Source organism: Ixodes scapularis, unplaced genomic scaffold, assembly GCF_016920785.2.
Source record: "Ixodes scapularis isolate PalLabHiFi unplaced genomic scaffold, ASM1692078v2 PGA_scaffold10__122_contigs__length_95168666, whole genome shotgun sequence".
In the NCBI taxonomy this organism is placed as follows: domain Eukaryota; kingdom Metazoa; phylum Arthropoda; class Arachnida; order Ixodida; family Ixodidae; genus Ixodes; species Ixodes scapularis.
In genome coordinates this window covers 58,315,058-58,438,056 of record NW_024609836.1, presented here as the reverse complement: position 1 = coordinate 58,438,056, position 122,999 = coordinate 58,315,058, and the positions used below count along the sequence as shown (strand labels likewise).

The 122,999-nt window shown below is 46.3% G+C and overlaps 3 protein-coding genes and 2 pseudogenes across 12 annotated transcripts; 1 reads left to right on the top strand and 4 right to left on the bottom strand.

Annotated features, from left to right (window-relative positions):
- Positions 1-19,184: 19,184 nt before the first annotated feature.
- LOC120838922 (coiled-coil domain-containing protein 71-like) lies at positions 19,185-41,789 on the bottom strand. Its single transcript, XM_040209072.1, has 5 exons — positions 41,761-41,789; positions 31,741-31,786; positions 31,232-31,306; positions 27,414-27,828; positions 19,185-19,521 (listed from the first exon to the last, which is right to left on the bottom strand). The coding sequence occupies exons 2-5, from the start codon at positions 31,783-31,785 to the stop codon at positions 19,415-19,417; spliced, it is 642 nt and encodes a 213-aa protein (XP_040065006.1). The 5' UTR covers position 31,786; positions 41,761-41,789; the 3' UTR covers positions 19,185-19,414.
- A 1,258-nt stretch (positions 41,790-43,047) lies between these two features.
- On the bottom strand, positions 43,048-45,104 carry LOC120838924 (annotated as a pseudogene).
- LOC121834786 lies at positions 45,105-46,276 on the bottom strand (annotated as a pseudogene).
- Positions 46,277-47,347: 1,071 nt separating this feature from the next.
- Positions 47,348-66,597, top strand: LOC8044018 (translation initiation factor IF-2, mitochondrial). Of its 2 annotated transcripts, XM_029993802.4 has the most exons (17): positions 47,348-47,416; positions 47,754-47,916; positions 48,841-48,934; positions 49,008-49,070; positions 49,666-49,783; positions 51,434-51,594; positions 52,156-52,332; positions 53,099-53,148; positions 53,245-53,334; positions 54,614-54,738; positions 55,477-55,555; positions 56,463-56,588; positions 57,353-57,581; positions 59,355-59,495; positions 61,587-61,751; positions 65,309-65,449; positions 66,276-66,597. In XM_029993802.4, exons 1-17 carry the CDS (start codon positions 47,367-47,369, stop codon positions 66,446-66,448), a joined length of 2,145 nt encoding a protein of 714 aa, XP_029849662.2. In that variant the 5' UTR covers positions 47,348-47,366; the 3' UTR covers positions 66,449-66,597. The 2 variants fall into 2 exon arrangements, with proteins under 2 accessions (XP_029849662.2, XP_040356448.1); XM_040500514.2 differs by having other exon boundaries at positions 53,099-53,334.
- A 786-nt stretch (positions 66,598-67,383) lies between these two features.
- LOC8044019 (symplekin) lies at positions 67,384-107,156 on the bottom strand. Of its 9 annotated transcripts, none has more exons than XM_029993795.4 (35): positions 106,764-107,156; positions 105,732-105,860; positions 105,241-105,314; positions 103,311-103,544; positions 102,774-102,831; positions 102,537-102,688; positions 102,266-102,363; positions 99,888-99,946; positions 99,000-99,095; positions 97,361-97,477; positions 95,659-95,820; positions 94,457-94,621; positions 91,378-91,447; positions 91,118-91,185; positions 90,454-90,574; positions 90,335-90,360; positions 90,141-90,198; positions 88,580-88,790; positions 86,441-86,522; positions 85,870-86,052; positions 85,010-85,082; positions 84,214-84,292; positions 82,395-82,464; positions 80,947-81,055; positions 80,352-80,452; positions 80,065-80,152; positions 79,662-79,766; positions 78,323-78,510; positions 76,396-76,572; positions 73,981-74,055; positions 73,607-73,633; positions 72,498-72,515; positions 72,373-72,390; positions 69,188-69,410; positions 67,384-67,555 (listed from the first exon to the last, which is right to left on the bottom strand). In XM_029993795.4, exons 1-34 carry the CDS (start codon positions 106,866-106,868, stop codon positions 69,222-69,224), a joined length of 3,585 nt encoding a protein of 1,194 aa, XP_029849655.1. In that variant the 5' UTR covers positions 106,869-107,156; the 3' UTR covers positions 67,384-67,555; positions 69,188-69,221. The 9 variants fall into 9 exon arrangements, with proteins under 9 accessions (XP_029849655.1, XP_029849656.1, XP_029849657.1 ...); XM_029993796.4 differs by having other exon boundaries at positions 69,222-69,410; positions 106,764-107,041; XM_029993797.4 differs by lacking the exon at positions 72,498-72,515 and having other exon boundaries at positions 106,764-107,041.
- Positions 107,157-122,999: the final 15,843 nt, after the last annotated feature.

Genomic DNA, 122,999 nt, shown 5'->3' with positions numbered 1-122,999 from the left:
TAATAGATGAATTTCTTTTCCCTTTTCTAATTATATTCTCCTCATGTTCTTCTAGATATTTCTTTCCCTCATTGAACCAGACTCCCAGATATTTGTATTTTTCTACATGGTCTATTAAAATGTCTTGTATCCGCAGGGGTCCCCTCTTTTCATCATTAAACACCATTACTCCAGATTTGTCGCTACTAAAGCTCATGCCCAAGATGTCCCCTTCCTCTCCACACATGCCGGCTAGTTCCTGTAACATATCCTGGTTGTCTGCCATAAGTAATATGTCGTCCACATATATCAGTCCTGGTATTACCTGTCTTACCGTTCTCCCTCCTTCCATATAACTCACATCAAAACCTAAGTTGCTCTGCTCTAATTTCTTTTCCATTTCCCTGAGATATATCATGAAGAGCAGAGGCGACAGTGGACAACCCTGCCGGAGCCCTCTTTTTATTGCTGCGGGTTGTGTAATTTCTGCTTCCCATGTTATAACTACCTTATTGTCTGTGTACACCTGCTGCAGAAACCTAACCAAATTTGCATCCAAATTATACTCTTTCAGCCGACCCCAAAGTATTTCCTGGCTCACATTATCGTATGCTCCCTTGATGTCCAAATAAGCTAACCACAACGGAGTTTGGTTCTTGATTGCTATTTCTATACATTGAGTGGTGACGAATAAGTTATCTTCCAGTCTTCTATCTCTTCGGAATCCATTTTGAAGCTCACCCAGTATTTGCGTATCTTCTGCCCATTCCTGCATTTTCTGCTTTACAATCTGCATAGCTAATCTGTAAAGAACTGAGGTTACCGTTATCGGGCGATATGACTTAATGCTGTCTTTGTTTCCTTTGCCTTTATATATTAGTCTCATTCTACTTAGTTTCCAATCATTGGGTACTTCTCCTTTCATAATTGCTTGATTAATCACCTGCCGTAACCTCAATTTGCTTGTTTTTCCTAGTGTCTTTATGAGTTCCATGGGTATGTTGTCGGGGCCTGTTGCTGTACCTGCTGGAACCTTACTTTCTGCCTTATCCCATTCTCTTGTGTTTGTCTCCATTGTTATACAATTCTGCTCCTCCTCTACAGTGCTGCTGACAGTGCTATCCACCGTCCCCCTCTGCTCAAGCTGGGAGAAAGCCTTTTCGATTGTCTGTCTAATATTCCTGTGCCTCTTCCCCCTGCACTCTTCTCCCCTCCTGTGTGGTCAGCGAGTGTTGGAAATCCTCTGTTTTTCTCCCCTGTGCTTTAATGTGCTCCCAAAACCTTTTTGCCGCATTCTTATCTTTTTTATTTATTTCCATCATCCACTGCACTCCTGCCCTCCCAATTTTGGCCTGTATTAAAGCTGATGCCTCCCTTTTCCGCTCTTGGAATCTCTCCCATTTTGATGTTACCTCAGCTGGCAGAGCTCCCCTTTTTTTTGCCCACCTGTGCTCCCTAGATGCCTCTTGGCGCCACAATATGGCTGCTTTAACCTCCTTATCCCACCAGCTTTTTGGTTTGTGTCTTTGGTTTTGCTTTCCTCTTTGTTTAATTCGATGCTTCTCTAATTCTCTCTTAAAGATTCCTATTAAATCCTCATATGTCCACTCTTTTTCTGGTTGTTTCGATACTACGTCCTCAATACTTTTAGATACTTTTTGAATTTGTGCTTCACTTAGTTTTTGTTTACCCGCTCGTTCCTGGGCTTGTTCAGGTTCAGATGTACCGAATTTAATCTTAATTCTTTTGTGGTCACTCCCTAAGCTTTTTGTACCTTCCTCATCTATTTCCATACTTCCTAGCCTGTCATACAGTTTGTGGGACATGAGGCAATAGTCTATCGTTGAGTGTGAGTTGTTTCGTTCCCACGTTATTTTCCCTTCGCATTTTACTTGTGCATTAACTAACACTAGGTCCAGGGCATCACAGAAATCTTCTAACATTTTTCCGGTTGTATCTGTGAATCCATCAAACTCTTCTACGTGGGCATTCATGTCTCCCATGATAATTATTTCCTGATTAAGGCCAATTTCCCTAATGTCCTTCGAAATACATGCAAAGTGTTGTGAATTTTCCTCCCTTGAGTCACTTCCTGTTTTTAAGTATGCAAACCCCAGAAGAGTGTTCAGACCTGTTACCCTACCCTTCAGCCATAAATGTTCCCTGCAGTCTTCTCTCTCCCTTTCCCAGTCCTGTCCTTTTACCAACGCTCCTAGGCCTCCGCCTTTCCTTTCCCCTGCCCTCCGGTTGCAACTCACCCAAGAATAACCTGGTATGTGGGGCGGTTCCTCCTCATCCCTAAGATGTGTTTCTGCGACACCATAGACTGTAGAACTTTCTGTCCCTAATTGTTCCACAATCTCTTCCCATTTTAGCCTGTTTCTACCCCCCTGCATGTTGATAAAGCTTATATTTAGCTGTTTTCTTTTCTTTTTCCTACGAGGCTTCCTCCTGCCCCCCCCTCCCACCCCCCTTACCAAAGTTTTGCCCGAGTTCTCATCTACCTTCGGGCCCTCGGTGGGTCCAAAAAAACCCTTGCCCTGTCTCCCATCTTAGCCCCGATACGCCACCCCGTGTGCTGTCCATAGTGTATCCCATCTTTTTCGAATCGGGGTGATGGCCCTCTTTGGTACACTCCCTTGTTCACCTCCAGCACCTCATAGCCCAGCTTCTCTCCCTGTTGCCTGATAGTTCGGTTGGCTGCTACAACATTTTTCTCGGTTGCTACCGACTGTTTCTCTACCTCCGGGATCGTGCACATTAAGATGTGCACCCACTCAGAGACAGCCCTAAGCTTCCTCACCCCAGCCTCTATCTGCCTTCCCAAGTTGTGGCCCCTCCCATTGAGGACATCGTTTAGTCCAGCGTGTACGATCACCAGGTTTTTCCCCTGCTCATTTTCCCACACTATGTCCTTTGCGCTCTCCATCACTTCGCTCATGCACTTTCCAGGGTGGGCTAACACCTTCACCCTATCGTCTCCACTCACCCTGCTCGCTACCCCTGTGGCACACCTGGAGACATTAGAGCTACCAATAACTAGTACTCTCCGAGTCCCTGCCCCTGCATGCTGCTGCTCCCCTTCTGCCGGCTCCTGATTTCCCACACCTTTGGGTGCGGACGCATTGACTTGCACACGCAACCCCGATCTGGGTGCGGGAATGGGGAGCTCTGTGCCCTTGTTTTCTTCTACTGTGGGGTTCGTCCCGGTTGTCCCCTGTACGTTATTCTCCACCTTCCTTTTCAGTTCTTCAAATTCGATCTGTGCCACCTCTCTTTGTTCTGCCTCGCTTCTCCATCTCCCCTCCATTTCTCCCCTCCATTCGTTTATTGGTGTCGTGAACAATGTTGCCCGCCGAGCCTGGCGGCCGCAGACGGGCGGACTGGAGGGGGGCGCTACATACTTGTTACAGTGAAGACAGACTGAACCGAGAGCCGCGATGCAGTGATGCCAACTATTTTTTTTGCATGGAAAAACCCTACACAGGCCCTCAATAATCCCTACATCGGACGGACAAAGTCCCTGCACTTGTCCCTACGCAAAGACCTGTGTGGCGCAAGTGAGACGATACAGCACGTCTTCGTCGAGTGCTCAAACGCCTACCTCTTCTGGGACGAACTCAGGGTGGCATTTGGGCAGCATTTTGAAATCGAGTGGCTAACCTTTAAGTATTTGAACCTCGGAGGTGCCGACAATTCGGAAGTACCCACGTAGCATCCAATGTCGTGCGAACATTCCCTGGGTGTTCTGAATGTTGAAGGAACGTTAAAACACCATTCAGAACGTTCTAGGAACGTTCGAATGCGAACATTCCTTACAAGGTAAGCTGCTCAACATTCTAGAAACGTTTGTTGGCGAACATTCGTATGCACAATATTCTCGGAACGTTCCCCATTTGAACATTCATATGTGCAACATTCTTGGAACGTTCGCTTGCGAACATTCCTAGAATTTTCGCAGGTGAAGCCAACTTTACGGAGCTTTCAAGCAACCTGTGTTTCGAAACACCATCCACTATATGCCACCTTGTGCCAAAAATATGCAAATTAAGTTGAGGTTTTGGAAACTTAGCATAAGGGATCAGTTTTATCTTATACGGGTCTACCGAGGAATGTGAGGTAAGGCGTAGGAGAAAAGCAATGGTCTTCAAACTTTGATAATGAGCTTGGCACTCACTGCGTACGTGGAGGGGCAGTTTTGAATAGACCCGATTTTTAGCATCTCCAATTCAATACCTTGAAGAAGGTATGTGTCCCGCTTGAGTGTGGGATGTTGTAGGTATCTGTTCTTGTGCTCGGAGTGAGTAATCGGTTATGTATGCAGCACGTTTTGATAAGTAGGAGTAAACTGCCGTTATAGTACAGGCTCTGGCTAATGCGATGGAAAAGGGTCTAGATTGTGCTAGGCCTGGAAAAATATATTTTAATTAGAAAATATTGAACCCTCTGTGAGGAGATGTATTATATCTAAGGCTCCCTAATTATATATGTAGTACGGCTCAGTGGGGCTGTAAGCTAAGCAAGCCATAATTTGGAACCTTTGTAAACATTCCTCAGAGAATGCTCTTTGGATGTTTTGAAAACGTTCTTGAAACGTTGTTAGAATGCTGATTAAATGTTCTGTCGCGCCCAGAACGTTCTAAAAATATCCCCCAGAAAACATTCCCCGAATGTAGCGATAAGCGTCTCCGCCACATTCTGACAACGTCGATAGAATGTTCTTACGTAAATTTGCAACATTCAGATAATGTTGCAGAAGTTCTTTGGATGTGCTGAGAACTTTCTTAGAACCTTGTGAGGATGTTTCAATGTTGATTGAATGACATGGTAAGGTTTGTGGGATTTGCGGCCCATCATCGGGCAAAAGAACCTGTGCTCCGCGCCCGGCCAGCAACGTGCGCGCGAGCCACGCTCGAGGCTCGGGGGGCTGGGCAGTCGGTTGGCTGCCGCCAGACAGTAAAGGTGTGTTCTATGATATCTGCCTCGTTGGTCCTTCTTGCGGGTGAGCAGTAGCACCGAACCCTACATTATTTGGCGCTCCACGCGAGGCCTACTGCTCGCCCGTGGGTTGGACCGCAGGCTTTTTTAGCCTGTTTTAGGCGTGTTCGCCCGGTTTTCTCGCTTTCGCCATCCCCGATAGGCCTACGTGGTCGTTCGACTAGGCTTCGGCCACCGGACGCCATCTTTGCCATCGGGGCTTGGCCGTTGTGAATAGTCTGCATATTGTAGTATATTGCGTGTTTTTCCGTTCTTTTGTGTTTTGTTTTGTTCTGTTTTTTTCTGTTTGCCTGTTTTTCTGCGGTTGCTACTGCGATGCAGACCCGCCATAGAGCCGCAGCAGACCAAGGCGAGACCGGAGAAGGGCCTGACCCGACGTCCATGGACCTGATGGCTCGGTTGGCCAACCTGTGCGACACCGTCGCGCAACGCCTGGTCCTGGCTGACCACGGACACCAAGGGCAAGGGCCACGACCCCAAGTGCCGGTTCCGTTGTACACGGGCTACGACGACCGGAAGTCCGTGGCCGACTTCCTGGCCGAGCTGGCGGCCTATAAGCTCGCCACGGGAGCCTCGGACGAGTACGTCCTTGCGCGGGTGCTGCCCGTGGCGTTCCAGGCTAGCGCCGCCCGCTGGTGGCGCATCCTGGCCCCCTTCCTCACCTGGGAAGACTTTCGGCGGAAGTTTCAAGATGAGTTTCTTCCACCTGGGTACCAGTCTCGAGTCCAGCGAGAACTGGAGCGCCGGACCCAGCACCCGGACGAGACCCTCGTCGAATATGTACGGGTGATGCAGGAGCTCTATGAAAGAGCCTGCCCAACGACGTCGGAGTCTGACAGGGTTGCTCGGGTGATGCAGCAGAGCCACCCAAGATTCCGGCCCTACCTGCATGGCCGCACGTATTCCACCCTGGAGCAACTGGCCCGGGACGCTCACGGCATACAAGAGACGCTCCTGGCCGAGCTGCAGTATCGGCCTCCGCCACCGCCTGAAGAAGCTCTTGAGCCGTCCTGTGCCTGGCGAGCTCCCGGGCCCAGAAGAGGTCCGACTCAGCGCCAAACCCTGGATGGCGCGGTCTGTCCCCCCCGTGCGCTGGACTCCTACGCCTTCGGGCAATGGGAGCGCGGGAGACCACTCGATGGTTCGGACCCCCGGCTACGTGCCCGGCCGGCTGGATCGAGACTACGGCAGGGTGAAAGCCGTTTAAGGTCCTTCCCCCGCAATGCCAACCGGGGCGCCGATCGCTGGTCCAACGAGGGACACCAAGAAGGGCCGCAACGACAAGCGCAGGCAAGCCAGACGCACGGCCCTGACCGGCGCAACTCGGTGCGGTGCTTCGGCTGCGGTCGCCATGGCCACTTCCGGCGTGACTGCCCCGACCTACTGCGCAACAGCAATGCAGCCTCGGGAAACGAGTACGGCCGGTGGCGTTGACCCCTGAACGCCTGCCGGCCGCGATGACCATGGACAACTCGGCAAAACTTCCATCGGTATGTCGAATTCAGCCTGACCTTGAGCTAATTGAGCCTCGTATGACAGTTACAGTGCTCGGAGTAGCTGTGGCAGCGCTGATTGATACCGGTGCGAGTCTGTCGCTTATTGGGGACTACCTGATTGAACGCTGCAAAGAGCAGAAAGCTAACCTGCGCGAGACTAACGTGCGCTTACAGCTAGCGTCAGGACCAGAAATGCTCGCGAGTCAAGCCGTGAGGTTACAGATCGGGTTCAACGAGAAAAAACGGCGTCAGCGCTTCGTTTGCTTACCTGGTCTCACGGTACCGATTATTTTGGGGCGAGATTTCATTTTCGGGGAGAACCTGGTTCTGGACTTTCCGAACAAAGGCTACCGGTTGGGTAGTGACGCGCAACTGATCCCATTTACTAGACGAGAGGATTGTGTCGTCAGTGTCGATAACGTTGGCGTTAGAACGCCTGCTCTGCGGCTCCCATGTGCGGTAAGCGATTCTTTGCAGAAGTGTCCTGCTACGGACCAGCAAAAGCGGCGTCTCCAAAGACTCCTGGAAGAGTTTTCGCCGATGTTCACGGAGAACCCCGGCAGAACCGGTGTCCTAAAGCATTCAATTGACACCGGGAATACACGGCCTCTACGCTGCAACCCTCGACCTCTCAGCGTACACAAGCGAGCCCTGCTGGACAAGGCGCTCCAAGAGATTATCGACACGGGTGCAGTACGTGAGTCACAGAGCCCTTGGACCTTTCCGATCGTCCTTGCCCCCAAGAAGGATGGAACGGCTCGGCTTTGCGTCGACTATCGACGCCTGAATGCGGTAACCGTTCGTGACGCGTACCCGTACCCGTCGATTGAGTCAATCATGTACAACTTGGAAAACGCGAGCTTTTTCACGACTCTTGACTGCAGTCGCGGTTTCCTCCAGATAGAGGTCGAGCCCGCTGACATTGAGAAAACAGCATTCACATGCTACAGAGGGTTGTACGAGTTTGTGCGCATGCCTTTCGGCTTGAGCAACTCTCCTGCCACATTCCAGCGTCTTATGGACATTGTGCTTGGAGACGCACGGCACAACTACGCCATGGCATATATGGATGACGTAGTAGTCTTTTCACGCACGTTTGAAGAACATCTTGTGCACCTTCGGACTATACTTGAGCGCATGCAGAATGCTGGTTTGACAGTTCACCCGGGAAAAATGCAACTGGCAACATCTAAGATTAACCTGCTCGGTTTTGTAATCGACGATGGATCGCTTCGCCCTAATGAGGACAAGCTGGGGCCATAACTGAGTTTCCTCCCCCCCATGATGCAAAGAGTTTGCAGAGATTTCTTGGCATGGTTGGATTTTACCGCCAGTTTATTCCCCACTGTGCAGAGATAACGCGGCCTCTGAACGAACTGCTGCGCAAAGGCGTCAAATGGCGTTGGACGGAGGCACAGCAAAATGCTTTCCTTCAACTGTCCAGAGCTATTGCTGAGACAGCATCTTTGAAGCTCCCAGACCTCAACCGTCCGTTTGTGCTGCAAACCGATGCGAGCGGCTACGGTTTAGGCGCTGTGCTGCTTCAAGACTTTGATGGTGTCTTACGACCCGTAGCGTTTGCTAGCCATACGTTGACAGCAGCTCAGCGGAATTACAACGTTTGCGAGCTTGAGTGCCTAGCCATCATATTCGCCCTGCAGAAATTCAACATATATCTTGATGGCGCGCGCTTTGTGATCCAGTCGGATAATGCCGCCTTGTCTTGGCTTCAGCGGCTGGAAAATCCGGCAGGACGATTAGCACGCTGGGCACTAACGCTTCAGAAATATGACTACACTATTGTGCACAAGCCAGGCTCACAAAACAAAGTTGCAGACGCTTTATCGTGCGCCCCGCTCGGCGAAGAGCACGTGCTTGAGGATGCCAATGTTGTGGCTGCGATAGATGCTGGCTCGCGCTGGGGTACTTCGATTAGCCGAGATGAGCTTCGTGCTGCACAGCAGAACGATGGACTTTGTCGCAGGGTCTCTGAGTGGTTATCTTCACGAGACCGACGTGGCAACAGAGACGCTGACATGGGTTTTGACTCGTACTTGCTGGCCGAAGATGGTCTGCTGCTCCGGTACATACCTCAGATCGACGACGAGGAGGGTGGCTCCACAGACACTCCATTTCGAGCCGTGATACCTCGCCGACTTCGCACGTCCTTCATTAGATACTACCATGACTCTGCTTTGGCTGGTCACAGTAGCGGCTGCAAGACTTTTGAAAAGTTAAGCCGTACTGCAACTTGGCCAGGAATTCGTCAGGACGTGCTGAGGTACGCTCGTTCATGCCCGGTTTGTCAGAAAGCCAAACCGCGCGGTGGTCAGCCCCCTGGTCTCATGCAGCCAGTCGTGAGTCGATCCCCATGGGAATGCGTTGCTGTCGACGTCATGGGCCCTTTCCCACGCAGTCCGCGTGGCAACCAGTACTTGTTGGTTGTCACGGATCACTTTAGCAAGTGGGTGGAGCTATTTGCATTACGGTCGCTGACGTCCAAAAGAATCTGGTCGTGTCTGATGGAGACGTTCACACGCTTCGGATTTCCAGCGAAATTGATTAGCGACAACGCTACTTACTTTGCCAGCAAAGTGTTCCGAGACTCATGTGCCGCATTGGGCATACAACACAAGCGGACGTCTCCCTATCACCCACAGGCAAACATCACAGAGCGGGTGAACCAAAACCTAAAATCGATGTTAATAGCTCACACCGAGCGTCACCCTGACTGGGACGCAAAGCTCCCAGAGCTCGCGTTCGCAACACGCACAACCGTTAACCGGTCTACAGGTTTAACGCCAGCCTGCCTTAATTTCGGAAAAGAGCTGACTTTCCCGCTGGAAAACACTTGCACGACCAACAACCGTGGCGCTGCTCGCTCATACGGTCAGTTTGCAGGAAGCCTACGATGCAGACTGAGGGACATCGTTCGTGATGCCCGGGAGAGCTTGGACGCCGCACGGCTTCAGCAGGCTGAGCAGTACAATCGTGGCCACCGGGACGTGCAATTAGAAGTTGGAGATCTTGTACTCCGGCGGACACACCCACTTAGTGACGCCTCCAGAGGTTTCACAGCTTCCCTGGCAAACAGGTGGGATGGTCCGTATCGAGTGCGAGACAAGGTCTCACGCCTCACGTACACGCTCGTTCATTGTGAGTCCGGACGACTCGCTGGACCCGTTCATGTCACCAACCTCAAACGGTATTATGAATCGGATGACGAAGTTCTCTCGCAGGTGGAGAGTGATTTACTAACTTCACTGTCGTGAAGTTAGTAAATCACTAAACATTTTATCAAAGTTTAAATAATATCGGATGCGTGTGCAAATTTTGAGAAGGCAATTTCCAAGGCAACGGCGTTTGAAGCAGACGATTTTTGCTCGCAGCGGAGATGAGCTTTTCGGTTGGCCGGAGCGGGTCACGTGAATGGTGTGACGTCGCCGTGTCGTCTGCTGCATGATGCCGCTCAGGCAATTTTTTTAAAAAAGTCAAGTCCTTGTGTGGCACAAAACTTAGCGCAAATTATTCTAAAATGTTCCATTATTATAGCAAAAACGACTCCCATTCCGTACATCCCCACAATAGTGAAGAAACAGCGATTTTCTCACGTTCTCCATGCATTTCTGACCGCAGTTGGAACCTCCGGGCGTTCGCCACTAGTCGCCGAGAGACGGCGTTCTAGATTGCGCTACTCTGCTCCGCAGGAGCTATATAGTGCTCTATAAAAAAAAAAAAAAAAGTTTCTAGGGGTGTCGCGAACTTTTGTCGAACCGGATTTTTAGGTCGAACTTTCGGGGTTCGGCTAAGTCGGGCAAGAGCTCTCCGCGTAGTTTCTAGGGGTGTCGCAAACTTTTGTCGAACCGGATTTCTAGGTCGACCTTTCGGGGTTCGACTAAGTCGAACCGGTTCGACGAACCTTCGAAACTTTTTACCAGATTCGACCGGTTCGACTTTGCGGACAGTGTGGCCAGACCTTGATAGACGCATGTCTAGGTTTGGAGAATTTATTTTTATGCAAATGGTTATTTTATTTTATGAACAGTTGGAATTAAAAGAAACCACTTCTAATCACTAAAGACATTAATAACTTAATTTTGTTTGTACTGTATTAACTGAAATAACCAACCAGCGGTGCCCTTAATTCATCCATTAGCCATTACCATCCAATCCGAAGCCAACTGGCCAGCCTGTCGCGCATGCGCACACGAGTCGAACCTCAATACAAGGTTCGTCGAAAATTTCCACGAAAAGTTCGAAAAAGTCGAACTCGAACCTCGGACGGTTCACGACAGCCCCTAGTAGTTTCCGTCCGAAGTGCACTCCGGAGTGCGTATAGCTTAAGAAAAACTGCAATAAAACGCGTGAAAACAAGTTAGTGTACGCATGTTTAGCATGACACAAATTATGGGTCAAATAATACACAGCAAATGTACATCCCCACCCCCCCCTTATCCGCTTCCACCCTTTCGGAGTTCCACCGGTTCCACGGCTTCTACACCGAAGCCACCTTTGTATCGTCATGACTTGACGAACTCGACGGCGGAAATAACGTCAAAATGACAAGTTTCGAGTTTCCGTTCCTCAATTAAGTTCCGAAAAGGGCGAAAAGGGTGACCCCCTGGCCGCCCTGGCGCCAAGGATGACACAAAATCCGTCGGGGATGGGTTAGCTGAAGAAGAGGCCGAAGAGGATTGTTGCCGTATGTGACGAAAAACTTGAAAAAAAAAAAGAAAAACTTTAGCGGCAGTCAGGGCCGTACCCAGAAAAAAATTTCGGGGGTTTTCGGGGACAACGGCGGCCATTTTGAAAGTGTCTATTGTCTTATTTTCGCCTATGAGCAAACCGGAGAACCGGTCCCGGTTTGGTACCTGGTAGCCGACCGGCGCCACTGCGCGTGCGCAGAGGTGGAGATTAAAATCGACTGGCTGCCAGTGAACCGACCAGGGCCGTACCCAGAAAAAAATTTCGGGTGGGAAGTCAGAACCCTCTAACCCCCCCCCCCGGTTACGGCCCTGGCGGCAGTAAACACGGCGGCAAAAACGCACACACTCGAAGGAACAAAAAGTCTCTACGCCGCCATGAAACCTAGACACTTTGTGGCTCTGTGGGGACCGGTGAGGACGTCTTTACCCCCACAAAGCGCACTAGAACACCAAAAGTCCCTACGCGTCGCATCGGAGAGATGAGGGATGAGGTCGGTGGTGCCTGTAGTGCCTGTAGCGCGTACCGTGACGTAACTTCGCCGTGCTGTGATTGGAGGATGGCTCCAGGCGGGAACTCGTGGACTGACGTGACGAGTAGTGATTGATGGGACGAATCACTGGAGACTCGGATTCCGACAGATTCGGAAATTTCCGAACTTCCTGCGACGAATATTCGGCAGATTCGGAGATTCGTCGGATGGTTGCAACTTGCAGGCGGTCAGTTGTTTTTCTTTTTTAGGTACTGTTACTGCATATAACCACATTTCGTCTAGTTTATTTCAACGTATAGTATCTACTGTACTGTCATTCTAAACCCTGGCCTGTTTTTAAACAGGGCCTGTTTTAAAACAGGTGTGGTTAACGTAGGCCTAACCAATGCACGGCCTCGGTTTCTGTGCAAGGGAAGAATTCTCCTCCTTCTCTGGAGCTGCGCATGTCTACCTGTAAGGCGCGAGAGCGAGATGAATGTTGCTCGTCACAACTTTGACCGTGCACCGGCACCGGTGGCAAAGGCGCTAAAGAATTTACCCTGGGAGCATATGCGTGCCGGTCTCCGGCGGTCGTACGTGAGCCCCTCCAACGTCACCACGGTAATGTGCGACGCGAGTGAGCCTTTCTACTTCTTGACAGAGACCCCTTTTCGCTAGCAAGTGTCTCGGTGAAGCATCGAACTGTAGCTACAGCCCTCTCCGGCGAGCTGAGCGGGCTGCCGAGCTTTCGAAGGCCGATCTCCCGCAGCACTGGCACCCGGAGAACCGCGCCGTGGCGCTCGCTGGGGTGAGTTACGTCGTCTTAGAACGTGTACATGTATCATTCACAAACAGTTGCACGTGCAAAGGAACATAGCAAAGTAAAACAGGGCATACGGAAAAAAACAGCGGATTAGGCGATCGGTGCGGTACGACACAGCCGAGTGCGCAGTCTGTTTTTCGTTTCTGGGTTTTTGCAGCCCCTTAAGCTGAAAGAAAAAAAAGAAAAGAAAAATGCCTGGCTACATGTGTTACGTGCGTGATCAAGCACCGTACTAAGGTGTTAAATTTAAGACGACACTGTTATTCAGACGTATGTTCTATCAGTCGCTTGCCCCCGATTTGTTTCACCATGTCGGTGAAGTAAACGCTGCGGGGGCGAGCAGCATGTTTTCGTAGCTGCCTAATAGTTTTCTTAGGTCCGTTAATATGCAAGTGCTTGAACTCCCCTACTCCATCATTCCAACAGAATCCACCGGCTGCTGGGTTACTGAAAGGGCCCTCTGCTCAGAGGACATGCTGCAGGCCCCCTGTAATGCCCTCGGTGCCCGTGCGACTTCCAGAGAGCCTGCATTTCATGGCCCCGTCACTAGCTCGGAAGTTCTCCATGGAGCTAAGATTATGAAAGAAAATTGCGGTGGCTTAGCTCGGCTTTGCCAGGATATACATAGCGTGAGCTTATGCGCACAAAATGAGAGGCGCTATCAAGCGGCTCCGGTGCAGCGTCAGACTTGGCTACTGTGCAACGGAGGCGCACAGCACGGAGGCGTCTGCCGCGGCTATGACGTCACTCCACTGGAATGCGCAGACCGGCGCGGCGGGCGTGGCGGCTCCAGCCAGTGTCTCCTATATGAGTTACACAATGCCTGTCAGCTCCGAGCACTGGCAAGCGGAAGGAAGAGGGCAAATAGTATGTGTGGATGAATGGATGGATGGATGAATCCGGCTGAGCCCTTTGGACCGGGCGGTAGCTTACGCCACCTAGCCATTTTGTTTTACCATTTAAGATTAGAATATTTAAATGTGAAATCTATATTCGCTCCACAGTGCGAAGAAAGTGAGGCTATGAAACCCCCTTGCATCAGTGAATAAGAAAATACCTAGTTTTCTCTCGCTTTCTGCCACCATTCACTTAATCTTTGCTTGGTAATCTCTACAGTCTTGAAATCCACTCTCCCTTCGCTGTCTCTAAAACCCAATGACTTTATTAAATCTATGTTGTCTTCGGTAGGCATAGGGTGAAGCCCTTTACAGTAGAGTATCAAGTGCTCAGCCGTCTCGTCCTCCTCTCCACAAGCAGTGCACACTGTATCCATTTCCTGGTACTTCACTCTGTATGATCTAGTTCGCAGAACACCCGTCCTCGCCTCAAACAGCAATGAGCTTCCCGTAGAGTTGTCATAAATGCTTTCTTTGGCAATAACTGGTTTGTTTAATCTATAGCTTTCCAGAGCCGTCTTTGTCTGCATTCCGTCTAGCCACCGATCTCTTTCTGTGGCCTTAAGTTTCTTCTTAACTGAGACCTACTCTTCCGTATCTCCACTATAGCCTAAAATCTTTCCTCTTAATTTCCTAGTGCGCTGTCTCCACCTTGTGTCGATACCCCTCATGCATAAATAGCTGAAAACCTTTCGTGCCCATTGGTCCCCATCCATTTGCCTCGACCGATCCTCAAATTATATCTTGCTCACCGCTTCCCTGCTCTCAAATGACGCCCATCCCATGTCTCCTTGTACTCCCTGGTTTGGCGTTTTGCAATGTGCCCCCAAAGCCAGTCTACCTACTCCGTGCTGTTTTATTTCTAGTCTTGCATGCACTTTGGATTTCATGCATAGCACTGCGTTTCCAAAAGTCAAGCCAGGCACCATGACCCCTTTTTAAATCTCTCTCGCCACCTCATACCTGTTGTAATTCCAAAGTGCTCTATTTTTCATTACAGCTGCATTTCTATTGCCCTTACCTATTATATACTTTTCGGTTGCCGTGCGGTGGAGCCACCTAGGCGTACAAACCTGCTGTGTAGTGAAGCCAACCATCTCTTCTGTAGGAGGTTCAATGCACCCCAGCAGCACCGACAGCAAGAAATCTAAATGTTTTTGACTGACAGCTCGGGACCAGCTTGCCGTTTTCAACAGAATATTACTTCTTATTTTCCTACCTTTTCACCCGCACACGACCCGGCGCAAACTATTTCTATGCGCGCGATTCAAGGTGACCGCCAAAACCCCAAACTGCCGCCAAAAGCAGACGGTCAAGCGGCCAAGCTTTCTCCGCGTCCGCGCTGCAAAAGCGAAGCCTGGCCGTGCTTGTTTCGTATTTTGTCTCAGCGAAACTCGTTTGAATCAGGGTAATCACACCCAGAACAGTGTTCAACATGTTAAAAAAACATATATATGATATATCTTTAATAATAATAATGTAAATACAACTTTCTAGAAAAATAGAAAAAACGAACGTCCGCCAGGCAGTGCTACCTAGCCGAATGTGCGTGTTGTGAGGTGAAGCATCGGGCCTGGACACCTCCTGGAGAGAAGCTGACAGGAACGTATATAGGAGGCACTGCTCCGGCGCACCAGCTGTGCGCCGTGTGACGTAACTGCTCTTCAGAATGCGCAGCACGGAGCACGGCTCATTATGCGAGCCATGCGAAACTGCTCAACCTCGGCCAGTGTAGCTCACGCTGCAAAACCACTCTACGCATTCAAAGACAGCTTTCTAAAGTTGTGGAAGCCGATTACAGATGCTGATATCTAAAGTAAAAAGTCAAATGATTAGTTTTTTTTTACTTATGCATCTACATTTTGCAAGCCACATATGGCAGTAAAGTGTCATGTGATCTCAACCAGGTTGCTCAAGGCACTGAAAAGCTACCTGTTGCAGACCACTGTAACATTGCTTATTATGCGTTATTTCTTGGCATGCTGCAGGTATTGCTGTGCTGACCTTTAGACCTCCTTTTCTTGGTCGTTGACGGGATGACTGATTATTGGGTTACATAGCTCTGTCAATTATCTCCTCACCCGCAGTGTTGTTCGCTTGTTACTCACTCTCCTCTGGTTAATGTGGCTCAGATCACTGTTGTGCAGTCAGCCCGGTTGAAGTTCTCTCTTGATGCTTCAAAGTAACAGTATGAGCTTTCTCCAGCATCTACCAGCAACCAAGCAATGACAAAAATCAAAGCTAAAACTCCCAAGACTAAAAACCCAGGAGCTGTTGTAGTGTTTGAGTGGGTTGAGTTTAAGGAGTCCAAAGAATGCAAAGGTACTTTTACAAATTTGTGTCCCTTGGATGTTGGCAGATGTTCAGTACAAAGGGAATGAAATAAACATGTTAATTTATGTATTCTATTGCGTAAAAATATAGGCTTGCACTAATTTTCAGTTGGTCATGGCATTGGAGGACAAATCTACTGCTCAAGGGTGTAAATGGATTGTTTGACTAGTGGGACGACTTTTACAGGAGGCAACATCCTGTCCAGCACCAGCTTCACTATCTGGGACCAAGTGCACGAGGGGGTCGCACTGCAAGCACATGGAGGGAGGGCACTGTGACCTTACGGTCAAGCTTGTACATCTATCGGTACGGAGTCCTGAATGGATGCCCTGACCTGCTAATTGGTACTGATGACCTTATGAAGGTGAAATGTCCCTGGATCTAAAAGGATAGCCTGACTGAAGGTGAACTAAAGTTGTTTCCAACTTCATCCTTTTATGACTTGAAACTAATCCGCATACTTTATGACGCTTGAAAACGCAGAATTAGTTTCCATATTTGTCCCACTTCAACATAATGTGTGCATTGGAACATGTTCCTTTTTTTTTTCTGCTCTCCAGCAAGGAAGGAAAGCCTACAAATCTTCCTTTTTCTTGTCGCAATGGAGAAAAGATGTGCAAGACTGGTTGCATATTTTATATATGCAATCAGTTTCATAAGTGAAAGCAAAATACATATTCACAAAATTGCACTAAAGCTGGATCTGACTTCATATTTGCATGACTCAAACATAAACTACCCACTTCACCAAGTCTAATGATTCACAAATTTGTGAATCCTTAGACTTGGTGAAGTGCGGCACTCCAAGTCAAAAGCTCGAGAGAGCACCACTAAAGCATGCTCCGCATAGGATGTATGAAGCGGGCAGCCAGGGCGACTCTCATTGCATTTGCTGCACAACTAAACACTAATTCGGCATGACACCTCATTTGCCACAAACGTCAGAAGACACGAGGTAAAGATCAATTCAGAACGGGAGCCACTTCACGCCGCCATACCGCCAAACCGCAAGCCAAACCTGCTCGCCGAAGGCCTTGGGAAGGCTCGGAAACGGTCGGATCCTCGAGTCCGCGGACGACCACTGCGCCGCCGCGTACATCCGGGACGTTTCTACACTTGCCGCTTGTCGGTGCCTGATCCCACTACCCCTTCCTAGTATGCACTGCCTTTTCCATCGCTTGGTATGTCGGCGGGTCATTTCTTGTTTTCATACTTTATAAACTGCATTTGTTTCTTCTCTGATCTAAAATACTGAACAAAAACTAATTTCATAAATAATTAAAACGGTTTGCGACACTTATATTTTGTATTTTGACTAAAAAGAAGCTTTTAGCGGCTTTGCCCAGTAGTAAGGCTAGGACCAAAGACTTCACATATCACGCGCTTTCGGCACTGCGGGTCGCCCCCGTAGGTGGAGGAGGTTTCCGCGTCGTCTGTTTAAAATATGACGCACTGATATTTAGTTACTCTCTCCGTGCCCACTGGCTTGCCCGAACCCCGAGAGGCATGGAAACCGCAAAAAAGTTAGATGCTTAAATATGATAACAGGGCCCCTTTAATTAAAGGGGTACGGAAACAAAAATTGAAATATTCAGATTTCGTTCGGAAATGAGTCAAGCATGACGTATAATAACCGTAAATGATAATCGCGCGTTTGTATTTTGAACGATTGGCCATATTTTTCGTTCCAAACGGTGCACTCGAGCAAGCGCTCGAAGAGAAGCGAACGGGCAGCGCGATGCGTCAAGGGATATCCGGCGCAAACAAAAACAGAAAGAAAAGATTTCCCGCGTTTGTGGAGTAGCAAGGCAGGCGTGGTTATGAGCTTTGCCCTTGGTGGCGTTGTCAGCGTTGTGATGGTGTCAATAGCGTCAGCGCGTTACAACCGAGCCGCTCGAAGTGCCCGTGGGGTGACGAGCATGTGGCTGGCCCAAGGAGCACGTAGCTTCCACAACACTGTCAGCTTAGGGCTGAACGAGGTGGGGAAAGCAACTTTTGTTAGAGTTTTAAGCGACGTGCTAATCTTCTAGGGGGAGAATGACTATGTCCGGTTGCACGAACGAGGGTCCGAGAAAGAGGAGAGTCCTTCCTTTACGTCTTCTTGAACCGTTTGGTACAATGCGCGACTTGTGAGTTGAGGAGGAAAGCTAAGAAGGAAAATGTTGAAATACCAAAGAGCGGCGCTGCTCCGAAGGAAACTGCTACGTCACGACTACGTAGCAGTTTCCACAACGTTGCTAGACTACCTCCCAAATAGGCTCCGCATGCATCCACCAGGTGCACTTTGAAAGATCGTTTCTTTAGCTTTAAAATTAGTTTTCTTGTGCTTTTCAATGGAAGACTGGTGTTTTTGAGGTTAGGGTGCAACATGCAACACATTAAAGCCAGAAAACGAGCGCTGAAATTTCGTTTCCCTACCCCTTTAAAGGGCAACTCCGCTTCATTTTTGATATTTAGAATACGATGTAGCCCTCTTCAGTATCACATAGGAAGACCCCAGGTCAAATATTACGATCTAATTCCGTCTATATATTTAATAAACTGGCCAGCAAACCTTCAAGTGAGCCAAGTCGCCGAAATCTGCCAACTCTAGCGTGCGACGTGAGGCACAATCGTCAGCGCAGGCAATACGACGGAGTTGGAGCGGCCAACGTTGAGCCACTACGTCAGAGGCATGACTGCGTCGTTCTCACGTTTTGTTTGTTTTTACTTCTCAGAGCGAAATTGAACGGTGACTTCATGAGTTTCTCCTCCCGGTGTTGGCTGAACGGCGTCCACGTGATCACCGTAACGCGGATGCGCTAGTTCGCACTGCCCTGCGTGCTTATCGGTCTGCTTCAAGCAGGCGTACATTAGTACGCCTGCTTGAAGAGGCAGTACGTTAGTAGGTACGGTAGCCTGTTTTCAAACCGAAGCTCGCGGAATGCGTCTACGACGAAGATGATGGACGGCCTTCTCAACAGCCGGAGACGCTCGAACCAAGATCAATCCATACCGCCGTGATAGTGACGGCGGAAGCGCAATACGGCATCCAGGATCCCTCGCAGACGTAGGAGTGAACACGGCAGCCGAAGATCGAGCGTGAGGGACAACCAGAGCAAGCAAGCACTACCGAAATTAACGAAAGAACTGTGCCACTGTGCGAGCAAGCTGTCAGCTGTAGTGGCACTGGCAAAGTGCGGGAGGCTCGGCTTACGACGACGTTAGGTTGGCTAATGGATTTCGCCCCACGCTTCGCTTTATTTTTTCATCAGAAACTAGTGAGCGCAACTTTCTATCCCAGTTTTTTGTTATATTTTCTTGTCCCAGCAGACAACACACACAAAAACAAGTGTTTTGCCGTGTTAAAATTGTTTATTGACGAAAACGTGTTCTATGTGCACGAGACGAATTTGTGATCGCAATCGTAATAGACATCACTTAAATGTCATTTTAGTTGTCGTCTGGCAGGTCCCATCTTGAATGTCATTTGAAAACCTGAATGTCATTTGGCGTAAATGCCATTTTAGCTGCCGTCTGACAGGGGTGTAAGTAACCTGTCGCGCAACCACAGTAATGCAATAATCATTAAAAAAATGAAAGCCAATTTTGACTGCGCCTAAGCACAGCTGCTCAAAAGCGTTTGTAGTTGCTGGAAAGTGTGACCCGAAAAACTTTAAAGCAGGGGTCTCCAAATTTTTAGGCTGAGGGGCCGAATTAGGGATATCATATGTCAGCGTCTCGAGAGCCAGGAAAAAAATAGTATTACTAAAATTAAAAAAACAAAATAATAAAAAAGGTGGCTCCAATCTCCGATGGCCTCCAAGGCTCTGGTAAGACCTGCAACGATTGCAAAAAAAAAAAAAAAAAGTAAATGCACTGTATCAAAACCTTTTTGTATATATGAACGACTCTGTACGCCGCCCCGCTAAATTTAGCGGAAAAATTTCTCGCTAAATCTAGCGGAAAAATTCCCCGCTAAATCTATTGAAAAAAATTCCCCGCTAAATCTAGCGGAAAAATTTTCCCGCTAAATCTAGCGGTCGTTTTGGTCATTGGCCAGGGGCCTACTTAGGAAAATTCAAATTAAAGTTCGGGATAGTTAAAGTGTTAATTATTTTCGCGTAATTAATTTTTCTTTTTAGAGTGCAGCTCTCTTAGACGCCCGTTTCCGGCTTCAGCGGCGTCGGCGTCGCCGTAACCGCGCGGTGCATTATGGGTAATTTTCCCCACTAAATCTAGCGGAAAAAATTCCCCGCTAAATCTAGCGGAAAAATTTCCCCGCTAAATCTAGCAGAAAAATTTCCCTGCTAAATCTAGCGGAAAAATTTCCCCGCCAAATCTAGCGGAATATTCCCTAAATCTAGCGGAAAAATTTTCCCCGCTAAATCTAGCGGAAACATTTCCCCGCTAAATCTGGCAGAAAAATTTCCCCGCTAAATCTAGCGGAAATATTTTCCCGCTAAATCTAGCGGAAATATTTTCCCGCTAAATCTAGCGGAAAAATTTCCCCGCTATATCTAGCGGAAAAATTTCCCCACTAAATCTAGCGGAAAAATTTCTCCGCTAGATCTAGCGGAAAAAGTTCTTCCGCTAAATTTAGCAAAACATTTCCCCGCTAAATCTAGCGGAAAATTTCCCCGCTAGATTTAGCGGAAAATTTCCCTGCTAAATCTAGACGAAAAATTTCTCTGGGGAGTCATGTGACCCCCGAGGTCACGTGACCCCCACGAGATATTGGGGAGGGGGTCACGTGACCCCATCAAGGTCACGTGACCTTTGTGGCCTTGTCTCCTCCACCTCAAGAGCTGCGCTCTAATTCGGCGTTACAGGGAGTTGTAAACGGCTTTCATTTTTTAAATAACGAGTTTAAGGGAATGGTTTCATTTGGAAACTTTCTGAGCATCATCGAAAAACATTAAATAAACAAAATTGGAGTGCGATAGAAGGCACGCGTTGCATTTTACAGTTTTCTGAAAAACCGCACAACTTCGGAGGATTTTTAAGTTTCGGTTTCGTTTGCCATCGGAGCGCTTCTCGGCGTCGACGGCACCGCGCCCCGTGGAGAAATAGTGCAACCTGCCTCTACTGCGTTGCGTGAGATGTTGGTCGCACTATTTCTCCACAGGGCGCGGTACCGTCGATGCCAAGAAGCGCTCCGATGGCAAACCGAAACTTAAAAACCTGTCAATGTTGTGCGGCATTTCATAAGCTGTAAAATGCAGCGCGTGCCTTCTATAGCACTCCCATTTTTTATTTAGTGTTTTTCGATGATGCTCATCAAGTTTACAAATAAAACTATGCCCTTAAACTCAACATTTAAAAAAATAATCACGCGAAAATAATTAACAACTTAATTATCCCGAACTTTTAATAATTTTCCTAAATAGGCCCTTGGCCTACGACCAAGACAAAACAAGCTCTTTTTTTTTTTTTGTGCGATGCATAGTTTTTGCAATATCGAATTTGTCCATCTTTTGTGAAACACCCAAACCGGAGCGCCCCTAGCGGACGCCACCGGCGTCGCGCATGTGCGATGGGCAAGAAGCTGGCCGTCGCCCATTAACCAACCATTGAAATTAGGGGTGTGCGAATACCGAATAGTAGCTTTCGAATTGAATACCGAATCGAATCAAGGAAAAAAAACCGAATATCGAATAGTGATTTTATTCGTAGGAATCTTTCAAAGTGTGCTGCGAATGCGATTATAATATGTGCAGAATATACGCCTGGTGCAGAATATATGTCTTGTACAAAACAAAAGCCAAAATGTAAAAAAGTTCCGGTGAAAAAAAAAAAGCAGTTGCTGTTGAACGTTGGGCACTAAAGATCCAATTTTATGGTGCAGAGATAATCTATTTACCCTAAACGTCACAAAAAAAGTTACAGCCACGCGTGCCTTTTTTTCTCTTTAAAAACACAACCTAATACCGCAACTTTTTTTGTAAATATTTGTATATCTCAGAAAAGGGGCATTTTGCGATGGTTGGTCTCCATTTTAAGGAAAAAAATGGCACCTGGGATTTGATTGCACATAAATAAATAGACGGGTGTTAAATCTGAGCAAACAGCAACGAGATAAACCAACTTAAACAATATAAAGTAAAAAAAAACAAACGTGGTTAGGTGGCGCAAGTTACCCTCCAACTGCCGCTACGCATCCATTTTTCCGTTTATCTATCCTGTTTTAGAGAGCCTTGATTTAAAAGAGGGAGCAACCGAAACTGAAACCACAGAGACTGCTCCATCGCAGATTGATCGTGAATGCGCATGTGTTGTGTTGTCGCGTGGAAAGAAGGCGAACAAACAGAAGAGCGATGACGCCTGCCCTGCCTGCCCGAACCCGACCGACGCTTTCGCCTTTTCGGCGCCTTCTCGCAGTTCGTAATTCAAACGCGGCTATCGAGCTGTTGGAAATCCTCTCAAATCTAGGCACACTATTTTTCCGTTCCGTTTCTTCTGTGCCAAGCCTAATTCTTTTCACGACGCCGAAGTAAAACACATTTGCCGCATTCGCAGAAATCGGCTACTGCACCACTGCACGATCACAGAAAGAAAACCAACGTTACCAGGTCGGCGAAACCAACCGAGTTGTCGTTCTGATTCGGAATCAGAATTTGCGGTTCCAAAAGAACGACGACGAAAACTCGGTTGGTTTCGCCGGCATGGTAACGTTGGTTTTCTTTCTGTGATCGTGCAGTGGTGCAGTAGCCGATTTCTGCGAGTGCGGCAAGTGTGTTTTACATCGGCGCTTCAATTTGAAACGAGGAGTTTTACTCGTGAAAAGAATTAGGCTTGGCGCGGAATTCCGGCTTCCCAACAATTCCTCTCTGGAAGCGGCGCAAGCGGGATGTTTCAGCTGTGATTCAAGGGTAGATTGTGTCATGATCGTGAGTAAATCTTCGTGCTATAAAGTTTGTGGCGTTCGTTACTTTTCTGTTTTCTAACCTGTGCGTTAGATTTTTGTGGAATGGTAGGACCAAGAGCTGTTTCTCGCATGGTCTGTCTAACATCACGGCGCTTACATCGGGAGAAAAAAATGCTTTTTCGTTTGCTCCGCGCCCACCGCGCGTCTTTGGCCGAATATATCGAATATTCGAGTAATCGAATACTAGGAATTCGATTCGCGAATCGAATTATTCGGGAACTTTCTATTCGATTCGAATTCGTATATTCGAGTATTCGCACACCCCTAATTGAAATGCGATGTTGTCGGCGGCGGTGCGAGTTCCCGTGCTCTTTTTCGCGTTAGAACTGTTGATTCTACGTCCTCCTAACATTGTCCGACTACTTGAGCGGCTTTAGCAAAATTAACGAAGCTCGATACTCTGCAAAACTTCGCGTGAATAATGTGACGTGCGGCGATTCATTTCACATGGACGCCGCAGAATGGGCGCAAAAGCCTAGCTCCCGTGATGAGATTCTGCTCGCTATTTTCAGTCGCGACGTCGCGCGGGTTGCAAAAGCGTGGACCGTAGCTGAGATGGTGGACGTCGATACTGAAAACCGCAAGTAAAATCGGACAAGTCGGTGATGGCCACTGGTAACAATGATCAACATCTCCTTGTATCTACTGTTTACACTAAGCCAACTTAACCGAACCGACCTTCAAATTTTGAGGCCTGTACTAACTTCTTATTGGAATTACCTCGTCAACGTTTGGTTTGCGGGCCGCTGTCGTTTGAACGAGCAGTCGACAAAAAGCAGACAGGTTTGAAAGAGCAGACGACAGTTCGAGCGTATGCGCAATGGAGTGTGGGCAAGAAGCACCGCGTCCCGCGTCAACAGACCATTGGAATGTCACGTTGTCGGCGTCTGTGTGAGTCTGCGTACTCTTTTTCGAGTTGGAATTGTCGATTATACGTCCTCATAGCAATGCAAAAACTAAGCATCCCACAGAAAAAAAGGTTGATGCCGTGTTGGTGTCTGTCCAAGAGCCCATTTAAAAAAAAAAAAAAAAAATATCAACGTTTAGAAAAGAAAAAAAAGCCTTTTCGAAGTTTTTTTTAAAAATTAACTCTTTATTTGTTCATTTTAAGGCCATAGTTTCAATTAGAAACTTACTGGGCATCATCAATAACCCATATATCAATCCTTTTTAGACAAGTATAAATCATGCCGAGCATTTTACCATGTTTTGAAAAACGCTTCAATTCTGACGCGTATTCTGGTCTCGGATTCTTATCCAAGCGCATCTTGGCGGCAGCTGTTTTGCCCTCCGACGGCTAAAGAGCGGGACCAAGGTCAGCCCAAACTTCAAAGCTTAATCTAGCAATGCCATGCTCTTTCGAACTGCGAGGCGTCCCTTATCGCCTGGCCACGCGCTCGCGCTACACTTTTGTTTTTTACGAGAGGAGGAAGGGAGGCGGGCAGGACTTTAGGTCCGAGCGTGGCCGATGTTGTGGGCCAAAGGGCCAATCCAACAGCGTAAAAAGCGCAACGTCATGGCGTGCTCTCTGCGCTTGACTAGCCGGCGGAGGAGCAGTGCACAGAGAGATGGCGAATACCGGCTGGTGCCATCAGCTACAGAGAGCACGCCACGACGTTGTGCCTCTTTCGCTGTTTGATTGGCCCTTCGGCTCGTAACATTGGCCGCGCTCGGAGCGAAGCTGAAATGAAGTATAGCGAATTGTCTGGCTTTGGTTCTGCGCTTTGGCCGTCGTAGGGCAGGACAGCTACCGCCAAGATGCGCTTGGATAAGAATTTGAAACCAGAGTAGTCATCAGAATTGAAGGGTTTTTCAAAACATGGTAAAATGCTTGGCATGCTTTATACTTGTCTAAAAAGGGTTGATATAGGGGTTACTGATGATGCCCAGTAAGTTTCTAATTGAAACAATGGCCTTGATATGAACAAATGAAAAGTTACCTTCTAAAAAACAAAACACTTTTTTCCAAACATTATTTTTCTAAATAGGCTCTTGGACAGACACCAACATGGCATGAACCTTTTTCCTGTGCGATGTTTAGTTTTCGCAGGAGCGATTTGGCCTGCGTTTTCTGAAACACCCGATATATATATATATATATAGATCCATCCGAGGAGAATAAGAACGAACATATGCAGATGAATGAACCGTACTTAATCCAATGAATCAAAGTTTTCCTCTACACTTTTAAGTTTGAAGGTAGTGTAAACAGTATTCTGTTTCTACGAGCGAACTTAAACTTTCGTACTTGAAGCGATACGAATTTCTCAGTCATTAGGCAGGGACGCTAGGCACTTCCTGTCCCCATGGAGCTGGTCACGAGACAAAAAAATTCCTCCTGGCCGCAACCACGGCCGCGGCCGCGAGATGAGCAAACCGCCCCTGGTCTAGGCGAAATTCAATTTATTTTGTAATTACGTTCCTTTAGTTTCATCTACGTTCGTAAACTTTGACTCGTTGTCCGGAATCACTCGTTGTCCAGAAGGGGCGACAAAAAGGTTCATGACCAAAGTCGCTGCTCATTGGTCGCACAACCAGCGATTTTCGCATCCAAAAGAAAAGCGGCCCTTTCTGGGGCTTGCAACTAGGAGGGCTTCGCCGCATTATACGTGTGCATGCGGAGAAGCCTACCACTGGAAACGTCGGGCAACAGTGCGTTTTCCAAAGGGTGCTCCATTTCACTTTGTGACGAACTCCGGGGAGGTACCACAACCCATCGAAGCCAATCTAGTGACTCGTTACAGTCGGTGACAGCTCAATATACGCAGCGCCATTGATTGCGAGCGCTAAGCCGTCAAATCAATTGCTGCACTCCATTGGTACTATCCCCATAGTAATAATAATAACAACAATGCTTTGCGTTACAGTACCCACAAACAACCTAGCAGACTACTGTGTGGTGCACAAGACAAAAATAAAAATCATAAAAGAACTGACCACGAACACAAGCAAAAAAATAGGGTCAGTCCTGACTTGGCCTGTTTAAGGCAAAGGCATCTATTCGCGTAATTGTCGCATAAAAGCCTGATGTGCCATAAAAATATCAAAGTTCCATTATTGAAATCAATTTGAACCCTCAAAAGAGATGACACAGATGATGTACAGGAGGGGTAAAAAGTTGAATTGTTCCTGATGATTCAGGGTGGAACATGGAAGTCAATAGACTGCAACAAGCCCGTCAAGTTTACCCCACTATGGACAACTTTGTCTAAAAACATAAAATCCCGGTACTGTCTTCTCACAGTCAGCTCATGCAATAAATAGAAACCTGTGAAGCAATGATTCATAGTGGTAAATTCACCCCCTTCCAATATACCTGTCATAAACAATTCTAATCATTCACTTCTGTACATTTTAAATCGCGATAGCTTGCTAAATAGTCAGGGAATTCCAGATCACAGAGCCAAACACTAACCGTGATTCCAGCTTTCCTCAGCAGAGGAAAGCCGAAATTGCCAATGAAAGGCCAGCAAATCGTCAGGGAAATTGTAAAAAAGCTGGCCAAGCCTGAGAACATTGAACAGTAAACATAATGCAGCAGTGCGCAGCCATGCCGAATGGCGCATCGGAAAAGCTGTGATTGCTAACTCCGCCCCAAATGTTGCTAGGCGGCACAGGTCACAACCTAAATAAACGAAAAGAGCTGCCGTAGCTGAGCACGATGAGCATAAGCGGCAATCGATTCATCAAGATCAGACTTTCTGGTTTAAGTGCTTTAAAACGGGACTGAATCAACCTGTATATTTCTGAAAAAGGAAGTTGTATTAGGCCTGTGCGAACAGCTGAAATTGCACCATGCTAAAGAATTTCCTATGTAGCCAGAAAAACAATTTCAATAACTGGTTTTAAATTATCGAAACATCAGGGGCACAGCATGTGCTCTTTGTGTTAATCCCAGCTTGTGGATTAAAGATCAGCAGCCTACTACTGGCATCAAATCTTATGGTTGTTTATTCTGCTTGAAAGTTACGGTGGCATTCACTTATTAATGCAAAAGCATTAACTGCCCCATGGAGCGAACCGACATCATCAGCTTTAAAACTACACCAGACGTTGGCCCTATGGCACCTAAAATTCCCTTTTCCCAAGTGAACACGATTTCTGATGAATCATTCTCCTGTTGGCTGGCGCCCGTCAAGGAATGAGGCTCCCATTGGCTCTCATGCGGCGTAATTTCCCCCAAAAAAAGCCACCAGAGACACCCTCTCCATGGCGGCACAGCACACGCAGCGGCGCGCCTGCCAGTAAAAGAGGAGGGAGCGATGGTGGCAGAGCCCGTCCGGGTAAGCTCTGAGGATGATGCACGGCTGAGTTCAGCATGGCGTGGTCACTTCACGAAAGCGCGTGCTCAGCCGTCTGCTGGCCAAACGTGGCTGTCTGCGCCACTACGCCGCAGACAAACTCAGGGAGCAGAAGACCATTCATGCTTTCATATTCACAACTCATAAGAAGTGCTTAGGTGTCCTTGGACTTTTCTGCAAATTGCTAATCCACCAAGAGACAAACTAATGCATGTCACATACTTTCAGTACCTGGGCCTTATTTGAAGAAGAGGTCAGAGAGCCAGAAAACCATTTCATGGCACACTTTAAACATGGAAATGCATAGTGCACGCTTGAAATTTAGAACTGCTCCACCAATTCAGTTCCTTCGACTGAATTGATAAGGCCCTATATCTGTAAAAAGACAACTGGGCACTTGAAACAGGACAGGGCAAGGCACAGTCTCCTGGACACTGCACTGTCAATTGAAAGAGGAAGGGGCCAGTTTTTTACCTCTATCCTACACTTATGCTGATTCATACCTGCAAGTAGATAGCACGAGTGGTCGAACACAAGCAGCACCCTTGCCTCCGCGTCGGCCGTCTTTTTCTTGGCCTCGGCCAGCTCGGTCTTGACCTCGGCCACCTTGGCCTCGGCCTCGGCCACCTTGGCCTCGGCCTCAGTCTGCATGTTCCTGGCCTCGGCCACCATGCACCTGGCCCTGGCCTCGGCCTCAGCCGCCCTGGCCTCGGCCTCAGCCACCCTGGCCTCGGCTATGGCAGCCCTGGCTTCGGCCATGGCTGCCTTAGTCTCGGCCTCAGTTGCCCTGGCCTCGGCTTTGGCAGCCCTGGCTTCGGCTGCCTTGGTTTCTGCCTTGGCTACAATGGCTTCAGTCTGGGTGCCCGAGGGGTCAGCAGCGACAGAGGACGGACCCTGTGTGAGCGGTGCAAGGGACCCCTGGATAGCAGAGATTGTTTTAATAAGCATTCAAGACACGAAAAACCCTACTAAGTCTTTCTTGAACTATGCTGGTAAAAGGATCATACAGATTGTTTTACCAACACCTTCTTTTGACCTATCAGCCTCTCAGCAAACAAAACCTAAAGGTGAATTCCACTGGTAGATTTGGAGCGCTTTCCAAAATCTATGAGGAAGGCAAAATTCCGCTCCATGGGACCTGCTCTGAATCAACGAGCGGAAGATGGATTCGCATTTTTGAAGCGACCCACCAACACGCCCGAGACAATCGACCATTCAAAATGGTCGCTGCTCGAACTTGACAAGCCAACAAACGCCTCAGCCGACTGATCTTTCCGACGACCAGTCACAATTGTCACTATTTGGCTGCAGAAATAACATGTGACACTGGCCAGGCGAAAATATCCGTACAATGGAGCCTGTGTCACAAATAACGAGGAAGACGTCCACATTCGCCACCGTCCCATACCAGTCGGCTGCCACAAAGCAGCGGGGCGCACACAGCGATCGCCATTGGTGGAGATCAGTTGCTGGTAAGACTTTATTAAACACGAAGAGGTAACAAATCATCACTTGCAGCACGGTCGTTGCCTAATCTGTTCTTGCAAAAAAACGCCGGTGGCATGCAGTGTAAAAAGATAAACAATCACTGGCTGCAGAATGAATAGGCCTAACCTTGCATCTGCCTCCGGATTTTCTGTTGTTCTTTTCTCACTCTTCCTCTCACGATCACAGATGTCAGCATTTACGATAACCTCCGCCCCAGTCCCGGCTTTGTATCCCTGATCTATGCGATATAGAAGCGTCCGAACCGTCACAATCCCGCGTAAACAACTGACACATCCGAACAGATTCAACTCCCGTCCAACGCTCGCCAACCTCGTTGCGCATGCGCACCACCGACTTAAAGGAAATGAAGTGCGCATTTCTGTCAACTTCTGCCAAGATCTGTAGGGTTCCATAGAGTGTGTACTACTCGGAATTCACCATTGCCTTTTTGTTCCCCGTCTGGTTACTTTGAAGGCGAGTCCACATACCCGACAGAAGAAAAGGTTAGTGAATTGTAGAGGTCACAGTTTGTACCCGGAATTCACTATTGTCCTCCGCCCTTGAGATAAGACCTGCGCGCCTGAAGGTGGTCGTTTTTTTTTTTGTTTCTTGTCTTTCAAGCTTAAACGTATGCCATCTCCTTCCGGGTTGGCATACGTGATGAATCACATTCGTTGTGCATAAGAGGCAAGAGGCAAGGCTGGACGCTTCTCCGGTCATTTCGGAGGTGGAGACGATGACAGGTGTTAAGCGTAAACGGAAAGAGCTTTCTGCTCAGCTGAAAAAGGAAATATGCAAATTCAAAATTGAAACGCCTTCAGCATCTGTCCAGTACGTGAGAGAGTGGAGTATAAAAAACCTTGGCGTTGATCTCGGAAAATTGACAGTCCACGCAATTCTAAAAGAATCAGAGAAATGGATGAGCGTTCCCACAGCCAGCTCCAGTTCCTGCCGGCAGCGACCCCCAAAGTTTGAGAAGTTGGAGGAGGCCGTCAACATCTGGTTTGCGGAAACGCGCTCCAGAGGGGCCGCCGTCAGCAACGAGATGCTGCAAGAAAAGGCGAAGGAGTTCGGCACAACGATGGGTAAGTGAGTTCTGAGCGTATCTTTTTAAGCACTGAGTTTGAAAATGTTTTCTCAAAATGTTACGCATTCCTCCCCAAAAATGTTGTTTCTTCTAATGATTTTTCTAGTTGCTCGTTCTTGTGCAATTACGCATCTCCGTTAAAATAACTGTTCTCTCTTCAGTGGTTTTATTTTAATGTCTGCAATCTTCACGCCTTTATGCAGACATTCATGACCTGAACTACTCAAGGGGTTGGCTCAGCAGGTTTAAGAGAAGGCATGGAATTGCAAGCCACCGTATTCATGGAGAGAGTGGAAGCGTGGATACAGCCGCCGTTGCCAGTGCTCGGAAACAGCTTGCGGAATTTCTTGCTCAGTATTCTCCAGATGATATTTACAACTTCGACGAGACTGGCTTTTTTTACAAGTTGGGCCCATCTTCGACTCTGGCATCCGAACCTGTGGCTGGAAACAAGCGAAGCAAAGAGAGAATCACGGTGGGATTCTTGTGCAACGCGAGCGGCACCCACAAGTGGAAGCCCATTGTCGTGGCAAAAGCGGAGCGACCACAATGTTTTGGAAAGACATTTGACCCGAACATGTATTGCTCTTACAATTGCAACAAGAAAGCATGGATGACAGGAAAGATATTTGAAATCATTTTGGCAAAATTCGACCGCTTCTTGAAGGCTGAGAAGAGAAGGGCTGTTTTGTTGGTTGATAACGCATCATGCCATTCTGTTCGTGCGGACTATGAAAACCTTACCTTGAAGTTCTTTCCACCCAACATGACTGCCAAAATACAGCCCTTGGACGCAGGAATTATTCGCGCGGTTAAGGCACACTACTGAGGTGAACTTGTGCGGCACTACATCGCTTGCGCGGAAGACGACGAACCGCAAACTGTTGACTTGAGGTGGTGCCTTCAAAAGCTGAAGAGCGCGTGGGACGCGGTGAGGCCTCAAACCAGTGTGAACTGCTGGCGTCACGCAGGTATTCTTGTTAACAGCTCTGCTATGGAGGTGGAGGATCCGATGGATGAACTTCCGCTCGCGGCCCTTCGTGAAGCTCTTCGACAACTCGGGGAGAAAAACCCAGATGAAGAGGCATCGGCATTCTTGGATATAGACGAAGAGACTAACAGCTGGGAGCCTATGAGCGACGAGCAGATCATGGAGCTTGTCAGTGAATCCGCTCAACAGGGCCATCAACTTGTCGAAAACTTTGCGCCGACAGAAACAGCCGATGAGGAAGAGAGACCAACCGTTACTCGATGTGAAGCTCGCCGTGGCTTGGAGACAGCGATCGCCTACCTTGAGCAGGAGGGGGACGGAGAACGTGCACTTCAAGTGGCCGAAGTGTTGCGCTTTTTGGACACTAAAGTGGGATCGAAAGCGTCAGTGCAAACTCATATCCCCTCGTTCTTTGGAGAAATAAACAATGCTTTTTTTTAACAATTATTACCTAATGTTTGTGTTTTTGACCTTGATTCGTTATTATGGACGATTTTTCTGGGGAACGGAGGCGTCCATATTAACGAGACATGACTGTAGCATGATTTGGGGCGCTCCACGGGGTCGGCGCTGCCAGATCTACGAGCGGAAGATGACCAACTTGAGCCAGATCTGAGCGTGGAATATGTGCGCTCCAAATGGAGCACTCGAGATCTGCGAGTGGAATTCACCATATTAACCTCAGCCATGCACAGTTAGCTCATGCAACTACTCCAATAGAACTTAGTCAAATTCCGGTAAAAGTGGTCTATTACCTCTTGGACAAGCTCCAACCTGAGTCGCTGCCCGGTCCGGTCTTCAATTGTTGGTGCCTTCCGTTTATCAGCTTTCTAAGGTGCAAAGAGAAATACAGTAAGAACTTTATTTTATGAAAACCCATTTCAAAAACTGCTTAATTTAACAAATTTTGATTTCACACAGATCACCACAGCATTGAATGCATTTATGAAGTCAGAATAACTAAATCTATATGAACATCATATCGGTCCCTGAAGTGTATTTTGAGTAAAATGTCTCGTCAGTGCATTCTAGTTTGTTATCAACAGAACTAGGTAGTATACAGAACGACATATTCAGTAAGTTTATTCTCTGGACATGATGGTGCATGACGCATTGGCCTTCTAGAGCCTTAAGGAAGCACTAGATTGTGTGCATAAGAGGAGGCAGATGGCACTTTGGGCACAGCATAAAATAAAAGGCACATAAAAGAGGACCCTTATACACCTTTAAAGCACCTGTTGAGAAAAAAAAAAAAAAAAATTACCTTGACAGGCTTTGCTGCACCGCGACCCTCCATTTCGTCAGACATCCTATCCGGGAGGACACAGTAAACACATATTACAGTAAACACATATTAAGGGCTACTCCCCCTCTCCAAAAAACCTATTCCTATCTACAGATGGCATCGACACATCCTTCAGATTACCATTTATATACAATGGTTCAACAGTTCCCACTGTGTGCTCGAGGGATAAATCCCTCTTGTGCTCGTTGCGCCGCTCCGCAGTTTAGGCTGTCTACTACCCAAAACGTGGGACTGGGGGACCACCTTCACGATGCATGGGGGTGCCATGCAGTCCTATGTTCATAGGATGCTATTCTATGGTTGCATTGTCAGATCAGTTGCTTTACTTGCACCTCACAAAAGCAGCAGGTTTTAAATGCATTGTCATGTGTCGAAAAAAATGTTTTAATAAATAAAAACCTGTGGGTTAGCCTAACGTTGCTAAGCAAACAGCGGAACAATTTGTTTTCTCTAGTGCATTCTACAACGACCACGTAAAACCATAGAGTTATTATAATGTACGCTTGAGGTTCAACTGGCGCTAGTGTCTATGCGACTTCCGCGAGGCAAATTGAAGCAGACAACAACCAATCTACTTTTGGGGTGCTCCTGTGCATTCCTGTGGGAAAACGCGCGTGAAATTTGTCTCTTCGCCGAAAAATAACATGAATAACTTTTATTATTTCGGTTGTACCAGACAGTATCTACATTTATTAATATTGTGAAAGTGTAATTGCCGTAACCAGTTCTCCGATTTAAAATGCGTTCCATTTCCCCTCTTGGCGAAGTGCTCGTGTGACCGCGGGGGAGGTGGGAAAGTGTGTGTGTGTGTGTGTGTGTGTGTGTGTGTGTGTGTGTGTGTGTGGGGGGGGGGGGGGGGGGGGGGGGGGGGGGAATGTTAGGGGAGGGAGTTGCGAGCCGCACTATAACACGCAAAGAACCGCATGCGGCTCGCGAGCCGCAACTTGGCCACCTCTGCTTTAGAGCCTCAGTCAGGGCCGGATTAAGAGATTTCGGGGGCCCTGGGCTAATGGTGGCTAGGGGTGTCGCGAACCGGCCGAGGTTCGAGTTCGACCAGGTTCGACTTTTTCGAACCTTTTGCGGGAATTTCGACGAACCTTGTATTGAGGTTCGACTCGTGTGCGCATGCGCGACAGGCTGGACAGTTGGCTTCGGATTGGATGGTAATGGCTAAGGGAAGAATTAAAAGCACCGCTGATTGGTTATTTCAGTTAATACAGTACAAAACAATTAAGTTATTAACGTCTTCAGTGACTAAAATTGGTTTCTTTTAATTGCAGCTGTTCATAAAATAAAATAACTCTTTGCATAAAAATAAATTCTCCAAACCTAGACATGCGTGTATCAAGGTCTGGCCACACTGTCCGCAAAGTCGAACCGGTCGAATTTGGTGAAAAGTTTCGAAGGTTCGTCGAACCGGTTCGACACAGTCGAACCCCGAAAGTTCGACCTAAAAATCCGGTTCGACAAAAGTTTGCGACACCCCTAATGGTGGCCAGGGCCCTGAAATTTGAGATCATGATGATGATGATGATGATAAGGTTGGTCAAAAATGAAAAGTTTCAGTAAAAAGAAAAAAACGTCCCCGCTTCGAATGCCTAGAAATGTACTAAGTTAGTGCAATATCTTTGAACAATATTTACAATGAAATTTCCGACCATACAATATATACAATCAGTATCATACAAAATACAGTCTTATGTATTTGCCTTTGCACGTGAATGACACTAAGGCTGAAAATGAGCTAGTCCAATCAAATCTAAAAAAAATTGGCGCTCCAATCCACGCTGTGTAGGTGGTTAGTCAGCAAAGCTGTGGCATCACCTGCAACAATTGCCTACTGCACTATATGAAATGCCGCCGCCGGTCGCAGCACGCCGCCGCTGGTCGTATTGCCATTTCTTTTCCCGCTCCTAGTATTCATGCTGCTCCTCGGGAGTCCTAACTATGCGTGGCCTATTCATCGCGGTGCTGCAGCAACAATGAAATCAGTTCAGTTCAGTTTGTTATACCTCAAAGGCATTTCAGATGAAATGCATTACATGGGGGGGATCAAATGACATATACAGATAGCAGAAGACTGACGTCAAGGTAAATAATAGAAAAACGCAAAAAACTACAAACTAATGGGACAGATATCAAAACATAACATGTAGAAAAAGTAATTAACAGATAAACATGTTAAAGATCAACACTTTTCAGGTGTGCCTTGCAGAGGTCACGGAATGTCTTGGGGTTAGATTCACATACAATGGTTTCAGGAAGGGAATTCCAGTTAGCAGGGGTTGAACTCGTGAAATGCACTTTGGAGCAGCCACGGGAGCAGCTGAAACAGCTGTTATGGAGCAGGTTGGGAGCAGATAAAACTACATTCTGGAGCAGGCTGGGAGCAGCTCAGATAAGTTTTCACTGCACTTCAGATTGTGTCTTAGACAAGCATGGGAGCAATTTCAATTGTGCTTAGCATCACAGATGAACATGATGCTTAGGGACCTAGGTAGATGGGATAACAGTGTAACAGACGCGAAAACTTGAAACTTTGTGAGCCTTAATGAGAATGAAAAGGCAAGTACCATATGTTTCTGAAGCTAGTATCCTTGATATTGTCTGAGTGGCTTACAGCTGCTCAAAATGCAAACAAGCACTGCTTATCGCACAACCCACACGTGCTCAACATAGTAATTATATGCGCGAACCATGTGACGTGCGCAAACAACGGACGTGCAGTTGCGTGGAGGAACCGGGCAACAAATTTTGAGTTTATCCTTTTGTGCAACTCAATATTGAAGCAGCAGACTATGATTAATGGAGTTATCATATTCGAAGCAATAAGCAGGAGCAAGCGGATCAAGCCGAGCGGATCTACCGCTCGCGTGAGAGCTGCTGGCCGGCAAGGTTCCAGATCGGACCACGTTTTAGTTCTATCAAATCACGATTTATCTTGCGGGAATGCGGTTCCAACTTCTAACGATGAAGTACTAAAAGGAATCTTTTTACTAATTTATTTTCAACTGGCTGACTTCTGGATCCTGGGCCGCAGAGCCTCAGGCAATCTGACGCTGAACGACTTGACCTCACCTCTGCAGACTTGCTGAACCACTGATGGTTGAAGAATAACAATCCAGCCGCAGGTGCTGTAGCGCTAGGAATCCGACCCCCAAATTTTTTCGCACGCTTCCGACTCGAGATACACAGGGAGAATAAACAGAACAAATGATTGCAATGCTGACCAAGCTATACGCACTCATTCTTGCCAATCGAGTCGATAGAAACCTAAACGAAGACAAAATACAATTTTTTTTGGCGCACGTTTTGCGATTTGGTGCATGATGGCGCAGGGTATTGGCTGTGGCGCAGTTTCCGCAACATGGCGCAGGATGGCGCAGACGAATGCGTCTGGTGCAAATGGCACAGCCGTTCCACCTTTGAGTTAGTAATAGCGAGAGAAAGTGGGGAATTTTGGAATTTATTATTTCTGGCGAATAGAGGCTTAACTTTTAGGCTGTGGTCATGATGCAAGATGTGAGGTGATGGGTGACAGTTGGTGTTTCGAAAATCAGAAGAGGAATAGTAAGCTTTGCGAAAAAGGACAAGACGAGCAAGTTGAGTTCTTTGAGATAGAGGGCATAGGCCGAGGTTGAATTTTAGTGCAGTTACACTTGACGTTCGTGAGCAGTCATGTGTGATGCCTTGTTTTGCACCGATTAGAGTTTAGTAATGAGATATGATTGATGAGGCCACCAAACAAAGTTTCTGCAGTCCAATTTTGATTGGACGAAAGTCTTGTAGGCAGTTAGTTTAACACACCGGGGAGTGGGATATAGGTTATGTTTTATATATCCTAGAGATCTGCATGCACTAGCCACTATATTGTCAATATGAGTATTCCAGGTTAGGTCTTCAGAAAATGTTATGCCTAAATATTTGTAAGTTGATACTTTTTCGAGAGGCAGTGCTAGTAAAGTGTAGTTACGTACAATAGGAAATCGCTGACCAGTGAATGTGAAAAGTTTGCTCTTGGTTATATTGACCTTCATCTGCCACGTGTTACACCAATGAGACAGAACATTTAGATCCTGCTGTAGTAGTATTGAATCTTCAGGGTTAGTGATGCGACGGTAAATTACGCAATCATCCGCGAAAATCCTAATAGATGATGTTATCTGGTGAGGAAGATTGTTAATATATATAAGAAATAAAAGCGGACCGAGAACGCTGCCCTGGGGGACTCCCGACAGCACAGGCAGGCTTGGTGATCTGGCATGCCCAAGGTGAACAGCTTGCTTACGGTTAGTTAAGAATTCAGCTACCCACAGTATAATAGATGGATGGATGTTAAGTTCAGAACGTTTGTACAGAAGTCACTGGTGAGGAACCGTGTCAAATGCTTTAGAGAAGTCGATGAAGATGGCATCAGTGGGTTTAGAGGAATGAAAATTGTTATGCAAATCAGTCACAAACTGACGCAAGCCCCCGCAAGGACGCGGGGGCCTGCGTCCTCGTGGGCCCCGCCGAGGGTGAGGAAGGACACCGGCGACTGTCTGACTTCTTTATTCCAAATCTCAGGGTCAACTGTTCTAAAGCAATACTAGCATGAGCTGAGCACGCGCTTCTCTGGTTCAGAATTCATGCCGTACGACCACTCAACTCGGAATACTACACTGATTTAAGGTTTGTTAATACTTCATTGAGATTGCTGCTCAGCTTAGGGAGAGAGTCATTTTTCTTTGGACATATTGTTTTCCAAAATTTCCGAGGGTTGGTTAACAATAAATTTAGCAGGTTGCTATATTAATCAGTTGCTATACTCCGTTTCATCTTACGCTTAAGCGCATCGGATGTTACGAGCCATCAGAGACCCTGTGAGTGTCACGTGACCTTAGAGAAGGGGCAAGAGACATGCGGAAAGCGTATCACGTCCACAGAACGGGATTGGCTAAGATAGCTGGTAGCATCCACTGCGTCTGGACGTAAAATGAAACGGGGTATAGGCGGGTTCTTCTTTTATATATGAAAGGCTAGCGACGTCACTCCCCACGTCGCAAGCTGCCGTCGACGCGGCAGCTTGGGAAACAGTAATCTTCACCGAGAACGTATGCAATGAGCTTCACACGAGGGCTTCGAATGACGTCAACCCCTTTCGAAGCAGTTGCAAACCTAATCTTTACCGGAACGCATGGGAGGGTGTTCCTATTCTTCACACGCGCCTTATCATCCATCATGTGGTTTTGATGCTTGCTTTGTGGTTTTCTTTATTGAAACGGATACTGAGTTGTATGCTGTATGCAGGCACATAGCCAGGGGGTGGGAGGGGGAAGGGGGGCATGGGGCCCGGAGCCCCCCCCCCCCCCCCCCCCCCCACGAAATCTTCAATTTTGCTGTGACCTCCTCTCCCCCGTCCCCCTCATACAGCATTTTGTCATGGGCGGGCCCCTCCCTTGAAACAAAATCCTGGCTATGTGCCTGGCTGTATGCCTGATTTCAAAGGAGATATGCTGCTCTGCCTTCAGTTGTTCGCAGGGAGTTTTTTGCTCACAGCAACGACACAAAAATTTCCTTGGCTAGTAGAGGTATACAGCTTCGCTGTAAAAAAAAAAACCTCTACGTCACTGCGTCACCCGCGCGAATGTGCACGCCTTCAACCCAGCAGAACCAATCAAGAGGCACTGCGCAGAATCCCTGTCTTTGTGGCTCCTCCCACCATAGACGTTCCACGCAGCAAGTGTCTTCTGTTTTGAGAATAATTGCCACATGTGTTCTCTCTAGGCAGGGCCATGTTCTGGGGTAGGCTGCATACAATGCTTTCTCGAAATAGACAATGAACCTTTTTCGAGAAGCGTTCTGCGCACGCGCGAGCGCCCGATGCCAAGCGGTGGAAGTCGGCACGAAAAATCGAGGAAATTCGGAATGAGGCTGTAGATCGACGAGTAGAACACGTAATTGCAGCATATATATAATTGTGTTACACAAAAAAAGAAAGTGGACGGAAAGAAAAACACGACGTTTGGGTGGACGCTACGGATCTCCCTCTTTAAAGTCGCGTTGGGCACGCGACGCAGCTCGGAGAGCGAAGCAACTAGTAGCGTAGCTCCCAATATCGATTGGTAGCGCAGGTAGGTCACTTCCTCGATCTTTAGTTCATGCAGCCACCGCCTGGTGCCGTCGATACTTGGAAAAGGTCCATTTTAAGCGAAACAAACGATGCATGCACGTGCGCCAAGCGGGACACACATTTTGGCAGTCGCAAATCGAAAGGTTGGAAGGTCAGTGACTAATTGTAATTGAAAAAAAAAAAAGAAAAAAAAAAGTGAATTACGCGACTGTCAACATGCCGCTATCCGAAAATCGAAGTTACAAGCAGAAAGAGAGAGAGAGAGAGAGAGAGAGAAAAAACAGTGCTTACAGACGCGCAAACAAAAAGAGAGCCCTTAAAAAACCTCTGACACGTCAAAAAAAAAAATTTTTTTTTTCATGCTAGGCGTTAAAACGGCATGTCAGGATATTACAAAAAAATTGTTTCACTAAAGAGTTGCGTAGTTTTTTTTATAAAAATATAAATAGGAGGCCGAATTCAAAGTTCTCGCCAGTGCACTGTGACGTAACAGTGTACCGCAATGTGTCAGGGCGGTCAGAAGGGAGGCATTGACCTACGTCACTAAAAGTGGGTTCGCAGGAAGTCACCCGAGTTTTACTCCTCGTGCTCTCCGCGACCGTTCCTAAGACTTTTTTTTTTCTTCTGCTCTTTGTACGAGCGATTGTAGAAAACAAAGTTTCAGTTCCACTAGCTCTTTATCGCTGCACCGTTGATTAGTTTGCGTGCTGTAAAAGTTGAGAACGAAGAGCCAGTAACGTCAATGATGAAAGCGTTGCGAGTACAAGCCAGTGTATGAGTGCATGCGATGTCTCTGATGATACAGAGCTATACTGGGTGCAAAAGAAGCTATCAAGTCTTGAAAAAAATATTTTAGAACGCTCACAGAAATTAGGATTGCTTGCGTACGACACGCCCAATTGCATTGCTGAAGGTTCGGACACTGAGGTCGTCGAATCATTGGATACTCTCCAGGCTTAAGATGCCTGCCGTCTCTCGGAAATGCACGCAGTGCGATCTCTTCAGTTGCTGAAATACCAGGACAGCCCCTCACACAGCACCTTCTAGGCATTGTAGTTGATTACGTCAATTCACTAACTACTCTTTTTTTACCTTTACAGCAACATTAAGCGATGAAAAGCAGATAAAGGAAACCTTGTCTGCTTGGATCGCTCGTGGAGGTGCAGAGAACAACAAAAAATATTTTTAAAAATATTACACGCGCTCGCGGTAAGCACGATGGGGATACAACTCATGTGACTTCCGCCAATGCCTCCCTTCTGACCGCCCCGACACCTTGTGGTACACTGTTACTGTTGAAAAACAGCGTGACTGGGACGAGGACACACAGAGACGGAGAGAGCACAAGACAAAGCGCTGACTAGCAACTGGATCGTAATTAAAACATAAGAAAGGATGACAATGAAATGAAAAACATGGAGTCAAATGTTAGCGCGCTTGCTTGGCGCCTCGTGGAATATGCCCCTTTCTTCTTTTTCACCTGATTGTTGACTGGTGTTCCTCTTTCCTCATGAGGTTGGGTTACCCTGAATCCAAAAACTTCATCTCGCTGGGAGTCATAGTAACCGAAGGTTGGCTCGCACACGAACTGTTGCTCTTCATGATGCACTGGCGGGAACTTTGAATTTGGCCTCGTATTTCTATTTTTATAAAAAAAAAAAAAAAAAACCTACGCATTTCTATAGTGAAACAATTTTTCTTTGGTAATGTCTAGGGTGACCATCTTTCTCAAGGTAGAAAACGGGACATCCCAACGGGGGGGGGAGGGAGTAACAAAGATTGAGTTTGGGAGAAAACATTTAATGAAATAACTGCTCACAGTTAAGTTGCATGCACTCATTTGGAAGGTCCTGCTTCGGGTCATTCGTTGGTGTGGGCATATTTTGCCGACGGCTGAAGTTTCCTAAGCAGGACTTCATCCTGCAAGACTCGGTTATAAAAGTCTGCGCACTTATATGGGAAGTTCAACCGCACAAGTAGCATTGCTCGCAACGTTGAGACAAGACGAGACTTCTCGCTTGTCCACATGGAGTTCATAATTGAAAAGACGCGCTCCACTGGAGCCGTCGTTCCAGGGAAGCACAGAGCCAGTTCCACAACCCGAGTAATCTCGGCGCAGCATACATTCTCTGTTTTCATCTCTTTAAAGCCACCCATCTCTCAGAGACTGTAATACCTGAAGAGTTCCAATCTTCTAGTTTCTTTTCACTGCTTTTCTTGACAATGGTCCACTGGTGAAATAGTGCCTCTTCAAAGTCTTTTTTTGTTGTAGGCTCAAGGAATGACAGCAATTCTTCGAGCGCTTTCTGCTGTTTTAAGCCAAATGTTGAGGCTTCAAAACAGCCCAATGCCACCGAGAAACTACAGACTTCTCGTACTGAACGTCTGTAGACGTTCAGCCGCTCGAAATGTCCGAGATTTTTTTTCATATTTCGCCATTTCTACTAAATATGGAATAGTATTACCACGACCGCTGCATTACTAAAAAGGAGATACACTATCACACGTCACACCCGGTTGTTACAACTAGAGCACTATATAGCTCCTACGGAGCAGAGTAGCGCAATCCTTTGAACCCCGTGTTTTGCCGACAACATGGCCGACAGAGCGGCTCGGCGCGAGTCACGTGGTACTCAGGGTTCCAGGAGGCGGCCCGCCCTATGGGAGAATACATGGAGATCGATACAACACGGCTAATTAAAAAATGAACGGCGAGTTCACACTTTTCAAAACTAGTCTGCCGTGAAGTTAGTAAAGCACTAAACACTTTATCAAAGTTTTAAAAATATCGGATGCGTGTGCAAATTTCGAGAAGGCAATTTCCAAGGCAATGGCGTTTGAAGCAGACGATTTTTGCTCGCAGCGGAGATGGGCTTTTCGGGTTGGCCGGAGCGGGTCACGTGATTGGTGTGACGTCGCCGTGTCGTCTGCTGCATGATGCCGCTCAAGCAATTTTTAAAAAAAAGTCAGGTCCTTGCGGGGCACAAAACTTAGCGCAAATTATTCTAAAATGTTCCATTATTATGTCAAAAACAATTGCCACTCCGTACACCACCACAATACTGAAGAAACAGCGATTGTCTCACGTTCTCCATGCATTTCTGACCGCAGTTGGAACCTCTGGGCGTTCGCCGCTAGTCGCCGAGAGGTGGCGTTCTAGATTGCGTTACTCTGCTCCGAAGGAGCTATATAGTGCTCTAGTTACAACTAGTTAAAACTAGGGGTGTCGCGAACCGGCCGCGGTTCGAGTTCGACTTTTTCGAACTTTTGGTGGAAATTTCGACGAACCTTCTATTGAGGTTCGACTCGTCTGCGCATGCGCGACAGGCTGGCCAGTTGGCTTCGGATTGGATGATAATGGCTAAGAGATGAATTAAGTGCAGCGCTGATTGGTTATTTCAGTTAATACAGCACAAAACAATTAAGTTATTAACTTCTTCAGTGATTAGAATTGGTTTCTTTAATTGCAACTGTTCTTAAATTTAAAAATAACCCTTCGCATAAAAAAATTTCTCCAAACTTAGACATGCTTCTATAAAGGTCTGGCCACACTGTCCACAAAGTCGAACCGGTCGAATCTGGTTAAAAGTTCGGAGGTTCGTCGAACCGGTTCGACCCAGTCGAACCCCGAAAGTTCGACCAAAAAATCTGGTTCGACAAAAGTTCGCGACACCCCTAGTTAAAACCAACCGCTTTGTTCATCCCAATTTTTTTTCTCCCGCCAAAAGTAGAAACGCAAGTAGCCGCGCTTAACCGCCACTTCGGAACCGTTCGGAAATATATTACTGATTACAATTAACACTAGAAGTAAAATAATGCTATATACTATTGCTATTTAAAAAAAAAAAAAGGAAGCTTTTGCTTACTTCTGAACGTCGCTGCACTCCTTGAGAACGGTGAATGTCACGATCTTTCTCGAACGTGGACGAAGGGGCCGAAGTACCCGCCGAGGAGAGACGACACGCAGCCTGGTCGCCTGGTCGCCTGGTTGTGAGGCAGTGTCGGCAGTGTTCCCAACTATTTTTTGCGGAAGTCCCTACAAACGTCTCTGAAAAACCCTACATGTCCCTACATCAGCACCGAAAGTCCCTATGCCCGTCCCTACGCAAAAAAAAGAAGAAAAAAAAAAAAAAGAAAACAGCTGCATACACGGCCTATGCACAACAGTAGGGCCCTTGACGCTGTAGTCTTCCTTGAAATTTAATTAATTAGAAATGGGGAATATTCTTTTCTTCCTGTTTTAGTGAGTAAATTAAGCTTCGTTTACCTAGCCCTTTCATTCTCTTCCAAATTCGTTTTGTGGCGGTAAACGTAACGAAAGCAGACATCTCACGTGAACTGCACGCCCTGTGCCTTTCAGTTTGCATTTTAGGATATCCATTGCTACCGTTTCCTTTTCCTGACTTCGTCTCGATCATGCCTGCATTCTCGAAGTTTCAAGCGGCGCTTTGTGCAGTCTTGGACGAATGGCCGCTTTTGCGGGCTTCTAATAGTGATTTTCCTATGCGAGAGTTGTGTGTAGGCCACTGGTGTAAATAATTTAGCGCAGAAGAGAGGACACTCGTGCCAATCCCAACGGCCCGTTGCTCTTTTAATAATAATAATAATTTATTATCACTTCAAGCAGCAAACATGCAAATCCGCCTCACGTAAGCACCTTCGTGCTTGTTTGTGATAGCGGGCAGTTCCAAAGAGTAGGCCGCACGGGCTGTGCATTTGTTAACAATGCTATGGGGATCTACCGTGGTGGGATAGTGTATGAAACTGAATTCTGATCCGAATGGAGCCCCTGTCAATGTCATTACGCGAGCGTTCAGTAACGTCATGATTACGATTGTCTAGAGGTACCGATGTCGTGCCGAGACCGAAATAAATCTAAAAATTAGGATGCGTAAGCTACGACACTCTAGCCTACCACATAAGTTCGGCTAGGTGGTGGATTTAATTTGTAGATTTATTAAAAAAATAATACTTGCCTCAGTCAAAAGTTACAATGGAAAACAGGAAAATTGCCATGTATTGCAATGCTTGCTATCGTCCCCCGCTTATATGCCTATTAAAACGCTCTGGTGGCCCAAAATAACGTTCCAGTGACCAAAAGTAACGATTAAAAAACATGTGTGTACAGATGTTGAAAAGGAAAAAAAACCTTCTTAGTTGTACATTTCCTTGTTAAAGAGCTTCATGTGTCCTTCTTTCACATTCAAGTTGACACACGTCTCTCCCCGGGTAGCCATGGCTGACTTGACCAAGAGCAGGGCGTTGACACTCTCCGGCCCAAGCCTGTTTCTTTTACGGGTCTTCATGTCACTCAACATTGAAACGATGCGCTCTGTTTCTGCATTGGAGTGAGGAAGGGTGAGGACCAGCTTTGCCAGGGTAGCAATGTTAGGAAGTACTAATTTGTCATCGAACGTCTTAGTCTTGCTAAGTCTTGCTCATCTAACCCCAGAACGCGTCTGGCGACTTGGTTTGCAGCTCAATCTTCTCACTCTCTGTGAAGAACGAGGGAAGCATTCGCCACTCTTGCTCAACATCGCCGACACTGGGTAGGAGGTGCTTGTAGCGATCTTGGAGCACGGGCAACGATGGCAGACGTTTCCGGGCCTCTGTACAAACCGCACTTCGTGGAACGTGGAAGAAAGGTCCGGAGCAGTGTTGCCAGATGGAGAAAAACAAAGTCAGCAGATTGATCCCCAAAAAGTCAGTAGATTTGCACTAAAATCAGTAGATTCCACGAAATATGTGTTTTGCCATGTTTTGCTATCGCCATTAATACACACTTCAAAGAAATAGTATAGAGTAACAAATAACATGGTAATACCACACAAATAAAAATGAAAGAAAAAACAAGACCAGTTCTCAAGTAACTTTATATGAAAGACAAATTAAAATGACACCATAAATGTTTTTGTTTTAGTCATTATTGACTGTTTCGAGGATTATTCTTTAGAATCGAGACTGAGGCACTTTTGGGATCACAGATGAAGGCGACAGTGCGACGTTCACCTGTCGCTATTATTGAAACAAAACCGAAACAAGACGCTCCGGCAAGTGCGCGCGAACATGTCCAATGGAAGTCCTCTGCATGCTGCCATCTTTCCTCACTGGGCTGTGGAAGGTTTTTGAAGCAACGCTGTTGGTCCGGAGCACTGTTGACGCGTTGTCTGCTGCGGACTTATTTCTTTTTCGCCTGACCCAAAGTTTGCGTTCAAACGTGGCGAAACTTCATTCGTTAGCTTTTTAAGCCACCGAGGAATAGGATTATATCATTTTCTTGCCACAGCCTGCCAAATTAAAAAAAATAACTGAAATTTGGATGTCGATCCCATGCATTCCGCCGAACGAATGAATGAAAATTGCGGCTCTCTCCGCTCAACTCGAAGCTATTCTAGTATTGTATAGGAGCAGCCAAGAGTTCAGGCGCATGCGCAAACACCTCTCGCTCTGCGCCGCGGGCTGATTGGCTCACTCGGGAGAGGGACGTTATGGCGAGATCATAGACTAGCCAAACTCTCTGCATACATGGCTCTGGCCCGGATGTCACCGTCGAACCTGCCGAACCTGCTCTGGGGGAATAGATAGATGAATATACGACTACGTCACTCGAATAGGGCGGGCTTCTGGGCCATCTAGCCAGTGCTTCGTTTTTAATTCTGGGACATTATGAGTTTCCTTTGATGGGCGGCACTGGGAACTGAAGGGGCCATATAATACATTTTTAATATGTTTACTAAAAAAAGAGTCAGTAGATTTTCTTGTTTTTCAGTGAATCCGTAGACCCGGAACGGAATCAGTAGATCTACTGATAAATCAGTAGACCTGGCAACACTGGTCCGGAGATCGGAAGCCTTTTCTGGACTTCGAGCACTGCGGTTTGATAAAAAGACATACAGCGCAGCTTGAAGTCACGAACTTCGGATGATCCTCCTTCCATGGTGATCTAGTCCAGGATTCCCTGGCAGCCTGCTCAGACGTACAGCTCCTCCAAGGCCAGCAGATTTCTGGGGTCGACTGGATTGAGTTTAGCAGGGTCCCCAATAGAAGACGGCTTCATGAAATTCTGGCATAGGCACCTCAGTAGTCTTTGGCTTTCCTCTTGAATGACTGCGATTAGGCTGTCCTTGCTCTGAAACATTGCGTTAAGCTTGTTGAAGAAGCCAAGTGCATATTGCATGAACTTGAGATACGCCTCCGTGATGGGGTTCATGTCCTTCAAGATCAGCTCAGCGGCCACAATGCGGTCCTCTGTAGCTGCCTGTAAGAAGAGCAATTTTAAGGTCTCCCATTCCTGGAGGACGCGCTCTACACACTGGTGCAGCACAAGCCATCGCGTCTCACTTGGTCTCAGTATCTTGTTCTTCTCTTTGTGGAGGTCTTCTTGGAGTTCAGCGAGCTGAGCCTGACGCTTACAGCTATGGCTGAAGTAGTTGGCGACGTTTCTCAAGAGGTCCTCAACGTTCCTGGGAAGCTTTAGTGCTGCCTTGCTTGCTGCTATATGCAGCGAATGAAAGATGCAGCGGATGGTTATAAAACTGTCATCCGCCTTTTCTCGCAGCCTTGTCATCAGGGAGTTGCGCTCCCCCACCATCACACTAGCGTTGTCGCATGCGAGCGCGATTATGTTGGTTAGCGGGACTTTCTTCTCAGACAGGCATTTCTCCACAGCTGAGGCAAGCGACTCTGATGAGCACGACCTGGCATCAAGTGGGATGACTTCCAACAGCTGTGTGATTACTTGGTCTTGCTCTTCTGAAAAATAGCGGACGACACAGCAGAGGAGTTTGGTGTTCGTTATGTCCGTGCCCTCATCTACAAATATCAAAAACTTCGAAGCTCCCAGCTTGTGCGCGAGAACTTCAGTCTCCACTTTTGCCAACACGTTTTTTACGATAGATTCACACTTCGCTCTGTGAAGACTCACACCTTTAGCAATGGCTGAGTCATGAAAGACCACCTTAGCGAGCTCGCCCAGATGATCCATTGCCTTGAAGGATAAGACGTACTCAGCCACAAAAGCCGACATTTTGATCTCAGCAGTCTTCACGTTCTGTTCGTGAGGGTTTGACTTCTGTACGAATGCTGTCATCAAGTTCTGCTTTCTCAGCCTCGCGGTTGCCTTTATGTGGGCATCTCTTTTCAATGTTTGGTCAACTCACTGTGTCCGGCGACCAGGCTTGCGTTGCAGGCCTTACATGATGCACGAAATGGGTTTCTTGGGTCCGGTGCGAGCCATCCCTTGAACTCCGGATGCTCCAACCATGCCTCGCGGAAGCGCTGCTTCCTCGAAGGTTCGGCTTCATCCTTTGCCAGTTCCCCTCGGACTTTTCGTTTCTTTTTCGGTGTCGTCACTGACGAGGGTTCAGCGTGTTGGTCTGCCATCGTTTTGTTCTATAAGGGGCTGATCAAACTGTATACTAGGCACCGGTCGGAATCGGTATGGTTTTGGAAATGAAAGGAGAAAGGGCGAAGGGAGGGAGGACTATTGAAGGGAGCACTAAACAAGCGAAACCACGAGGAAAAAGACCGCGGTCGTGCGTGTAGTCTGCTACTTCCGTTAAAGCAGGTGGTCATGTGCCTCGGTGCGGCCGATCAGAAACCCACAATTGCTCGACGCTTCAGGATCGAGGTGCGCAAAAGAAACGATGTTACATCTTTATCAAAAAGTGCGCCGCGGTGTGTTTATGTGTTGTCGATCTGTGGCGCCACCTGGTGTTTCCAGAAGTAACTTTGTTGAAGCAAGAAATATACAAAAATGCCTAAAGTACAGACAACACAATTGAGTTTTGACATGAACATAAAAAATTTCCGTAAATTAAAAAAAAAAAAAAAGATGGCAGCGATTGTGGAAGTCCCCATGTTTTCCTGTAAAAGTGGCAAGGCGTCCCTACGTCCCTAGTTGACCAAAAAATCGTCAAAAGTCCCTAGGTTTAGGGACATGTCCCTACAGTTGGTAACACTGGCCGCGGCTCTCCTGAGCAAATAAAAATAAAATAAAATAAATAAAGGCGGCAGCGGGTGTTGATATCGGAGTCATCGGAACAATCTACTCAAACACGCGCAAAACGGCATCGTCGCTGCTCCCCGGGTGATGAGGGCCCAGTGTGTTTTAATGAGCTGCTTGCTGACGCCGAAAATTTCAGGAACGAACTTTGTTAAAGCAGGATAGTATCAAATCACCGGTAAAACGCAGCCCGAACGGCAAACCGAAACCGCAAGCAGGAGGGCTGGCTGGATGGCTCCTGGCTTGTGTTGGATTGAAACTAAACTTCGCACACGTGACATAACAATTGGAACCTATGCTTTTATTTTGAAATAAATCAAATATAGCTATAAGACTTAAATTTTTTGGTTACAATACCAATACACGTGTTTTTTGTTCGCAGTGTGTTTATTAAATTGATTAGAAATGTATGTCTCGTGCCTTTCGGACTTTCAAGCAAGCCTAGGCAAGCCTGGCCAAGCGTTAAACATGGCGGCCTCCATCGGTGTTGCGGTGGTGAGAAATCTTCGGAGGTTTCGGTAATATTTTATTGCTGTTTCCACCGGTTTTTATCGATTCTCGCGTTTAGTTGGTGTCGCAGAATAAACGTGCACTTCCCATGAATGCATTAAAATTGTATTTGAGCATCGCAATCTCTTAAATGGCACTACTTTGACCGGCGAATTCCGAGCTGTGGAGTAGTAATGAATGAAGCACCACTCGAGTTTTGGCTGGCGGTGATGGCTGAAGGTGCTACACCGACCGAACGCAGACGGCGGTGATTTTCTGTCGCAAATAGCGTGGTTTTGTCTTATTTTCTTATCGTAAACGTCACTGCTTTATTTATATTTATACTTTTTCTGCGAACTCTTGCAGATTGGTCCTGGGAAGTTTCAACGCCGGTAGCCGCGTCGTATCCTGCGATCCTTCGCTGCATTTCCTCGCATATGAAAGAACTTCGGCAAGATGCTCGCTGTGTGGGTCTCGTGCCTTCAGCACCTCCCGATGTCTTGCCGCCAAGAAAATGCAAAAGCCCTTCGTAAGTCCCGTGATACGTGAGTTTTGTAGCAGTTTCCCGTGTTTATCGCACCGCGTGAAACGCGAATCTGCTGCATCCGCAACATACAGTATCAGTACCCGCCTCACAACTTTTTTTTACAGCGGAGACGTTAAGGGCTAGTTTCCCCAGGATCGTGTCCGTCCGCAAAGAAATGTCGACACAACACTCTGGTTGCCGTCGTCGCTCATAGATGGCGGTAGCTGTCCAAAGTGTTGTGCTTTCCGGTTGTCTGCTCGCCGCCGTCGCTCATGGATGGCTGCAACCTTTCCAGCCTTTCCACTCTGGCTTGCCAACTTGCGGCCGGCCGTTACTTCATTCCCACCGTAGTAACTTAAGTTGGAGCGAAGTTCAATGAAGGAAGTCCAAACTTGCAGCAAAAGCACTGCCAAAACAATGGTCTGCGAATCGCGAGCACCGGCGCGAAGCAGCGCGAAGGGACTCTTCCAAGTGGGGTGGGGTGGGGTGGTAGTGCTTCACGCGGCACGCAAATGTACTACGTTACATGAAAATAAAGAATGCCATTGACTCCCGGGTGAAGAAGAAGGTCGTAAGAGGAGAGCAGAAGACTGCTCCAGTCTGGCCATTCCGCAGTATGGCATTACGGCCACGGAGAAAATATGCGGAGAAAAAGCCAGGATTCATAATGATTAAGAAAGCTACACCAACTTGACTTAACAATATTAACAATTTAATCAAATGCTTCGTCTCCTATATGGGAAACAAAACGTTTGATTAAATTGTTAATATTGTTAAGTCAAGTCAGTGTAGTTTTCTTGATCAAAGGGAAATTAAACAGTTACTATATATAAGCAGAGAAGTGATTATGGTTATTAGTATGCTCAAAGAAAGAGCTTCAACTGCGACATTTAAGAAACCGAACTTTCCTTCTTGTTTGCTGGTCAGATTCCGTCCAAAACAAAGCCCAAAAGTCCGGTCGTGAAGATATGGAAGAACATTACCGTCACCGAACTGGCCAGTGTGGTGGACAGGCCGCTAGGTACGTTCGGTGAAGGTCGAGTATGAACAAAGGTTGCACGCAGTCATGTGCCACGTTTCTCCCGTTCTTACAGATGACATTTACGAAGCCATGCTGTACGTCGAGAACACTGCGCAGTACGACCATGATCAAAGCGGTCAGTACCGTCTTGGTTGGGGAAGCTCTTTTGGAGTTAACGAGGGATCATATATATTCTTGGTGAAAATTCATTTAGCAATGGCAATACTTGAAGCTCATACATTATTTGCGGTCATTTTCAGTTAGTAGTTGCCTTTTCTCATTCTCTGAAGGAAATAGCATTTAAAACCACGCCCGTGACGAAAGCATTCGATTAACAAGTTTTTTTTCTATTAACCACCCGAGTACAATAAAAAAAACGGAAGTTCATCGGCATTAAATTGTTTCGTCGTAGGTATGGGTTCCACTACCAGAACAAACATTCTTTGGGATGAACCATAGGTTGCAGAAGCTCCTACAACAGGTTAAGAATTGAAGGGCATGCTCCCCCTACGAAACCCTCTACTCTTTCTGCCTTAGCAAAGCGAAGAATGCTGGAGAGGAGGAAGGCAGAGAGCTTTGTGGAAGGGTCTTGTCCCGCTAGTCTTAACCTTCAACGGACCGCGTTGTAAATGACGATCTGCCACTCAGTATGTCCGTCGCGCTCCTTCCTCCTTTGCCGAGGGGGTTCGTACGGCGATCGCCATCTTACGTTGGGGCAAAAACCTTTGCAGCCATCGACGATGTTGAGACAATCTTCAAGATCGTCAGAAAGCTCGGATACCGAGCGGAGGTCCGGGCGCCGCCCGAGAGGGAGGCCCCCAAGAGGCAGTTCCAAGACGCAGTTCGGAGGTATGCGGTCCTGCTTCGACGTGTGGACAGAACACGACTTGGGTGCCGCTCAATATTGTTCTTGGGTTATTACTTTGCTAATGTGGATTGCTGAACTTTGCTGAGGTGGATAGTCGGTGACAGGCTAAGAACTCGGTAAATTAAGAAAGGCGGGGCAGACCCCCTTCCACCAAAGCTTTCATGCTTGCCATGACTTCGCGGTCGCCCTGCTAAAGTGCAGTTATGAAATTACTGCACCATCTACCCCAAACTGCGCCAGAGTGCTTGCCCTACTACGTACCGCCGGATTTCTACAAAATGCGACAAATTTGCGCCACTGTTGCGCCATAATGTAATTTTACTTCGCTATTGCTGAAAATCTGGTAGCCAAGGACCCACCACATGGCCGGATCATTACAGTAGGTTTGTCCAAATTTTCTAATCTTTCAATTATTGTTTTAAATAATGTGTTACTCGATTCAATCTCTGTATCAAACACTGAGAGTACTCGGAAGTCGCGCAATATTTTCACGTCCGTGGTCTGTTCTGTTGGGTTAAGCAGCTTCGTTAAGTGCACTTCTCACCACGCTCTTGTACACTAGTGCATCGCAAAAATAACAATTCGCAGCAGTTCGTACAGTCCTTCATCAGCATATTGTTGTCGTGCTTGGTACTTCTACACGCAGCCGCAAGTTATTGTGTTTGAGGGAATCAAACCTGCCATGCAGTTGATGCTAACAAAAAGCGGCGCAGAAGTGGGAAGGCAAAGTAGACATTGTCTTCTCATGGAATGGCCAGCACCTTAATCCTAACATACAATATTTGCAGTGGTAGCAATGAAAATGAAGTGTAAACATGTGCGCCAAAAGTTCCCTTTGCCACTCCTAAATGGACTTTTAGCTGCTCCTAAATGGACTTTCTCCGCATCTGAACTCTAAGCCTGTCGCCGACTGTGGTGCGTTTTCGCACTCACATTGTCAAATGGGCGTGTGACTGGGATGTTGAAGGCACGCCGACCTCTGACTCGACTATACCGCCTGCCTGTGCCGATGTTTTGTGGTCCAAACAAATCGCCATGGTAGTTGAGGACGGTAGCTAGGACCCGAGAAGTGGCTTCGGAACGGCAGCCAGCATTTTGCCGAGAGAGTTAACTACTTCAGTGAAGAACATCAGCAAGATTGACAAAACTTGCAGCCGGTAAAGCAAAAAGATTATGCTTCGAGATACTGTGCGACGATAGGCAGACCCCAGTTTTGGGTGACCGGATGCTCACAGTAAGTTCACTTTAACTGTTGCACACTATGCCAGCTTACTTCGAGTAATCCATCTCTTTCTGGCTTTGACATGGTTGCCAACAACAGGTTAAGAAGCTCCCCTTTGAACTCTTGTAACTAGAATGAAAATAAAAAAAAATTAAAAAAAATGTTGAGGACACTGAAAGACAAACTGTTGCCGGCGTTCTTCATCAGTCCTTCTCTCCAACCCTAGTGTTTTCGCATGTTTTTTTTTTACTACAGTTGTGTTTCGTTTGTTTGCGGTGGACGTGGTAAAGGACGTAAGACTGGGAAAGTTTTCTTGCTCGTGACCTCGTAAGCGCAAAGTCAATTTACGAACGTCTGTTCGGTTAATTTCGCACGTTTGTAACGATTCTTCCGACCTTCTCGTTCGCAGGCCACCTCCCGAACCGAGCCTGCTCAAACCGCGCCCTCCCATCGTCACCATCATGGGCCACGTCGACCATGGCAAGACGACCCTCCTCGACTCGCTCCGGAACACCAACGTGGTGGATCAGGAGTTTGGCGGCATCACCCAGCACATCGGTGCCTTCACAGGCGAGCCTCAGTTTTGGCCAGGATTCGCTTCGGCCAAAGATTTTTGGCCGATGCTTGCTTCAATCCAAAGATCTTAGGCCAATGCTTGCTTCAAATCAAAGAGCTTTGGTTGATGCTTGCTTCGGCCAAAGAGCTTTGGCCGAGACTGTCCAGTCATAAACGTGGATCTTTTGAGTGACCTTCTGAATGTGCATCTGAGTTGGGTGTGACTACACATATTTAGTCAATTTGAATTAGGTAGTACTCAACCAGTACAGCATGAGATGCCTTCAACACGCATGATAACCCCGAAAATAAATGCGAGAGATCGCCTCAGCATCTCTCTAAAAACACCACACTCTTTTGTTCGGCAGGCTTCTTTTTGACGCATTATCGTTTGACAGGGAAGCGGACTTAAAAGAGCCCATTGAAGACGTCCAGTACCAGAAAATACACCTTGAACATTTGCCAGCACGACCATCGAGTGCATTATATAAAAATCTGAACCAGATTTAGCAGGGTGTTGTTCATATACTTTTGGGCTATACGGCGTTTGTAAACTCTGCGACGATTTTATTTCAGTGACGCTACCTGGGAACGAGCGCATCACGTTTTTGGACACGCCCGGCCATGCCGCGTTTTCTGCGATGAGAGCCAGGGGTGCCCTGGCGACCGACATCGTGGTCCTGGTCGTCGCAGCAGACGATGGAGTCATGGAGCAGACGGTAGAATCCATTCGATACGCCCGTGAGGCCGATGGTATGTCTGCTTCTGTGAACGCAGTTTGTCTCGGTGGTCTAGACACAGCATCTAGCACCTTATAATTGTATAGTTAATTTGATCTAAAGTGTATGTTATGGGCATACAGGGGCTGGTATTGATGGAAGAGTCCTCAATATCAAAAGGGTTCCCTCCCTTGAAATTTCACGAGGTGACGTGTACCACTTAATTAGACCTTTGATGAAAAATTTGCCCGCTACATGCTGGCACTAATATTACCGGCTCATTCTACAGCCGGCATGACTATTTCTGTCACCCTATAGTATATAGTGTACTTGCATCAGCCTGTAGGCTGCCCAGTTCATCAATAATTTTCTTCAGGGACATTGCACCTTTTGTGAAAATACCCCGACACAAAGGAGAATGCTGGGAACATAGGTACACATGCTCCACGCGTTTGTGCTTTATCAGTATCAAAGATTCAAAGTAAATACTAATCAACATAGGGCTGTGAGGAATACATTTGGAAAGTTTCATTTGTCTTAGGTTTTTGCTTTGGAACAGTTATCACTGCAGACGCCTGCAAGCACAGCGTGTGTAAGCTACACTGGCATCGTCCTCCTTAGTGCTCGAGTAATTTATCAAAAATCCTTTTCAGTTTTAACGTATGTGTTGTAGCTGGTTAGCAAGAAGGCTCTTATTGCGTAGTGAATTTTTGGTCCTCTAAATTTCTGCAAGGTCCAGCAGTCGAAAAAAGATTCTGTTTGTGGCAATTGCCTGTGACACTGATCCCTTGACCTTGCAGTTCCAATCATTGTGGCCATCAACAAGGTTGACAAGCCCAACACAGACATTGTGAGTTCTTGCGGTGGCTTCACAAGGGTCATTCACACTCTTGGCTGCAAGATGGATGCTTTGAGAATCACAACATGCTCTGATGGCGGGTTGCAGGAGCACGCGAAGAGGGGCCTGATGGTGCACGGCATACAGATGGACGACGAAGGCGGGGACGTGCAGTACGTCTGCATCTCTGCCCTCAAGGCAAGAGACAAATCCAAACTGGTTATGCGGTAAAAAGTCTAGAGACACGGAGGCTCTTGTCAACACTGAAGCCACTGGATACTGGGAAAGTGGCGCCATTGCCTTCCCTGCTTGCTAGCCGAACATTAACAAATACTAACATGCAGACAGCCAAAACCTCGTAAGGCGATTGGCTAATCAGTCTCCGTTTTTATGGCAATTGCCATTTCGGCCCCTTCAAGTCTTCGAAGCTTTTAGAGGGTCGTAATCCAGTGCTTGCACCAAGATCACCATGGAGCATCATCGTACTGAAGGCGTTCCTTGCCAATATCTTTGGCACAGTGTATGTGATCAACTTATCAATCATGCCTATCCCCATGGATCTCTTATTACAATTATATTGTTCTTTTTGTGTATTCCAAGACAGGAAAACTATTTTTGAATGCTTCCAAGCACCGACACCGCGTGTGGTGGTGGTATCATGATGAACACTTGTTTCGCCAATTTGTGGATAGCAAACTCTCGTAATACAAGAAACGCCTCGATAAAGCTACCCGTCACCAGCGAATTCAGAATGGCTCACCAAGAATGAAAAGGTCAAGGAGAAATTGCTCATTTCATGAGCGAAAATGGCAACTATATGGGAAGCTTGGCACCACTTTCCTACGATCCAGTTAGTACTTTAGCCGACACTACACATTCAATGATTAACGGTCATGGTTGGGTGGTGTCCAAGTTCTGAAAAAGGCTAGTTGTGGTTCTGTTGCCCAGCGACAAGCTTAGTTTGTTGTGGGACACTGTCCTTCCATTGCAATTCTAACAAAAAGAAAAAAAATGGAAACTGTTTTTTCTTAATTTTAGCAAGATTAAATTGATATTTTTAAGCACAATTTGGTCACTGTTTGTGCTAGGTAAGTCTTACATTAATTATGTAAAAAAACATTATTTTCAGTGACCCTTTATCGCCAGCCTCGCAGATACCAGCAGGCATTATTTAATGTTTTCAGAACATTGCAAGTGCCTTGCGGCAGCCAGATCCCACGACTTGCATTTCTGACCATCAAAATTGTCACTCTAAAACAACACTGAACTGCTTTTGCCTACATGCCGGGCAACTGACCAGATGTGTATATATTTTATGCTGAAAATAGATGGCGGCATTGTCTTGGGAGCGAGGCATTGTCACCACCTTTTCATTTTGCCCTCCGTTAGATTTGAGTCGTTGAGAAGTCCCGTCGACACGAGTTCGCTTGAAAGCACGGTGCTATTCTCCTTTCTGTCTGTTTCGTCGCGTCCCCAGGGCACAAATCTGGACAAGCTGACGGAGACCATCTTGACCCAGGCCGAACTCATGGAGATTCGGGCCGACCCCAAAGGCATGGTCGAAGGAGTCGTCATCGAGTCAACCACCGACAAGCATCGAGGGTCAGCGGCTCATATTGCTTCGTAACATATTTCACTGTAGAACTGGTATTAAAAGAGAGAGCCACCTTCACCCATTACATTGGGTGAAGGTGGTTATCGCAACGAGGGGGTCGCTTTAATAGTGTAAAAAAATTCTGTTGCAAAACTGATGTTTCCAAGAGCCAATTTGTTTCTAAAACGGCATTGGGTTGAAGATTGCTAGATTTTGTGGTTAGCATTGCACCTAATTTTGTTTAATTCGGATTGGACCTTGCAATGTTCCTGCTCTTTTTGTAATTTTGCGTTAGAACGGCATTCCAGTTGTTATGAAAGGTGTTGTGTAATTCAAAATGTTTTCCGGTACAATTGTGATTTTTGTATTTCTATGCGGAGCGCAAGGTCGTCTGCATCTTGCACAAAGGTTGCGATGATGTCAAAACGCCGAGCTCTTATTGGCCGACCGAAAGAAATAGTGGGTAGACCTAGAGGCACTATCCTTTCAACCAAAGCCAATCAGCTCGGCGTCGTTCTGACGTCACCGCAACCCATGCGCAAAAAGCAGACGATTTGCTCTCCGCATCTGTAACTATTTCTACTTCAGCTTCAAGTGTTTTCCCCCCTACTGTGTTACCTCATGGTTCTGTAGGTATCCAAAAAAATGAGTAAATATTGTCTTCCATACTGGCACGCCGGATTGAGCCGAGATCTTACTAGTATTGGGGAGTCGTTTTGATTGTTACCCTGGCTCACTTCCTGCAGGAAACTGTCCACGGCACTCATACAGCGGGGGACACTGAAGAAGGGGGCCTTCTTGGTCGCTGGAAAAGCCTGGGCTAAGGTCTGGCTGAGACTTCCATTCATCTCTTATGCGCATACTATTTGCTTCTTGAGCTCAGAACAAAATCTGTCTTGAGCGTTACCCTCACAATGGCCTCCTAGGTTTCTTTTGTAAATCCATGCATAATAGCATTTCTGAAGCGCAAAATTCTGAGCATGCACCCACTCTAGTACAAATGCCCATTTTCTTTTTTTTTAAATTAGCGTATGTAAATTTGAATCGAGCAAGTAACTGGGCTAAATGTTGTTGTACTTTATAGTTGAATGTCTCACGATTTTGGTAGGGGCTATTTCGGTATTTTATCGCAGTAAGCCCTCTCGTAGTAAAGGTGTGTTGTGGTACGATTTTGTTCAGAGTATATATACTTAAAAGGAACTACCATTGAATACTAAACTTGCTTAAAATCGTCAAATTAGGACAGGATTTGGGGGTGGGTGCTATTGAAGACGAAAAACCGGGTGGTGCTTACAGTAATATGGTAACGTGTCGAATCAGTAAAGGTTGAAAACAACTTTATGAAGAGGAATTTTCAGCAAAATATTCGAAACCCGTATACTGGTGGAAACCGCAGCAAAGTCTAGCAGACTGACTGGTGCAAGTGGGCTCCTCTGTCTGCTGCTTACCCTTGGTGTAGCGGGGCATGTGAGAAAGCCTACACGGACTTGCAGTGGCTGGCGTCCATCTCTTGTGCACGATTTCGTTAGGAAGGTAGGGAGTGCTATCTCTTCTTTCTCACAGCAAAACACTGGAGAATTAATCATGTGAAATATAATCGGATGGATGGATGGATGGGTATTGCTGGATCCTTCGAATCAGGTGAAGACTTGCGCCACCTGGCGGGGAAGTTTGTAAAGCAGCGCCACCGTGTCTTGTAGCAAAGAAACATTGCGGGCTGCTTGCTGTCCAGGTCCGCGGCATGTTCGACGAGTGGGGAAAGCCACTACTGGTGGCGCCACCTGGAGTTCCGGCACAAGTCATTGGCTGGAAGGAGCTTCCGTCTGCTGGAGACGACATCATCGAGGTGGAGTCGGAGGTGAGAAGTTCGAAAAATTATTGTCCAGTGGAATGGAAATTTTTTTGTTCTTAAATAAAGGAAAAGAATGTGTCATTTTATAGTTATTGTCTCTATTGTGCGCTCCATGGTGCAATATGCTGGGGATCCAAGTCCAAAGCGTTCCTCCTTCTGTCAGTAACAAAAAGTTGCAGATTTGATTTTTTTTTTTTCAAAGAAATCTGTTTTTAAAGTAGGAAAAAGCCAAGAAGAGCGTGAATTGGTAACAGTTACTCAGTTTCCCTCTTTTCATGAACATACCAGTGCTCAAACGCGTCTCCCACTCGCATAAGTTTCCACACTTGCTCCTTGTTCCTGCTATTGATATTAACAGCCAGCATCAGCATTGCGGTTCTTATTTGAACAGCAAGGAGTTAATGCTAATAATATACAGTTGAGGCCACTTAGCATACCCAAAATCCATGTTGGACAAGATCCTTGTTACACCAGTAGCAGTGAGATATAGGTCAGAACTCTCGCATGACTCATGATTTGTAAGGAAGTTTGTTAGAACTAATACTGTAACAGCTATTGTCAGACGTTGGTAGTTTACTATGACAAAGCACTATTGCTCTATAGGTTTCTGTACCAAGACAAGAGAGAGGTATTCTTCGAGATAGGAAAGTGTGAGATCCCACAGTGTAGACCATGATCCGACGGTGTCATCGCCGCTGCGCACGATACGCAGATGTCCGCATATTGTGAAGGGCGGGCACTGAGCCGCCTCTTGTCGTCGTCTGCTCCAGAAACGGGCGCGCGAGGTGGTGGACTGGAGGCAGGCACAGCAGAGGTCGGCCCAGGATGATGCGGAGTGGGAGGCGATCCAGCACAAGCTGCAGGAGCACCTGGAGAAGTACAAGGCCGAGCTGGAACAGCGCCGCGCCCTGGGACAGCGCCGGAAGCGGAAACGCTTCTCCAACCGGGAGAAGGAGTACATCGTCGACGACACGCCGCGCCTTCCCATCATCGTCAAGGGCAAGTTTCTGGCGTTTTCTGCTTTCGGTTGTAGTATGGAGCGTTGAAGGTTAGTCTCCAACTCGGTGGTTCGCGGACCCCTTGTAGATTGGCGGAGGTGATGGCGGACCCCATTCGTGGTGAGGGGAAGAGAAAGGAGTAGGTTAATTATGATAATGATTTAATAAATGAATATAAGTAAGGGCTAGTGCGAAGTAGACCTCTCCGATTGACGTACACGTGAGAAGACTTGCCCGAAAATTGGAACATCTCTTTTCAGTCTGACAAAAGACAACTTTTACTGCGGGGCTAGACTGATGAGGCAGGGCTTTTGCGGATCCCTCGAATATGTTTTTGCTGACCCCCGTTCGAGAACTACTGCTTTGACTGATCGTGGTCAACACCCAAGTGTCAAACGTGTACTTCTGAGCCAAATCATCCTCAAAGAGCTTAGTCCTCTTCCCTCAAAGGGGCACTAAACCACTTTCTGTGATAGTTTATTTATGCTCGTGACTCAATCTATGGGCTCTAAGCATTATAAGAAAACCTAACATTACATTCATGCATGGCCAATTTCTCTATTAAAATAGGTATCAACGTTGATTACTTTGGGACTATCGCCGACACCAGAGGGTGCCGTCGGACAAGGAGAAGCCCTTCTCACCCAGCGGCACACTCGTGTCTGCAACGATTCGGAGGCAATTAATCTTTGATACCGATTTTTTAAAAAAAAGGAGGTGGTCACGCACAAATGTAATGTTGTTTCTTAGGATACTTAGAGCCCATAGATAGTTATGACCATGACTAGAGTATTACAAAAAGTGGTTTAGTGCCCCTTTAAATCTCTTTGTAGGAGGGTTTGCAACGCGTCTCTGACCGGTCGCTACGCAGATCCTCGACAGAATGCGTCGTCATTTAGCGCGGAAGTTCCGACTCGGCGAAGGACGGGAATTCCAAACTCGTGACAGTCCGTACACCGTTGTCTTCGGAGAGCCGGTCAGTTCTCCCGGGCATAGCCAGTTTCGGATGCAGCCACCACAGCTTCCCTCTCCCGCGTCGTTGAAAGCGTATCAAAAGACTCTTTCCCTCTTGCCTAAAGGAAAGTGGACGTCACGAGCGAACTAAGTGAAAGAGCACGGCGCGAACCGTGCCACAGCCTCATGAAACCAATCACGACTGTCCAGACGAAAGACGGCCGTGTGCACCGGAGCAATAGATGCGGACGCATTTAAAAGCAAAGCGAAGACCATACATATAGCCTCGGGTTGAACGGAGGTGCCAGTACGGCATTTGGAACTCGTCTCCGGCCGATGTGCATGGCGTACCATTTTTCCCACACATCGAAAGTGGTCCTGAAGTGGTGGCAGACAACGTCGCAAAAGCCGGAGCGTCTCGCCGTCGGACGTCGCAATCCCGGCGCTCGGATGTAGAAGTTCCGAAAAAAAGCACGAAGGAATGCGAACACCACCGTCGCCGTGGCGTCCCAGCTCCCGGCTGCGGAAGCTTCCGCGAACCATCGAGCCAGAGAGTGACCTGCGGCGAAACAGACATCTTCCGCATTCACCGCCACCGGAGCGACACCGCCAGGTCACGACTGACGACCATACGATGCTTCTACGACGACGCATCTGGCAGAAATCGAGGGACGACTTTTCTGGGACGCTGTAAACAGAACCGTCGGAGACGCGTTATTTAAATGTTCCTTTACAGATAAAAATAAAGTTTCGTGCCAGTTTTAAGAAAAAAATAACATCCTAAAACACCATACCCTAATTATGCCTCGCCGTGTTGCAGGCGACGTCGACGGCTCGGTGGAAGCCGTGCTGGACATCCTAGACACGTACCACTCCCACCGGAGCTGCCGCCTGGACCTGATGCACTACGGCGTGGGGGCCGTGACAGAGTCCGACGTGGAACTCGCTCAGCCTTTCAACGGTGGCAATTCTCATTCTCAAACGTTCAATATTTTACACAATTGCCCGTTCAGACTCTTAGAATGGGCGAAGCAAAGGTCAGGGGTGCCACTGCTCTGGCATTGTGTCCGTCAGTAGTATTATAATAGTACTACCGGGAGTTTGGGATAAGAGAGATCGGTGTTTGTCTCGGCGTAGAAGTAAACGATTCGTCTCCAAACGTTTTGTCCGTGTCCGTTAGTAGTTGGGACCCGACGCCAAAGTTCTTTATTTATTTAGTTTATTTATTTATCAATACTGCCAGCCGAATATAGGGCCAAGGCAGGAGTGGGGTGATACAGTGTCACACATGCACGTTATAAACACAACAGTTCTAAACAAAAAGCAATCTTAGCACCGAAAAATAATATCTACGACATATTCGAAAGAAGAGAAACAATACAGTAACCAAATGTAATACTAGTAATAACAATAACAGTATAGCAGTAAATGTAACAGCAGTAATAAAAAATAAAGACAGTAAAAATAATTTCATAAGAGCAATAAAAGCAATCTTAGCACTGAAAAATATTATCTACGGCTTTTTCGAAAGAACAGAGTGAATCAATATCGACAACATCACCGGGAAGGCTGTTCCACAAATCAATTGTATGCACAAAAAAAGATTGTTTATAGCTATTTATTCGAGCTTTAATAGGGGCTACGGTCTTTGAGTGATGCAAGCGTTCCGAGTAAAAACTTTTTGGTTTTAAGTAAACGGAGCCATCAATTTTTATACAGTTCTTGAAAATCTGAAAGAACAGCTTCAACCGTTGGCTCTTTCTTCTGTTTGACAGAGGGCTTATATTGGCTCTCCTTTTAAGTTCGGTCACAGACGTAGTTCGTCTGAAATCTGAAAAAACTATACGCACAGCTAGCGATTGAATATCTTCGAGTTCTCTGACCAGAGAGCTCTGCCATGGGCTCCACACTGCAGACGCGTATTCTAACACAGGTCTAATAATTGTCTTATACGCAAGAATTTTAACGGAAGGGGGAGTTTTACCCAGCGTTCTCTTCAGGTACCACAATTTGTTAGTTGCCCGCTTTTTAACATACTCCACATGCTTTTTCCATCCGAGGTCAGAAGACAAAATCACTCCTAAATATTTGCAACTGTCTACTTCAGTCAATACTACGCCAGCAACCTCATAGCTAAAGTTTAAGACAGTTCTTTTTGTTGTTATATGCATGTACTGAGTTTTGCTAATATTAATCTTCATGTTATTTGCACGACACCAAGACGCAATGTTAGCCAGCGCTTCACTCACTTTTATCTGGTCTTGTATTTCAACAACGGGACTGTAAATAACGCAGTCGTCGGCAAACATTCTTAGCTTAATTGGGACATCTTCATTGGATGGGAACAAACTGTTAACGTAAGTTAAAAAAAAGTAGGGGCCCTAAGACAGAACCTTGGGGCACCCCAGAATGAACATCTAACAGCCCTGAGTAAGTACCATTTATATCCACAAATTGTTGACGGTTTGAAAGATATGCATTGATCCACTTAGTCAAAGAAAAGGGAACTTCGAGGTCTATTAATGCCTTAATCAGTCTGCGGTGAGGTACCCGGTCGAGTGCCTGCGACAGGTCGATGAAAACTGCATCAACCTGCGTACGGTTGTTAACGTAAGTGGCAAATTCATGGTAAAATTCAATCAACTGGGTTACCGTTGACAGGCCACTGCGGAAACCATGTTGGTTGGGGTTTAGAACATTATGCATTTCTTAGAGCTTACTATTACGAAAAGACGACGCTTGTTCTCGGTAGCTTAAGCCGTTCGTTTCTGCATGTTCGCAGGCTTCATTGACCGCCGTTTCCTCATTGAGATGTCCAAAAATCGTTTGTAGCTTTTAAATCGGACAACGGTAAGCTAGGAAACTTCGGCACTTAACCCCGACCGCTTGCGCTACATTAGCGCATTCGGCGCCGATTAGTTTATCTTTAGAGCAAGAAGAAAGCGGCTCTCTTTTCTTCGAAACACCCGGTATGACCTGTGTACAATGAAACTAGCTTCTAACATTTACCATATCGGTAAGCCCGGCAAGTTGAACGACGCAAATTCCGCAGCCGTCGTCTACGCCTTCCACGTTCCCGTGCTTGAGACTGCCAGGAAGCTGGCGGAGGAAGGCGGCGTGGAGATCCGCGACTTCAAGGTCATCTACCACCTGGTCGAGGACATCAGGAAGGAGCTGGGGAAGCGGCTGCCCCTCGCCGACACGGAAGAAGTTCACGGTGGGTGGCCCGCAACGCGCGATCGATTCGGGAAAAACGGTGGTCAAAGCGGGGCGCCAGGGAACGAGCGCGTCCAGTTGAAGGGCTGTCCAAACGGGACACAGCAGATGCCACACGCAACAAGAAAAACGCGCGCGCTTCATAAAAAAACGTAAAAGTTGCGGCGCGCGCGTTTGTTTTTAATGGACGTCGACCGCGCAAGCAGCACGGCTCTCCTCCTCTCCGTCGTCTCTTCCCCTTTCCGTCGTCTCTTCCCCTTTCTCGTTTTTGGGAGATTGGGGACAGACAACAACAGCGGAGGTACGCTCCCCGTCTAGTGATGCAAGGAAAGGGAAGGTTTTACGCCCGGCAAGAAAAGATGCGCCAAAGCAGACCGGAACCAGAGGGAAACCTTTACCTTCGATATGGGAAATGCCACGATTTCAAAAAACGTGTCCCGTTTGGACGGCCCTTTGTGGGGAGTTCTGCAGGTGCTCTTGGAGTGATCCAAAGGTGCCACGGTTTTTAGCCTTAAGTTGTACACAGAATATTAATGGTTAAATTGAAAAAACAACTAAATTCCATTTTTTATTCGCCCCTTAGGTATGTTCAGATTTCCCAAAGTCTTTGTGGCCCTTGCAGATTTAAGTGCCCCTTTTTGAATGGACTTCTTCCAAAACTGACGCGCCCCATCGCGGCGAAATACCACGCAGTGCACTCTGGGAACTAGTTGGCCACTCAGTTTCGGTTTCGATTGAGCAGCTGCATCTCATGCTATCACGCCGCAACCGAACACGCTGCTTGCGTTTTCGATTATCTGACTTTTCACGAACGTACAATATACTCATTCTCGAGCGATACAAAACAAAGACCGGGGCACTTTCCTTGGTTCCCGAAACACCGGATATTGTGCGTGCGTATGCAAACGTAGTAAGTCGTGGCTTAGTCACCTCACCCCACGAGTGCATGTTTGAGCTCAATTTCAATATTCCCGTCTAGTACTAGTGAACTACAACTGAAATTTGTTCATCTGGAGCCTTACACGTATTTTGTTTGCCGAACGGCCGGTTCTTCTTACTTCATTGGGCGAAAAGCAAGCCGCAACCTCACCGGGTATCAAAGCTGAGCCCAGCGTTTACGCATGAACTTTTAAGGAAACGCAATAAATTCGACCTCACTGCTGCACAAAAGTTACTATGATGTCGTCCTCGTGTCATCATATATCTCCCACTCAAATTTTATGCCTGATAGAAGATTAACTTTTCGCAAACGCTGAGATCGGCTAGCTACGACGGAGGCCCCCAAAGCGTCCCCTACTCTTCGCTAAGCCTTTTTGGACGAGCTTTTACTGACGCCCAAGATCTGTGCCTGAACGGTGTGTCTGAAATTATCTCGGCATACTCAGGCAGGAAGAAAGCTAACACATAACTAATATTATGGCCATTAGCAACCGTCAAACGCGCTTTGAATTCGTTCGTTTGGCGCACGGCGCACTTCCGGCGCACGGTGCGACATTCTTCACACAAGTGCTCGACTTTTGCTTTCGTAAGACGGTCTGTATGTGCGAATGTGCCTATATGATTGCAGGATAACTTTATGCGCATACGCGATGTTGAATATTAGTGGAATGCAAGCGGGCGGGGACTTCACATCGTGCAGTGCTGCGGGTCAGTACAGATAAGAGATGAGAAGTGCGTTAAAATTGAGCTTTTTAATGGCGCCTCCGAGTTTTACCTTGCATACTTAGGCATATAAAGAAAAACAGTAATTGCAAGGAGTAATATTTCGTCTATGGACGCACGAAACAAACAAACTTCTTGATCAACAACTCTAATGTAAAGGCGCGAGCTCGATGTATGCATACTTATTGGTTGCTACAGCTTGTTGATTCGTACTCAAGCAAGATCCCCGAGCTTCGCAGCGTCGAGATTCCCAGCACTGCAGCACTTGATTGGAACGCTAACAGGAAGGGTCAAGTACAAAAATACAACAAGCATGTGTTAAGACAAGCTATACGTCTCAGGCTTGTGCTAAAACTTCGAGGTCTGGCCATTTAGGTTAGTTTAGAGACCACAAATGACGCTCTCGGAACCAGAAAACATGAGATAACGGCCGTAATGGTCTACGCTCTGGGTATAATCTCTTGTCGACGTGTCGACCGAAACCGAAACCATGCCACTCTCCTCCCTGGCCAACTAGTTCCCAGAGTGCAACGCGCGCCGTGTTGCATGCAGGGCTTTATGGAAATAGTCTATTGTGGAAGTCGCTGTGGAAGCCGCGGCCCCCGCGACCCAATAAGACTGCCGGAACAAGGCACGTGATAATACTGCGTAATCGAGGCCACGGGGGCCTCGTTACCGCCACAACAGCGCCGTTTGCGACAAAAAGTAGTTCTAGACTTCTTTTGCAGCGGAGCTGTTAAGGGCTAGGTTCCCCAGGACCGTGTCCGGTATGTCGACACAAACCTACCTGGACAGCTACCGCCATCTATAAGCGACGGCGGCAAGCACACAACCAGTATGGTTTTTGCTGTCGCTCGTAGATGGCGCCAACCTTTCCAGCTATCACCAACTGAAAAATTGGGGGCGTGACCAAGATGACCAAGGTGACCAAGATGGCCAATGCTTTACTTTTGGCTGGAGGGGTAAACACTCACTTAAAACGACGGAGTCATGTGAACTGATTAACTTGGACTTTGCGAAAGTGACGGTTGGCGAACTTTGGACACACGTGCTAACCACTTCTCTTTCATTGTTGTCCTTCTTTATTTTGTTTTTCTTTTTTGCTTATAACGAGTCTTACAAGACTCTCGTTACAAAGAGATTGTGCTGCAAATATACATACATACATCATAGAAGAATTGATAGTTGGGCGCGTTGGTGGGAATTCATTGTAGGAAACAGCGCGAAAAACAAACGACGACGAAGAAGAAGCACACAGTGTATCGAGTACAGCTTCGCTGGTCTTCCTTCTTGACGAGAGTGGAAAGGCTGAACGTTTTTTCTTTTAACGGCAATTGAACTCACGCGGTTCGATCTCTAACGAGAAGATATAAATAATAAATAATCACAAATTTATGAGTTTCAATTATATTTAAACCCAAAAAGCGACGTCACATCCGTATCCAATCCCAATGTTTTTCTCTTTGTAGCATCGTGGCAGTTGGTGATCGCCAATGATCGCAGCCATATAGTGGGCCGTTTCTGCTCAAAACATCGCACTGAACCCTGATATCAGTACCCGTCACAGATTCGCGGTTAAATTGAGCGTATGGTTGTCTTATGAACTGTTCCCGAAATGCTTACTATTCTAGTGAACGGAAATGTTGCTGTGGTGGACGTTCATCCAAAGTTGGTTGGTTTCGGAGCAGACGACTCTTAGCTAGCAGACGACAGCCGGTTCCTCTGGGCCTTGCATCTCACATTTAGCGTGGCGACACAAATGATCCGGGAATGTCGGGTCACGTGTCTCGCTCGGACGCCCTTATTGGGTCGCGGGGCCCTTGCCTCCACAGTTTGCCAAGCAGATGTGCGTCTTTAAACTACTGACCAAATGCCACGGTAATCTTGGCGACGCAGGAGAAGCGTTGGTGCTGCAAGAGTTCCTCGTGAATGAGGGGAGGAAGAAGATACCCGTAGCCGGGTGCCGATGCACCAAGGGAGCCCTGCGCAAGGATGCACTCTTCAAGGTCTGCAGGAACTCCGAGACCATACACACAGGTGGGCCACCAACTGTCTCCACCCCAAATTCACGACTAACTCGTCATTCAAGACGCAGTGTGGTCGTCCTTAATTTGCTGGTTTGCGTGTCACCCTCGACAAAGATGCACTAGAACAAACTCCACTGGAAGTCCTTACTGGGGACTTCCAGTGAACTTCCAGAGTTGATGTGGTTGTATTTCCATCGAAAACATTCATACCGAGTGGCGAGTCTGTTGTTTCTCCATCACACCCGTTTCTATAGTTTTTTTTAAATGTATAGTACAGGTGGGTTCCACAGAAACATCTTGGTAATTAATGAATTCGAATCTCTTTAGTAAGACCTCAAATGGCTAGTATTAAATTATAAGCCTACGAGAAAGTTTACTCTTCAGAAAGTTGTAGTGAGCATGCAATGATGCCATAAGGACTCATTTATTCTCATTCACCAACACTAAAGGTATTCATGGCTGTACCAATGTTTTTTAAACTGACTCGACTATCACACGATAAAAATATACTTCACTAGAGTGAAGTTGTTTTGTCGTAGTAATAAAGATTTAAATTTTTTTTTTTTTTTTTTTTTTAGAAACGCATTGCATTGTGCAGAACGAAAAAATAAAATTTGACTTTGCTAATGTTTATACAACAAGAGGCCATTCTTCCTTTGAGAAGTTGCAATGCTGGCTCAATGCTGTAGAAGGGAAGTGATCACACGATTGCAGGCTGGTGCAGTGCTTGCCTATATCAGTACCAGCACGGTGAACGGGAAGGAAAGGACCGGCTCCAGACTGACCCTCGTTAACACACCTTCTTTGTCGCTTTCTCTTCCCCAAATGCCGTCAAGGTTCGCTGTCGTCCATGAGGCATCTCAAGAACGAAGTGGACAGCATCAAGAAGGATGTGGAGTGCGGTCTGATGTTGCAGGACAGTGGCGTGCGGTTTCAACACGGCGACGTCTTGGTCTGCTTCTCCATCAAGCAGGTGCCTCAAGAAACCGACTGGGACCCCGGATTCTAGCCGAATTTTTAGCCGAGGACTGCATCCGACGTCCTGTCTTGAAGCCGCGGCAAGGGACACACACAATGTGAATAGGATCTTGTTTGAATTGTAAAGATCAACTTTGTATAGGTATATGTCATTAAAAGTTTACCAAGCTGTGGACAATATTTGCTTGTTTGGATTGTGTTCGAAGCTATGTAGGCAATTAGAGACGTGTGCTATTATAGGTTTCTTCCGAGAAACAGTCTCGGTAGTGGCCTCTGTTTTGTGACACTCGTCATCACCGTGCTAGTAAAAAAAGTTTGGCTTATGCATATTGTTACTAATTACCTCCTTTATGCCATGAATTAAGGTATTGGTATGGGCATTTAAGATTGGATAGTATTTGCTATTTTATAAAAAAAACATGCTTTTCAAATGTACAATGTATTTAATTTGAGACTGGGGTAGAAGGAGGAAAAATCTTGACAGTGGTAGAAAACGAATAGGGACAGACGTCTCTCCCCATTTTGATTTTCCTACCAGTATCCCCGTTTCTTTTCCAACTCTTGGGTTAATACATCATGGTAAACTCCCACCTTTTGTGAAATGCATCATTTCTTACGGACACTCCAATCTTATGAGAACTACTTTAAACAGCGTAGGAATTATGAGCAAGGCTTGCTTTTTTTAAGGAGGGGATCATTATTGAGTCAACTTTGAAGTTCTTCCGACATTTACGGTGACCGACACTCCACAAGAACAAATTGGGAAGAGCTGGCATTTCAAAAAGTAAAGAATGCCTATATATTACACTAATAGTAGTAACCGATGCAAGCTTTTATCAAAATTAATTACATCACTGCACTCGATGCACCTGCATCTAAGCTATAACCTCAGCCTAACAGAAAGTTGATCTCACTCCCACAAACTAATCGAATTGGGGCAAATCGCAAAGAAATGTCACTCGAAGGTAAATCACTGAGCACTTTAATGGAAGGAAAACCTAATCACAAACTCGAAGTATTCGCTTCCAGTCAAGAAGCGGAGACAAACCCTCCGCAGTCGTCCACACCTTTACTTTATCTCCCGCAGTTGCCCGGTGCTCTCCACTGCGGCTGCAGTTCGCTGCCGTAGTCAATGCACCTGCGTCGAGAAATCCAATGAGAAAAGACGGGTTAGTCGGCTGTTCGCAAGAAAAAACTGTCGCCCTCGACGTTAACTGCACTTCATGGCAAGCTCCAGGGAACCGACACAAATGTTTGTCATAGAAGTCGCTTCGTCCTAAAAGAATTTTCAGTCGGGACACTGAGAAACATGCACCATGCACGTACCAGAACATCCCGACTCGACCCCCATCCCCGAGACATCGCCCATTCCACTTTTAGGGCAGAATAATGATTTTTTAAAAGACGCCGTCGCACCGCGAGATGAGCAAACACCCGTCCTACCCGAACTTTGGGACAGCGAACCCTTCGGTCGGGAAAATGTTCGTGACAGTTAAAAAAAACCAGGAGATAACAGACAGATGCCTTCTTTGTTCACAAATAAAACCAAGTTCGTCCCTGCCCGGCAAGCCCCAACCGCCGGTTGCAAAATCAATGTAGCAACCGCCCATTCTTCTGGAATGTAGCGACCACAAACCCCAAAATCAAAGGAAAATGTTAACGTAAAAAAAAAAAGATGAATATGAAAAAAAGCTTTTTCTTTATTTTACAAATAAAGAAAGTCGGTCTTTATACGGGAAGCTTCAACCGCATACTGCGAGGTCAGTTCTAGATTTCTATGTGTTCTTTCCCCTTTTTTGTCATGTCTTTTTTTTTTTTGTTCATGTTTTTTTTTTTTTTACAGCTTCGAACTGTGAACAGCAAACACAAATTTACCAGGGTTTACGGTCGCCTTTCGGTTGCGGCCATCGGGGAGCGCAGGACCGTGTCCATGCTTTTCGTTGTGCGCATATTGACGGCGAAGGGAAGTTTATTTCGCACGACAGTAAAATGATTAACGAGTGCTCTGGGCAGGAAAACAACTCGCATATGTTTGGTGTGGTTCTGCTAGATATGCGATAAAAAATGGTTATTTTCTGCTTTTATGCTTCTTGCATTTAGACATTGTGTCGTCGCCCACCCCATTTTTGTTTTTATGAATTTCACGTGGCGGGAGTGTGGACATTGGGTCAGGATATGTATTACGGTAGTCGCTGACAGCTTAAAAAAACAGACACCCCCCAAAATATTTTTTTTTTAATTTTTTGCCAGGCTATTCATAATGGTCTCAGAAGACTCCCCAATCAATATTTGTTACAGTGTCAAGTGTATCTTTAATGAAGTCGAAAAATGCAACTGCTCAAAACCAATGCTGAAACTGCACTGCACTGGCCGAAAGTCACGTGGCTGTGCAACTTTCTTTTTTCTTTCAATCAGCGTATTTGCAGCTTTCTAGAAGCCACAAAAAAATGGGTGCCATATTTTTTGTCCATTTCTAGTATTGAGTGGGTGCCTTCGACGACCCACGACTTTAATTATCTATGGTGGTTGCGTCTAAGTCATAGAAAACGGCACGTGACCAAGGAGAAGAGAGTGAGCGCGACTCGAACCGGCCAGTTCTCGATCGGCGGTTTTCGGGCAGAAAGAAAACAAATTTCAAGCTGCAAACTGTGCTCTGTGTAGTTGGGCTCTCATATGTCATGTACAAATAAGAACCTTGGCAAGCATAAATACCCTGTCAGCATCCCTTTAAAAACGAAGTGACCACAATAACTTTCAGCTCTTGACTCACTCTCAATGATGTCAGTGGCGGAAGGGCGTCTGACCTAGGTCTCTGGCCCCTCCGGCGAGACTTCCTCCGTCGCCACCTTGATGTTGCTGCTGTTCAAAGACCGGTCTCTGCTGTGCTCTCTGCTGTGGTCCCTGCTGTGGTCCCTGCTGTGCTCTCGACTGTGATCCCTGCCGTACTCCCTGCTGTAGTCCCTAGACTCCCTAGAATCCCTAGAGCTATCCCTCTGAAAAAGCCAAGACATACGCATCTTGCAACTCTGTTCTTTTTTATTTTTTGAGGAACCGAGTTATTTCTCTTGTTGTTTCACCATAATTTGGCAAACAGCAAAAGCTACGGCGCTAGCAAGCCAATCGGAGCGGGGTAGGCGCGATGCTTTGTCGGACGCCCTGCAGAATGCCTTCACAAAACCCCCGATTGGCTGGAGGGGGCTGTAAAGTTGTTTTTTGCCAAATTATGGTGATGTGGAGTATAGCAGACTAATTTTGAGCGTCCGCGTAACATGGTTGCAGTGCTGACTACTGGGAAGTCTTATGTCGCAACAGCGAGTTGCCACAACAAGTTGTCAACGTGTTGTGACAACTACTTCAATGTTGACTGCTCCAATCCTACAAGGTGAAACATTGATTTATGAATTCTAGTTCTCGTAATGGCCTAAAATAGTAATCATGCATGTTAAAAGGTGTCACAATGTCAGCTTACAATTACTGAACGATGGTTGCAGCAGTGGTGGTCATTTTAACTTTTCCCTCAACTTACAATTCAGATATGTTGCTCGATGCAACTATGGTCATTGATCATAATCTCCACTTTTTTTTTTAAATTCAAACTCTGGGTTCCTGGCTGGCAGGCGCACTCACGTACAAGTTCTAACCTTTCTGCACAATCTTGCATGCCAACCACATTTTTATCTTGCAAATAAATATTACTATTATTATCGCAAAGTTCCGAAAGAACGCCCACCCAAAATGAAGAGATGAATGGTGAAAAATATGGGGATGCCACAGCAAAACTACAAATTACGCGAAGCGGGAACTGATAGTACTGCAGATTGCGGACACTGCAAATTCAGATTTCATGATGTGATAAACCCGAGCGAATTCGCTACGAACTCCTGTGTTCTGGAAAAGAAGGTTGCGGACGCAGCAGATTCCCGTTTTACATTACGAAGGACTCGCGGAAACCCGCCGAGAACTCGCATCTCACGAGAACGAATACTGCAAATCGTGGATGCAGCAGATTAAAGTTTTATGGTGCAATAAACACGAGAGAACCCGCTACAATCTCATACGTTACGGAGCCAAATGCCACAGATCGTGAAAGCAGCAAAATCGTATTTCACGATGCAATTTACACGCGGGACGAACCCACGTAGAATCGAGATTGCACGCGCAGATAGCGTACAAAAAGGCGGGAATCTACTACAAACCTTGAGTCACGGGAACGGATACTGCAGATTGCCGACGCAGCAGATTTGCATTTCACAGTGCAACATACATGCAGGAACAACTAGTGTGTTACGGGAGCCGATATCGCGCGCAGATCATGAACAAAAACGCATGAACCCGCTATGAACTAGCTTGTCACATGTGCCGGTACAGCAAATTGCGTAAGTGATGTTATTCCCGTCGGACATAGCGTGACATCCGACGTAAATCGTGGGGTGGGCGATGTTTCAGAATTTTTCAGGGTGTCTAGCAAATTATTACTTTGAAATTCCCTGACTTTTCCAGGTTTTCCCTGACAATTTCAGGTGAAATTCCCTGACCACCGTAGAGGCGGTTAAATATACCAGTCCATTACAACACAAGGCATTGAGCACTGTGAGCATCATTTGGCACGGGCTTAATCCAACTTGCATATTCCGAAATATTCGGGTTCGTCTAGTCCGAATTAAACGAGGACTTTCTTGCCGCTGACGTCATCAGTGAAGAGGCCACTTCAGGAAACACAACCACGCGCGTCAATAACCGAAAGGCAGCATGGCCAAGTCATGGCCTTGTCTTGTGTTTTGGCCGTTTCGCGGTAGGGCAGCGCGAAGTGGCTCCCATTCTGAACTGATCTTTACACCGTGTTTGCTGTTGTTTGTGGCCAATGAAGTGTCATGCCGAATTAGTGTTTAATAATGCAGCAAATGCAATGAGAGCCGCTCTGGATGCCCGCTCTATACAGCCTATCCAGAACACGCTTTAGTGGCGCCCTCTCGCGCCGTCGACACGGAGTGCGGCAGCCGTTTGCGCTCGCTGAGCTCACTATCCCTCCTCTAGTTCACGGCCACGGAAGCAACCAAGGACGTCACAAGGGAGGTTATTTTTTGCTTGTTTTTGTAATTTTAATTTGCCTATAACTTTTAAAATAAAGCGAAATTCAAGAAAAGAAAAATTGCATTAAGTTACTGCGGTCAGCGCGCTCAGGTTCGGTGCAAATTAAAAACCAGTAAAAAGTGCTTGCAGGGCCCCTTTAAGGCTTGGATCAGATTGGGGTCTGCGGCTTTCCCATTTGTTACTAAATCTAGTAGCTCTAACTGGATCTAGCGTAGTGTCGCGCCTTCAATCCAATCCAAGGATTGGACTGGATTTGTAAACTCTTCTTTTTGCATCGGGTAGCACACACTAGATCGGGTGAGCAGAGCCCGCACTCCGCTCTAAGCAGAATTTATTGCCTATTTTTCTGCCCCCAAGTTCTCAAGTTCTCAAGGAAATGTCATCGAGTGCTCAGGGCACTCGATGGCATTTCTGGCTCATTTTTCATGACTGGACTCGCTTTTTGACGATTTCCCTGACAATTTCCTGATTTTTTCCAGTAATGAAATTTCCCAGACCATTCCCAGTTTTCCCGGTCACTAGACACCCTGTTTTTATGTTACAGATATTCAGCCAAAAAAACAAGATGGGCGATCTCTCAATGGCGGGCGTTCTCTCGAAACTTTACGGTATTATCATTATTACCAATAATATTATAATCAAAATATGCTACTATGTTAGCTGCAAAATACTGGATACCGAGTGCTACAGACTGGTTATTAAAACGTTCCTCATAACCTCTAAGGTTCAAAGTTTACTTTGAAAGTGCTAGTTGATGCAACTAGGTACAATTATTTTGAATAATAATTTAAAACATGCTAAATGTTCACTGCCAGAATAGTGCACAAAAATGTTGAAAAAATGTTTGAAAGAAGGTATACTGACTCGGATGTGAATGGTGAGCTGCAAGGCAAGGCAAACGAAAACGTGCATCAATTTAAGAAATGAAAATACATAGCACAAACGAGGGCACCAAAGCATGCATGGGTAGTAAAGTGTGGCATACTTACAGGCTTGCTAGTTTCTTTCTGTGGCGGGAAAAGGTTTTGAGGGTCGGACGAGGTCAAGGTAAGCAAAGCCATTCGTGTTCAAGCTCGTTAAAAATGAAACGCTCATCCTTAAGCATGCCTGCAGCCACTTGTTAGTGTCATGGTAGTGGGCTCAGCAGACCGACAATCGTTTTATGCGACAAAAGCTGCTGAGTTATGTGGGAGACAAAACAATGTTAGCTATTTAGGATGCACTTTGTGACTGGGATGCAAAAAGGGCTTTTAAAACATGCGGCCATGCAGAATGTGGAGACAAGGTAAAAAAATGCCCATGCACAAAGGTTTCAATCCAAAGCACTGCCAAAAAAAGAGGAACAAATTTTCACTTGCACACACAGATTGCACCAAGCTGAACTGGTTTCAAAAGATGCATAAAGCTATTAAACGCAAAGACCATGACAAGGATCGTTACATTAACAAACACTAGGATTTGAGTAAAAGCTAAATTAGGCCGAAAACGATTCAACTCGATGTGAAAGTGGCCATTTTTTTCTATACTTGACCGGAAAGGAGGATTAGTAAAAAGGTCAGAGAGATTATTAAGATAACACAGTAACAAACCACACATATATTAGCGACTTTCATTTACTTACAATGCGCTCTGCTCTGCGTTTCTAGAGAGTTTAAGAAGAGAAGAAAGAAGTACCCTCGTTACTTAAAGCGGGATCTCGAGTCACGACGTGACCTAATGTCACATGACCACGTGACTCGACGTCACGGAGGACTTATAAGTGCCACGCTTTCAGAGAGCCCTTGGGATGATGTCAAATGGTCACGTGACAATGTCACGTCATCGATATATCTCGGTGAGGATTGAAAAACCCCAAGTGACCTACAGTAAAACCTCGTTATAACAAAACGGGATATAACAAACTAATGGATATAACAAAGCAATCATAATTCCCCTTGCTTGCTAATAGTGGGAAGAAATGGTCATTGGCTATAACAAACTAATGGTTATAACGAAATAATTACGACCGCTCCTTCAACTTTGTTATAACGAGGTTTTACTGTATTAATAAGATGCATTTAAAGCAAGCCCAAGTGCGAAACGAGCGACAAATACTCACGGCATCTTTGTCCAAAGATTTAGACTTCTAGAAAAGAAAAGAGGGAAAGATTGACATGCAACTTTTGGTTCGTGCCATTCCGAAAATGCAGCCACAAAAAGGCACTTAGTAGGTAAATCATGCGTCCGTGGGAACTCTAGCTGTTCTGTTAGTAATCTCACGGACAGACCACAGAGGCAACGCCCCTTTCCGTCTCCCCGACAGATTGTGCGTGCCATGCCAAAATGCAGTTACAAGCAGACATTTAGGAACTATCTTGTGTGTCTACTACAACTCTAGCCATCCTGTTAGTAATCTCACAGACAGACAACAAAAGCAATGCCTCTCTGACAGATTGGCAGATTACGGTCGTTCCGCAGTCGTCGCAAACTCACCACGGCGTCGCCCTCGGCGTCCGGCCTGCCGCCCAGATGCAGGAGCTCGAGGATGGAGTTTGGTATGTGGGCCTTCTGTCGGACCAAACCGGGAAAGAACGACAGAGGTTTCTCAGGCCTGCGCAATATCTTCAATGTTTTGCAACTAGGATTGCATGTCTTCGGAGCAAAAACACTGCCTCCTCTTTGTGACTATTGTCATACGTGTCTATTGTAATATGATTACTATTGTAATCAGTGACTATTGTAATACAAGCTGTCTCTAGCTTAGTCTTGTGTCACCATGATATTAAATTACAGTTGAGCCTCGATTTTATTAAGTTCTCAATTTAACGAAATAATTAGCGGGTACCGGTGACTTCGTTAAATCGAGGTTACACAGTACTGAAGTATTTGAAATAAATAAAAACAAAAAAAACTTTCAGCCTTTACATTTTGGTCAAGAAGGAAGACCAGCAAAGCTGTACTATGGTGGAATGACCTCATGGACGACTTCTTGGACGACCTCAAGACCGCCGCCTAGAGGACGACGTCTAGGACAATCTCAAAAATGCCGTCTAGGACGACTTCTAGGACAACCTCGAGGACGACGCCTAGGGCGACCTCAAGGACGATGCCTACACGACCTCAGCGATGTCTAGGACGACTTCAAGGACGACTTCTAGGACGACCCCGAGGACAACCTCTCGGACGACGTCTAGGACGACCTCAAGGATGACTTCTAGGATGACCTCGAGGACGACTTCTATAATGACGCCTAGAAAAATTCAGCCTTTCCACTGTAGTGGAAAGGCTGGAAAGGTTGCCGCCGTCGCTCATAGATGGCGGTAGCTGTCCAGAGTTTTGTGTCGACATTTATTTCGGGACGGACACAAAACTGGGGAAACTAGCCCTTAACAGCTCCGCTCTAAAACAACCCAAAATGTTAACTGGCAAATGTCTCCAGCATTTTTTTCTGGAAACGCGGAGCCCTACCCTAAAGGTTCTGTCGCAAGAAGAAGCCAAGGAGGACGTCGTGCGGTTCGAGCCTTCCCGGAAGTTAAGGGGGGACACTACCTGGGATTGTGAACTTTTGAACTGCTCGCTCAATCGGTGTGATATTTGCACATGGTGTTTGCAGCCACATGGAAGGAAGGCATGCAAAGTTTCAGCCCTGTGACCAAGTTTTATGAGGTACTATATCCCCAAGTAAAGCGTCGCTTTGCATGGAATCTGCTCAATGAATTTGTCGTTGAGAAATGGTGTTGATAACCACATATTGTTCTGGTGGAATGCATACTGGAATACCTTTTGCCGGTTACTATGAAAAAAAATTTCAGGAAATATGCATTTATCAGGTAAAGAAAAAATTGTATGAATTTTTCCCCCCCCATTTACCAAGTTTTGCAAATTAAGATTTTTCATAATAAAGGAACATGAAAAAGCAAAATCTAAGTTCACAGTAACTGACTCCATAAAATTCTGGCATGTAAGCCGCAACTATATTAAGTCTCTCCATAGTTTCATACTGATACAATAGTTTTCCTAATGTGAAATGTAGGCCAAAAAGTGGAACAGAGAAAAAAGTGTTCAAGGTGCTCCAACCCCTACTTTTTATATGGCATGGGTTCACCGAAAATAATTTATAAAAAATTAACTATGCAGTGCAAAAAAGCTTGAGGTACACCTAAGCACTTCTTATGAGTTGTGAATGCCGCTCGTCCGTTCCCTTTTTCGTCTGCTGCATACTTTTCGTCACGGGTCAGCGCTTGTGCTCCCCTGGTGACCTTGGACGCTCCGTGTTAACGGCGCACTGCTGGACACGCAGCGCCATGGGGTGAGCGGCCAATGACAGCCCCGTCGACGCACGCCAGCCAATGGAACCGAAGGCGATCGCAGAAACTAGGAGCCGTTTTTGCGCCTCAAACAGATGGCATCAGCTCGCTCCATGGGACCCCAGTTAATGCTTTCGCATTAAAATGAAAATTTCTGGGAATACTCACCAGATGTTAGTGGATCTAAATATGGAATTTTTCAAAAACAATTTTTTTTGCAGAAAACTTTTTTTTCTGGGTTGTGTCTCTCCTTAAAAGAAAAGCAGAAAAGAAAGCGGTGACCCGTTCCGGAGAGAAAAGGCTCGTAAGCGGAAGACGGTACGGTACCCCTAGAAAACGGAGATTCAAGGGTTTGCTCCAACTAGAAAAGTCGTCTGCTACGGTGGGAGGAGTATTCCAACTTCGAAGCAAAGTTGTTTCCCAGCAGGGCCTCCCTCTTCCAAAGTATCTTGCCCCAATGACAATCCCCACTCTTCGGTGCGGCACTTAGGCCTCTCGACATTGTAAATCCGTAAACGGCGCCGGCTCAAAAGGCGGACGACAGCACGCAAGACTGCTAGACTCCGGAGACGGAAGGCTGCGGGGTCCATTGCGTCCTCACCTGATGGTCCGTGAAGGCGGAAACGTGCTGCACCAGGGGCTGCTGCAGGTCGGGGCTGACCTGGAAGACGTTCTGCAGCTGCTCGGCAGGCAGCTGAAGCAGCACCTGCAGCGACTGGGGCTTGGTGCGCTGGCAGCACTTGATGAAGCCCTCCCACACCTTCTTCTGCTTCCAGACCTGCAAGCACCGACGCGTACCCCGTCATTGGCGGCGGACACCTCGGCGGCGTACGACCTCAAAACGACCGTGGCCTTAATGCTATGCGGAGCGCACGTTTGTCTGCTTCTTGTCCGGGGGTTGCGGTGACGTCAGAACGCTAAGCTCTGATTGGCCTTGCTTGAAGGATAGTAGGTAGACCTCGAAGCAAGCTGCTTTCAGGTTTACACTCTATCCTTCCAATCCAGCCAATCGGAGCTCGGTGTTCAGACGTCACCGCAATCCCCGCAAAAGCATGCAAACTTGCGCTCCACATTGGCCACGACAAGCTACATGGTGAGCAAGTCAACCGAAAAGCGCTTCGATGTGCGAGAGGAGTGTAAAAAGGTAAGAGGGGCTGATCGCGTGTGCGATGAATCCCTGCCCCCGCAGACGGCGTTCTCTCCGGTAAGTAGCATACGACAACTCGGTTGTCGGCCCTTTGCTTCCTCTAGTGCCTCCGGTAGCTGTTATAGTCGTTAAAGGGGTCAGAGTGGCAGGCAGGAGCTTTCGTAGGCCTTGCCCCTTGATTCGTGACTGGCTCACTGCCTTCTTATTCACTCCATACAGGGCACTTGTTCCAACAAAAAGGCCCTAAGAAGTTTACTGCAACGTGAAACTCGCAAATGTCATAAAGGAAAAATCGTTGAAGACAAGAGAACATTGCATTCACATAGTTGTCGAGTACAACTGCTGCACCGTGCCGCTGTATCTTGCTCATCGTGAACGTAAACACTCTCAGTGCTTTTCGCCGGTAACCTACTTGAAACGCGCGATGTGGTGAAACCTGTTTCGGTCCTTCCATATTGTTTCTATATTTTATAAAAACCAAAAACCCAAAATGTATTTCTGAGTCTGCTGTTTTTCTCATGTTTTAGTTATATAGATTGCCTGAACTGCATTTCAAATGACAATGAGGACAAATTTTACCAACAGGGAGGGCTTATGTCATTGAAAGAAGGCTTGGCAAAGCATGTCAGGCTGAGCACCCATTTTTGTTTTTAGAGTCTTTGACATAAGACTTTTACACACTTTCATTGGTTGTAGTGTAAGACAATTGAGCTCGATGGACGGTGGAGGTGTGTATGGGGTACTGCAATATTAGGGTGGGTTAGTTGATTAAGCATATCAAAAAGTGTATATGAGGGCATACTCTGACATTCTTATCCTAACAGTGACAACTGTATTTTCCAGACTATAATGTGCACCTGGTGTACAATTTGTTAAAACACATTTCTGCGAAAAAAAAAAAAATGGTTTTCTTAGGCAAAAAGTTAGGGCGCAAACAAGCTGGTGAAGGCTTGACATAACATAAACTGAGACTCTGTGTGCTGTTGTCCTTCGTCTTTTCCCCAGTCTCAAGGGTTTGTCTAAAATTTTCTTCAACAGTTTTTATTTGGTGCACATAGTCTACACCCCGTGCATGCTCCACAATACCTGGCTCCTAGTTTGATGTTACACATTCGCATACGCAGCACGCCTGACGAACACTCGCTTCTTTATTAGCTCACAAAAAAGCTTGTATAATAAATAAATCGTCTCTAGCATACCTCGTCATTCGCAAAATTCATCATGCCCCGTCGCAATGAACGATCTACAAAAACAAGTCCTGGTGAAGTCTCCGCCTGTAGGCTGTCTGCAGCACGCAAAATTTGACTTTTTAAACGCATACAGTCCTGAGAATGCGGTACGCGCGTGCTTCCGTCTCGGTAAAGCAGTCTCGGCACGTCACCTGCTTCTGGATGAGGCGCTGCAGGATGTTGATGACAAAGAGGATGAGGCGTGGGTAGAGGCTGAGGGACTGAATGACCGTGCGCATGAGCAGGGTGGGCAGGGGGCTCTGCTCCATCAGCTGCTGCATCACCACTGCCAGCACTTCCTGGGTGTACACGTGCTTCTCCGCAAAGCACAGCGACGTCGCTGCAAAAAAGCCAGGCACACGGAAACAGTTCTTGGCAGGTTCACTTCTTAACACAGAATGCGTTAGATGGCTGGGTTTCGTCAGAAAAGCAACACGCTTTATCAACGCAGGCCACGTGACCTCACAATGTCGGGTGTAATGTGACTGTGTGCAGGAAGCAAGGAGAAAGAGAGCAAGAGCAAACTTTGTTTGTGCCATTGAGACACAAAATAAATATTAAGTTTACCTGCTCAATATTATCGCAGAGCAACACACAATGCATTCTGAGCCATGTCTGTCTGCCTTTGCCACGACAGTACTTTTAAAGCAATAGCCTTACGGGTGACACTTTGCAGGGATTTCAGTGCTAACGTTTGTAGTTGTCTGTCTTCACGGCAGAGATGATACGAGGATAGAGGAAGTCGGGTGTTCCCACTGGCCGCGCCAAGGGAAGAGAGGAAAGCCCCGACGACCTGCCAACAATGGCGCGACAGAGGAAGCATCGGTGAAACGTCTTTCCCCGTCGTCCGCCAACGATAACTTCAAAACAGCTGTTTTCAAACATTACTCCCGTTATATAAAATCGAAAACCCACTTTGATGAATTCAGTTGCTACGCGTAATGTTGGAATGTTTTAGAAACTTTCATTGTGTTCGATTTTGCCAAGATATCTCTACTTCTCGAACTCAACTGGAAACGTAAAATATATACAGCCGAAACTCTTCACCTTGAACCCTCCTTCCCCGCAGAGCTTCGCCTCGTTCTCCTGCATGCGTCCCCCTCCCCGATCATCGCTTAAAGTCAACATTACACTCTCCCTTCGCCGCTCAACAACATCATGAAAACCTGCACCTTCGCTTGCATCATCACCGCCGCAACTCTTCCTAATGTCGCCGCCGCGCTAAGGCTGTACTTTGTCCCGGGAGAGGACGCGGAAGAATCGGCCGGCATCCGTGGCTCACAACCGGAGTCGTACTTGCACTGATTACTAGCGAGAGACTGTCCGCGCTGTGCGTGGCAATGTGAGGATCCCGAGGTACGACCGCAAAGCAGAAGCACGTAGATGACACATATATACGAGGTTATATATAGGGAGGTTGCACTTGGAACATCTGAACTCGTGGAATTTTCCGGCAATGAATTGCCCTGTTAAGGGAAAAGAAAAGTGCACCTTTGATGACGGTCTTGACATCGCACTTGGAAGGGTCGATATTGTGCAGGGCCACCAACAGCTCCGCCGGCGTCACGGGGCTTGTGAAGTTGGCCGTGGATTCGACTGGAAAACGAGGCCGCAACGCGACTCTGTAAGCACTCTCATCCGTGCCGAGTTTTGCAAACTGCGTAAAATTTTGACACACTCAACAGTCGGAGACGATGGGCAACGCTACCAACAAACACTAGAATATTAGCTTGCTACTGCTACAATTCAGATCGTGAAATAAGCTAAAATAAAACTTCTTTCAGCAGAGAAACGTGGTAGCAAGCTTTAAACATGCTTACGAATAGAGAGCTGGCAAGTGCCCGACACGGGTACTACACGGCGTAAACGAGGAAACACAGGGTATGCTGCTCACCGTGGCTGCCCAACAGACGATTGAACACCTCCTTGACCACAATGGGATTCAGCTTGATGAGTTTGGGAAGGGCGGCTATCACCTCTTTCTGCGAGAGACAAGAAAAAGGCGCATGGTTGGCTTCAGGCCGGAGAGCCTCGCCACCGCCAGGATTGCAGCAGGCAATGGCATGGCCACTTTACGACGTCCTCGGGTGGAAAGATTACGTTTGAGGACGCAGCACGCGCACCGGCTGGATATGCGTTCAAGAAACCGCGACGCAACGAATGCAGACGAGGGCAACCCACCTTTGACAGCCCGTTGAGCACCGGAATGAGGAAGCGCACGTCCGAGACGCGCTTGTGGTACAGGTCTCGCACCCGGGCCACCAGCTCCGCCGAAGGAGGCGCTGGAGAAAAGACAAAGTGAAGCGTTTTGACGAAACGGCCTGTTCACGGTATGCATGGTATTCCTCGGACCATAGCCCACAGGGGCAAATTTTGGCTATAGAAACAAAAGCTTTTCCTCGGACAGCCTGCATTCGGTGCATTGTCCGCACTTGATGCGCAGCATGCACCTGGTGCACAGTTTGCACGTGAAATTCTCCTGCACGGCACACCTCGAAAAAAGGCCCGCTTTGTCGGCGAACAAAAGAAACCCGCCTCGTACAAAAATCGTCAATAACATAACCTGGCACCAACAAACTCCACGAGATCTCTGGTTGCGTTGAACCATCCTGGAAGACAAATCCTCGTATAGCACACACCTGTAGACGGTCTGCGCCGCATGAAATTCCAAAACTCTTAGACATGTGCGGTCTGCAGACTCTCGTCCCGGAAATATGGTGCCTCCCCTCTTTGGACGGCCGAGGAAAGCCGTCGTAAACGAAGGCGTGAAACTCACTCTTGTCGGTGAGGATGTGGATGATCCGTGTGACGAGCGTCTCTGCTCCCTTGGGGCAGTTTTCGACCAGCAGCAGAAGTTCGGGGGACGACATGCCCATTCCCTTCACCTGAATGCAGACAAGCATGGATGTCGGCAATGTTCCTCGAAACGTACCACTTCCTAGTCGTGTGCAAAAAGTGGATTTTGAGTTTGAAGTGAATTAGAAGCGAATAGTGGTTTTGGTGGAATATTTCTGAATTGAATATTGAATAGTTTCTTTGAACCTTTCACTACTGTTGCACCATGCTTATGCAAAAACCCAGCTAAACTTGTGAAGGTTGTTCCTAAGTTTTTACTGGTCCATTTATAAGCTAGTTTTAATCTAACTATACTTATAGACTGTGACCTCAGAAAGTCCAATACCGTAGGATGGCAAGTAAAGGACGGATTTGACATAAAATGAAATTTACAGAGATGCCCAGCCTATACTTAATTAAAATTCGGTGGATTTAGAAGTCTTAATATAATATGCAAATATCCTTTCTCCAATCTCGAATTAGAAAAAAAAAAAGTATCACAAATGATGAATGCAGGTTGTCAAGGCATCTCTGCTTAACATATACTCTTGCCTAACAGCCACAGTTTAATATTGAAATTTTACTGCAATGTAAATACCCACATTCACTAAGTTTCAGTTTCTTTATAAATACACCAGGTGCATGCATGTGTAATTCTGATTTGAAAGTGTGCTTTCTCCCAAGGATGCAATTGTGATATTCATACTTCTTCACGTGTTGATCGTCGCTGGTTACCCCGTTGGGAGCGCTTCTTCCCGAGCACCGGTACACTGCAGAGAAGCAACACCCACGGAGCTCGCTTCTGCAGGTGTTGCTTCCTCGCAGTGCACCCGTGCTCGCTAAGAAGCGCACTTGCAGGGTAACCCGCGGTGTTCAACACTGAAAAATATGAATATCGCACTACTACCATTCGAATTTTCCAATATTCAGACAATACTACCACTTCCCCACTACGTTTTCAGATCACATACTGACAACTAGATAAAGGTCGTATGACGTAATTAATGTGTGCGCCAACTATAAAGCCGACCTCTGGGTTGGGTGCACAACGACTGAAAGCAAAGCTGGTCGCAAAAAGACAAATTAACTTTCCAATGGATTGAGATTCATGTTACGTCCGTGGCCTACGCCAAAGCCACTGAACCTTGCCAGTATGCCATGATGCACAGCATCCACTTCAATTGAAGAATAGAGCCAATGGAGCTTTCCGACTGGCTAATGTCAGCCATTATGAAGCCAAAAGAAAATCTTATTTGCCTGCCCAGATGGGATTCAACCATTGTGGCACAATGCAGTTTCAAAACGAAGCGTGGGTGGTCCGGTACTCTGGGGTCATTTGTTGGCTTTAGCTTGCATTAACTGGTCGCAAAAACTGCCAAAGCATAATACCGGTCCTTCCAGCCCCCGTAGAATGGTCCGCTTGATCTCCGCGATGGCCCCAACGTAGACCACGGCCAGTCTGCAATGTCGGTTGAGACAGCCATTGTGAAACGGAAACATAAAAAGCATGCATTGAGGTAAGTGACACATAGGGCAAAGAGGTTTACCAAGGAAATGGGAAATGGCAGAAGCATTTTAGCACTGCATTTGCCAACTTTAAAGAGACGCTGCAACGAAATACTATTGCCTATTTTATATGTCAAAATGTTGACCACGTTCTGGCCACACCATGGAAACACAAATTTTTCGCTTGAAAAGACACCAAAACGTGAATTAAAGGGAACAAACCGAATGTCGTTATTCCAGCAAGCTGCATGCACGTGAGCCGCGTCGAACCAAAATTTTTTTCCCTCCCGGCCTATTCAACTCCTCCGGGGAGCAGGGAGGGACAACTACAATGGCCAGGCTGTAATGCATTATGAAACCAAGTGATAGGCAAAGCTGCTTGGGGGCTGGCGTGGTTATGAGCTCCGCTACTTGGTGTCATCTATGCTTTACAACCTGCCCGTTGTAGTTGCCCCGCCGCTGCCCCCCCCTCCCCATTCCCCCAGCAGTTGTTGAATAGGCCAGGAGGGAAGGAAAATCCGGTTCGACAAGGCTCGCGCGCACGCAACTTACCACCATACTTCCGCAGAGTGGCGCGGTCAGAGTGACATAATGACATTTGGTTTATTTCTTTCAAAGGGGCGGTGCAACGATTTTATGATTAAAAGAATTTGCATCTCATCATTTTTACGTTGTTTATCGTGTCCCGGAGGATAAAGAAAACACCTCCTTCATTAAAAATTTTGCGATTCTGCTGCATAACCGAAAGCAAGAGTCGAGCTTTTTCCCTCACCTGCAGCCCCAAGTGGCAGCCGAAGGAAGAGTGGGGGAAAAGATTACGTGACCTCGCTCGACTCTAAGCTGCAGCATAACGCCCGCTAATGTCAGCAGAGAGAGGGAGAGGAAGCGTCCTCCGAGATAGCACACGGGAAGCTACACGGCACTCCGAATGACGTCACTAGGAGGGGGACCAGGTGTGACCCTGAAGGCTGGGAGTGAGTTAAGAGGTGCCCGAAATGCCAATCTTTATCTTTTTTTTACGCAACAACTAGGACACGCAGGCGAAATCTGTTTTCTGTTCTTTACTTAAGAAGTGTCAGAGGGCAACTTCCAGAAATCTTTCACCGAAGTCCGGAAATCGTTGCACCCCCCCTTTAAATGGCATTTGGGCATCTTTCCGAGCAAAATATTGGTGTCTGTGGCGTGGCCAGAACATGGTTGACATTTAGACATATAAAATAGTCGGTAGAATTTCGTTGCACTGACCGTTTAAGTTACAATGTTGTGCGATCGAAAGCGACACGCATCTCTAGAGATGACCCTCGGCGTGCTGCAGGCTTTACGTCGGCAGATGCGGTTTCAAACTGGCCAAAAATTATACATCAAGGCTCCGGTGCGTATGCAACTCGGTGACTGAAAAGTTGGAAAGGTTGACCGAGTCGGGGGTCCACAACAAGCAGTAGAAGGAGGGTGCTAAGGGTTTACCTTCAAAACAAATTCACTTTCTTGTCTAACGAGGGTTAAATTTAATTTCCGGATGTTTACGTCTCAAACCAAAGCGCATCTTGACACCACCCCCAGTAAGGGACTGGGGAACTATTTTGGACCCCCCGGGGGGCTTGCAACATAAAAACCGAAGCCTCGGTTGCATAACATCTAGGGAAAAATCAGTTTAGGGAAAAAGCCTAGGGAACGAGAAAACAGTCCGCTAAAGAGAACTCACTCGTGAATGAGCTTGTGGTTGACGGGCAGGAGTGATATGTACAGCTGCATGCAAATCTTGGTATGGTCCTCTGACCACGCTGGAAGAAAAGGAAAAAAAATGTTTCCCAAGACATCGAAAACACCGATTTAAGAAAAGGTGTGAGGAGGGTCGTAAAATGGTGCACCTGACCAACTAAGGTGTTCTGGTGCTGCACTACAACCTCCGACACAAATGCTGTACAACAATCGTTTGTTGCCCCTTGTGTCAAATTGCAAGCAGTCAATATATGAGTTTGTGGATGGATAGAAAGGTCAGTCTGAACCGAGGCAGACAATACAGTGCCACTATAATAAAAACCGTCCATGTGGGGAACAATGTCTCTACAAGAGCAGCATCTGATGGGTGCTAAATCGATCGTTCACTCGTAAGCTAGCTTGAATTCATTATTCATTGGTTCCTATTCATGTGCCCCTCGATTGTCTGACATAGTGCAACTGTTTGCAGTGTGTGCGTGCCACGTAGGGCACACCACCGTCATTACCACTTTGTACTGTGGATGATGATGATGATGCTCATGTCCCAGCACAAAAATCTTTCCGAAAAAGGCACTGCGCACAATGGACTTCACAAACGTGGGTCTGAGCGAATGAATCTTTACAAAAAGAAAACAAACTTGAAATTGACATACCGATTTATTTTTTTACACACAAATGCAGATCAATCGACCCCTATCAACAAATTTCTAAGTTCCTATGGCAACACACTAACAAAGCATACAGAAATTATCAGACTTCAAGAAGGAGTGCTCACTCACCCAAACTGTTATGAAACAAGTGCTGCGGAGGTACCGGCTCCAACAGGAAACGGAGGTACATCAGGGCAAAGTCCTTTGGCCATGACAAAATAGGACAAAAAGAGAAAAAACAATCGTTAGGGCATGCCTATATATAGCAAACATTCTTTAAAAAAAAAAATATATATGAGGGCAATATTTTTTCAATTGCTGACGAAATGGGTGAAAAGTCTGAGAGTAACTGGATGAAAAATGTTTTAATAGACACAAACTTTAGATACATATTGTTAACTACTTCTCCAGACAATCACTGCACAGATCTAGGCAGATCCAGCTTTAGGGTGCCCTCCTCAAGAAGACTGGGTTCTCAAGTCACTCCATCGTGAATCGAACCGTTCGTCCTTTCTGAAATTTCAGATTTCCCTATGGACATCACGTGTTTGCGGCGGTCTTGTTGATGAATGTCTGCCTGTAGGGACAACGTATCCCTACAGGCACTTCCTTTTCTCTAAAAAAAATCAGACTGCATTTACGTTATCGCTTAACGCGTATACCAGTGACAACAGCTCGGCGATCGCATAATTCGCCATCCTTCTGGCATCGGCGTCGTCTCTGGGCCGCCTCCTGAGCACGATTCTTAGGATTTGTAGGCCATTTTTGCCTCCGCTCTCGACTCCACTCTCGTGCCTTCTCTATGCTTTGTCCACAACGAGACTCCTCGGCGCACCGTAACTGGTCGCGCTCCTTGAACCCACCACAAATTTTCTAAAATCAACGCCGTCGATATAATGTCAAATTGGCACTGCATCATACATGAGAACGAGTCCACGGCGCGACAGAGAGTTTCCAGGTCGGAGGCGTCCGAGCGCCGCGACACCCACCTCGATGATGGGCCGGAAGTTGCCCCGCTCGTGCAGCTGCTTGGCGTGCTTGGCCGACTGGAGGCGCACCTCCTGGTTCTGCGCCACAGTGAGCTCCAGCAGCTTCTGCAGGTACTCCATCTGGCCCGGGGGTCGGTAGTCCACCAGGGCTCGCAGGATCGCCAGGCCGTTGGAAACCGTGGACTGAGGACAGGGAATGTCCGCGAAAGGTGGGCTTTTAGCGGACATTCAAAGAGACGTCGAAACGCTGGCACTGCAGGACGTGGTGGAGGTATGCCAAACGGAGCCGGCCATATTATTTATTTATTTTGGATACTGTCGGCCGTTACCGGCCAATAAAGAAATTTACGCAACGTCAACATACGTTTTCCATCTCCAAAGGGACAAAAGCAAGAACTGATAATTCACTCCGTTGTTCAATAGTATAAATATGAAAGCTATTAGACACTACATTTGCATGGGAGTCTCTCTTGAATGCCGTTTCTCAATGAACCACTCCCTAACATTTCTCAAATTATCGCAGAAAGATGGAGAACAAACAAAGTAAACAGCTGGGAAAGCGAGAACTCACCTCGTTTTGGCAGTACTGCTTGAGAATGATGAGGGCATCCGAAGTGATCGAAGGGATCTCCAAGAAGAACCTTCCAAACAATCTACAGAAAAGAACAGAAGGACGGACAGTTAAATGTCGCAGTTCATTATTTTATTTTGTTAATTTGAGAAATACTCCGGATAGTTTTTCTTGTTCGAAGCAGGAAAGGGTTACATCAATTTTCCAACAAATTATTCAACAGTCAATACTTGGAGCGTGCACAGAGTCAGATGGCTGTGAACGACAATCGTTGATCGTCCGCGCAAAAAAAGAGTATTTGAACGCATTATCTTTAGGAACATGCGGTCCGACATTTTAGAGCCCAGCTCTTAGGCGCCCGTTTCCGGCTTGAACGGCGTCGGCGTAGTCGTAATGTGTTGGCAGAACGTGTCGGCATGACGCGTCGCCGTCGGCATAGCTCTAACACATCGACATAACCGCACGGTGCATTCTGGGAAACGTCCCATAATGCACCGTGCGGGAGGGAGGAGGGAGAGGAGGGGAGGGGGAGGAGAGAGGAGGGGCAGAAAGGAGGGAAAGGAGGAGGGAGAGGAGGTGGGGAGAAGGATGGGGAGGGGGAGGATAGAGGGGGAAAAAGAGGGAGGAGGAGAGGAATACCGTCCCCCCCTCCTCCTCCTCCTCGTCCTCCTCAAGAGCTGCGCTCTGATTTGGCATTACAGGGAGTTGTAAACGTCTTTAAATTTTTTTCTGAGATGAAAGCTTCAAAAGATTCTCGAAGCAAATAAAGCGTACAAACTGTCCATCAAACTGAATTTGGGACTAAACCAACAGCTTGATCTAGTCACAAACTGAATTACGAGACAATGGACTGCACGGTTTAGAGTAGTATACCACATTTTCCGGGCAGATTACAAATGTGTAAAAGTAGAAAATTTATTTGGTGCAGGCTACCTACAGGTGTGAACCATATGAGGATTTGCTTTTTCTAGATCGTTCAATTTGGCAAGATGTGAAGGATTTTGTAAATGGCAGAGTATGATTAATGATGATTTATGTACGACACAAGCTTCGTTGTGAGCTAATAAAGCAGGCATTAGTCAATATGTGCTGCATATAAGAATTTTTCGGCACAGACCATGCACCAGGTACAAAACTGGAGGGGCTATCCAACTTCTCTATCTTGAGGAATGCCTATCTCTCTTCATTGATAGCTGAGGTACAGGTGTTTTTGGTCTCAGCACTGACGCAGTACAAAATACTGCAGACCGTGTGAACAAAAATGGACCATTAGGGAGTGTTTCACTTACTATAGGGTTGTGCAAATATTTGAATTTTCGAATAGTAATTCCGAATAATGTGCTATTCGATATTCGCTTTGAGATGAACTGCAATACTAGTACTTCTCCAAGTGTTGATCGTAGCATGTTAGCCTTGTCGAGTGCGCTTCTCGCCGAGCACCTGTGCACTGCGGAAAACCAATATATGCGGAACTCGCGAGCTCTGCGCGTATTGCTTCCCTGGAGTGCACAGCTGTTGCGCCTAACTAATAATTATTAGTTACGCATCAGTGGGTAGCTCAGATCCGGTAAACTAGTGCTTACCATAAACTACCGGGGGAGAGCCCACCCCTATCGCTGGACACTAGGTTAATCTAGACATGGGCACTTGCCTGGTCAAATCAGGCGGTTAATGTATAATTTGCAGTACAGTTGAACCTCAATTTAACGAAACCCGATTTTACGAGTTTCCCGATTTAACGAACAAATTCGGATTCCTCGCTCAGCCTATACCGAAGAATGTCTTTCTCGACTTTACGAAGTTCCCGATTTAACGAAATAATTAGGGGGTCCCGGTGGCTTCGCTAAATCGAGGTTCAACTGTATTCCCAAGTTTGGGAAATGTTAATAGTGGGCGCTTGAACGAAGTGGGCGCTTCTGCGGTATTTTATGGCGAACTGGGGAAACACTGCTCAGGACTGGGATGGTCGAGGAAATCTGGGAACTGCAGGAACCCATGAGGGTACTCTGGGCACCCCCTTGGTTCCTGGAATCAGTTTGAGAACCCGCAATCAGAGAACAAAATTTTTTTCTTTCTTGCCTCTGCACACTGGGTGGACTGCAGTCAGAAAAACAAGATGGTCCGGCAAGGCCGACTCACGCGTCCCGCTCCCTCGGCTCGCACTTGTGCAGCACGTCCTTCAGCAGGCCGTTGAGGCAGTGAACGTACGACTCGCTGCCGGCCAGCTTATCCATGGGCGGCGCGGCACCACCCTGCTGAAAGCCCTGCAGCTGGGCGTACTCCTCGTACAGCCAGGCCAGGGCAATGTCCGCATGCAGGCGCAGGTCCTCCAGGATGTAGTCCTTCAGCACTGAACGCCGTGCCGAAAAAGGAACTCTGTACCGTGCCAGCCGTACGGAGAGTCTTTCCGCCCGTGGAAACGCGATGCGTAAAGAATGCGGGCGCCGATTTCAAGCAGGGATCACTCTTTTGAACGCAGCAAGTGCACCGCAACCAAAAAAAGTAGCAGATACGCGTTTTATTTTTAGATTGGAAATCGAGCTGTCGTTAAACCGCACCAGTGGCACCAATATCTCCTTGTTCGAAAAAGCACGCCAAGTCGGCCGCGCACTCTGCGCGCGCCGCGGAGAGTGGGTGCGCTGATATTATGCAGCTGTTCTCCCAGCTCTCACTGGCAGGAGCAGATCTGTACTTCCCTCGTCAGTGTGGCGCCCATGTTTTCTGGCCCGGCCACAAACGGCTGGCGTGGCATCCGAAATAACGCCACACCATCGCCGACGCGCGGGAAGAGTTGTTCTGTACGAGTCACGCTTAGCATGTCACCGAGAACATGGTGCCTCCCACGCGTCCTAAAAAGTGATCCCTGGATTTCCGTCCGACGAGGTCCCAGAAGTGTCTCGCCGTCACAGCGACGACGGTGAACGTCGCCGACGCCTGTTCTGCTGCAGGTCGCTCTCCGGCTGGACGGTTCACGGAAGATTCGGCAACCAGAATGCTGCGACGACAACGCTTGCATTTCTTCGCGCTTTTGCCCGGAACCTCTACGCCCGACCGGCAGAATCATTGCGTCCGACGGCGTGACGCTCCGGCTTTTGCGGCGTCGTTTGTTGCAATTTCGGGATTACTTTTGCTGCACGGGCAAACGCCAAGCACACCAGGCGAGGAAGCCCGATGTTGTCAATGGCCACAGCGTCTCCGCGTCCCCCGTTTTCCGAGGCTGGGCGTTACGGGAAGGGATGTGGCAGTACAGTAGAATCGCTCTGCATTATAACTAGGATGTGGACTTTCCTGTTTTAGCCGAAAAATACCGACAAACATCCGTCGGTGTCAAAAATACAAAATCGGCTCGAACTGAAAAAACGTGGATTTCTTCAAACTTTGACTCCAGCTAAGGACTGTTTTTCTTGAAGCCCACCTCTCTTACAGCTTAAAACTCCTAGCTTTTCATGAGATTTCTTCAACGATGATCACAGTTTTTAGGGTCTGTCCGAAACGGATTGCTGGAATACGCCAAGACGAATGAATGGCGAAAAACATCCGCCGACTTTCCTTACAAATAAATGCCGGAAACATTTACGGCCTAATTATAACCAGAGTTCCATGTTGTCAGGGTTTATTCCTCCTCGAATTCGGGGGAGTTTTTTTCCCCCGAGTTTTGGGAGGGACAAATATGAACAAAATTAGAAATGAAGGATCTTACTGGCACTGATCTCGCCTCCAAATTGCGTCGCCAGTCCTGCAAGAATCTTGACTTGAACCTGAACAGAGGAAGGGGGTGTATTCTTTCGCACCATGGCAACATTTGCGCTACTTTTACGTTCTTTTGTTCACTCAGTCACTGTAAAAACACAATAGGTGTCAATGCCCGATCAAAAAACGATAAGAGACACTTACCGGTGAGATGCCCGAGGAATGAGCCCCTGCAGTGAAGATAATGAAACCCTTACTATTTAGAGTTCATTTTGAAAAAAGATATTATGCCAGAAAGTTACGTGAACACAAGATGTACTCACGCCCCGCCTTGAGGATTCGACGGACGGCAGAAACGAGCATCTGCGCGGTCTCATCCTCGTTAAGTGGCCGCGTGATGTCCGCCAAGTTGAGTTGCCGAAATCGACGTCCCTTGTTGCTTTGCTGCAAGTGCACGCAAGCAACTCTTTCTTAAATTAATTAAAAACAAAGTCACACGCCCACACATGCATATGCTCCAATGTTGTGGCTTATTATAATGTTTTCATTTAATTTTTTTGCATATTTGAAGCGTCAAGTTTGAGCTTCCCCTTTTGTCTTCGTTTGTCTACCGAACTACCCCCAACAAAAACATTTGGAAATTGGACTATGACTATTAAATCAATGGCCGCAGCAATTCATATTTGAAACTCCAACAATTACATGGTGGTGATCATACTAAAAGGCCCTGGAGATGAGAGACAAAAAAGGGACAAACACAAACCCTTCTCAAACCGTCTTTTTTGAGATGGTGCTGTGTATGTCCCCTTTTTTGTGTCCCTCATCTCCGGGCTTTTGCAGTATGATCACTCACCAGCTCGCCTGTGCAATCACCCTTATATCTAGGCAGAGCGGCTTGTACTGAAGAGACATAAAAACTAGAAAATGAATATATTAATACTAAAAAGCAATGTGGAAGAAGAAAATAAAGCGATCAATCATTCTCACCTCGAAGCCCGTCGGGATCAAGACGGTGTTCTTGGCCTCTTTTTTCTTACCGGTGTCAGTTGTACCGCCTTCACAAAACAGCAAAAGAAATATTGCACTTGCAGTTCGACACTTTTGAGTCGAACAAAGGTTTCAAGTGCGACACAAAGAGACAAGTCACAGTTAAAAATGTCGCCAAGCTAGAACAATGCATTACTATAGGAAAAAAATAAGATAGAAAGGGATTTAGGGTAATACTATTGAGAACAGAAAAAACTTACCGAGCAAAGTCTGGATTGTCTGCTTTGGCTGAGAAGTCTCTTCGACTTTCTTCTCCTCTTCTTGTTGTTCCTGCAACGACGCCCCTCCATTTAATGCACCATTATAATGCAACCTGGATTCTGGAAACTCGTTTTAGAGAAACCACAAATACAAAAGACTAGGCATGTTCAAATTGTAAAGTTTGAGTTTGAAGCAAATTCAAATAAAATAGGAGTGGCTTTTGCCAAATATTTCGATTAAAATTTGTTAAGGTTGTTCCCAAGCTTCCACCTGTCCACTTCTAGGCTCAGTTAACTTTAATCTACCCTAAAGTTCCGAAAGAAACTCCACCCAAAATAGGGAGATAAATGGTGAAAAATGAAAGCCGTTTACAACTTCCTGTAACGCCGAATTAGAGCGCAGCTCTTGAAGAGGAGGAGGAAAGGGGTACCAAGGGGAAGGTATATCCTTCCTCCTCACCTCCTCATCCTGTCTGCTACTCCTCCCTCCGAGCGGCGTCGCCGTTGCCTCACTACAGTCACGTGACCTCACGGGGGTCACTTGACCTCATGGGGGTCACGTGACCCCTATGAGGTCACGTGACGATGACGTCATCAGTGACATCACCGGTGACGTCACTGATGACGTCATTATCACTAGTGACGTCATCAGTGACGATGACGATGCCGATGGCGATGACGTCATCATTGACGTCACTGATGACGTCATCAGTGACGATGACGATGGCAATGCGGATGCCAATGACGTCATCAGCGACGTCACTTACGACGTCATCAGTGACGATAACCCCCAGGTCACGTGACCTGGGGGGGTCATGTGACCTCCCGGTTACGCCGACGCCAACGGCGACGCCGCTCAAGCCGGAAACGGGCGCCTAAGAGCTGCGCTCTAAAAGTTGGGGTTGGCATTGTTTGAAGCTGCAACAGCAAAATTGCATAAAAATTGGTGATAAGCACGAAGGGGTGGGTGCTGCCACTACAAACTTGAAACGGGGAGTGATACAACAGATTGAGGACACGGCTAGGGGAGGACACTACCCAAAAGGGTCAACTTTTGAACCTTTGGTTTAATATGAATGAAATTTACAGTCTATACTGGCAGTTACAAGCCAGAACGCAGTGCAAAGCTTCATCTGTAGATGAACTGTGAAATAAATTATAGTCTTTTTTTTTCACGAACACAGTAGCATTGATTACGAAAACTATTGTTAAAAAAATTGAAGAAATGCCCAACATTTTTCTTCACTAGATATGCAGCAGAGTGCCTGGAGAGTGCAACTGTGAAAATAAAATTTCCAAAAAGTAACTTATTTTATGCTAACATTGCACTGAAAAATCAAAGAACTTTTTTGTCTTTTATGCCAATGACAAAATCTTAACATCTTTTGTAAAAGACATCCACAAAGTAAAAAAAGACAAAGCCACAGTTGCATTGCCCATTAAATTTTAGTTAGGAAAAACAATGAGTGAGCCTTTCGTTTTGTCCCTTTTTCAAATGATAGTTTTCCTAAAGTGAAATTCATGGCAAAAAGTGGAATAGAGAAAAACGCGTTCAAAGTGCTCGTACCTCCTCTACCTTTTCTTTAGCATCGCTGGACCAAAAATAATTCATAAAAAAATAACTATGCAGTGTAAACAAGTGAAACTTTCTGGGAATACTCTCTAGATGTTGACAGACATAAGTATGGCATTTTTCAAAATCAACTTTTTGGGAAGAATTTTTTTTTTCTTCTTCGTTCTCCCCCCTTAATGAGCGTTCCACGGTGAGATATGTATGCATAAATTCGCTACAAACTTCCCTGTCACTGAAACAGGTACTGCAGAACGCGGACGCAGCACATTCACACTTCACAGTGTGATAAACACACGAGAACCTGCTACAAACTCGGGTGTCACAGGAACCGATATTGCAGGCACAGATCGCAGACAGAAGCGAGGGAACCCGCTACGAACTCGCATGTCACGGGAACAGATACCGCAGATTGTGGGCGCAGCAGATTTGCACTTCACGGTGCGATAAACACGGGATACCGCTACAAACTTGCTTATCACGAGAACCAATGCGGAGAGCAAATCGTCTGCTTCTTGTACAGGAGTTGCAGTGACGTCAGAACGATGCTGACTTCTGATTGGCTTTGATTGAAAGAACAGTGGGTAGACCTGAATGCTAGATGCCTTGAAGACCCCAAGGCATCTAGCATTGGGGTCTACCCACAATTTTTAATGTGAAAGCAGCAACTGTCTCATGAGGCGAGCTGACGTCATCAGTTTGAAGCGCGAAAACGGCACATAGTTTCCCCCGATCCTTCGATTCCATTGGGTGGCGCGCGTCGACGGGGCTTCCACTGGCCGCTGCGCTTGTCAGTTTCCACGACCGCCCACACCATGGCACCACTGAGTGTCCATCAGCATGCCGCTGCTCCCCTAAGCACGAAGCGTCTAAGGTCACCGTGCCCAGGGGAGTACACGCGCTGACCGGTGACGAAAAGTGCGCAGCAGACGAAATAGAGAGCGGACGAGTGGCTTGCATGCTTTCACATTCACAACTCGTAAGAAGTGCTTAGGTGTACCTCAATCTTTTTTTCAATCAGCCAATAAGAGCTCGGTGAGTGATATCTGGAGAAGGGGGGGGGGGGGACACAATGTTTTGGGATTTTTATACTATGGATATTCGGCCCCAAAATCAAGAGGGGTGTCTGCCAGGGACGGGCATTCTCCCGAAACTTTACGGTAACTTATTTAAGGACTATGGCCTCAAAAAGTCAAATCCTGCATGCCTACTTTCCTACATAGCACACAGAGAACTAGGTAATCCCTGTGTCACTGCACCTTAGAGAGACTAAACGCTCGGTGTCCACTTTTATGGGTCCATATGTTCTTGGTGCTTCACGACCTGCTGCTGTCCTTCCGTAAAGACCATCGGCACCCAGTGCACGCGGCTGAGAACTAGACATAAAGGCTTTGTTTGCAAGGTAAACGCAGCATTTGAGGTCGTCAGACATCTTCTGCTTCTCCCATTGCAATTTTCGTGATGTGAAATACCCAACGATGACGACAGAGAGAGAAACGGCGGCCTTACCTTGGCCTTGACCATCATCTCTTCGACGCCCTTGCCAAGCCCGGCAGCGGTCATTTGGGTCGAGATGAGCCTAGCCAAGTGCTTGATCTGGGTCTCGGTGCCGGCCACAGCGATCGGAGTGTACGATGCTTGAAAGTGGGCGGGCATCGTCTCAGGCAGCGAGAGCTGGGACAAATACCGCAAAAGATAGAAATGAGACCCTTGTCCTGGGCAAGATTGCTCAGAGCAGAAAATGAGTATGAAACAAGTACGATACGAGTATAAAATGAGCACTAAAGTAATACAAAACAAGTTTGAAATCAATATAAACTAAATATGAAGTAAGTATGTAAATGAGTACTGAGAATATGGCTACAAGTCTTATTGTGCTGCTGCTACTACTTGAAACGTTTAACAGTCGTAGCCATCTATAACCCCTAACACCAATCGATCAGCGGTGTGTGATTAGGGAGTTTTAGTGTATCGTTCCGATACCTCCAATAACGACACTATGCATGTGCAGAAGCATTTGCAGAGTATCGGGTATCGTCATCGGGGTTATTGGAACTATCCACTAAAACTCTCTATTGCTGCTGCGTCTGAATGTTGTCGTGGCCAAGTGGTAGCTAAATTTAATGGGAAAACACTTTCCGCTAAACCTAGTAAAAAAGTTTCCTCGTTAAATTTCCTCTTACGTTAGAACTCGTAAGCCTCTCGAGTGAATTGTGCACTAACTTCCCCAGATTTTGAAAGCAGTGCGAATGTGTGGACTCGGTGGAGAACTTTACTGGACACGTAGGATCGTGATATGTCCGTGTGTGGTGTAGTGCTGCGAGAAACCTTCCCAGACCATTCAACCAGGAAGTGCTTTGCATTTCATACTCAATAATAGGAGTCATCCTCGCACGGTGCGAATGTATGATGCGTTGGAAAACACTGCAAATACTGCTGCCACTCCGTTTGCAGTATGCGGCAATGAGCCTGCGAATTCTTTTGTAACGCTGCCTTTCCACCACAACTGCCAACCATCTGCCATGAATGCGAAGATGCCAAGTTTTCCCTTTTGCCAACAGAACAAAATTGCCGCAATTAACAGGTTTGCGTACATGTAACTGAATATTGCACAAATCCTAACAAATGAGGCAGTGACACTCAAGCATCATTAAGGCACAAGAGTCAAGTCCTGACAAAATAAACACGTGGAAGCCCATATAGAACCTCACCATGCTGACTAGAACAATGTCCGTGACGTTCACAGTGGTGAGCCTCGAGACGAGGTCTTGGGCCGTGATGTCGATGGCTGTGTTAGTGGCTGCCTTGGAAATGGCGCTGTCGTCCCCTTCCTCCTTCTCTTCCTCCTCCTCCTCTTCTTCCTCCTCCTCAGTCTGCGGACGAACGAGAAGTCAGTCACCCTTTAAACCAAGTCCAGACGACATAGGCTATCTCAGTTTACCCAACCCCTAAAATCTGCCGGTACATCACTTAAAATAGGGCCTATCATAATTACCTCCTCTCTAAATTTTGCAGTTTGGCTATAGTGTCTGTATTCACTAAATTTTTACTGCGGAGCTGTTAAGGGCTAGTTTCCCCAGGATCGTGTCCACCAGCAAAAAAATAATGACACCGAACTCTGGACAGCTACCGCCATCTATGAGCGACGGCGGCAACCAGGCAAACAGCTGGTTGCCGCCGTTGCTCATAGATGGCGGTCTCTGTCCAGAGTTCGCAGAGCCGTATATGGGGAGAGTTTGGTCAGTCTATGATCTCGCCGCTGTAACGCTCTCCTCCCAAGTGAGCCAATCAGCATGCGGCGTAGAGCGAGAGGCATGAGCGCATGCACGTGAACTCCCGGTTGCTCCCAGCTGAGTGGGGAGGGCCGCCATCTTCAATCATTCTCCCGGCGGAATGCGTGGGATCGGCATCAAAATCTCGATTATTGCCTTTTATATCGTTGGCTCTGGCAAGAAAATGACATTCTGTTATTCCTCGGTGGGTTAAAAAGCTAATAAATAAAGATTTTTCGACGTATGACCACAAACTTTTATTCAGGCGAAAAAGAAGTCGGCCCGTAGCAGACGACGCGTAGCCTCAGCAGCGCTCTTCTCCGACCAGTCTCCGACAGCGTTGCTAAAAAATGGCAGTCGTCTCCTCTCTGCTCCCTTCTTTCTCTCTCGCTCCCTTCAGCGCTCTCCTCCCTTTCATTTACTTCTCTCCTCTCCGGCGCCTTCTTCGCCACACCCACTGGCCAAACTCTCCCAATATACGGCTCTGAGAGTTCGGTGTCACCATCTATGAGCGACGGCGACGTGTGCAGCAGCGCGAATGGTTCCGCAACCGCCGCCGCGAAGCCGCTATCGCCTCAAGTTCCACCTTGGCGAGCGCTTCAGGCTCCCTTGCAAAAGAAAAGCAGATTGCTCGCCTGGAAAGCCAACGCCAAGAACAGAAGCTACAACTCTGCTACTCTTCCTTCATCACCAAAGTAAAAAGACTGAAAGTTTTTACACTGTGTGTCTCTCTCTACTCCCCAAAATGAGGATGGCTCTCAAAATGCTAATATTTTCTAAAATTATACATATTTTTCAGGGTCTGGATATTGCCCAAGGTCAGTCTGTTCCCTAAAATATGCATGGTCCCTAAAATCTCCACATTGCCTATACAGTCTCTATACTCCCGAAAACCTGCATACCTGCATATGCTCTAAAGTCCGAATATTTCCTAAAATTATATGTATTTCCCAGCATCTGCACATTGCCTAAGATCGGTCTATCTCCTAAATCTGCGAAGTCCGTAAAATCTGCGCATTGCCCATAGTGCGTTTATTCCCCAAAAGCAGCGCACACACCTCTAGTCTCGCCCCTGCAAAACCCGAAAACTGCAAAAGACACGTCCGACAGTGGTCAGATGGGGAAGAGAAAGAGAGCTCACCTCCAGCTTGATTCGCTTTACACTAGGCGGTGCGGCGCCGCTGGCCACACTGGTGCTCTCCTCGATGAGCCGCGCCCGCTTCTTCAGCTCCTCCGGCTTGGGCATGCACTTGGCAATCTGGCAGACAAGAAGAGAGTTACGGGGAGTCACTCTGTCCTGTACTTCCTAGGGACATTGAAGGGCAACTCCACTCAATTCCAACAATTTCGGGATTATGTATGATTGCTAATTAAAAAGCACTAATAAAATGCACTGTCTTTAGCTTTGCGAAAAATTGGTTATATTTTGTGAAATCTTGGTTTAAACACACACAGGAACCGAAGCTTCAGCTCCATCGGGCAACATTGGCCTCGGGCCACCAAAAACATGGCTACCATATGGTACGAGCGGTCATGTAATCCTCTGCGTGATGACGGGCGGTATCGGGATGGGCCACCTTTGGGGCAAGCGCGTGCAAGACCCAAGTGTCGTCTGCGCCGCAGTCTTCACCAAGTTTTGGTGTCGACGATATCCGACGACATCTGACCAACTGTGGCAACAGTCTGTGTATGTAGTGGGAATGAAACTCCGAGAGACGATAATCGCAGCCAGCGAGACGATGACGGCGGTAGGGACACAAGGGATGGGAGTAATGGCCGGACGGCCCCCAAGGCTGAGAAGCGCGCTGCGCAGGTACTGGTATGCCAATCACGTGGATGCTGCTCGGCCAACACAACTGGCCGATGCCAAGAGGAGATGCTGCTGACGTCACCCGTTACGACTGCTCAGAGAACAAAAACAACAAACAAAACAAAGAACAAAAAGTAGCAATATTGATGACGTTTAGCTCAATGTTGGATACGCCAACGCCGTAGCCTTGACTGCGCCGTTGATTGCACCTCAATTCAACCGCTAGAGTCAGCCAATTTCGGCAACTTGGCGCGTTCCAAAGTTTGCCGGCCCGTTTGAGAAGCGTTTAGACAGAACGAGGTCATAATATTTGACGTGTGGTCTTCCTAAGTGGTAGTGAAGAGGATTGCATTGTTTTTTCAAAAACAAAAATGAAGGAGAGCTGTCCTTCAAAAAATTCAGCAGACACTTAGCACAACTTACGTGTAGGACTGCAAAAGCATTCCTACACGCAGCGCATTCCTACAAGCAGCACGCCACATTTTTCTATTGCACACGGCGCTGCGGCGGCGACATCACGCATCACCCCCCTGTGCAGGCGCAACGAACCTTGCCGGCTTCGCGACAGCTTCCGTGACGAAGCATTGCATTGCTGTGTTTTTCTTGCTGTGCTTTGTTTTGTTTTTTTTATCTTAGAGGACATCTGCTTTGACCTTGAGCGACCGCGCCGGCTTCCACGACAAAGCATCTGATATGAAGCATCATAGCCAATTCAGGTGCCATTTTATGTGGTTACAGACGCCCTCGGTTCCACTCTATGGGACATTAATGCTTTCGCATTAATAAGCTATGTCTCGGACCTGCGACCTTTCAACCAGCGTGTTGTTTAAAATCGCTGCTGCCAGTCGTCTTCCACCACCCTAAATTTACCATTTTGGCACATCCTTGACGTGTCCTGCTTCCCACACTTTTTTTCCCACTTGATCCGTCCTTCCAGACCAAGGTCCCGGTCTTCGAAATGGGTGCTTACCTCCTGAGGGGTGGCTCCCAGATCAGTGAGGAGCGTGCTGATTTGTCCGTGGAAGTCGACAGCAGCAGGGTGCTTCATCAGGATGAGCAGTTGCAGCTGAGCAAAAGCACAGACGACGATCAACTTGAGAACAATTGTGGACGCGAGATGCACATTAAATGTAATTATGGTTTCCAATTTCCAGCGTCCGCTTTCGAGGAAATTCGGCACGATCGCTCAGCATACATTCCGCCAAGATCGAGGACTGTTTCCAATGATTGTCGTACGAACACATGAAGTGGGCAAAAAGTCGTGCAGCAAAGCACAAAGTGTTGCACAAATGCAAATATAGATTGATACCAACAAAGTATAGTGCCTATGTATACAAGATACAACTAAAATAAATGCCAGACAGTGGAACGGGCTTTTGGTGCCTACCTTTTACTGTCAATCTATCAAAACAATGTTTGCCGTAGGCTTATCTGAGCGTTCTCAGTGTAATGCCTAAAACAGCAACCTATTCATACACTTTCCCGAATTCCACAGATACAAGTAAAGAGTGAACAGTGGGGCAAAACGAATTCATGTTTCTGTCATCGGGCTCATTCTTACTGAGATCCCTCACTATACTGTATGTTGCTGTGTTTAAGCAATATCATATGATCAGAGTTTTTGTGATATGATGATATACAGTAAAACCTCTTTATAACAAAATGGGATATAACAAACTAATGGATGTAACAAAACAATCATAATTCCCCTTGCTTGCTAATAGTGGGAAGAAATGACAGTGGCTATAACAAACTAATCGTTATAACGAAATCATTACGACCGCTCCTTCAACTTTGTTATAACGAGGTTTTACTGTAATAGCAGGTCCCTGAGATAAGAACATAAGCTTGAACATACCTTCAGGTGCTTTCGCACGCTGCTCACTTGAGACTTTGCCAGGGTCGGAGGTAGGTTGGCTGAAAAATTGCACAGAATCCATTGCACCATTTGTTAGGGGTGTTCAGTCTCCCAAGAATACGACCGAAGGTAGAGAAAAAGATGCACACCGAAGCAAGGGGCCACAAATGATAAAATCCCTTCTTGATGACCGTTTTCGTGACAAACTTGGCAAAAGCTGCATTTACGTGAATGCAACTTAGTTGCATTGTATCCAGTTGTCACATTCAATCCGGTCATGTAAACGGCATAATGTGCTAGGAAAGCGCATCACATTTAAGTCGCTAGACGGAGGTGGATCGAAACGGCAACTGCACATTCATTCAGCCCATGTAAACTGAGGTCGCTATGAGTCTTAGAATGGGCAGGGTTATGGGAAGGCGCTTTCTGCAGTAGCGAGTGAACAGCTGAGAACATGGTGGCGGCCAACCTCGTCAGTGACAGTGGAAAGCGGTCCCGTGTGGTCGCCCTCAGTTTTCTCGCGAGAAAAAGCCTGAGCTTTTATTGCCATTAAAACTGAGCGGAATATAGCTGAGCTGCTCGGTGAGGGCAGCCCCCTACCAAGCCTTGCGAATTACGACTTGCGCGTCCAAGGAAGTCTCTAGAGGCTTCTGTGCAAGCACTAACGACGCCAAGAGCTTCGAGCACAGCATGGTACCGCAGAACGAGCAGCTCCTACCTCAGTGCCGTTCCTGCCTGCCCCGGAGCCTTTCGGCCTTAGGGTCCGGCCATGGTTGGCGAGGTTTGGCGAGGTGAAGCGTGGAGACTTCCTCAGAGCGATTGAAAACAATCTCGCTTGCCAGAGAGCACGTCGCATCTCTCCCAGAGTGGCCTGCTGGCCTGGCTCAGAACCCAAAGCTCTTGGGTTTTGATATTTCTTGCAACTCGTAACTATGTGCACAGCATCGAAGACAGCGGGCACAATCTTTACATTCGTCGACGGGGTCTCTACTAGGGTTGTGCGAATAGTGGATTTTGAGTTTGAATCGAATGCGAAGCGAATAGTGACTTTGGTTGAATATTTTCTAATCGAATATTGAATACTTGCCATTCAAGAACTTTGTCGTTTTTAGAGGGAAGTTTACAGAAATACTTCCAAACTGGACTTCTCACGCTGTCGTTAGTCCATCTTACCAACCGACTTAGCTGCCGTCATTTTGACAATGTCGATGTCATCCAGTTACCTTGTTGCTGTAATAATATAATATTCCTTCGAAATATTAGAGTTTAAATGTTTTGAAACCGTGTTTATGAGTTTTATCGGAAATAAAAGTTTCTCAGCAATTATGCATGTTATGAGAAATTTCTAAAGGTATTACTTTTTATCCTAAACTTGTTTTTCTAAATTTATGTTTGGACGTGGCGGTGGTGAGAAAAGTGTGCTGGCAACCAGGGCGCCAAGATTGGCGAAGATGGCGCCGGCGTCTCTGGAGTTCGTTGCTCGGTTTCTTTTGCCCGTTATTAAAACAAGTTGATGAAATAATTACGATGAATATATTTCGAAGTTCCCACCATAATATTTATACCATTTTGCCGAACGTGTGAATATATTCTTGATTCTAGATATTGTTCCTTTCTGGTCTTTAGACAGTAAACAAACTTGCGACCATGAGTTTGCGAGCACTTCGAAAAGCACGAATATTAAAACTGCTCTCGAAGTGAATATCGAATAGAGTACTATTCGAAACTACTATTCGAAAATTCGAATATTCGCACAACACTAGTCTACACATGAAGCACCGCAAAATGCGGTCACGTGATGCAGCTGGTGATGGAACCGCAGCTTCAACTTTGAGATTTTAGAGGGCGTGGCACCACCTTTGCATAAAACTTGCTGCGCATCCGCGTCGGCTTCATTTTAAGAAAGGTTAGAGTTGATGCATTGAAGTCGATTTCACGTAAACGTGGCTATCAAGGCATTAGAGTTCTTACATCACCGTAAAATATGAGCAAGGTGCCCATTACATGACAGATAAATATTCCAGAATTGGCAAATCTAAGATAAGGCATAACAAAATCAGTTTCTAGCAATGTTCCCGCCCCGACTTCTGAAACAACTGTTCTGCATTTATCCTTTTAACTTTATGAAGTTACTATCAGGGGAGTGCAGTGCATCCCGTGGTTTGCCAGATCTTCGCTAAACCTAGGATAAAGCGTTCAACCCGTAAATTTAGATATTTGTCCATCTCTTGTGCCTGGAAAGATGGACAGCATTAATGATCTCAAGCAGAACTTTGTGACGAGCTTAAAATTGGGGAGTGGCCGCCAGTAATTTACGATACATACTTGAAATGCACGAATAAGCGCAAAAACAAGGGGCGACTTTAGACTTGACTTACCGTGAAGCGACTCCAGTGCTTGGATGACCCTAGACATGAACTCTGCTCTGTGTTTGGCAATGTTCACAAGCGTCTGCATGCAGGCCATCAGGTTGATGCTGGAAGACACCACCCCAACCGAAGCGTGTCATTCCCTCTTTGACACCAACAGCATGAGAATCCTTGAAACCACAAACTTTAGGAACAGCTGCCTTAGGACAATCAATTAAAGTAAGCCTTTACTAACGACGCAAGCCAAGGCAGCTTGCGACGTCTGCTGTCGTAGGCTCACCTCGAGATGTGTGACGTGCCGTGGAACACGACGAGCGCATCAAAAACTTTCTTGGCCTCTTCCTCCAACTTCCGTGGCTTGATGAACTTCAGCGACAGCGGGACGTCGTCCAGCGCAAAGTCGTTCTCAGACTTGTTGGGGCTGTCTCCGTCCTGGGTTGACCGGTACGAGCGAAACACGGAGACGTAAGACTACCGCACAGAACGAGCCGAAACCGAGTCGTCGAACGCGACTCACCGGGTAGGTCTGGAGTATCACCAGCATCTCCATAAACTTGATCGTGTGAGTGCGAACCCTGCGGAAGACGAGCACGATGGTGAATGCCGACGAAGCCCAGGCATACAGTATGCAAAAAGCTAGGCGCACCTTGAACATATCTGAAAAACTCGGATACACAGGGAATACGTAGCAAAAGAGCTGGGCACATGCCGAGCGTGTGGGACGTCACACGGCATCGCAAAGTCATGCGATGTCGAGTCTGGGTGTCATGTGACGTCACAATGTCAAGCGGCATTGCAATATCACACGACGTCACATGATATCACATGCGTATTGGTCTGTCACACACACTCCAGCACGGGCGTGACGTCAGTCACACGCAGTCAGTTTTGGGTGTCGTGTGAAGTAACAATTTCAAGTGACATTGCGATACCGCATGATGTCCCGTGATATTGTATGCGTGTCGTTTGAGCGTAACGTGATGCTATTCTCACGAAACCTAGCCCCACAACACGTTCCGCGTCAAAACTTCGCCGGGACGAAGGCGGCGCTCACCCGTCGTTCTCCGAGTCGAGCAGGGCCACGACGTCGTCCTTGAGGTTGCGCACATACTCCCAGGAGGTCTCCATGAGGTCGTCGACCCCCCGGGACTGGCAGATCCAGCGCAGGGCCACCCGGTACAGCTGCGTCGCTGCCTGGATCACCCGCTTCTGCACCGCAACCGCCTCGTCCCGGAACATCATGCGCAGGTTCGCCAGCACCTTGGGGAACACGTCCGGGTCCTTCTTGCTGCGTCCAGAAGGAAGGGCAGAAGGCGCCGAGGCAGCCGCTCAACAAAAGGAAGGTTCCAGTTTAGGAGTATGGCGCTCTGAGGTGCATCCTCGACCGGCGTGTTTGGCGTCTCCTTGTACTGCCGTCACGCGTGCAACGCCAGTGCTTAGAGGCATTTGAAAAATAATTTTCCCATCTCGCATTGCAGGCATTGTGCATGCATGCACGCATTGCATGCACAGTGCCAAAGATGTTTATATTGGCAAGGAACGCTTTCGGTACGGTGGTGCTCCATAGCGATCTTGGTGCGACTGGTTGGAACGACCCTTTCGGAGCTTTAAAGGGGCAGTGCAATGATTTTAACACTGAAAGAATGTGCAGCTTGTATTTTTTATATTGTTTACTTCAGCATAAGTGAGAGAAAAAGTGCCACTATACCCCAAAATACCTCTATTTCGCTGCGTAATCGCAAAATAAAAAACACTTTTTTTCCCAACCTGCGGCCACATGGTGGCCGCAAATGGAACCTGTGGTGTGACGTCATTTGGAGTGGTTTTTGTAAGTGATAGTGTTAGGCAATTGTAAGCTTGATTTAAGGTTAAGTTTAAAAAATCTTGTTGTTTAGGCATGCAGAAATGCTTCAAAAGCCTAATATTGCCGCTAAAAGATTTGTGGCGCCATCTACCGCAAGTCAAAAAAACCTGCCGTCGCCGACATCCGTCGACGCCCGAGGCGCCTACGGCGGCTACACGAGCAACCCGGATGTTTTGTCTTTCCCTCGCTCGACGGAGTGCGTTGGTCGTGGTCCGTAGTATTGTGGTATCGTTATTGTTCCTGGTGTCTCAACCTCGACTTCGACTGCCCGCCGCACAAGTCCAACTGACTTACTATACGCAAGCATCTTGCGCTCGACGTCGCTCAGGCCATCCGCCCATGCCGCCATGTTGGTCGGGGAATCGACGGGAGAGCGGGAAGAGCGGCGAGCCTGGCGAGCCGGCGAGCGCTGGGGAAACGGAAGCCAGAAGCACCCAACCGGAAACCAACGCCACTCCGAATGACGTCACAGGCAAAGCTGGTGCCGCTTCAATGTTGAGTTGAGGGGTGCCAGAGATACCAATTTTTTTTATTTTTTTTAAATGAAAACTAGGGCAAGCAGGAAAGAATAGTTTTCGGTCCTCCGTTTTATATGTGGCCGGGATCAATTCCCGCAATTAATTAGCCAAAGTTCGCAAATTGTTGCACCGCTTCTTTAAAGATTTGAATAGACCAAAATGGCGACCGCCATGGCAACCAAAACCGATAAGCCCATCCCTCTAAGAGGTTCTGTCGTCTGTATGTTGGTATTTGTTAGTGTTTGGCTAGCAGGCACGAAGGCAATGGAGCTACTTTTTTGAGATCCGGTGACTTTAGGTTTCCCAAGCGACTGGCGCAAGTGCAAATTATACTTCTAGTTTTGCAGGCATGCACTGCTACCATCACAAGTGTGGGATGAGGCAGAGAGCTGTTCCAAGGAGGCCCTTCAGAGACTTGTCCCTGAGTCAATAAAGACCATTTTTCCAGTTCTTTACTCCCCCAGTACAGGTTTAGAATAAAATCGCAAAGTTCTCTGCATTCAAATGAGCCGGATTTAAGCTCATCACGCACGCAGCTCGAACACGACAATTAAAAAAAGAGCAAGGTCTCTCAACCGTCAACGTGCGAAAAGTATCCTTACCAGGCTTCCTCGATAAATCCCACCACAAACTTGCGAATCTCCTGCGACCGGTCATTCTGAAATGCCAGCATTTCCTGAAACCAACGAGAGAAACACATGGTGTAAAACACGGGCGAGAGACATTCCTTGCTTAAAAAGTCTCACAACAGGGTTGGTGCAGTCGATACTGACTGACCTGCCCGAAACAATTTAGTTACAAAACCAATCCAAATCAAACCAGAACCAAGTCAAACCCCATGTGTAGTTGTTATCATCACCACTACAGGGGGGTTACGTGAAAAGATTGCGCCCCTCATGGCTTGCTGCCACATCAGACGTCTCCGTGTTGTTGGAGTTGTTCACCTGTTTCAAGCCGGACTCAATCCCAGCAATTCGTGTCACAGTGCAAGAATCTAGGGAACAACTCATCAGCAACCCCAAAATTGCTGGGCAAATTGTCCCGTCTGAAGCAGGCCTCGCAGGTACTAGAGTTGTGTGGCTAGTCAGCTTACATCGAGAAAGTTGTCGAGGAGGTTGGGTTCCTTGAAGACAATCAGCTCCTGGACTTGGCGGAGGTTTGTCACCTTCTGGTGATCCTTCAAATTCTGGAGCACGGCTGCCTGGTTGATGAGCTCCACCACCTGGGAGGTGCAAGCAGGTGACTTCACCGACGACTACACTTCTCAATTCGGTCAGTTTACGAAGCTGTATGGCATTCTCCTGGTGACTTTAGCTTCTATGAGAGCAGTAATGTGCTCACGCTTTCCTAAACAAACAACATCAAATGGCGAAAGTCAGACGATTCCGTAATTGTTCAAAGTGATGGCACAGGAGAGTCACGGCGTCATGAAGGCCTACGGCACCGCGTCTAATGATGTTGCAATGACATTGCACGAATGAAAAACTGTTGACGCGGGCGAGAGTGAGGGGTCTCCTTTTGAGGCCGGCCTCAGCCCGCACCCATTGCCTTCCTTCGTGCTTTGACTCTTCGGCTGCGCGCCCATGCTCGAGGACCAGGAAGCGTCGAAGCACTATAAAAGCAGGAAGCCCACACTGGAGGCGGGGCGACTGAAGGGTCTACCTACCGATCTTATTCCTGTCATTGACTAAAGACACACTGCAATAAACTGCCCTGTGTACAAAAAAAAAAAAAAAAAAAGAAAGAGAGATTGGACGATTTGTTGTTGATTTGATCACGATTCGAACTCGCGGACTGCTGTTTTGCTCCATACTCGTACTTGAGATCCCAGCGATTCTACGCTCAATCCTAGACTTCACTCGGGCTGTTTCTTAGCTACATCAAACACAGAAAATACTTTGTGTTCTACGAAATTAACCACTGTCAACTTCAAAACCTCACGCTCAGCATAGCTTCATGCCCCGGATTGCCAAAGCGTGTAGCGTAGCTGGCACTGCAACAAAAATACGGTCCTGTATTTCGAGCTATTCTCTCGAAAGTAGGCATTCCTTATATTATACGCGTAATTTCATAACATGATTGCCTTAAAATGGTCCGATTTATAAGCCGCCGGCGTACCACTTACCCGATCATGAGTTGATTTTTGGTCCGCTAGCTGCTGCTCTTCATCCATGAAAAATTGGGCAGCCGTACTACGTCGACTGTCCACGGCTTTCTTTCTTGACGCCATGTTCAGGCTGAACTTGCTTCAAGAAAATCCGAGCACTGTAAATTGTTGAAAAGAGGTACCGCGGCGTCAACACAGCATATCGTCCTCGCCGTCGCAAACAAGAAAACGGTTCGCCATTACGATTTGACGGGAGATGGGTGCGTTCGCTAGTTTTAACTCTGGTCGAAAAAGAAGCTCTACTTGACGGAAATTTGCCTTGTGACGTCAAAAAAAAGCTACACTTTTCTTTTTGATTAGAGTAACCTCGGGTCGCGTAGACAATTCAAAACAAAAAAAAAACCTAAAAACAAGGCAGTGTTGCCAGATATTAATACTAGTAGGCTAAATATGACAAAAGCTTTAATATAGTGTCATATTAATAGTTCATATTATTAAATACAAATTAAATGTGAATATTTCGCACTAAGCTAACGATTTGGGCGAGTTGGTAAAAAAAAAAAAACAGCTCAATCGACGTAGACGTAGACGAAATGAAGAAACGTACACGACAGGACGAAGCGGTACTCGCACCTCGCAGCTGAAGTTGTATTAGTGAAAAAGATATAAGGAAAACAACATAGCCGAAACAGATAACATCAACAACCACCTACTCATCTATCAAGCACCTTCCAAATAATGAAGCTCTCTTTTCACTGGTTCAATCTCTATCACTTGATACATTCTGTGACCCAGCGCCATTGTGAAATTTTCGTGTTCTCATGTGCTCCGCCATCTTTATACCGTTTCTGTCCAATCCCTATTTGCGTCGTCCCCATCGTCCCCGTCGTCCCTCTCTCGGGAAAGCGAGCAGACCTCAAATAGAGCGAGGGAATTAGGGAAAAATGGCCGCAAGAGGAAGTGAGGGAAAACGGGAAGATGGGGATGGGCGGAAAAGAAGTTTGGAACGCCGAGAGGAGGCGACGAGAGAGAGGGAAGAGAAAACTAAAGCAATAAAACGCAAAGGGGTGCGCAATTCCGAGACGGGACGTCTCCGGCTGCTCCTTTGGATGCTGCTTTCGAATCTTTTAATGTTTGTTTTCTTTGCTCCGCGGCATCTTTTCTAATCGACCCTATTTATTATTATTTTTTTTTTTTTCGTTGACGGGTTCGTGTCAAAGTTGGAAGATCGGGTGCGACGTAGCGGATCTGCCAGACGCGCTGTCGCGCTGGCGAGCGTGGCCGATCAGACGGCCCGTGTTGAGCCGGCCATCTCGAGCGGGGAGCGATGTACCGCGTCGGCCCGGCGGGGTTTAGGGAACCCGCCGCTTTGGGGTCCGGACCCGGTGTCCGAGCCCGTGGACCTAACCTCCGGATACCGTCGTCAGGCAAGGCGACCTCACAACCGCAAACATGCGTGAGTGCCTAAACTTTTTTTTTATTTCTCACACCACGCTAATAGTTTTTTTTTCTTTAGGAGTGTGCAGTACCTTTACGAAGAGGCAGTAATTATGAGCTTGTAGGGTGTTTCATTGTTCTGTTTGCTAAGTATACGCTTAAATTTCGTTATGAACTAACCGCAGTCATCCATGAATGTCTTAACTTTTTATTTGTATAACCCCGCTAACCATTTCTGCTCTTATTTATTTATTTTTTACCTTCAGAGGAGTGCTTTTACGAATTCGCGGCAGTGACAATTACGAGCTTGCATGTTTTGCCATTGTTGTACTCGCTAAAGTAAGCTTAAATAGCATTATCGACTAAAATATTCATTTGTCTTTTTTTTAATATTATACACCTTTCATTATTGGGTTTTTCGAGCTAACAAGCAGCACATGTGGACAAAGTATTTTGGATAGATATATGTGGAATTTATATTCTTGTCAACACGTTTGATTAATTTAGACACTGAAATTTTAATACGATAATACGATACTACTTAGCTGAATCTTTTATTTGCTTTAAATATTAGTATTAACGTATTATGCGAAGAACAGCGGCCGATGTTGCGTGGGTCTTGTTAAAGAGTGACTTGTTAGGTTAAAAAAAAAAAAAAAAAAAGATACAAACGCATATCTAAAAATAAATTACCGCTGAAGTACGCCCGCGGTCAATATGAGCTAGAACACACGATCCGGCCTTTTTCTGTGCCTGCGGTCCCCACAAGCTCTACAAACTCTCAATATACCAAAGACTCCGAATATGGGACCTCGACTTTGCATTCCATTCCTTGTTCGAACGACAGCTCTCTCAAAACCTGGCAGGTACGCAAGCACGAAGGACTGTTTCAGCCCGTATACGATGTTTTCACTGACGTAATTTCATCCACAACTGTGTTGTCATGAGCTCTCTGGAGCGTGTTGAAAACGAGTATTCCGAAGATTCACATGACACCCTCAAATCAATAACCTCCCGCCTTTTTTTTCTTTTTTTTAGTAAATAAAACACTTTCTCACTCACTCACTCTAACAACAAAATTTCAGATTGACGTAGATATTTTTAAAAGGCGATTTCCAAGGGTGTCATGCAGGAGATTAATATAATAAACAAGAACGCGAGGGCATTTAACAACAAGTTCAATAATACAGTTCTTTGTACAGGCTGACCCCATACTCATCATATTTCTGTGGTTTCTTTATTTTCATACCCTTGTTACTTTTAGCTTTTCTAAAACAAAAGTTTTTTTAGAAAAAGATATTTACTTTTTTATTAGCGTTCACCTAAAAACAAGCTCTTGCGTACACACACGCACGCAACCTGTACATTTACTTCTACAAAAATAGACACGCCAGCACCCAGGCAGGTAGCCAGGATTTTGTTGGGGGGAGGGGGGGGGCGTGACAAAATGCTGTATGAGGGGAGGGGGGAGAGGAGATCCCAGCAAAATGGAAGATTTTGGAGGGGGGGGGGAACCGGGCCTCCCCCCCCCCCCTCCCCTTTCCCCCCTGGCTACGTGCCTGCAACACCCACCACTCGAGATTGGCGTTTCCGACATTAGTTTTTTATCTCGTCCAAAGTCACGCAGCAAATGGGCGATAAGATTTGAACGCAGGAAAGCACCGTTGTTCTGTTCGGGCTCTCTACACCGCAAAATCACGAGAGGAGAGCATATACGCTTGAGTTTATATGTTATATGAAGCTGTTCCCTCTACACGTCAGAGAACGAGCTCCGGCTCATCTCTCCATGCTTCAATACAAATATCTACCTATCCCGCCACACGAATGCTAATAGTGGGCGAAATACTATCATTTTCGCTAAGTTAGCCTTACATTTTGAAGAAGGTATGGTTAATATAGCTTCTGTAGCGAATTTCACTAAGAGGGTTAGCCTTGTCTTCATGGGCGTCCACAGAACTTTCTTCAGGGATGATGGCAAACGCTTTTTCTTTTTTTTGAAATGTTTTTTTTTAGACGGGAGCAACCACGATTGGCTAAAATGGAATTATAATGTTTTAGAAGGACCAGAGTCGTTTGGTGGTATTCTTCTTCTTTCATCGACGGAAATAAGAGTAACGTCAGACTTTGACGGTGTTGTTTTTATTCATTGATGGGCAAAGTACATATCTTAAAGGTACTTGAAGTAAAGCACATAGTAAATGGGAGGTTGTGCACTTCCAGTAAAGTAGTAGGTACACCTTTTTAACACAATCTTTCATGATACCCTTTCATTCTCCAATGCAGTGCTGTTTTTGTTTTTTTTAACTGGTATGCATTACTTAGGGGTAATTGGGGGTGCATCAGTTGTTTTCGGAAATGGCGACTAATATTGGATAGAGTCAAGTGGCTTCAGAGTTGACAAAAAATCATTTTATGATACAACTTTATCAATACTAAATTTGTGAATGTACTTTCAAGTCGAGAGTTGCACTTTCTTCGGAAAGCACCCCAAGAAACACACTTTAAGTAGTACAAGTACATACTCAAAGCATGTACTTCAAGTAAAGTACAAGTGTTCTAAACCTCCTTGAAGTAATACTTTAAGCACAATGCAATTAAATTACTTCCTATCACTTGTTTTATGAACACGGTGGCTTCAAGCTTCGCCCGTGCTTGTTACAGATATCATCGATCTTGTTCGCTCCCATTCGATAATCCTAGTCATGCCATCAGGAGTAGAAACCCTAAACCGCCAGTCGTACCAATCATACATCATACAAAACACGCTATTCGCTGCAGACATAACTTGTGACAAAAGTCACACCTCAAGTATCTTCGAAGCATGTTTGTTCCATATTATATTAATGCTTTGAACATGCCTGCAGATACTCTTTGTATGACCAATGTGACAGAACGGTCAAACAAGGAAGGAACAGGCTTCAGCAACTAGGGAGTTTTAGGGAACCGTTTTTGCACATCCGATACGGTAATATATGAGCCCTCCGGTACGAACTGCGCATGCGCGAGTCTTCTGCAGTAGTGCATGCGCAGTTCATACCGAAGGGCCTATCCGTATCGGATGTACAAAGACGGTTCCCTAAAACTCTTTGTTAGGGAGTTTTAGGAAACCGTTTTTGCACATCCGATATGGTAATATATGGGTCCTCCGGTACGAACTGCGCATGCGCGAGTCTTCTGCAGTAGTGCATGCGCAGTTCATACCGAAGGGCCTATCCGTATCGGATGTACAAAGACGGTTCCCTAAAACTCTTTGTTAGGGAGTTTTAGGGAACCGTTTTTGCACATCCGATATGGTAATATATGGGTCCTCCGGTACGAACTGCGCATGCGCGAGCCTTCTGCAGTAGCGCATGCGCAGTTCATACCGAAGGGCCTATCCGTATCGGATGTACAAAGCCGGTTCCCTAAAACTCTTTGTTAGGGAGTTTTAGGGAACCGTTTTTGCACATCCGATATGGTAATATATGGGTCCTCCGGTACGAACTGCGCATGCGCGAGTCTTCTGCAGTAGCGCATGCGCAGTTCATACCGAAGGGCCTATCCGTATCGGATGTACAAAGACGGTTCCCTAAAACTCTTTTTTAGGGAGTTTTAGGGAACCTTTTTGCATATCCGATATGGTAATATATGGGTCCTCCGGTACGAACTGCGCATGCGCGAGTCTTCTGCAGTAGTGCATGCGCAGTTCATACCCAAGGGCCTATCCGTATCGGATGTACAAAGAAGGTTCCCTAAAACTCTTTGTTAGGGAGTTTTAGGGAACCGTTTTGCAGATCCGATATGGTACGATGGGCCCTCCGGTACGAACTGCGCATGAGCAAGTCTTATGCGGTAGGGTAGCACATAAAGAGTTCGTACTGGAGGTTCCCTAAAATTCCCTAGTGTCTGCAGACCGTCTTTTTAATCATGTAGTTGCAGTCTGACCGCAACCTAAGAGTGTACGCCACCGAAACATCTCGTCGTCTATATCCCTGGAATCCCAATGGGGTCGGGGACTCTTTTTGCACGTCCCTCAAAACGGCCGTGCTTGCCTTATGAAGAAGCTATGGAAGAAAGTTCTAAATGTAGCTTATATAGCGAAGTTCACTATTACTTGCCTTTTGAATACGATATACATTCAGTACCTAGCTTCTATAGCGAATTTTTTAAAGAGAGTTCTAAGAGTTTTATAGTTTTATAGCTTCTATAAAGGAATTTCCTAAGGGAGTTCATGCCTTCTATAACGATTTTCACTGAAACAGTTAAAAAGAGTAGCTTCAATAGCAAAATTGAGTAAGTTCTAACAGCACCTTCTACCGCGAAATTTTATAATACAAAAGAGTTCTAAGAGTTCATAGCGAAATTTTATAAAAGAGTTGGCCTTGCCGTTTGAAGAAAAGATATGATGATCAAGTATCCATATTTAGCCCTCTTAGTTTCATATAACCACCACTCAGGCACGTAGCCAGGAATTTGTTTCGGGGGGGGGGGGGGCGGGGGGGGGGGGGCGCCGATGACAAAATGCTGTATGAGGGGGAGGGGGGAGAGGAGGGTCCCAGCAAAATGGAAGATTTCGAGGGAAGGGGGGAGGGGGGCCGAACCCCATGCCCCCCCCCCCCCCCCCCCCCCTTGGCTACGTGCCTGTTACCACTTTGGCAAACAAAGGAACCATACTCGCACTTTTTGCTGAGTAAATACTCTCACATTTCAAAAGTAGCTGGAAACTGTGTTCACATGTTTCCATCATCATCAAATTTTCGGTTAATTTTTCGGAAATGCATTCCAACCTTTAGTTTCTAAAGAAAGAAAAAAAAAAGAATTTCTGTGAAAGTTTGGCTCAACTTTTTCAGAAACTTGGCTGTTATTCTAAAGCTCCTCACCATATATGTTCACTGATTTTGTTTTGCATAATAACCCGTGACAGCTGCAACTAGAACAAAACGCACAATGTGTTCTGTGTAGAAATACGCTGCGTGAGCTTGCCGCTTCATTTCATTAGCATATAAACTGAGGTCGTCACGAAGACGATTCAGCAGCTTGCCCTTTCACGCTTTCTGCATTGAACCCATCACATATGTTCGTTGCCGGCATCAACATAAGGGGTCACGATCGTGACAGCTTGAGAGCAACACGTAGGGTTCAGCAGCCTTCATGATGAGGCATGCTTTGATGTGCTGTTTTCACGGCATTCGGATCAACAGTGCCCAGCAAGCGCAACAAAAGAATCACAAAAAGGAAAAGAACGGGCAACAAAACTGGACCATGTTTGTTGATATATAGCACCACATAAGAGGAGACTGTTTTGACCGCGCTTTAGAGCAACACGTATAGGGTTCAGCAACTTTTATGATGAGACATGCTCTGAAGTGCCGTTTTCATGACATTCGGATCAACAGAGTCCAACAAACACACACAAAAAAAAAAACATAAAAAGAAAAACGGAACAGACAACAAAAGCTGCCTGGCAACGGTGATCCGATGTGAGAAGCTGACCTGACATTTTTTCTCGTCGTTAGAAATCTAATGGCTGCGCGCGTGTTGCTTTATTTTATTGCGCCGGTCTCATCACTAAGCAATCGCCAGTTGACTTTCTGCCGGCGTCAGCCAAGGTGATGGAATCCCTCGGTGGCGGCGACGCGTTGTCGTGAAATCGATGACGCTAACTCAGATTAAAAGCGCGCCCCACGCGTTTGCGTAACGGCCAGAAAACGGACGTCATAATCGTGTCGACATCTGCGGCGACGACGGCCCCACCCCCTTTTCATCTTCCCCTCTCTCTCTTGCCATCTTTTATGCGTTTCAAGGTTTAATGCGCGTACAAGTAAACTCCAAAATAGAGTCGACGTCACTACTATATGTTTAGTAAGGTTCCAAAATAAAAAAAGCACTTTGCTTTTTTTTAAGTAGTGACAACCTTTTTTTTTTCTTTGTGGAAGTTTTACGTAGTAAAATGGCGGTGCAGAAGCATAAGGAAGCATAAGTCTCCAATAATATAAAAGACGCCGCTTCCGGCGGCTGTGCCGAATTCGCTTTGGCCATGATCACATTGCTTGGGGAGAGGAAAGAAATGAACTTTCTTTAACTACTTTGTCTAAAAATAAAGTTCCTGCGGCCAAGGCGGAAATAAGCACATAAGTGTGCTTATTGCCGTCGCATAAACTGCCTCGGCTAATGGGTCTTTTGTGTCGTGGAAGACGAGTGAACGTTGTCACCGATGTTCTTGAATGTCACCCCTTCGATACCAATAAATGTCAATTTCATTCTATAGTTGGTTTCCAGTGTTGGGAAGTACTTTAAGTACCTTGTACTTAAAGTACTAATTTAAGTACGTTTAGAAAACTTGCCCTTTTCTTGAAGTACACTTTCTTACTCTGTAGTTGTGCTTTACTTTCTCTCTGGCCATGCTCTTTCACGCAGCAGTAAGGCGCTGATCCCGGCCGGGGCGTTCGCGCGATGTTGTGAAAAAATCTGGAGGCTGTACTTGCTACTTTATTTGACATATAGAGGATCTCTCATTTACTTTGTACTCTACTTCAAGTACTTTGTAGACGTACTTTACCCAACACTCTTGGTTTCACGGAGCGCGATGAAAGGTCAAAAGAAAGACAAAGACTGACTCACAAACTAAAATTGCGAGGTCAAGGCAACTCCAAATCGAAATGAGAAATCACGCGATCTCGACGTACTTGGGCACCGGTACTCGATGACTCCGAGCTTCCACCGTCATTGTCATTCGCGAGCGACGGTAAGTGCCGTCGGCACTCATTGGTTGGTGCACGAACGCGAATTCGAATATTCGTCGAGGGACTGATCGTTGACGAGCGCGTATACGTCTAAGTGACGCAGTGCTCGTGTCCAATGCATGCCTGAGCTGACGTGCATTGGGCATACGGCGGACGTGTCAGAGTGAAAAGACGGAACGCTTTCGAAGGAAAGGAAGTATAAAAAAAGTCGGCTATGTTTTCGAATTTTCGCGTACCGAAAAGTGGGCTTTCGATTTCTTCCCTCTTTCTTTTAACCCTAGCGATATGCGATTAGTGAGACTCCTATATCTAAAATTATTTATCCCGGCCCAAACTTCTATTTCCTGACTCCTTTAACAATTCTTCGCTGCAGACGCGATGGCAGAATTATTATTGTATGCTTCAAGAAGGTCTGCAGACAGTTTTTAGGGAGTTTTAGGGAACCGTTTTTGCACGTCCGGTACGGTACGATGGTCCCTCTGGTACGGACTGCGCATGCGCAAGTTTTCTGTGGTAGCGCGTGCGCAGTTCGGTTCCCTAAAACGGTTCCCTAAAACTCCCTAATGTATGAACAATATGACTGTCGTACAAGGGACAAACACGACTCGGACATTGTCTGCAGGCTGTCGTTTGTGCCTTGTATCCTTTTGTTCCTCTGCTTGCGAGAAGGGAGGAGGACCCTCCCGTCCGTCCGTTTTACGGGACCCGGAAAGTTGCCAAATATTCAACTTCGAATGCGAGTAGCGGAAGCCACAAAACGTCACCGGTGACGTCACCATCCCCCGCAAAAAGAAAAAAAAAACTATGCGAGTTTTAGTGTTTGCAGTTCGGATTCTAGTTTTGTAGAACGGGCTTAATAGGATGGTGGCAATCTTAACAACCCCCTATAATTTGTTTTTGAACGAGCAACAAGTTTACGAACATCAAGTACCACACACGGTTCTCACATGCGCAATAAAGGCACACGCAGACTCAATGAATCAACATCCGCTAAAGCTGTTTGAAGCAAATGTCAGTGCAGGGAATATACTCTTCAAGAAGGGTGTTCACTTCTTCACACTATTTTACCCTCCAGAAATTGTATTTCCTTTTCCACGCCATTTCATACCCTTCCGAAATAGGGTGATGCTTAACAACATCCGCTAAAGCTGTTTGAAGAAGAGAATATACCCTTCAAGAAGGGTGTTCACTTCTTTCACACTATTTTTACACCCTCCAGAAATTTTATTTCCTTTTCCAAGCCATTTTACACCCTTCCCAAATAGGGTGATGCTCAACAACATCCACAAAAGCTGTTTGAAGCAGATGTCAGTGCAGGGAATATGCCGTTCAAGAACGGTGTTCACTTCTTCATACTATTTTACACCCTCCAGAAAGTGTATTTCCTTTTCCACGCCATTTTACACCCTTCCGAAATAGGGTGATGCTCAACATCCACTAAAGCTGTTTGAAGTAGATGTCACTGCAGGGAATATATTCTTCAAGAAAAGTGTTCATTTCTTTACACTATTTTTACACCCTCCAGAAATTGTATTTCCTTTTCCACGCCATTTTACACCCTTCCGAAATAGGGTGATGCTCAACATCCACTAAAGCTGTTTGAAGTAGATGTCACTGCAGGGAATACACCCTTCAAGAAAAGTGTTCATTTCTTCACACTATTTTTACACCCTCCAGAAATTGTATTTCCTTTTCCACGCCATTTTACAACCTTCCGAAATAGGGTGATGCTCAACATCCACTAAAGCTGTTTGAAGCAGATGTCACTGCAGGGAATATACCCTTCAAGAAAAGTGTTCATTTCTTCACACTATTTTTACACCCTCCAGAAATTGTATTTAATTTTCCACGCCATTTTACAACCTTCCGAAATAGGGTGATGCTCAACATCCACTAAAGCTGTTTGAAGTAGATGTCACTGCAGGGAATATACCCTTCAAGAAAAGTGTTCATTTCTTCACACTATTTTTACACCCTCCAGAAATTGTATTTCCTTTTCCACGCCATTTTACAACCTTCCGAAATAGGGTGATGCTCAACATCCACTAAAGCTGTTTGAAGCAGATGTCACTGCAGGGAATATACCCTTCAAGAAAAGTGTTCATTTCTTCACACTATTTTTACACCCTCCAGAAATTGTATTTCCTTTTCCACGCCATTTTACAACCTTCCGAAATAGGGTGATGCTCAACATCCACTAAAGCTGTTTGAAGTAGATGTCACTGCAGGGAATATACCCTTCAAGAAAAGTGTTCATTTCTTCACACTATTTTTACACCCTCCAGAAATTGTATTTCCTTTTCCACGCCATTTTACAACCTTCCGAAATAGGGTGATGCTCAACATCCACTAAAGCTGTTTGAAGTAGATGTCACTGCAGGGAATATACCCTTCAAGAAAAGTGTTGATTTCTTCACACTATTTTTACACCCTCCAGAAATTGTATTTCCTTTTCCACGCCATTTTACAACCTTCCGAAATAGGGTGATGCTCAACATCCACTAAAGCTGTTTGAAGCAGATGTCACTGCAGGGAATATACCCTTCAAGAAAAGTGTTAATTTCTTCACACTATTTTTACACCCTCCAGAAATTGTATTTCCTTTTCCGCGCCATTTTACAACCTTCCGAAATAGGGTGATGCTCAACATCCACTAAAGCTGTTTGAAGCAGATGTCACTGCAGGGAATATACCCTTCAAGAAAAGTGTTCATTTCTTCACACTATTTTTACACCCTCCAGAAATTGTATTTCCTTTTCCACGCCATTTTACAACTTTCCGAAATAGGGTGATGCTCAACATCCACTAAAGCTGTTTGAAGTAGATGTCACTGCAGGGAATATACCCTTCAAGAAAAGTGTTCATTTCTTCACACTATTTTTACACCCTCCAGAAATTGTATTTCCTTTTCCACGCCATTTTACAACCTTCCGAAATAGGGTGATGCTCAACATCCACTAAAGCTGTTTGAAGCAGATGTCACTGCAGGGAATATACCCTTCAAGAAAAGTGTTCATTTCTTCACACTATTTTTACACCCTCCAGAAATTGTATTTCCTTTTCCACGCCATTTTACAACCTTCCGAAATAGGGTGATGCTCAACATCCACTAAAGCTGTTTGAAGTAGATGTCACTGCAGGGAATATACCCTTCAAGAAAAGTGTTCATTTCTTCACACTATTTTTACACCCTCCAGAAGTTGTATTTCCTTTTCCACGCCATTTTACAACCTTCCAAAATAGGGTGATGCTCAACATCCACTAAAGCTGTTTGAAGTAGATGTCACTGCAGGGAATATACCCTTCAAGAAAAGTGTTCATTTCTTCACACTATTTTTACACCCTCCAGAAATTGTATTTCCTTTTCCACGCCATTTTACAACCTTCCGAAATAGGGTGATGCTCAACATCCACTAAAGCTGTTTGAAGCAGATGTCACTGCAGGGAATATACCCTTCAAGAAAAGTGTTCATTTCTTCACACTATTTTTACACCCTCCAGAAATTGTATTTCCTTTTCCACGCCATTTTACATCCTTCCGAAATAGGGTGATGCTCAACATCCACTAAAGCTGTTTGAAGCAGATGTCACTGCAGGGAATATACCCTTCAAGAAAAGTGTTCATTTCTTCACACTATTTTTACACCCTCCAGAAATTGTATTTCCTTTTCCACGCCATTTTACAACCTTCCGAAATAGGGTGATGCTCAACATCCACTAAAGCTGTTTGAAGTAGATGTCACTGCAGGGAATATACCCTTCAAGAAAAGTGTTCATTTCTTCACACTATTTTTACACCCTCCAGAAATTGTCTTTCCTTTTCCACGCCATTTTACAACCTTCCGAAATAGGGTGATGCTCAACGTCCACTAAAGCTGTTTGAAGCAGATGTCACTGCAGGGAATATACCCTTCAAGAAAAGTGTTCATTTCTTCACACTATTTTTACACCCTCCAGAAATTGTATTTCCTTTTCCACGCCATTTTACAACCTTCCGAAATAGGGTGATGCTCAACATCCACTAAAGCTGTTTGAAGTAGATGTCACTGCAGGGAATATACCCTTCAAGAAAAGTGTTCATTTCTTCACACTATTTTTACACCCTCCAGAAATTGTATTTCCTTTTCCGCGCCATTTTACAACCTTCCGAAATAGGGTGATGCTCAACATCCACTAAAGCTGTTTGAAGCAGATGTCACTGCAGGGAATATACCCTTCAAGAAAAGTGTTCATTTCTTCACACTATTTTTACACCCTCCAGAAATTGTATTTCCTTTTCCACGCCATTTTACAACCTTCCGAAATAGGGTGATGCTCAACATCCACTAAAGCTGTTTGAAGCAGATGTCACTGCAGGGAATATACCCTTCAAGAAAAGTGTTCATTTCTTCACACTATTTTTACACCCTCCAGAAATTGTATTTCCTTTTCCACGCCATTTTACAACCTTCCGAAATAGGGTGATGCTCAACATCCACTAAAGCTGTTTGAAGTAGATGTCACTGCAGGGAATATACCCTTCAAGAAAAGTGTTCATTTCTTCACACTATTTTTACACCCTCCAGAAATTGTATTTCCTTTTCCACGCCATTTTACAACCTTCCGAAATAGGGTGATGCTCAACATTCACTAAAGCTGTTTGAAGCAGATGTCACTGCAGGGAATATACCCTTCAAGAAAAGTGTTCATTTCTTCACACTATTTTTACACCCTCCAGAAATTGTATTTCCTTTTCCACGCCATTTTACAACCTTCCGAAATAGGGTGATGCTCAACATCCACTAAAGCTGTTTGAAGTAGATGTCACTGCAGGGAATATACCCTTCAAGAAAAGTGTTCATTTCTTCACAATATTTTTACACCCTCCAGAAATTGTATTTCCTTTTCCACGCCATTTTACAACCTTCCAAAATAGGGTGATGCTCAACATCCACTAAAGCTGTTTGAAGTAGATGTCACTGCAGGGAATATACCCTTCAAGAAAAGTGTTCATTTCTTCACACTATTTTTACACCCTCCAAAAATTGTATTTCCTTTTCCACGCCATTTTACACCCTTCCGAAATAGGGTGATGCTCAACATCCACTAAAGCTGTTTGAAGTAGATGTCACTGCAGGGAATATACCCTTCAAGAAAAGTGTTCATTTCTTCACACTATTTTTACACCCTCCAGAAATTGTATTTCCTTTTCTACGCCATTTTACAACCTTCCGAAATAGGGTGATGCTCAACATCCACTAAAGCTGTTTGAAGCAGATGTCACTGCAGGGAATATACCCTTCAAGAAAAGTGTTCATTTCTTCACACTATTTTTACACCCTCCAGAAATTGTATTTCCTTTTCCACGCCATTTTACAACCTTCCGAAATAGGGTGATGCTCAACATCCACTAAAGCTGTTTGAAGCAGATGTCACTGCAGGGAATATACCCTTCAAGAAAAGTGTTCATTTCTTCACACTATTTTTACACCCTCCAGAAATTGTATTTCCTTTTCCACGCCATTTTACAACCTTCCGAAATAGGGTGACGCTCAACATCCACTAAAGCTGTTTGAAGCAGATGTCACTGCAGGGAATATACCCTTCAAGAAAAGTGTTCATTTCTTCACACTATTTTTACACCCTCCAGAAATTGTATTTCCTTTTCCACGCCATTTTACAACCTTCCGAAATAGGGTGATGCTCAACATCCACTAAAGCTGTTTGAAGTAGATGTCACTGCAGGGAATATACCCTTCAAGAAAAGTGTTAATTTCTTCACACTATTTTTACACCCTCCAGAAATTGTATTTCCTTTTCCACGCCATTTTACAACCTTCCGAAATAGGGTGATGCTCAACATCCACTAAAGCTGTTTGAAGTAGATGTCACTGCAGGGAATATACCCTTCAAGAAAAGTGTTCATTTCTTCACACTATTTTTACACCCTCCAGAAAATGTATTTCCTTTTCCGCGCCATTTTACAACCTTCCGAAATAGGGTGATGCTCAACATCCACTAAAGCTGTTTGAAGCAGATGTCACTGCAGGGAATATACCCTTCAAGAAAAGTGTTCATTTCTTCACAATATTTTTACACCCTCCAGAAATTGTATTTCCTTTTTGACGCCATTTTACAACCTTCCGAAATAGGGTGATGCTCAACATCCACTAAAGCTGTTTGAAGTAGATGTCACTGCAGGGAATATACCCTTCAAGAAAAGTGTTCATTTCTTCACACTATTTTTACACCCTCCAGAAATTGTATTTCCCTTTCCACGCCATTTTACAACCTTCCGAAATAGGGTGATGCTCAACATCCACTAAAGCTGTTTGAAGCAGATGTCACTGCAGGGAATATACCCTTCAAGAAAAGTGTTCATTTCTTCACACTATTTTTACACCCTCCAGAAATTGTATTTCCTTTTCCACGCCATTTTACAACCTTCCGAAATAGGGTGATGCTCAACATCCACTAAAGCTGTTTGAAGTAGATGTCACTGCAGGGAATATACCCTTCAAGAAAAGTGTTCATTTCTTCACACTATTTTTACACCCTCCAGAAATTGTATTTCCTTTTCCACGCCATTTTACAACCTTCCGAAATAGGGTGATGCTCAACATCCACTAAAGCTGTTTGAAGTAGATGTCACTATTTTTACACCCTCCAGAAATTGTATTTCCTTTTCCACGCCATTTTACAACCTTCCGAAATAGGGTGATGCTCAACATCCACTAAAGCTGTTTGAAGCAGATGTCACTGCAGGGAATATACCCTTCAAGAAAAGTGTTCATTTCTTCACACTATTTTTACACCCTCCAGAAATTGTATTTCCTTTTCCACGCCATTTTACAACCTTCCGAAATAGGGTGATGCTCAACATCCACTAAAGCTGTTTGAAGCAGATGTCACTGCAGGGAATATACCCGTCAAGAAAAGTGTTCATTTCTTCACACTATTTTTACACCCTCCAGAAATTGTATTTCCTTTTCCACGCCATTTTACAACCTTCCGAAATAGGGTGATGCTCAACATCCACTAAAGCTGTTTGAAGTAGATGTCACTGCAGGGAATATACCCTTCAAGAAAAGTGTTCATTTCTTCACACTATTTTTACACCCTCCAGAAATTGTATTTCCTTTTCCACGCCATTTTACAACCTTCCGAAATAGGGTGATGCTCAACATCCACTAAAGCTGTTTGAAGTAGATGTCACTGCAGGGAATATACCCTTCAAGAAAAGTGTTCATTTCTTCACACTATTTTTACACCCTCCAGAAATTGTATTTCCTTTTCCACGCCATTTTACAACCTTCCGAAATAGGGTGATGCTCAACATCCACTAAAGCTGTTTGAAGTAGATGTCACTGCAGGGAATATACCCTTCAAGAAAAGTGTTCATTTCTTCACACTATTTTTACACCCTCCAGAAATTGTATTTCCTTTTCCACGCCCTTTTACACCCTTCCGAAATATGGTGATGCCCAACAACATCCGCTAAAGCTGTTTGAAGCAGATGTCAGTGCAGGGAATATACCCTTCAAGAAAAGTGTTCATTTCTTCACACTATTTTTACACCCTCCAGAAATTGTATTTCCTTTTCCGCGCCATTTTACAACCTTCCGAAATAGGGTGATGCTCAACATCCACTAAAGCTGTTTGAAGTAGATGTCACTGCAGGGAATATACCCTTCAAGAAAAGTGTTCATTTCTTCACACTATTTTTACACCCTCCAGAAATTGTATTTCCTTTTCCACGCCATTTTACAACCTTCCGAAATAGGGTGATGCTCAACATTCACTAAAGCTGTTTGAAGCAGATGTCACTGCAGGGAATATACCCTTCAAGAAAAGTGTTCATTTCTTCACACTATTTTTACACCCTCCAGAAATTGTATTTCCTTTTCCACGCCATTTTACAACCTTCCGAAATAGGGTGATGCTCAACATCCACTAAAGCTGTTTGAAGTAGATGTCACTGCAGGGAATATACCCTTCAAGAAAAGTGTTCATTTCTTCACAATATTTTTACACCCTCCAGAAATTGTATTTCCTTTTCCACGCCATTTTACAACCTTCCAAAATAGGGTGATGCTCAACATCCACTAAAGCTGTT

What these genes read in the sequence shown, in the direction of transcription:
- LOC8044019 (XM_029993795.4), bottom strand. Translation starts at nt 106,868, where the DNA reads ATGGCGTCAAGAAAGAAAGCCGTGGACAGTCGACGTAGTACGGCTGCC. An exon ending in GACAATCCAGACTTTGCTCG is followed by an intron (nt 91,186 to 91,377) that starts GTAAGTTTTTTC and finishes TGTTTTGTGAAG; the next exon opens with GCGGTACAACTGACACCGGT. An exon ending in TGTCAAGACCGTCATCAAAG is followed by an intron (nt 78,511 to 79,661) that starts GTGCACTTTTCT and finishes GCTTTTTTGCAG; the next exon opens with CGACGTCGCTGTGCTTTGCG.
- LOC120838922 (XM_040209072.1), bottom strand. Translation starts at nt 31,785, where the DNA reads ATGTCTGACGAAATGGAGGGTCGCGGTGCAGCAAAGCCTGTCAAG. An exon ending in GTGCAGCAAAGCCTGTCAAG is followed by an intron (nt 31,307 to 31,740) that starts GTAATTTTTTTT and finishes TTTGCACCTTAG; the next exon opens with AAAGCTGATAAACGGAAGGC. An exon ending in CTCGTGCTATCTACTTGCAG is followed by an intron (nt 19,522 to 27,413) that starts GTATGAATCAGC and finishes CAATCGTTGCAG; the next exon opens with GTCTTACCAGAGCCTTGGAG.
- LOC8044018 (XM_040500514.2), top strand. Translation starts at nt 47,367, where the DNA reads ATGGCGGCCTCCATCGGTGTTGCGGTGGTGAGAAATCTTCGGAGGTTT. An exon ending in TCTGCATCTCTGCCCTCAAG is followed by an intron (nt 53,335 to 54,613) that starts GCAAGAGACAAA and finishes TCGCGTCCCCAG; the next exon opens with GGCACAAATCTGGACAAGCT. An exon ending in CTGGAAAAGCCTGGGCTAAG is followed by an intron (nt 55,556 to 56,462) that starts GTCTGGCTGAGA and finishes CTTGCTGTCCAG; the next exon opens with GTCCGCGGCATGTTCGACGA.